This window comes from Girardinichthys multiradiatus, chromosome 23 (assembly GCF_021462225.1).
Source record: "Girardinichthys multiradiatus isolate DD_20200921_A chromosome 23, DD_fGirMul_XY1, whole genome shotgun sequence".
Taxonomy (NCBI): domain Eukaryota; kingdom Metazoa; phylum Chordata; class Actinopteri; order Cyprinodontiformes; family Goodeidae; genus Girardinichthys; species Girardinichthys multiradiatus.
In genome coordinates, this window is record NC_061815.1 from 6,522,905 (window position 1) to 6,667,083 (window position 144,179).

Genomic DNA, 144,179 nt, shown 5'->3' on the forward strand with positions numbered 1-144,179 from the left:
AGTCCCCCAGCAGAATAATGGAGTCCCCGGGAGGGGCACTATCCAGCACCCCCGACAGGGACGCCAAGAAGGCCGTGTACTCTGCACTACCACTTGGCCCGTAGGCTGAAATGATAGTCAGAGACCTCTCCCCAACCCGAAGGCACAGGGATACGACCCTCTCATCCACTGGGGTAAACCCCAACATGAGACGGCTGAGCTCGGGGGCAACAAGCAAACCTACACCAGCCCGCCACCTCTCCACGTGGGCCACTCCAGAGTAGAAGAGAGTCCAACCCCTCTCAAGGAGATGGGTTCCAGAGCCCATGCTGTGCGTGGAGGCGAGCCCGACTTTTTCTAGTCGATATCTCTCGACCTCCCGCACAAGCTCAGGCTCCTTCCTCACCAGCGAGGTGACATTCCACGTCCCTAGAGCCAGCCTAAGCATCCGGGGATCGGGCCGCTGAGGTCTCCACCTTCGTCCGCCACCCAATCCTCTTTACACCGGTCCCTCATGGTTCCCCCTGCAGGTGTTGGGCCCACTGGGGGATGGCCTCGCCTTTCTCGTTCGGGCTTGGCCCAGCCGGGTCCCGCGAGGACCAACCCGGCCACCAGGCGCTCTCCGACGAGTCCCGACCCCAGGCCTGGCTCCAGGGTGGGACCCCGGCTCCGCCGTACCGGGCGACGTCACGTGCCTCGATATTTTGGTCCTCATGAGGGATTCTTGAAGCACTCTTTGTCTGACCCATCACCTATAGCCTGTTTGCCATGGGAGACCCTACCAGGGGCATTTAGACGCCAGACAACATAGACTCTAGGGTCATTTGAGCACTCAAACCCCTCCACCACGTTAAGGTGGCAGTTCAAGGAGGGGTAAGCAGAAAGTACTTTAACACCCTACGGCATGTAATTATTAAAGTAGTAAGCAGAAACTACTTTAATAATTACATGAATCTTAATCAAAATATCCAGCAAAGGATAATTAATCTTTTGACCAATTTAGAGGAATTAACCCCGTACATTCAGACAGGTTCTCAAGATGAGGCCTTGAGGAGCTGGGCACCAATTTTATAGACAAAACACAAAGTGTAATCTTCTCTCACAATGTCACTAAGTCCTCACTGGAGATATGAGCAGCCTTCCCCATAGTTACAGTACTGCTCCCATACGTGCTAAAACGTTTATAACCGAGTGTTTCATTTTTTTTTTAATTAAGGCTGACATCCCCTCTTTGTACGCATGATTCAACCCATTAGTCAATTTAGCATTTGTCTTTTGTCTTTAATGATTGAAAAAAAATTTTGCAACCAAGACCACATTAAATATATTTTAAGAAATTAAGAATCTATTTCCTTCTTGCCAATAGATTGCTCCTCAAAAGGTTCATTTTGTACATTAATATAAAGGTCTATTTTCCCTATTAGACTGTTTATTTTAAAGTGGCGTTAGCTTCAGTTTGTGTAGGTAATGTGGCATTTTCCGTTAAATTTCATTTGAAGTCATGCATATAATTTTAACCTACTTAGAACCACATAGGATTGATGTATTTAAAATATTTATAGCTTTTATTAGCTCTATGTTTTAGCCATTTACATCATTAGAATTATTCATTAAGAATGAATTAATTTATCATCATGTAGTTCAAATGAATTAGTATTAATTAAATTGGTCTCAGTTTCCATTTGCAGTCACCTCAGTTTTAACAATAAAACATTAAATGTTATGAAGTTCATTTTAATGTTTCAATTATAAATGAGTCACATCATCTTGATTTGTCTTGGTTAAAGATAAGTAAAATTTAATCATGCAGGTTTAATGCATAAATCCTACCAATTGAACATAATCATTAATTATAGTATAGGATCATGACTCAGGTTTGTTATGAAAATATATTCCTTATTTGTGGCATATCTTGAACTTTCAGCTAGTTTCAATTATTGCCACCAGGATAAAAAGATTGCCACATATTTATTATTTATTATATATGTGTATATTGTACATTGTAAATATGTATATTCTGTAATGCAAAAACAAAAAAAAAAGAGCAAAGTGTACCGGAGTTAAATTCCTTGTTTGTATGTACGAACTTGGCAATAAAGCTGATTCTGATTCTGATAAAGTTTTCAGTCCATTAAAACCCCAATGATTCTGCAAGCAAAACTAATTATTTGAAGAAGTTTAAACTATTTCATTAGCATTTCAATTATAAAACACATAAATCTAAATTTCATGCTTTATCCTTAGTCATTTTATAAACATGCATTTTAACGCAGTTATCACAACAAGCCCCCTTTATTATTCTCACTTTTCTTTCAGTGTTGAACTCAGGAAGGGAGGGGTGAGCGTTTCCATGGAAGTTGAGGTGTGTTCAAACCTGGTAGGTGGGCGGAGCCAGGCGGAACCAACCTCTGATAGGCTGTCTATAGTTGGGCTGTGGGCGGTCCCAACGGTTATGTCCTTCCAACCCATCTTAGTGGACCTTAGACTGCAGAACTGTTAACATCAACTTACATCAAAAACACGCTGTTTCTTAGGAGTTGAGAAGCTTTCCTGAAAATTGAAGGTTTTAATCAGTCTAGGTTAGAAAACATTAATCTAAACATGAATTATTGTAGCATGCAACATATGAACAAACACTCATTCATTCCAATGAAACAAAGACAAACATCACAGACAGAGACACAGTTGACCAAAATGTAGTTGTTTTTTACGCAATCAAATTGTAAACATCAAATTTAATAAATGTTTTAATGATGTCAAATCTACTCAGTGACTTAATGAAGCTTCAGTAATTTAAAGAAATTTTCAACAATCTCTTTTCAAAAATGTTTTCAAAAATGTCACCCCAAACCATCTCGACTGGGTTCAGTTCCGGTGACTGTGGAGGCCAGGTCATCTGGCGCAGCACCCCATCACTCTCCTTCTTGGTCAAATAGCCCTTACACAGCCTGGAGGTATGTTTGGGGTCATTGTCCTGTTGAAAAATAAATGATGGTCCAACTAAACGCAAAGCGGATGGAATAGCATGCCACTGCAAGATGCTGTGGTAGCCATGCTGGTTCAGTATGCCTTCAATTTTGAATAAATCCCCAACAGTGTCACCAGCAAAGCACCCCCACACCATCACACCACCTCCTTCATGCTTCATGGTGGGAACCAGGCATGTAGAGTCCATCCGTTCACCTCTTCTGTGCCGCACAAAGACACGGTGGTTGGAACCAAAGATCTCAAACTTGGACTCATCAGACCAAAGCACAGATTTCCATAGGTCTAATGTCCATTCCTTGTGTTCTTTAGCCCAAACAAGTGTCTTCTGCTTGTTGCCTGTCCTCAGCAGTGGTTTCCTAGCAGCTATTTTACCATGAAGGCCTGATTCACACAGTCTCCTCTTAACAGATGTTCTAGAGATGTGTCTGCTGCTAGAACTCTGTGTGGCATTGACCTGTTCTCTAATCTGAGCTGCTGTTAACCTGCGATTTCTGAGGCTGGTGACTCGGATGAACTTATTGTCCGCAGCAGAGGTGACTCTTGGTCTTTCTTTCCTGGGGCGGTCCTCATGTGAGCCAGTTTCTTTGTAGCGCCTGATGGTTCTGGTGACTGCACTTGGGGACACTTTCAAAGTTTCCCCAATTGTTCGGACTGACTGACCTTCATTTCATAAAGTAATGATGGCCACTCATTTTTCTTTACTTAGCTGCTTTTTTCTTGCCATAATACATATTCTAAGTCTATTCAGTAGGACTATCAGCTGTCAGTAGGACTATCAGCTGTGTACTGTATCTACATCCTGCAAAACACAACTGATGGTTCCTACCCCATTTATAAGTCTTGAAATCCCACTTATTAAACCTGACAGGGCACATCTGTGAAGTGAAAACCATTTCAGGTGACTACCTCTTGAAGTTCATCAACAGAATGCCAAGAGTGTGCGGAGCAGTAATCAAAGCAAAAGGTGGCTACTTTGAAGAACCTAGAATATAAGACATATTTTCAGTGGTTTCACACTTTTTTGTTCAGTATATAATTCCACATGTGTTAATTCATAGTTTTGATGCCTTCAGTGTGAAGCTACAATATTCATAGTCATGAAAATAAAGACTCTTTGAATGAGGTGTGTCCAAACCTTTGGTCTGTACTGTACCTTCTCTGAGTTTATCAGTGTGTCTAACTCTGACAGAAGACAATATACTATGCATAGTACTATTTGTGCAGATGACAACCACATGTATAACACTCATATGTTCCATGCATATCCTAACTTGGAAGCCACAAGTTTGCCAACCAACAGTTTTGAATTGTTAGCTTTATTGCACAAAGGGAACACCATATACTACAGTATATAGAGTCATTCCACATAGAGTTAAATATTTTTTACAGTTTTGATGATTATGGTTTACAGATAATGAAAACCCAAAATGCTGTGTCTTAGAAGATTAAATATTGTGCAAATGTCAAATATTAGAAACTCATGGTGTCACAGTCTAAGCAACAATTAGCTCAAAATACCTGCAAACGTTTGCTGAGCCTCTAAATCAGGAGTGTCCAACTCCTATCCTTGAGGGCTGGAGCCACATTGTGAGTTGCAGATCTTTTAATAATGATAATAAACTGGTAACTTACAAGAGGTAACACAGACAGGTAGACAAACATGAATAAGGTATTAACCAGAATGAGCCAGTGGAGAACAATGAAAACCGTAGGGCATAAATACAGATGTAGAGTGGAGAACGGAGCAATGAACAAAGGGAGCTAATCAGGAAAAAATGGGAGCAGCTCTGAGCAAGAAAGATTGCAGGACAACTGAAGGAGGGAGGCTAATTAACACAAATGTGCAGGGTGTCCAGGGAAGTAACAGAAAGATCTAAACACAAGAATAAATAATGAATCTAAATTACAATGAATGAACTAATATTACAGCCACTGTAAAACAGGGAAGTGCAAAGGAAACAGACAAAGAACTCAAACTACAGACACCTAACACAGGGAGATACTGGCAGTCCCTGCTCTAACACATCTGATTCAAATGACTGATTTACCTCCTCAGTATGTCAAGATCTGCTTAGGCCTACTAATTAAGCACCTAATAAGTTCAGTTGTGTTAAACCAAGACAAAACCTAAAACATGTAGGACACTGGACCTTGACGACTGACTTTGGACACCATTACTTTGAATAGTCTCTCAGTCTGGGTCAGTAGGCTACAAAATCATGTGGAAGACTGCTCACATGACAGATGTCCAAAAGACAGTCATTGACACCCTCCACAAGGAGGATAAACTACAAAGGTCATTGCTAAAGAAGCTGATTGTTCATAGAGTGCTGTATCCAAACATATTCATATAAAATGGAGTAGAAGAAAAAAGTGTGGTAGGAAAAGGTGATAACCGGAGCCTTGAGAGATTGTCAAGCAAAGTCCATTCAAGACTTGTGAGGGAGTTTGACAATGAGCAGACTGAGGCTTGAGTCAGTTCTGTGGTGATGAAACATTACTTCATATCTGCGTTGGGTTAACCATGATCCCAGCTCATCAGTCCGGTTTGTTCTCTTATTTAGTTTATTGATGCAACAACAATTTTCATAATTATACAGATTCATTATTATTATTCATATTTTGTCGTCATATGAGGCAAAGAGAAAGCACCCCCCCCCCCCTTTTTTTTTTTTAACAAGACAATTTTCTCCAACTTAACATCCTCTTTTCAAATGAAAGTAAAGTTTGCACTCATTAAATCAAGGTCCCAGAGCCTTGATGAAGACTGGAGAAGCACAGAATCCACATTGCTTAAAGTCCTGTGTGGGATTTCCACAGTCAGTGATGGTAGAGGGACATTTTAGAGCACTTAATGCTTTCCCCTGCTGACAAGCTTTATGGAGATGCTGATTTCATTTTCCAGCAGGACTTGGCATCTGCCCACACAACCAAAAGGTACCAAAAGCTGGTTTAATATCCATGGTGTTACTTTGCTTATTGGCCAGCAAACTGGCCGGACCGGAACCCCACAGTGAATCTATGGAGTATGGAGTCAAGTTGAAGATGAGAGACACCAGACCAAACATTGCAGATGACCTGAAGGCCGCCATCAAAGCAAACTAGGCTTTCAGTAGACCTCAGCAGAATCACAGTTTGATCACCACCATGCCACGCTACATAGTTGCAGTAATTCATGCAAGAGGAACAACCAAGCATTGAGTGCTTAGAAATACCCATACTTTTCAGAAGCCTTACAGTTCTTTTTAAAATATATTTTTATTGATCCTATGTAATATTCTAATTTTCTGAATGAATGAATGAATTGCTAGTTTTAACTATCTGTAAGCTATATTCTTCAAAAAACAAGATATAAAGGCTTGGAATATTTCTCTCCATGTGTAATTAATTTATATAATGAGAGTGTTACATTCAGAAGGGAGTGACAAAAATATTATACTTTTACATGCACGTTTTTGGAGATTTTCCTGTATACACACAAGAAGTGGGGGAATATTTAATTTTTTACTGAAACATTGTTTTTTGGCAATACTGTTAATCCTAAACTGTTGGAAAGCTTTTATATTTCCACATAAAGGGTATCACATTTAGGATAATGCACCTGTGTGCTGATAAGCAGAGTTGAGTATGTGGGTTGTGCCCAGAAACAACAAGCCAAAATGATGCACGAATTATATTAAATGATGCTTTTTTATTTGTCATGCTTGCAGTATCTGGTGTCTGATTGATTAGATAAAAGGCTATGTGGCAAAATTGTTTACTGTTTTTTTTTTCTTTCTTTTTTGAAAGAACCATCAATGACAATGTTTCAGCAGCAAAACAGTGTGACTCATAGCAAATATGAACTCTATGTGCAAACAGAATAGTGGCATCTGCTTGAACTCTGAACCCAAAAGGGTGCTTGGTACCCACTGCACATAGCTACCTATGGCATGTTGTTCTCACCTGACTGGAGATGAGCTCAGGAAGCAGAAAATTGTGATACCAAACACATCTGTGTTCACAGCAAGGTTCAAACTCAGAATTAGTTTAGTTTTGTGCTCATGTGTATGTGTGTGTGGTCCAGCTTCTGTCCTGCTGGATTTTCATGCGGCTCAGCAATGATAGGCGGCTAATCTTTACGTCTTTTCTGCTGTGAAAAACAAAGATGAAAGTTTCTGCTCAATTTCTTTCACAGTGCCAGCTTTTTCTGAATAGCCTCAGATTGGTCAGGGTTCCATGTAGATGCACTGAAAGAAAAGTGAAGGTTCTTAAAAGAAAACACGAACCTCAGGGCCAGTCTTGCAGGTGTAGGTATAGGATAGAGTTTGAACCATGTGCATAGCAGTGTAAATACACAGCCTGTGTATTATTTACCCAAAAACAAGCCATCTACTCTTAAACAACTATTCATCATGGCTCCATCATCTTATTTTTGGGCCACACATTTCACTTAAGAGATGCTGTCTGACTCAACCAGAAGTTCAGTTTTTTTTGACAGCTTCTGCACCACAGCCATTCAGATTCCCAGGCAAAGAAATCTCCTTGATGTTATCTTCTGAGTGAACATAATGCAAACGTACAGAAAGCAGCTGAGATTGTCTATCCTTTACTTCATCTGCCATTGCACCAGACACATTTTCTATTTTTTCCTTCTATTGCATGTGCAACAATGTCTGTGGTGCAGCTCTTCATTTATTGGTCTTAAATGGATAGGGAGAAGAGGGCTTTCCTCCATTCCGTTGTTGCCACTGGGAGGTGTCTGAGATATTGCCTCCTAACACCAATTTTAACTCTACCTGCAGCTTGAAGGTGCTCTGCTTACAGTACCTTGTGGAGTTTTTTGGCCCCTTACAGATTTCCTGTTTTTGCTTTTCTGTCACACATACATTTTTATGATCATTAAAATAATACTAATATTATAAAAAATAAAGTTGATTAAATACAATAGGCAGTTTTCAATTTATGTCTCCATTTATTAAGTGTCTAAATTACTAAGTTGCCTCTTCCGGTAGGTAAAACCATCATTCCCTGCCTGTATTGCTGCTTGCTGAACAATCTGTAGCACACACAGAATTTTGTCTGACTAAATGTCCAGCATATCTAATGGTGTCCAACTGTTTTGAAAAGACATGTCCTTAAATCCATATTGCTTTGGACATCTTAACTTGTATGGGACCTGTCTCAAAGAAAGTTCAATTAGCCTCATTAGAAATGTCTCTTATAAATTCCTGATATTTTCTTCCTGTTATGTGAAGCAGCAATAACTTTCAGTCAAAAGAGTAGATGCAATTAAGGTGTTAATACTACCAAACTGTGCCATATGTGTGGTAACCAGGTACACACATGGTACATGAGGGCACATGTACATAATGTTTCAAATACCTGCAAAGAATACACCACACATACTAGATCTAACATTATAGTATCAGGTTCTGCCAGTTTGGGCTTTATGTTTATTTTGGTTTATTTTGTGTTTTTTTTTTCCTTATGTTGTGCTTTTTAGTTTGGTCATAGTTCTGTCATTTATTCTTTCTGCTTTCTTCTTTATATTTATTAGTCCACCCACTCACTGGTTTATTTATGTCCTTCTGTTTTCCTGTGTTCTGACGTTTCCTTCACTTGTGCCCCGTAGTAGTTCCTCCCCTTGTCCATAGATCCCTGTGTCTCCTTCCAATGTGCTAGTAGGGTATTTAATCGGTGAATCTCCAGCGAGCTTGTAAGTGCTGATTATAAGCCTTTATTAAAGCAGATCTTCCTTTACAACATGCCGAGCCCTAGTCCCTATTTGCATTTTGGTCCAAAACTACCTCAGACTCTGACAGCAGGAACCAGTCAAACTAAGGACCAAGCAACAAGTGAGAAAACAATTACCTTGTGGGAGGACCTCCCACGTGCAGCAAAGAGGAGCTTGCGTCAGGCTGCAGAGCAGGAGAGGCAGCGGTCACCGTTTTGGGGTTCCAAGGTAGCGATCTCCCTTCCGGGTACCGCCCTGCTGCGCTGTAAGTCTTTACCACCTCCCCAGAATAAGCTACCCACTTAAAGACCCACTTCCTCCTTGTCTTCGGAGGCTGTGTTCAGTGCCACACACTTCCTCTGCCCGGTGCGGAACAGCTCCACACCTTTACCACAGTTTTCCAGCTTGCCTCCTGACTTTGAGCTTCCTGTTAGCTCTTTCTCCCGTCGAAGACGCCGTCAGGACTCTATTCCTCCAGTTGAGGAGATTCGGACAGGCGTCATGTCCTTCCTGAAGGGCCCACCCTGCGCTCCTTCCTCTCGCCCGGTGTCCCAGACTTTGCTTCCTGGATACCAGCCTTCCCTCATTGATCACACACTGCCCTTTTGTGGCGAAACCACAAGGTACGATCTGCTTCATTTGTGCAGCCCAGACTTCCTGAACATATTCCCCCCTACTCCAGGAGCCGTCCACCTACTCCTACATGGAAGCAGACCTGTTTAGCTGCTGCTCAGGCTGCTTATCTGGAAGCCTGTGCCCTGGATATAATAGAAGAGCAGCCCAAAATTACATCACCAACCCGCTCAGCCCCAGTACCAGTTTCAGGCATCTCAGAGGGTTCTGCCGATGCTACAGCTTCTGTCTCCGCTGAGGTTCAGCTAGATGCTCCAGCTTTAGTCTCTGCTGGGGGTCAGCCGGATGCTCCAGCTCCTGTCCCTGTTGAAGTTAGGACAGAGACTCCTGCACCAGCTCCATTATCTGCTTCAGCCATCTCTGAGGTCTCTGCAGAGGATCAAACTTCAGTTCCCGCGGAGGTTCAGGCAGACGCTCCGGCATTTGTCTCCGCCAGAGGTCAGCTGAACGCTCAAGCACCTGTCTTTTTTGGAGATCGTCCAGACATCTCAGAGCCAGCTTCATTACCTCCTGATCAGCCACCAGTCACATCAACTCAACCAGCACACCTCCTTGGATTTTCCTGGGGCTTTATCTCAGAGATCTTCTGTGTTCCAGCTTCGGTGCTAGTTCAGGGCTCCGCAGTAGATCTTCAGGGCTCCTCAGTAGATCCTCAGGGCTCCTCGGCAGATCCTCAGGGCTCACCTGCAGCTTCTCAGGGCTCACCTACAGCTTTTCAGGGCTCTCCTGCAACATCTCCAGAGCCAACTACTATTTTTCTGGACTCCAGCGGTTTTTGTACTGCTTCCCTGGACTCCAGCGGTTTATGCACCGTTTCCCAGAGTGTCAGCGGTCCCTGTACCACTTCCCAGAGTGAATGTGGGTTCAAGTCTCCTGCGCCCTGGCTGACAGACAAGATTACTGAGCACCGTCTAGCAGTCAAGATGACAGAATCCCAGCAAGCCTTCCATCCAAGTCCCCAAGTTCCGAGAGGGGTTCAACGATGAACCGCCTCCCATCCAAGTCCCCGATGTTCAAGAGGGATTCAAAAATGAACACTCAGACCGTGACACTATAGACCTGTTGCCCTGACATCCCGTGAAGGTCCTAGACAGACTCATGTTGGCCCACCTGAATAAGCAGGTGGGCCAACCTGTTTCACAACAGGAGCCTGTCTTCAGTTTGCTTATCGCTGTGGAGTTGGAGTTGAAGATGCCATCATACACCTGCTTCAACAAACCTACTGTCATCTGGAGAAAGCCAGCAGCACTGTGAGGATTATGTTCCTTGATTTCTCCAGTGGATTTAACACAATTCAACCTGATTTGCTTTGTCAGTAGACTCAGGTGGAGTCCTCAATAATCCCCTGGATCAAAGACTACCTGACAAACAGACTACACTTTATGAGATTGAGGGGTTGTGTCTAACCAGGTAGTCAGCAGCACAGGAGCACGACAGGGGACTGTACTCTAACCATTTCTTTTCACTCTGTACACCTCAGACTCCCAGTACAAGACAAACTCCTGTCATCTGCAGAAATACTCAGTTGATTCTGCAGTTGTGGGGTGGATCAGAGATGGACAAGAGGCTGAGTACAGGGAGCTGGTGGCATGGTGTGGAAACAACCATCAAATCCTGTACATGAATAAAGCAAATGAGATGATTGTAGATTTTAAGAGAAACAGGAATAGGTCCAACACTGTTTCCTTCATGGGAGAAGAAGTTGAGGTGGTGGAGCAGTATAAATACCTAGGTGTTCATCTGGACAACAGACTGGAGTGGAGATGCAACTGTGAAGCTGTCTACAAGAAGGAACAGAGCAGACTGTACTTCTTGAAGAAGCTTAGGTCATTCAGTGTGTTTCCAGCAAAATGCTGCATATCTTCTACAAGTCTGTTGTGGAGAGTGTGATCTCTTCTGCCATCATCTGCTGGGGTAGCAGCATCAGAGTCAGGGCCTTGAAAAAGCTCAACAAGCTAATAAAGAAGGCTGGCTCTGTTCTGGGGACTTCTCTGGAACCTCTGGAGATCATTGTGCAAAGGATTCTTCATAAACCGAAGAACATTATGGAGAACCCTGAGCATCCTCTTCATGAGACTGTCCTACAACAGTGTATTCAGTCAGAGGCTTCTTCAGGCTTCTCCTGCCACATTGTGTTCTATCTGTCAATTAACTGTATTCGGTTCACCTGCACCAAGCTAATCTATCTCCTTGCTCCACCTGGTTCACGCTCCATAAATACACACCTGTTCAGTTACTCATCACGGAAACATTTCAGATCATGTCACCTTGTTTTCTAGATCATACCATGCTTGTCTCACCTGCCTGTTTATTGTTTTGGTCCCTGCCTCCTCCTGTGAGTGAGTTTTAGTTTTTTGCTCATTAAATATTTTTCACCTACCGTCATGCTGCCTGCTTGTCTGCATTCCGGGGTCCTACGCTGCACTAATCCTAACAAGGGGTGCTTGGTAGGCCAAGTACAGAAGTCTCTTGATGCGGCTGTTGAGGAGAGAAAACAAAAATACACAAAAAAAGACAAACTGTAAAACTTGCAATTTGTGATTTAAATCAGAGGAAATTTTTAACAGTTTTAGGCATTAAAATACAACCCAGTACCTTTTACCTCATTTTCAGAAAAACGTTGATCAGGATTTTCCTTGAAGAATTTTGCAATTCCCCCAATCAGTTGTAGAGGATCATCTTGAATAGCCAAACCTCTGGATTCAAGGAAGTCCTTGATCATTTTATTTATTTTTTTGACAAATTCTCTGCGTCTGGTTTGTACTGCAAAGCCAAGAAGGATGCATGTGTGATCAAACAGGTGGGTTGCTTCAAAGAGAAAAGGCCACTCTTCTCGCAACTTCAGAACTGGGCTTCCTTTGTTGATTGCTGCTCGCTGGATGCAATATGTTTCAGCCATCATTGTTCTAATACGAGACTCTGTAATATGATTAGTTTCAAAGGCACTTCTCAGTTGTTCTTGTGTGGATTCTAGCCAGTTGCATTCTCAACCGTTGGCTGCCATTGTACACAACAGTAGCGATCGGAATGCAAAGACTTTTTCCATGATGTCATCTCCGCCTGTGCTCGTCTCTTTGTTTATTCAAAGGTTAGTGGCCTTCAAACATTTTCAACTCTGTTTTCAAGCTGTATAAATAGACCATCATATCCACTTCCAACAACTTTAATTCCATTGAGCTCTCAGTCTTAGAATGAGCTGGGATATTGCTCCACAATCTGCTTTGCAACGTGCCTCAACTTAGCTCTTCCAGGCCTTCCTTGGTCTTTGCTAAGAATATCATCAACAATGATGCGAACAAGTTCCCGTCTCTCTAGGTTTTGGTCTTTTCTTTTCACCTACAGCAAGCATAAGGTTGGGTGGCATTTTGTGCCATGGCACAACATGTGACTCACAGGAAGAGCTACACTCCATAGAACCGCATGCAGTTGCAGCTGGCAGTTATTTTGTTGCAAAGGTTCAGCAGTGGGGGTCAGCTCAACTTGTGAATCTACATAGCATATATTAAAAAGGGAAGAAAAAACCCACAACATTTAACCAACAACTGTACAGACAAAGTAATACATGTTGCTAGTTGGCTGACATTATGCTAGAAGACTGGCATTTTTAATGATAGTTTAAAATTAGGCAGTATCAAAAAACAGTTCCAAGAAATGACCACAAAGATCATTTATTTTTTCAGCTGCCTCTGGCTATTCATAAATCACTAATCCGATGTGAACTTTCATAAATGTTCACATCATAAATGAGACATGGAATGGAACTGAACTGAAATGACATGTGGCACTACACATTAAATGTGTGACTGATTCAAAAACATGCCAAAATAACTTTAAATAATAAGTTTTGCGATCCTTTATTTTTGGTCGACCAATTTTTTTTCTAACTACAGGCAAAGTTGTTGTGTGTCATCAATCCTTTCATCAGGACTGAATCTGTTTATGGGTTGCTGTTAATACCTAGATGCATTTCCAGCTTGAATGTGCTTTTTGTTTTATTCTATCAAGGGTGTTATGACATTCTACTATTTTCACATTGCTGATATAGAGAGAACATTATAAATCATAATTGGACATAACTTACCAGCACTAAACGCTTGGATCAATCTTCTGCACTGGATAGGCGGTAGAATTCCCTCAAGACCCTCTGTCTTGACGAAACTAAGGTCATCAACACAGTTTGCACCAATCATCTCTAGTCTGAACATGAGTGACTCAACCAAATCTCTACAGAGTGATTGCAACGCTTTCTGAATGCTCTCTTTTACATGCTCCATTTTGGCATTGCTTCAACAGGTGGAGTAATCTGACACCTCTGTGGTAAAATCAAAGAGGAAAAGAATCACTGAGCATCTTAAGGTTTTTGCATACCAGATTACCCAAATTATTTCTATCCATTTCAACTCTAAGCTCAGGCACCCATGTGGGAGATTTCTTCCTGAGAAAAAGTAAATCATCTGTTTCACCTTTGACAACAATGGATGCAATCTGCCCTAACTGTAGTTGTTTTTTGGCATACGTCCGTAAGACAGGCATACCATTCATATACAGTATGTAGTTCCACGGACTTCTACTCTTTCCGTGAATACTGAGTTCAAAGAATTTAGCCCAAAATTTTCAATTTGTGCTTTGATGTGACCATCATACAGTTCTGGACAAAAGCTGGTTGACTCAGACACTTGCACCTGGGGGCTAAACAAGCTGCTGTGACACTGATAAGCCTGAAATAACTGATGCCTCTCAGCTAGAGACACTTGACCTAATGCAACGTTTGAAGTAGCTATGGTTACTTTTAAACTGCATGGTTCATGTGTGTATGAGTGGACCAAACTCCAAACTCAAATCAGCATAGTGAAGCAGATAGTGATGTTTGGGTCGAAAAGTTACATGTGAAAATAACTAGCCTCTTTTCTCTATACTCCTCAATCAGTACTTTCATGTAAGCAATCTGAGGTTTTGAAAGGTTAGGTGCACAGACTAGTTCAACCAACTCCCTCAGGAGTAGTACTATTTGCCATACAGGATTTTCAGAATCTTCAATTCGGTCATGCATTACAACTGGCAAAAACCACCTGTTCTGGGCAGCATGACCTCCAAGCTTTCTTCCCTGGCTAGGAATAGCATTTGGCTTGTTGGTGCTTTCACCTGGGAATTTCACCTGGAATGTTTTTAGTCTGTCATTTACAGACTTGTAACTGAACCCCTTTATCTTAATCAAAAACTGCAAACACAATGCCAAGTCATAGTCAACCATGTCATGTGCCAAAATAAGGTGGTAATCCAGGCTGGCACACATGGAAAAAGGACAGCTTGTTGAAGACAATGTTGCTTTTCATACCCTGGTGCATGCTCAATCCAGGTTGGCTCTCCAAAAACTCCACACATTCATTGTAACTAGCATGGTTTCTAAGAAAGGCAACAGCAAGAGGGTTAAACTGAAATTCCTTTTTAGTGATGAGACAGTATCTACAGAAATACTCAGAGACACTAAAGTTTTCAGTAAACCCTCCAATCATATGGGAGCACAAGTTATTGGAGCCCAATTATGCATGCAACAGCGCCTCTGTAAAGGCTACCCTCAAAATTAATCCCATTTTCCTCAAGCTCACACAAGTCTGACACAAGCTTACTAAAAACTTTATCAACTCCAAAATATTTACAGTCTCTCTCCTAACAGAGAAGTACCAACTGGATCTGATGTACTTTTGAACGTTGGTAGGGAAAGAAATTTCCCAAGGCGAAGTAGACAGCCAAAACTTTGTGTTTCTGTTTGGCAGATCCTAGTGGATTAGCCACCTCAAATGCATCTTGAAACAACATTATCTTTAAAGAATCTGGGACTGAGGCAAACAGAGCATTAGACTGAAGGACATGTCCATCAGAGAAATCAGAAAGTGTATCAGTCACAACATGGTTTGAGTTTACATTCTGTTGAGCTGCACCTCCATCTTTTAACATTGCTTTTAGACTTTCCATTATCGGAATATAATGATAGCGCTTCTTTTGTCCTATATCATTGTACCCAAGTATGACTTCAACAGGATGAACATAGTTGAAGTGTGACTTGTAAAATTGCAGCCTTCGATGATGTGTGGTTAAAGGACCATTTTCAATTAAAGCTTCATGCACAGGACCCTGTTCATAAGCTTTCTTACCAAGAAATTGTAATATCTCTGTTGAAACACTAGACTGTTCTAATTATCTAGAAAGTGTAGACATTGTACATTCATGCTGAATATCCTGAAGATGTTTCATTTAATTTGCTATCTCAGTCACTGTGGAGGATGGAACTAAATACTTCGCTTGCAAGCACAAGAAAAATAGGGCAAGATTTTCTGTGTAAGTACTTTGTGTGTCATTACTTTCAAAGCTGGTAAAATGGTCAACATTAGCATCTCTTCCTTCTTCTGAAACATGTGTCTGCTCACCTGAACTTGACTGTTCTGTAACTTTTTCCTCAAGAAGAGACTGTTCTGCCACTTCACATAAATAGACGGGTGCTATTTGAGTTGCATTCCACCCCCTATGATACCTGGAGATATGAGATGAAAAGCATAGGTTCACATTAAAAGTTTTTGAGCATCCATCAAAAGGATAATTTCCTGTTAAACATTCTTGTATGTGGCCCCTTAAGTGAGACACATGACCTTTGTCTGCATATTCTCTTCTACAAAAATCTAAAGAGCATTTTAACTGTACAGACATACTTCGATTCCGAGTTTTTCTAGTCCTTTTATCCGAGTGCGTTCTTGACATGTGAAAAGCAAAGGAATGATATGAGGAAAATTGTCTTCCACAATTTTTATAGCACAATTTTTATTATTGACATATCTGTGAGATCTGCAGTGCTTCGAGTACTTAAACAATGAGTTACCTGTAAACTTGGAAACATTACAGACATACATAATGATGACTTGGTTATGTTGCAATCAAGTAGTTAACAGGCAGATGAACTGTTCCTGTATTAGTCACACTGACTGATTAGCAACTGCATGTGGCAAGAACCTTCTGATCCACTGTACCAATCATTAAACCATCGATCTAACCTAAACATGCCAGGACAGCACATCATTCTGTCGAACCACATACGTTTAACGCTTGTTGGATAAGATCCAAAAAAGCTCAAACATGGAAAAAAAAAATAATCCGAACCGAAAGAGGAGATTGGAGGGGTTCGAGTCTGAACTTGGAAACTAATTTAGCAATGCTGAATGACCACTTGCATCTATGTTAACACCGAGGACATTAAATCATGTTTACCATAAGACAACCACAGATAGACTTTTTTAAAAGCAACATGGCAATAATATTGCAGTTATGAACGGTAAACTTCCATGCACGTCTGTTGAGCAGTTTGACTTGATTAAAAAAACGATGAAATAACGTCACACTAAGGACAGCTGGATTAAAGAGAAACTCGCAGTAGAAGCTGTCTTACATACCAGTTTTTTTGGGAGCTACGTGGTAAATATTTATTTTAAAATGGTCAAATAAATCCAGCAAACAAATCTAACTGGTCATGAGAAAACGGCACATTTACCCCGGTGCTGTTGCGGTCACCATTACACAGTAGCAATGGCGAACAGGAACTTGAGTTTGAGCTTCTAGGTCTTATTTTTCTCATACAGGGGTTTAAAATTAAACAATGAAGATATTTTTAAGTAAAATAAAAAAAAAAAAGCATCCACATAAGACCGAAAAACAACCTCAACAAACTGTTGTATGGGTGCAAAAACTTGTTATCACTCATTTAAAAACTTTGTGCTGAGTGTAGCTGCACTCTGCTCTGTATCATACTCTGGTATGCAGTCCTCCCTACGTGTGGGATCTTCGTTATCTATTTGTACACACACACACACCAGAGGCTGAATCACATTCTGTGAGAACCAGCCTCTTCTCAGTCTCCCACACACACACACACACACACCCTGTCTGAACTGTCTGTTGAACTGTGTTTGGACCACAGCATATAAATAAAGAGATAGGGTGTCAAAACTTTGTAGTCTACACTGCAATGTGAGCTACCCTTGCTGCAAGTAAAACTGACTCTGTATCGTTCTTACCTCTGAGTTGACTAATATTACCTAACATTAACTTGGTCCTACGAGCCAGAAAGATTCAATAACCATATTTTCTTTGCTTTAACAGTGACTCTGGGATCCGTGGGGGAAGCCTGACATCGAGCGAAGCACTGCTGCACAGCCTCCATTAGCCAGAGTGGCTGAAAGTCCCGGTGTGTGAATTCACACCTGGCCAGTGGGTTACCGCCTTCCTCGGCGCGGGGTGACTCTCACAGGATCCAGAGAGTCACCAAGAAGTAAACTCCGAGGTGAGACAGTTTTAAAATACAATACATAAGATAAGAAAAAGTCGTTGGTAGTGTGTCGCCATTAAGGACACTACATTGGGAAGGTTTTATTCCGCCGTGAAGGGAATAGCGATAAATTAGGTAGACCCCACCGGGCAGGGGGTCAAATAAAATGACTGAGGATTGCTCCCCAGCAAGAATAAGCGCTACAAAAATAGGTTAAGGGGAGAAGATAGAGCTCATGGTGTTAAAATAAATCAGAAATCTGTTGTAAGGTACCTGAAACTAACTGTGTGAGTGTGTTGTGTGTGTATGGAGGACTAAGCATTTTAATAGAATCATAGTAGGATTCTGCTAGTCCTGTGTTTTCTTTTTCCCAGATTAAAACTACGTACTGCTGACTTTGGGGATTAAGGTCGGATTTCATTCCAGAAAATTAACACCGCTGCGTATTAGTCGCAGTAGAAGGGCGTGTTAATGTCCTCCCCATAAGTCTCATGCCAGTGACCTTTTATCTGGGACATTCATACTATAATTGAACTAACACAAAACATAATGGGGAAAGAACAAAGTAAAAAGAAAAATAATTTGGAGGGAGATGTAAAATTTATGGAGAATTATGTGGGAGGAGCAGGTATGATCTGCCGTAGGTGGAATAAAAAACATGGGTTTTTGGGCAAATTAGATACAAAGGATGTCTTAAAATTACAGGGGGATTTAAAATTAGAAATAATGAAAACCAAAAAGACACAAAAGAAAGAACAAAGGAAGGTTGAATATAAACTCTCAGAAAAATGGTTGGAACAGAGTAAGTTGAGAGATATACAGAGACAGGATAAGAGGGAGAAACGAAAAGAAAAGTTAACAGCCAGTTTTGGTGCAGCCAGAGGAGGAGACTACAGCTGCCTTCAGACAGCAAAGGCGGCAGCCTCCAGGAGCGCAGCCGCCTGCTACACAGGCAGTGGTGCAGCATCAGCCCCCACCTCCTCCACCTGCAGGGGAAGAAGATAACTCTGATATGGAGGAAGTTGACATACAAGCAGCCTTAGAACTGATAGCGTTACGCAAGACACAAGACTTACCCTACAAGTACATAATAATAAATGAAAAAGTATACAACTGCTTGTGTGACACAGGGGCATGTAGGACAGTATTAACTGAACCCCCACCTGGAGTAAAATATTCTAACACTGCAGTACATGTTAGAACTGCAGCCGATACATCAGAGGTCCATTATCTAAGCACACCGATGACCATAAAAGAGCCTGAAACAGAATTTGTATGCCAGGCTCCCGTTCTAATTAGTCAGAAATGTCCAGTAAATCTGCTAGGGAGAGACATTATGCAGACGTAACTCATAAACATCATGTCTACGGAAACAGGCATGAAAGCTATGGTTGAGGAGGGAGCCCTAGTTGTACACGGGTCCTCACAACCACACTATTACTGGTCCCAAGACTTAGGACCCCCCTCAACAGCTCGAGAGCTGCTAAGAAAAACAAGAGAAAAACAAACTTTCCAACAAACTCATACATGCCGGACACTGAACTCCATGTGACTATGAGATACAAAAACACTCCAGGGCCAGATTATAAATATGACACTGTTTTTCATAGAGAGAATAACCAAACCGTTACCATACAGCATCTGTATGTTGACCCCAAAACAGGGGAATCCTCTGCCTCAGTCCTACTGTCAGAAAAACAACTACAACTGTTTAAAGGTCACACTCCTCATCTATCACTGACTAAATCTGTAGGGGGTCAATGGAAGAATTCAGAACATTTTCTACAAAGAGCTGAGAGAGGGAGATATGAGGCATCAACAAACTCTGACTGGAAAATAGATCATAATACAGGGATCTGGAAACTCACTCTAGGGTGGGTGATCAAAGTACATCCAAAAATGCATTTCGATGAAGCAAACTGACAGCTACAGTGTTTAGCTGAAGAAAAACAAAGTCTAAAACACTGCCTTGAAAGCCGTCCTATCAGAACTGTGATAATCATCATCAACTGATGTAGGGCTAATAAAGGGGTTCCCACCATACAAGGTTAAACTAATATCTGAAAAAACGCCATTAGTCCGCCAATACCCCTTAAAGCCAGAAGCTGAAGAAGGTCAGTCATCAGTCAGTCAGTCATTTTCTACCACTTATTCCATAGTGGGTCACGGGGTAGCTGGTGCCTATCTCCAGCAGTCTATGGGCAGGAGGCGGGGTACACCCTGGACAGGTCGCCAGTCCATCGCAGGGCAACACACAAACAACCATGCACACACTCATTCATACACCTAAGGGCAATTTAGAGCTACCAATTAACCTAACAGGCATGTCTTTGGACCGTGGGAGGAAGCCGGAGTACCCGGTGAGAACCCACGCATGCACGGGGAGAACATGCAAACTCCATGCAGAAAGACCCCCGGTCGGGAATCGAACCAAGGACCTTCTTGCTGCAAGGCAACAGTGCTACCAACTGTGCCACCATGCAGCTGAAGAAGGTATTAAGCCAATAATACAGGACATGTTAAAATCAGGAATATTAAGAGAAGCCCCTGAAGCTACGTGTAACACACCTATTTTTCCGGTGCATAAAGCCAGCACAGGAAAGTGGAGAATTGTCCAAGACCTTAGGCTGATAAATGAAATAGTGGAGCATGCTGCTCCTGATGTTCCAAATCCCCACACATTGCTACACTCACTGACCCCAGACAAAATGTATTTCTCAGTAGTAGATCTTAGCAATGCTTTCTTCACAGTACCACTGCATGAAGAGTCACAGCATTTGTTTGCTTTTCAGTTTAAGGGGAAAATACACACCTATACTAGGCTTCCACAAGGTTTCAGTGAAAGCCCACATGTATATACACAGGCATTAAGATACTCAATGAGCACCTGCATAATACCAGAACACAGTCAAGTTATCCTATATGTGGATGACATTTTAGTAGCATCAGACACAGAAAAACACTGTGAAGAGGCCACAATTACTGTGTTAAAGCACCTACACCAAACAGGCCACAAGGCCTCAAGGGACAAGCTGCAGTTTTGTAAAAATGAAGTGGTTTATTTAGGGCACACACTGTCACAGAACGGACGCTCCCTGCTGAATAGCAGAAAAACAGCCATACAGGGAGCCCCGAAACCGAAAACAAAGCAGCAAATGATGTCCTTTTTAGGACTTTGTAATTTCTGTAGAGTGGCTGCCCAACTATGCAGCCATAGTGCAACCATTACAATCTATGATTTATGGAACAAACATGATATTAAGGGACAAAATTATTTGGACAGAAGAGGGGGAAAAATCATTTATTAACTTACTGCAAACCACAGTTACATTAGCCTTACCAGACTACAGCCAACCATTCACACTGTGCGTGGACTCATGTCAGGGCTATATGAAAGCTGTACTGACACAACCCTTTGGGTCTAAAGATAGACCCTTAGCCTTTTACTCAAAGAAGCTCGATGCGGTAGCCGCGGGTTTTCCTGTTTGCCTACAAGCATGCTCAGCTGCAGCTGAAGCAGTGAAGCAAAAGGCTGAAATAGTTCTATGCCACCCGCTGACGTTAAAAGTTCCTCATTCTGTCTCACTCGTTTTACTACAGACCTCACTTCCCTTTTTGACACATGCAAGGCACATTGCATTATCTTCTCTACTACTCTCACAACCAAATATCACCTTGCAAAGATGCGGCCCGTTAAATCCAAGTACCTTAATACCTACCGCAGAGGACGAACAGCCACATTCATGTAAAGCAAAGGTAGAAGAAGACACCAAACCCAAACAGGACATTTCCCAAACTGCCTAACTCGCAAACTGTGTTTGTAGACGGGTCAGCATCAAAAGATGAATATGGGGAAAATAGAGTTGGTTACGCAGTGACAACCATTGACAGCATAATAGAAGCTAAATCCTTGCCCAAAACATGCTCAGCCCAGACTGCAGAGTTATATGCTGTAGTGCGAGCATGTGAACTTCATGAGGGACAAATACTTACTATATACATGGACAGCCAATATGTCTTCGGATCAGTACATCACCACGCAAAGATTTGGCAAAATAGAGGTTTTAAAACATCATCAGGAACAGAATTAACAAATTTTAATCTTTTGAAAAGATTATTATCGGCAATACAACTACCTGGTAAAATATCACTCTGTAAATGTAAGGCTCACCAAACAGATTCTAGCATGGAAACAAAGGGTAACACTTTTGCAGACATAACTGCAAAGAAAGCTGCAACAGAACCCCTAACACTAAAAATGACTGACCTGCTATTTATAGACATGTCAGTACTGAAAGATGCGCAGACAGCACCCAGTACTGAAATAAAGGCCTGGCTGAAAAGAGGAGCTAAAAAAATGGATGACATCTACCACATAGAAAATAAACCCATTTTACCAAAAAATTATTATCCCATGTTGCAAATGCATGGTACAAAGAGAAGTAACTCAGTCAGTCACGGTGGCATATGCAACACTGAACCAGGTAGAAATGCACAAAAATTAAGGGGACGATTATGATGACATGTTGTAAATAAATCACATCGAAAGCCTGAGTGTACTCATACATTGTATTTCATAAAATGACCTTACAGCAGAAAATCGAAAGAAGTTGTTGTTTAAGTGAAATGAGAAAAAGTACAGTGATGACATAAACAGGGCAGATTTTTAAATTCCTTTATTACGTTTCACTGTTTCCATCATGTACTATTCTTTTATTTTTATGTTTTCAAGTATTATTCTTTTATTTTTATGTTTTCAAGTATTAATCAACATTTAACTTTTAATGGTCGCCGAGGGCGGCGGGGCCGTATGAGTATTTCCCACAAAATATAATCTGTTTACTGTCCGTGGGTTTCTGCTCATACAGTGTATTTTTCTTAGTTGTTTTTATATTAAATGTTTTTACTCATGATAAAAAGGAGGGACTGTTGGATGGGTGCGAAAACTTGTTATCACTCATTTAAAAACTTTGTGCTGAGTGCAGCTGCACTCTGCTCTGTATCATGCTCTGGTATGCAGTCCTCCCTGTGTGGGGGATCTTCGTTATCTATGTGTACACACACACACTCACACACACACACACACACACACACACCAGAGGCTGAATCACATTATGTGAGAACCAGTCTCTTCTCAACTTCACACACACACACACACCCTGTCTGAACTGTCTGTTGAACTATGTTTGGACCACAGCATATAAATAAAGAGATAGGGTGTCAAAACTTTGTAGTCTGCACTGCAAGGTGAGCTACCCTTGCTGCAAGTAAAACTGACTCTTTATCGTTCTTGCCTCTGAGTTGACTAATATGACCTAACACCAACTACAACTATCTTGAAGGATTTTATTTAGAAAAATTTTCAGATTTATTTTATATTACCAGAGAGGTGCCAAAACGGTTTCTCCAACTCCTAAGTCCAATTTAAGTCCAAACAATAGAGGGTCGAGTGTCCATTAGAGCCTATGCCGTCTGCACAAAAACAAGTTTCGTGTGCTTGCAGATCTTCTTGTTCCCAAGGTGCAGTGCGAGAAGTAAAATAATACTGGAAAAACACCTGTTAAAAGGTATAACAGAAAATCCCTTCACATTTCTATGGCATAGTTCCCCCTTCTTTTACGGATTTTTTTTACAGTGTACTCCAACCTGCTGCCACTTTGAGTGGCACAATTTTAGAATGATGAAATTGATATTGATATTACATTGACCCGAAAAGAGTCATATCATTTATTGGACGTTTGTTACAGTCTGATGGTAAAAGGGATGAAGGACCTCTAGAAATACTCAGTCCTGCAATGTGGCTGCTGCAGCTTGCTGCTAAAGGAGCTCCCACAGTGTCATGCAGGGGATGAGAGATTAGGTATCTGATGGATCTCAGCTTTGCCAACATCGTTCTGTCACTCACCTCCAGAATGAGGCTTGTCTAGGACAGAAGTGGCTCTCCTAAGCAGCATGTTCAGTTTTTTTTTTTGTTTTTTTTTTCTGTCCCGCTTGGTGTTGCCACAACCCCAGCAGATGCCACTTCAGTGTCATAGATTGTTTTTAACAGTGTCCCGCACATTCTGATACCCCTTTTGTGATTTTTATCCGATTATGCGTGTTTCCACCAATGAAAATAGGTTCCACAGCACTGACCCTGGTTCAACTTAGGCACTGCAGAATACCTAGTTCTTTTGTGGGAACTGTAAAATCACCTGTGGGCAGTTTGAAGCTGCAGACAACAGAAGAAGCTAGTATGGCGGTGAAGACATAGAACGTAATGTACAACCGTTATTTATGTTAGCAAAAACACACTAAACACGCATTGTATAGCTACTTGTTTCCATCACACTCACAGATGCTGAACATATGCAAATGAAAACATTGTACATACCGTTGTTCTTGCACAGAGTAGCCGTCTCCGTTTTCGTATTAACTGTAGTTTCTGGATGCTCTCTTTTTGCATGAAAGGAACATTGCGCGCAGCTCAGCAAGCTTCACTGTCTCACTACTATGCTCTGTAATGCCCACTGCTGATGACTCATGCTTGGTTCCCAAAACTGATGGAAATGCATGTAGTGCTCAACAAAACACCCATGTTCGAAGGCTCACAAACCAAACCGGTCCAAGAATGAGAGTTGCTTTGGTGGAAATACGATATGAGGGACCTCAGTCTCCTCAGTAGATTGAGGCAATTTCTTGTGCAGGGCTTTGGTGTTTGTCGACCTGTTCAATTTAAGTTTATTGTTAAGATTAATAAAGTATTTTTGAATTGAATTGAATTTGAAGATGAACACCCAGGCTTATGTACTCTTCCACAGTCTCAATGTCCGAGCTTTGGATGTTCACCGGAACATCATTTGTGGAATTTTCACATGGAAGTCTTTGGGTGTTGAAACTGACATCTCTACAGATTTGTGGCCTATTATCAGTAGTGTCATAGGTGATTTTTTTTTCTACAGTTGACAACAAAGAAAGAAAACTATTCCTGCTGCAGTAAGTTACAGTGAAAGACTTAAAATAACTGAAATAAGGCAACTTGAACTGCTATCTGAGATTAAACTTGTCGGGGTCGGGGAGTTTCTGTTTGTTTTCTGTTTCTTGCCTGCTATTTACTCTGCTTAGTCCATAGGTGGAGTGGGAGCTCATGGGTGTAGAGGTGACAGGTGTTTCTGATCCTGCTGATTGTTGCTGGGAGTATTTAAGCAGGAGGCTGCCAGCACTTTGACGCCTGAGTGTTTTCCAACAGTGGTAACAGTCTCTCGCCAAACCTAAGCCTCTTATGATTAAGTTACATGTTTTCTCAGTGCTTCGATTAACCTTAGTGTATTACCCTACTCAAGTTGCTTTCAATTCAATTCAATTCAGTTTATTTATAAAGCGCCAATTCCCAACACATGTCGTCTCAAGCCCTGGCTCTGTTTCCAGTTTGTTTCTTGACTTCTGGATCTAAGATTCAAGCCTCCAGTTACCTTCTCTGGACAAACTCCAAGCTGGCAGCTTCCTGGTTCTGCGATCAACCGTCCACAATCATAAGCGAACCATGTTCACCCTCCAACAAGCTCCCGTGCAAGCACCATCACTCAGCACACCATGCCACCTTTTTCACACCACGGCCTAAGCTTAACTGGACTTCCCGGAAACCTCCTTCAACCATCCATAGACCAACTTACCTTAGATATTACCGTCCTTGCCCTTCTCTGGTCTCGTGTTCCCAGGCTCCACATCTCTCGTCTCACTGGCAGTTCAATCATGTTCTCCTGTAAGCATATCATATTACTTTAACTACTAACCTACTAACATCGCTTCCTGAATTATTGTCTTCGACTGGATTTTGCTCTGGCTGGCAGCCACCCTGATTCATTTGTTTCTCTGCATCTGGACATTAAGCATATCCTGTCCACCCTCCTACGTAAGCCATTACAACTTGGATTACCTCACGGTTTTTGCTCCACCTCAGAACAGCACCAGGAGAAAACATCAAGACGAATGCTTATATAGACCTAAACCCCGAATCCCTCAAACCCTGGTGACCTGACTACATCAAACTAGTAAGCCGTTCACTATCCCAGCTCAGAGTTTTAGTCACTAGTTTTTCGTCTTATTTCAGTCCCTTGTCTCACCAGTTCTCTACCCTTTCCTTCCATACAGTTGGAGATTTACCCGTTCTTGTTCCTGATTATTAGTCACTCAATAAACATCATTTTACTGATTTTCGTTCTCTGGAGTGTCCTTCTGTATGTGGGTCAGAGCTGTTTCGAACATAATGACAATTGGGTATATAATTTGCATATTTTCTTCCACACATACAAACTCTATGACAGTTACAACATTCATCATTATGGAAGCTGCAGAAGCCAAGAGGAGATGTTCCCCGGTATTAATATTTTTTGATGGTTTCGTCTAGATAATGGGTTGAAGCAACCAAATGTATGCTTTGATAAAATAATTTTTATATCTGTAAACAGCCTTATTGAACATTAGATCTCTGCAAGGGAAATCATTTTTAATCAGTGACTTCATGACTGACCATAATCTTGATATGTTTTTAACAAAAAGATGGTTACATGACTTTAATGAAGCACCCATTTTGATAGAATTGATGACTCCTAACTATTATTTCAAGGTAAAGAGCTGGGTCCGAACTATTTTCTTGAATTTTCACAAGCCTCCTAAATCCAAAACAAACTTTCAGTGATTTTAATTAGTTTTTAGCTGTGATATGTGTTGATTATGACTGTTTAATGATTATGGGAGACTTCCACATTCACATGGACAATCCTGAAGACCGAAGTGAAATAGGACTATGTGACACTCAAATTTTGGTTTGAATCAACATGTTAAACAGCAAACGCACAAATGGACATATTTTGGACTTGATCATCACTAAGGGTCTAAACATTTCCAAGGTGTCTGTAACTGATGTTGCCCTATCTGACCACTTTTCTGTTATTTTTGAAAGCATTATGTCCAATGACTCAAACAGACATTTTAGGAAAACTCATCTTTAAGGACGGTGCTGCTTTAACCAGATTTACTCTTCTACCTCCACTTTGCCCTGTAACACTGTAGATGAGCTGGCAGATAACTTTTATCCCAAAATTTCGGACATCATTGATTCAATTGCTGCAATTAAAGTGAAGGTCATTTCTGGGAAGAAAAAGTCTTCATGGAGAAGTGCTCCACCAGTCAGAAGTGAAAAAAGGGAGTGTCGCAAAGCTGAACGCAGGTGGCGAAACATTGGACTCCAGGTTCACTATAGCATCTACTGAGAGAGACTCTACAGCTATAACTTACAGCTGAAAAATGTGAGAGAATCTAATGTTCGTCTCTTATTTAACACGGTCGACAGGTTAACTAACCCTCCTGTAACCGTGGCATCTGAACTTCAATCTACTAGGGCCTTCAATGAATTTGCTAACTTCTTCCCTCAAAAAACTCAAAAGTTTAGAGGGGCAGTCAGCACATCCATAGCAATTCCAATACCAAAATTGTCTCCAACTGTCAAGATCTGTGTGTTAACGTTTTTGTGTTTGTTTACTTTTTGCTCAGCCAAGTACTTTCTGGTTCTTTAGATTCATTCAGGTCAGTTTTGTTGTTTTTCTGTGTTTTGGTGTTCGATACGTTTAGTTATATTCTGATAGATCTGGTTCTTGTTTATGTACTTAGTCTAGTCATTGTTTTGTTTTGTATTCTGGTGACCTCCATGCTCTCCTTACTCATTTGTGTGAATTAGTCCTGGTCCACTCCTGTCCCATATTGCTCCTGATTAGCTTATCTCCCAGTTCATTGGTTCTCACTTCACTTCCCTCAGTTTATAAACTCTTCAGTTTGCATTTTTCTGGACTGGTTCCTTCCGTTAACACCCTGTTACCTACCCTGTCTCTTTGCCCTGGTCCAGTCCTGTTTGCCTTCCCGTCTGTTGCCTGATTTTCATGTGGCTTATGTTTTTTCACCAGTCTGAGTTCCTGTGCCTGGTCAGCTGTAAGTTTGTTTTCTATTAAACCTTTTCATACTGCTCTATATTTACTCTCACTCACTTAAAACTGTGCACATATATTTATATTATATTGTAGATATGTTTATACTGTTTAATTTGTACTGTATTGCACCGACTACGCCAAAACAAATTCCTTGTATGTCCAAAAACGTACTTGGCAATAAAGCTTTTCTCATTCTGATTCTGATTCTGATTCATCAACTCCACTCTATCCTGCATTTGGGTCCTACCTCAAAACTCACCAAACACCAACTAGAACATATTTTGACAAAATTTCCCAATTACACCAAATAAACTACAAAACTTAGAAGAAATCGTACAGCAATTAATCTCTTCTTCCGCATAACATTTGATTTAACACAAATAATAATCATTTCTGTCAGGTGTTGTCCCCCAGGCCCTAAAATCCGCTATTGACAAAGAGCAACCTGGACAAACTGCTACTGCTGAACTACAGGCCTATCTCCAACCTCCCCTTCATGAGTAAAATTACTGAAAAAGCTTTGTTTCAGCACTACCCCAAGGGTACATCTTAGGGCCCCTCCTATGCAATATCTACATGCTCCCCCAAACTCAGATTTTAATAAACAAAAACATAATCAGAAGTATGCAGACGACACACAGCTATACATTACATTGTCAGCGTTTAAAAGTTAGCACACAGCTTCAGTTAATACAAACCCTGTGGCTCTCTGTATCTCAAAAAATATACTCTAAAATACTTCTGTTAGTCTATAAATCACTGAATGGCTTAGCACCAAAATACATTACAGACTTGTTGTCAGTGTATCAACTACCCAGACCTCTCCGGTCTGCTGGCTCAAATCTACTCTGCATACCCAGAACCAGAACCAAATGGAGAAGCAGCTATTAGCAGCAGTTCTTATGCTCCACTAATCTGGAATAAACTCCCAGAAAACCATAAAAGCGCTGAAACCCTAAGTTGCTTTAAATCAAGATTAAAATCTTATTTGTTTAAAGTGGCCTTTGACTGTGCTATCTAAACATTATTAGTTAAGTTTTCAGTCCAACAATCCTTTCACTTTCTTATCAATCATTTTATCATTATTGTTTCTTTTTTTATTAGCATCTTATTTTTGTTATTCATTTTTATTCTCTTTAATTATTTGAATGTTAATCATTTAATTACCTTTATGCAACAGTAATGTACTTTAAATCTTTTTCTTTTTTTATGTACAGCACTTTGTATTGTCTTGGTACTGAAATGTGCTATAAACTTGCCTTGTCTTATAAAGTGATCATGGTTTAAAATTCAGTCAGTTTTATTTATTTTTCATCTTTCAGTATCTCCATGTTTTGGACCTCTCCAGTTCTTTAAGTGAAATGGAGCAGGATGCTGCATTTAAGTAACACTCATAAATCACTTTATCTATACTTAACTGGCACTTATCTGTTACAGCCAACATTACACTCGCTGCTCAATTTATAACCCAATCACCAGACTAAGATTGTTTTATAGAATTATAATTCTAACCATGTCCCAAAGGTTATCACCACCTGAAATATCCCAAATATTTCTGGTGCACCCAGTTCTATTTGCACTGTTGACAACAGAGAGCAGCTTCTTCTTTGTGTTTATTGACAGACCCCAATAGTACTTAAAGGCATATACCGCCATCTATTGCACCAGAATATATAGAACAGACTCTGGCATTCCAAATCTCTCAGCACAACACGACAAGCATTGAGCTTTTGCCTACAGCGAAGGAACGGTTAATATGTGTCTTTCTGTCGCTATATTTAAAAGACGGGTCAATACCAACCAAAACCCAGCCAGAATTATGCCAGAAACTTGCTGCTGGTTACAAAAACCATTTGATCGACATTCAACTTGCTAAAAGAAGTTTAGGCAGTATGTATGTTTGACTCTGGATTTGAGAAAATTCACAATAAATTCAAACATATGGCTCCAACTCTTGTTTTTTAAAATCCATTTATAATCTATCTACCCTGGAAAAATAATTCTTCGAAGAAGTTATTAAAAGCCCAAAATGAACATATCATTGCCATGACCTGTGGATGTAAAACCTTGCAACAAAACTGTAATCAATATCTGACCCAGTCAAAGTGAGGTTTTGGGATGGACCGAAGCGCAGACAAGAGCTCGGCAGGAACATCTTAATAATTCTTCAGTTTATTTACAGAGATCAAGAACGTAGTAAACACTGCAGGTACAAACCAGAGTCAGGATCCAAAAAAACTTACACAGACACTGCAGGTTCTGGTGGCAAAAACGTAGCAAGGTTTCCCAAAAAATGAAGCATAAACAAATCATAGACATGGAAGGGAACAAAGAGTGATGAACACACACAAGGAACCAGCAGGGAACAAAGAGCACAGACCAACTAATATACAGAGAAACATGAGAGGGGAAACAAAGGGCAGATAATCAAAGAAACTAAGAACAGGTGAGGCAAGGAGGCAGGGAGGCAGAGGGAGCAAGTGAACCTAATGAAACCAAAGCATGAGGAAAGGGACTAAAGACAGGACAGTAAGCAGACCTAAATCAAACTATAAACCAAGATAAAAATAAAGCGTAAGAATCAAGGATAAACATGAACTGAAGGAAACTGAGAAAATGGAGGAAACACAAGAACCTAAGAACTTAGTAAAACAAAAACCATAAGGAAACCCCGACTACAAAAGTAAACAAACTCAAACTAAAGGAACTATGAATGAGGGAGTAGAGAAAACACAACCAAACACTCAACATAACACAAGGCCACCACAGAGTCCAAAAGGTGACAGATCCTGACAGACCCTCCCTCTGATAAACACTCTATCATCATTTGTGGTTTCAGTTGTGGGTGTTAAGATTGTCTCTTTTAGTTTTGAGGTTTGATTGGTTCTCACATTATATTTCTAAAATTACTTCTTCTGGATGACTTAATTTGAAATAATTCATTTCTTTTGGTTTCCCTGTGCGATAATCAACAATTACCCTTTCAGTTCTGTTGATTCTCCTAATGTATGGTTTCCTTCTCTCACCAGTTTTCTGGTATTTCACTACTTTTTTTTTGTTGTTTACTTGGCTGAATGCAAAAGTCTGATCAGTGCCAATGTTAACTAACCTAAGTCAGTCAAACAAATCAAAGTAGTTGAGTATATTTTAAACAAATGAGGAAATCTCACTTTTCTATCATTAAAATCTGAAATACATCCTTCAACTTAAACTTCATTCTGTTTGTTTTTTCTATTCTAACAGCAGGGTTTGTACACACTTCCCACAGTACAATTCACCGCTTTCTGTTCCTGTGAGGTCCGAAGGCAAACCGCTTCCTGTTCCTGAGAGGTTTGAGGGCAAACCGCTTTTCAAGCATTTTCAAGGTAAATTTAAAACATTTTCCAGCACCAAACTTTGGAGTAGTCTTTATCTCTGTGCACCTTTTCTTCATTGAGCTTCATAACCATGGCACACACAGCATTCCCTATGTTAAAGGAGTCTATCAACAGTCTAAAATACTGTGCAGCTAATTAAGATTCTATGGCACCCGGGAACTGACATGAGGAAAAAAATATATATAGCATGCATATGAAATACTAATTCATTGTTAATGTGTATGTGTGCATACGTGTGGTGGCACTGTGCGCTGTCAGACTGGGACCAAGAAGAAGAGTGCAGAGAGAGAAGAAGAGCATGTGTGCGGTTGTGTGTTTTGGCAGTATGCATGACGCCGATCGGGTAGGAAGTTCAGCTGGCCACAGTACATGTAACGTGCAATCAGTGTGCAGTACAGTTGTAAAAAGTTCCGCTGCTTCAGCAGTCCAGTCCCTTTATTATTTTAGAAGTCTCACCCCCCCGTGACATGCAAGTTCAGCGAGTTAACCCCGAAGTGAACAACCATTTCGGCCCTAAAGGAAGCATCTCTGCTGTGTTCTGACCACTGTCAGGAAACGGACACAGGAAGGGTTAACACCTGGCTCTCAACATTCTATTTAAATGCCTCTCACCTATGAGAATTCCTTATGATGCCAAGCTTTTCAGAATCTCTTTGTAGCTCTTCCACAGCCTAAAATAAAACTCGATCAGATTATCCCTGTCCATCCAGTTGTTGTTTTGTTCCTTGGTATGTTTGAGAAAGTGCGCTGTTTTAGTATTTTGTTTGCACGTTATACCTATGTCGTGGGAACAAATTCGTATTTCATGCACACATATTTATATTTTGTGGGCACAAATTAATATTTTGTTCTCACAAATTAGTATTTCATGGGAACAAATTAGTAGTTTGTGGGAACAAATTAGTATTTCGTGCACACGCAATATATATATATTTTTCCCCATGTCAGTTCCTGCTGTAAAATTCTGCAAGTTGTAGTATTAATATTAAATGCAGAAGGAGCCCAAAAGACATCAGAGAAGGAACATTGCCCCCGCTATGTTTTGCAAAATTAAACTATTAGACAACCACCTTTAGAACCCTATTCAATAAAAAATTTGTTGTTGCACATTTCAAAGTACAGTAGATGACATGAAAATCTACCGCACGATCCATCCTTCAATTTGCAATTTACCTTCAAAGTTGTAAGTTGGTGTACATTTAAATGTTGTTGTTTTTTTGTTTTTTTTTTAGGCACTAGTGGCCTTTATTTTTCTCAATTTTTTGATAGTAAGCAGACAGGGAAGGGGGTGGAGAAAGGGGGATGACATGCAGCACAGGTCGCCTGGGCCAGAGGTCGAACCTACGACCGCTGTGTCCAGGACTTAGGCCTCTGAATATGGGTTTTACCCCTGCACCACTGCCATGCCAAGCTAGCTTAAATTTAAGAGTGCCTCCCACTACTATGGCTTACCTTTGCATGGCTCTAAAGGCAGCAGGTCCTTCTTGCATATGTTGCAGGAAGCTTCTTGAGGATTTGGTCCTCGTTTCAACGATGTTTTGTATCTAGCCTTTTTGAGCCAGCGGTCATTAAAATGGCAACCGCCTGGCATGCTGTTTTCTTCCGCTCACCGGAGACATGCGTGACTAGCAAGACACAGTTACGTGCTCAAAGTAGGTCTGCTTCATTGCTATGCAAGAGGACGCCGCCGGTCCAGCGGCTCATATTTCATCAGGTGACGTCTTTAGATAACATACACTTCAGGCACTTTCCAAACCTTGAAAACACCTTGTTAAAATTCAAGCATTTTTAAGGGTTTCAAGCACTCGTACAAACCCTGCAACAGGAAACTATAATGTCTCACCCAGCTGCCATCCCAATCCTGTGTCCACTGAACAAGCAACTGAAACATACAGGGGTTGGACAATAAAACTGAAACACCTGTCATTTTAGTGTGTTAGTTTAGTTTAGTTTTAGTTTACTTTCATGACTAAATTGGACCAGTGGCCCGCTCTCTCATTGGTTATATAGCCAACAGTGTTGTAATCAAAGTGTGGCTGTCTAACTAATGAGAGAGCCGGTTACATCAGAGGAGCAACTGTGATGTGTGTGGGAGGTTTCATGGCTAAATTGGACCAGTCTTTATTGATTGCACATTGCACCAGTAAGAGCAGAGTGTGAAGGTTCAATTAGCAGGGTAAGAGCACAGTTTTGCTCAAAATATTGAAATGCACACAACATTATGGGTGACATACCAGAGTTCAAAAGAGGACAAATTGTTGGAGCACGTCTTGCTGGCGCATCTGTGACCAAGATGGCAAGTCTTTGGGATGTATCAAGAGCCACGGTATCCAGGGTAATGTCAGCATACCACCAAGAAGGATGAACCACATCCAACAGGAATAACTGTGGACGTAAGAAGAAGCTGTCTGAAAGGGATGTTCGGGTGCTAACCCGGGTTGTTTCCAAAAAACATAAAACCACGGCTGCCCAAATCACGGCAGAATTAAATGTGCACCTCAACTCTCCTGTTTCCACCAGAACTGTCAGTCGGGAGCTCCACAGGGTCAATATACACGGCCGGGCTGCTATAGCCAAACCTTTGGTCACTCATGCCAATGCCAAACGTCGGTTTCAATGGTGCAAGGAGCGCAAATCTTGGGCTGTGGACAATGTGAAACATGTATTGTTCTCTGATGAGTCCACCTTTACTGTTTTCCCCACATCCTGGAGAGTTATGGTGTGGAGAAGCCCCAAAGAAGCGTACCACCCTATTGCATGCCCAGAGTGAAGCATGGGGGTGGCTCAGTGATGGTTTGGGCTGCCATATCATGGCATTCCCTTAGCCCAATACTTGTGCTAGATGGGCACGTCACTGCCAAGGACTACTGAACCATTCTTGAGGAACATGTGCATCCAATGGTTCAAACATTGTATTCTGAAGGCGGTGACATGTATCAGGATGACAATGCACCAATACACACAGCAAGACTGGTGAAAGATTGGTTTGATGAACATGAAAGTGAAGTTGAACATCTCCCATGGCCTGCACAGTCACCAGATCTAAATATTATTGAACCACTTTGGGGTGTTTTGGAGGAGCGAGTCAGGAAACATTTTCCACCACCAGTATCACGTAGTGACCTGGCCACTATCCTGCAAGAAGAATGGCTTAAAATCCCTCTGACCACTGTGCAGGAATTGTATATGTCATTCCCAAGACGAATTGATGCTGTATTAGCCACAAAAGGAGGCCCTACACCATACTAATAAAACATTGTGGTCTAAAACCAGGTGTTTCAGTTTCATTTTCCAACCCCTGTAATTCCACCTAGCAGAAATGATGGCGTGGATTTCTCATGGTCTATTTATTTGGTGTAGTGCTGTCAGTACTAATCAAACTAAAGGAGAAATGTTCTAAATAAAATAAAGTTATACTGACAGATTGCAGGAATTTCTTCCTTTCCAGAGAGAAGTACTGTATGGACATATAAGACTGGTTGCCCTTGGGTTTTCCTCCTGTCTTCTGCTGGTGTTTTAAGATGTCTATGGAGTCAGTTAGAGTCTGAATGTTAACACAACCTTTCTGACAGCTATATGCTGAACAGGAAACATGTTTAATGAGTAATCAAAAATCCCTGATGCCTGGAAGAAAAACATCCCACTACGCTGATGCAGAGATGGATTATGTATTATTGAGATGGACTGAGAAAAGAACGAGACATGCATCGGAGTTCTATACCGAAAAAAATGGGTTCTGCTAAAGCCGGGGCTGTACTAATAGGAAATTCTGAACATAACAAGATGTGGTTAACCTTGTTGGTTTGGTTAATTCTTTCTTGTAACAAGCTATCCACTTCTGTGACCTCAAATAATCCTTTTGTTGCATTCTTTCATGTGGTGAGTATTGTTAGTGTGGTAACATGAAAAAGGGAAAGTCTGGAGTTCCTTCGCATATAAAACAAGTAACCAGTGGAATAAAGGCAATATTTTATTTTATATATACTTATTCTTAATTAAAGAAAACAAATTAAATGGGTGCTTTCCATCTTGTAACACAGTAAAACAAGCATGATTTTATGCCCGCTGACCTGTCCATTAGCCATTTCCAATCTTTCTTTAAGAGCTTTAAAATATTAAGAGTAATTGTAAATAAATTTGAAACAAGTCATGTGATCCTACCATGAGTGTTCTTCAATGCTTTAAAGTAAAAGCAGAGATGATGTCACACCATCGTGTGGGAGAGCAGTTATTGTAAAACAGGATGGTCATACTCATTTTAGTCATTTAACTAATTTCATTTACAACTTAATGAACCAGAAACAAATGTGTACAGGTACATATTTGTTTTCTTTTATTTGTGTCCTCAAATTTTCCTTACTCGAGTCTGGTCAAAATCAACAATTTTATTACCTTAGTTAATGCAAAGCAGCTTAAAAGAAGAGAAAATTGTATGCAATCTTTGTTTCACAAATGAGACACAGAGGTGAAAGTTATGGAAAGCCGTTTCATTCAAAATTAAATAAATAAATAAATACTGCTATTGATAAATTATTAATAAATATTTCATGAAATAAATAAATATCCCCATGTTAATTATGTCAAAAGAAATTTTTTATCTTGTTTTACTTAATTCATTTCAAGATTTATTTAATTTACTTAAAGATTTATTTAATTTACTAAAAGATTTATTTATTCATTTCATAATGCAGTTTTATTTTGTGACACTTTTATTTTGCAAAGCTACTTTACGTATTTCAATGACTTTTACATTTTAACCCCGTTTTTCATTTTAAGCTCTTTTTATTTCATGTTCTAATATCCAAATGAGGGGTTGGGGTTTTATCTGTGGGCAGCCAGCAGAAGCATGCAGCTGCTTGCCAGAAGACAGCATGCCGGAGGGAGCCTGGGGATTCCGCAAGGATGCCAGAAGGTGCCAGACCGGCCGTAGAAGCCTGCCACGGTGGTTGTCTTCGTCATCCTTTCAGCACGTCATACACACACATAGTGCAATTTATTTTCCATCTCAAGTAAATACAGCCACCTTAAGTTACGGGTCTAACGCTGTTTATAAATAATAACCAATAATGACATCATCATTTGAAAGTAATTACTAACAGGCAATAGTAACAATAACAACATCCCGTTTGCCAATAATCAATATTGGCTTTTACAAAAACAGTGGCATGTTAAAGGCTTTTACAGTCGGTCTGGCACCCTGTGGCAGCCTTGTAACCAGCGACTTTCACAGAGTCCCAGCGTGTTTTCAAGCATTTATTTATAATTTTCTGTGAGTGACAATTCAGAATAGCCGGTCGTGCTCTATAATAAACCGACTGTTTCTGCAATGCGTCATCCTTTCAGCATGTCATTCATACATACACATAGTGCTATTTATTTCCCATCTCAAGTAAATACAGCCACCTTATGGGTCTAATGCTGTTTATTAAATAAAACCAATAAAGACATCATCATTTAAAAGTAATAGCCTACAACAATAATGACATCCCATTTGACGATAATCAGTGTTGGTTTCCATAAAAACAGTAGCAAACGCCGTGGCAGGCTTTTACGGCCAGTCTGGCACCAGGGGAGTGACAAGGTAGGAAAACTTCACTGGCCGTCCGTCAACTCTTACATTACTCCTCACCTCTCATCGACTCTTTTTATTTGGCACCCCAAAGGACAATTCTCAGTCAGAGATCAGTTGTACGTTTCCACAAGTTTATTAAAACCAATATGAATTCAGAGAGGGAGACACCACTCTTACAAGGGTACCTGAAAACGTCTCTGTGCTGTCTCACTGGGGGCTGCGTTACATTACATTTTATACCCCACGCTGCTATGCAGTACCTTTTTTTCAGTTACATACACACTTATTCTGTCTGTGGATGTCTCCCCATCAACAGAGTCAAAGAAACAGAAATATACTTCATTATTTAATCAAAGAATTGTTTCCCACACGTGGATACAGACAGAGAACACCTGCATGCCTTATCCTTGAATAATGAACACTCAATGTTTTATAATACTAGAGGCTACTGTTACAGTATCAAAGAAACAGAGATACATTTCATAATTTAATAAAGAATTGTTTCCCACACTTCTTCAGGAATCTTCAGGGTGGAATACTTATCAGAGGTTTTGGTCAGCACAGAGAGAAGTAGCATGCCTCCTCAATACACTGCCGGCTTCTCATGATACAGACAGAAAAGACATGCAAGCCTTAACCTTGAATAATAAACACTCATTGTGTTATAATACTAGAGCCTGGTGTTTTGGGTTTTTTTTCTAACTATGAAAAGCATAACTAAAACTCCTAATAAAAATTAATCTATAAGCAGCAAAGTCCCAAATATATCTTAGTCTTAGATACTAATAAAAAGGCATTGATATTTTCACAAGAGCCAGGGACTTCCTCGCAGAATCTCCAGGCTCCATCCTGTCTTCTGGCAGGCAGCGGCCTGCTTCTGCCCTCCACGGCAACGAATTGAGCTCGGCCCTGCTGTCCCAGCGCCACCCAGCAGAAAACTCCGCCCCTCATTTGGATATAAGAACATGAAATAAAAAGAGCTTCAAATGAAATACGGGGTTAAAAAGTAAAAGTAATTGAAATAAGTAAAGTAGCTTTACAAAATAAAAGTGTCACAAAATAAAACTGCATTATGAATTAAATAAATAAATAAATCTTTAAGCAAATCATATAAATCTTGAAATGAATTAAATTAAATTAAATGAAAATTTATTTTAACATAATTATTTTCATGGGGATATTTATTTATTTCATGGAATATTCATTAATAATTTATCAAAAGCAGTATTTATTTATTTATTTAATTTGAATGAAATGGATCTCCATAGAAAGTATGACTCAGTTAGTGTTTCAATGACAAAAGGTAGAAAATAAAGCAACATCAGTTGGGTTGACACAGCAGTCATCTTGTAAAAACTTGATGGCAACACAACAGTGAACTTCTTTTTGTTATTTTGTAGTTAAATCTTCTCCCTGTTAGAACCATGACCACAGAGGCTGGAGTCCACTGTGTTGAGGTGATCATTAAGCAGGTGCTGTTGCTACAATCTAAGGGGTGGCAGCTGGATCAGCTGGCAGATAGAGCCAAGACTAGGCCATCTGTGCAATTAACCCTGTCCTGTGTCAATATCCTGGTGAGTTGAAAGTGGCCCCAATCTATGAGAAAAACATTCTGTTTGGTTATAACCCTGCGGCTCAGACTAGTATCTGGTTTATATTTATATCAGGAGCAATAAGGAACTTATCATTAACATAAACATATCTCCTTCTTAGACTCTGGAGATGGTTGCACAGAAATATGGGTTTCGAGGTCATTGTTCATAAAATGAGTTATTTTGGAAACTAGTCAAAATGCAAAGAAAGATTGGAGAACAGCCACAGTTAAGAATCTTTTTACCACTTTCTCACTCAACAGTACTGCTTTTTAAAATCTTTCAAGTAGGGATTCAGTTGCATGAGTTACCAAGACAAGCTGTTGTTGTAATGATTGTATACTGGCAGCTACTCACAGGTTACATACCCTATTATTTATTTTAATGTTACTTATAATTGCTCTGATGTAGAGCTGGATGCTGATGCCCTGTGTGAGGGGATCATGGACCTGTTATGTCTCCTCAGCATGTTCTGTAGAATTACTGGCTGGAAAATCTCTTTACATTTGGTAATTAGTTCAGAAAATAAATTCAGACCTGAACACACGGGACCAACCAACCTGAGTCAGTCAACAAAGAGCTGAGCAAATGCGGAGGGACTGACATACAGCAAGGGAATGACAAAATCATACATGGGGATGTGAAGATGAATGTACACTCTTCTCAGGTTGTTATAGTAAAAATGATTAAATTATGTGTTTTTGTACATGTATGGTTAGATTTAAATCACTTAGAACCTCATTAAGACCAGATATTCATTAATGCACTGATACAGATATCATTCGAACTGAAAGAGATGGAACTTTTTACCTTGACTGTATATGATCTTCCCTCTCTGTGATGCTATCTAATTATCATCTATATTTGCTTGTCTTGGTGTCCTCAGTGTACCTGATGTGTACTTTACTTTGCCTCATCTTCTCCCTCCCCTGTGTTGTCTTGAGGGTACTCCTTACAGCCACGACTCACCATTCATGATAAAAATTACGTGATTTGTTTAGACAAAATGTCTTCATGCTCTGGAGACTGCTCTCCAATTTGCACTTTTTAGTATCGGATCATGCTCGTCCTCGCATTGCAGCCTAAATATAGCTTTTTAACACAGATCAAATGGAGATAAAGTGACAGAGGAATAAATGTTCTCTTAGCGGCTTCAGGGCCTTGCTAATGAACCACAGAAACCTTTCTTAGACCTTTATGAAGAACATCTTCCTAAATCAGGGAGGAATCATGGTTAGAAGAATATTTTTAAATCAATAATTGATGTACACGTTACATGTGATGATAAAAAGCAAGGCACCAAGCAATAGTTACAGTCTGGAGTAATCTTAAGGATTGTGTTGGGTCTCCCCTGCAACAATGAGGGAAGTTTTATCAACAGTTATTTTGTTTAAGAGAGGTTTATTTAACCTCCAAACATGAAGTACTATCAGGAAGTTGTACCCTTTTTTTTACAATGTATTTATGGATAAAAGAAACTATTGCAACAGGTTCATTGAAAGTGTTGATCAATCATACCTTCTAAGACGTTATTGCCCTCTTTCTGTGGAACCAGTAAGGTAAAATAAGAGTAATAGTAATAAGTATTGCAAGCAGTTTTTTCATCTACACTGCAATTACCGCAAGATCCCAGGAGAAAAAAATACATATTTCATGCAATCTCCCTGTGGCAAACAGCTCTGGTCTTTAAAAATTCAAGACATTTTGCCTGTCAGTGAGTCATTTTCTACTGCTTCTTCCTGTGTGGGTCGTGGGGAAGCTGGTGCCTATCTCCAGCAGTCTAAGGGCAAAAGGTGGGGTACATGGTACATCCTGGACAGGTCGCCAGTCCCAGTCCATCGCAGAGCAACACAGAGACTCATTCACACCTAAGGGCAATGTAGAGAGACCAATTAACCTAACAGTCATGTTTTTTGGACTGTGGGAGGAAGCCGGAGTACCCGGTGAGAACCCACCCATGCACGGGGAGAACATGCAAACTCCTTGCAGAAAGACCCCCGGCCGGGAGTCTAACCCAGGACCAAGGCAACAGTGCTACCAACTGTGCCACCGTGCAGCCCCGCTTTGGCTGTAATTTAAATAAATATAGCAAATATCAGCATCTTTCCCTCTAGCATAAGGTTTAATTGAAATATGGGCAAACTGTGTATATGCAGAGGAATCATATTTACTTGTCAGATCAGTTTAAGGTGAAAACGTGTGCTTTGTGATTCATACAAACATGCAAACTGGGGACATTTTCTGATCATGTTCCCTCAATTGTACTACAGCAATCTTTTCCAGGTTTTTGATTTTTGACTCAGACACTATCTGCAACCATAACAGACAACACTATGCAGTCCTGATATAGCAGGAATTGATTTAAACTTATAAAGAGTAAAATACACATTACTGCTTTAGGGTGAGATATGTTTTTCTAAAAGACTTTCCTGTATAGATTTTACTTTCTTCATGTGACTCTGTTCTAAATAGGTTTATCAGCAGAAAAAAACTCTGCTGCTGAATGTCCATAAAAACAAAGTAAATAATAACTCTAAACCTCCCTGGAGAAATGAAAAGAAAGAAATCTGCATTACCCAAACAGCGGGTAGGAAACTACTGCAGGATAACTCTGTACCATAATATTCAGGCACTTTCAGTAAGCTTTTAAATCCAGACAGAAGAAAGTGTCTCAGGCCAATTCTTAATTGCAAGCCTGGAGACACTCAATGCGTGGCCTTTGTGTTGGGTGATGGAACTAGCGCAAAATGCTCCAAGATAGAGAGCAACCATGATGGCTTCCTTAAAGTCATGATAGAAGTGTTTTTTCCAAAGAAAAGAAAAAATAAATAATAATAAAATAAAGCAAAAAAGTATGTTTTAATATCCCCTCCTCACCTTCATGTCAACCAAATAGGACATGCACAGAAAATGTAATCTTTGCCTTTATTATTTAGGTGTAAATAATATGTCACAAATGCTATGTGTGCAATGCTTAAGTGTTATGGTTTAGATTTAATGACACTATAATGCTAAAACATACTTATTATTTTTTTTGTATGTTTCCACATGCAAATTTTTAAGATGGAAATTGTCTGTTTAAATAAAAAAATATATTTAAAGTTAAGATATGCAAAATGGTTGTCAGGAATTAGAAGTGTGATCGCTGTAACTTTTATAAATTGATTAGGTCATTTTTTACATTTGACAGTTTTTATTAAAATGTATATAAAACAAGAGAAATAATCTTTTTTCAAAGTGATGTTACATTGCTTTATTGTCTTTTAAGAGATACCCATCTCATTCACTTTCAGAAACAAACTTCTTAGTTGAATTAAAATAAGTTTAAATCTAAATATATTAGGAGGATGAATAATTTTGGGATTAACTGTATGGCCAATGAAATCTCTTAAAATCTCTGATTTGGTATTTGAGCTAGTCTAGAGCTAGAGCTATCAAATTAGTTTTTAAATCTACTGCTTGTTTTTTTCCTGTTACAGCCAATTAGGATTAATACATTTTAGGTTTTCTGAGTAATCTGTCAAAGTTCAAAAACAAAATTGGGTGTTAATGTGCTCCAAAAAAATTGCAACAGCTTTTTTCTGTTTAATTAGCATAATTTAACTCAAAGCTCTAAATAAAGTCAGTGTCTTATGTTTGTAAAGCTTCAAGCTAGAACGTTTGATGCCATACTGGTAGCTCTCTTTTAATTAAATTAACATTGTATTAAAGCCAAAACAAGAGGAGTTTGTGTAATGTGAATCAGATTTAATGAGATACAGAGAGCCCATTCACATTTTATCTCCCTGCATGATGCCGGCATTATTTAAAATCCTTTTGGAGTCCTGGGAATAAGGTGGTTTTCAAAAAACTGACCGTCTTGTCCTAACATTCTTAATGAAAGATTTACCATGTATCTGGAGGGTCCAAATTATTGGTCCTGAAGAAAACAGAGGAAGACCGCAGAATGTTGTATTAAAAATTGTTTCACAAATCGAAAAATACATGTAAATCATTTTCTATATGCAGCACGTGTGGCTAAGATTAGAAACTGAGTAATAATAAAATAAACTGAAATTTAACTCACATTTTTAAAGGGGAATTAGTGCAGACATAACCATTTCTGGAATCCACATTGTAAGCATAATGGTACCAAACAGTGTGGTAAAAAATTACCACACAAAATTACAGGTAACAATAGGCGTCAGTTTGCTAATATCTGCTAAACTTTTTTGTAGTCAGATAAGTTTGGAACAGTCTGTATGTACAGAAAATGACCAAGAAAAAACTATATAGTTTTAGCATAATTCATCAGTACTTTTATTTAACAAGAAACAACACAGTAGATAATCATTTACAAATCGAACATATTTCATTGTCATATATCAATAAATTATCTGGTAATGACTTGTTACCATATATTTTTGGATAAATGCTTCTGATCTCTCTCTGTGTTTGGGGCTTTAAAACATCTAACTGTTAAAATTGCAATAATGCAATAGAATAAGATGTTCCTTCACTACTTTTAGTTTAAAATATTACGTTTTTAAGCTTTGGAATATTGTTTTATACTACATCATACATACCAACAGCCCTACATGACAGAACTATCACCTGCCAATTACTTGTCTTTCCTTTCAAGTTCTGTTTAAGGCAAATACATCATCCATCCATCCACAGTCTTATTCGTGATTGGGTTGCAGGGATAACGGCTCCAGGATGGAAACCCAGACATTCCTCTCCTCTGCCCCCCTCCAGGTCATTCTGGGGGGTCCCTTGTCATTCCCAGGCCAGAAGGAATACATAGTCTTTCAAGGAAGTTCTGGGTCTTCTCCCGGATCTCCTCTAAGTGGGCAATCCCAGAAAACCTTGAAAGAGAGGCACCCAAGACGCATGCTGACCAAATACCCAAACCACCTAAACTGACTCCTTTTGATGTGGAGAAGTAGCGGCTGTCCTTTGAACTCTCCCTGGATTACAAAATTTATCAACCACCTTTGGCTCATTCATCCATCCATCCATTTTCTATACCCGCTTCTTTCATACAGGGTCGCAGGGGAGCTGGTGGTCATCTCCAGCAGTGTGCAGGTGCGAGGTAGGGTACACCCTGGACATCGCAGGGCAACACAGAGACACACAGGGCAAACAACCATGCACACATCCATTCACACCTAAGGGCAATTTAGAGAGAACTATTCAACTACCAATCATGTTTTTGGACTGTGGAAGGAAGCAGGAGTACCTGCAGAGAACCCACACATGCACGGGGGAGAACCTGCCAATTCCATGCAAAAAGACCATTCAGCTCCCACCTTTGGCTCAAGGTGGCCAAATATATACCTCACGCATTAGCTCCGCCCCTTTACCCACTAGTAAGGTGACATCCCATATCCCCAAAAACAGGTTATGCCACTGGGAAGAAGCACCCCATGGCCCTCCCTACCACCCAGCTTGCATATCATCCATTCATCACATTCCTCCCTTAAAGTCGCAGACACACATTGAGGGGACAGGACTGGGGATGGGTGCACGAGAATAGGGTCTAGGGCTAAGAGGTCAGGGAATTAGGTATGTCTGGGTGGACAGTCTGGAGGCTGGGAGCACCTGCTAGGCCCTGCATGGTGCCTGAAGCTGCTCTGTGGAGGCCCCCTTCTGGTGTCTTTGGGGATTTCTGGGGGGTCCCTGTCCTCGGTCGGCGCTAGGCTGGTGTGGGCACTGGCATGACAAGAGGGGAGCAGTTGGGGAGCTGGCAGCAAGGATTCATGCTGGTGCCTTTACCATGTTTGCCCCTGTCCATCTCCTCAATTATAATGCACTAGAGACTTGGGGTAGGGGTGGGGGAAACTGATGTCAACAAGCAGTGGGGTCTCGTGAGGGGTCTCCACTGCTTGGTGCCTTGCGATCTTGCTTGATGGGGTTGGTGCTGGTCCTCGGCCACTGGGGGGACTGGTTTTCCGGCTTGGCCTGCGCAGCTTGGAGTGACAGTGTGGCAGGGTCAGAGGGGCATGGTGCCCTGGGTCTTTCTCTGTGCCTCTTTGACCTTGGGCTGCTGCTCCTGTGTCTTGCTGGTGACCTGTTTCTGTGCTGGGTGTATCACCTCAACGTGACGATTCAATCATCTTTTTAATAAGTTAATTCTGACTTTCAAAAGTTTTCTTGAAAATATGTCATAATTATTTTGTCAATATTCCTATATTTATGCATAATTCATGAGTGGTTGTAACCTAACCAGAATATTTTACTTTTTGAAAATGTGTAATTCTGAGAATTAGCTGCACAATGCAAACCCAAGACTAATTTGCGGAAATTTATGGAAATGTATTAATACCAGCAACAGAAACTTAAAACTAAAGACAAACTGCACTGGTTACCATCAAATAACTGCTTGTGCATTTTTAAATGGACTCATGGTGGTAACTTTTTTTTCACACACAGGCCAGGCGCTAATGTCTTTTGCTGGCACAAAGACGTAAACTCTTCAAACTGGATCCAAGAGTGTCATAAGATCACACGATCATATGCACAAATTAAGCATGAGTGAAGCACTGTTTGTGTACCCGGTGATGTCATTCATAAAGAGGGGAAATTAAGGTATAAGCATTGCTGACTTTCTCTCCGAGCCCTGCAGAATCAAACGATGTTCGAGAGAAACCCCTGCCCAGATGCGGTCTCCCAGTCTGGAAGGAAGACAGCAGAGACCGCATTATCCGTGTGGTCAGCGGACAGGACGGGCCGCCCAGCTATAGCTCCGGAGCTAACCTTTTTGTTCACAGAGCGAACGCACCTTCAACCCCCCTCAAAGCTACCGAGCTAACCGCTTGTTGACTGTGGACGTTTCTTCAAACTTCGCCCCTTGGACAACATTTCCTCACCATGGTCAGAGGTTATGGTTTGGGCAGATTAACAGTTAGGATGAAGTGATCTGAACTTTTTCATTCTATGAAGTTTGGTTTTGTTTGTGTGAAACTCGGCTATCTTAGTGCGAGCAGGCTATCTGCAACACACGTGCCCTGTTTGTGTTCTGTGTTTGTGTGTTTTTAAGTTAAGTCAAACTTTACTTGAAGGGTGATTTTAAACACAGAAGATTGCTCATAACGCGCCGTCCGCACTTATGCATTTAACCCTTTTATTGTCCCTGGTATTTTAAAGGTATGTGTTTGATTCTGGTGCTAAGCTATTAGCTTTTCTTGTTAGCTCAATTGCTGACCGGTAAGAACACGTGCTTGCTACTAAAGAGTATTTAACAGAAAGGTTGTTTTCAAGCTAGTGAATAATAGACCCTAAACATCATTTACTAGATTTGATAACTAAGTAAACACCATTAAGCCCAATTTCTCCAGAAAGATTTGGCTCTTTTCCAAAATACTCCCTTAATAATATGTCTTCAAATATTATTTCAATAAATAAAGGCAGCTAATTAGACACCATTGATAAATGGTCATCCAGAAGGTTGGTTTTATTCAGCAGATCATTATTTAAAACATTATTTTATTTAAATAATATTTTATCTGATCTTACATTGTGAATGGTTGTCTAAATGTTTGCTGATTATTGCCTAAGTTAGTTCCAAGACTAACTTAACTTCATTTCCAGATTCTTCAAGATAATCCTTGGTTCTCAAACATAAACATTGCATGGTAATGTTGCATCACTCTTTTGGTCATGGTTTTCAATCATCTTTAATCAACTTCTTTATATTGTACATAGCCCATTAGTCTTCCTTATTTTTTAATTCTGCTTGGTAGTTTAGTCGGATTGTTTTAGCATAGTAGAGAGTTTGTTAATTGAAATATGTTTGACTTTGAGTTGACTTATTTTTGTTAATAAATTCTTGTATTTTAAGAAATTGTGTGAATTAATTCCGTGTGTGCAGAGTTTATGCTGTTCAATAATGTCAGAGCTCGTCTCACACCTTTCTATTTTGTCCTAATACCATCGCCTTACTGGGCTGGTATTCACAGGACAACACTTAATAGACCAAAATATTATTTGATAAAATATAAAAATATTAATATTAAATATTAAATAATATTCTCAGATGAATAATCACAACAACTGCTATTTTTCTGCAGGGCACATGAGCAATTGGTTTGCAGCCAGAAGTTTTATAAGAGTATAAAGGTTACAAATGGAAAACTGAACTCTGGCATCATGCAGTATTTGCTTAAAAAAACAGCATCAATGAAGAATGTTCTGTAGGGATTTTTTTTTATCTCAAAACAAAAAGTGTGGTATAATGAATTTCTTAGGCACAGACATTTATTTCCATTAACGTTATTGTTGTGTATCAGTGTCCAGTATTGTAAAGTACTTTAAGACAAACTGGCACCATCTTTGTTCAGTCCATGGCGCCAGTGTGTATGACTCGTTGTCTGTCTCAGCCTCTGTTATTTTTATTTGTGTTGTTCCTGCTGTTTTTAAAGTCAACTCCCTCTTAATGTATTATCCCCAAACCAACTGGAACTTCGACACCTAGCCAATGACAAATGAGAATCACACCGCACATAGAACACTGCCTCCATATATATCTGGTATTCCAGCTTACCTTTCCAAACCCATGCCCAAATCTCCTAACAAAAGGACTTCAGAGGGCGAGGAAAACACAGTGGCCCGCTCTCTCATTGGTTATATAGCCAACAGTGTTGTAATCAAATTGTGGCTGTCTAACCAATGAGAGAGCCGGTTACATCAGAGGAGCAACTGTGATGTGTGTGGGAGGTTTCATGGCTAAATTGGACCAGTCTTCATTGATTGCACATTGCACCAGTAAGAGCTGAGTGTGAAGGTTCAATTAGCACGGTAAGAGCACAGTTTTGCTCAAAATATTGAAATGCACACAACATTATGGGTGACATACCAGAGTTCAAAAGAGGACAAATTGTTGGTGCACGTCTTGCTGGCGCATCTATGACCAAGACAGCAAGTCTTTGTGATGTATCAAGAGCCATGGTATCCAGGGTAATGTCAGCATCCCACCAAGAATTAAACAAGAATTAACTGTGCACCTCAACTCTCCTGTTTCCACCAGAACTGTCCGTCGGGAGCTCCACAGGGTCAATATACACGGCCAGGCTGCTATAGCCAAACCTTTGGTCACTCATGCCAATGCCAATTGTCCGTTTCAATGGTGCAAGGAGCGCAAATATTGGGCTGTGGACAATGTGAAACATGTATTGTTCTCTGATGAGTCTACCTTTACTGTTTTCCCCACATCCGGGAGAGTTACGGTGTGGAGAAGCCCCAAAGAAGCGTACCACCCAGACTGTTGCATGCCCAGAGTGAAGCGTGGGGGTGGATCAGTGATGGTTTGGGCTGCCATATCATGGCATTCCCTTGGCCCAATACTTGTGCTAGATGGGCGGGTCACTGCCAAGGACTACCGGACCATTCTTGAGGACCATGTGCATCCAATGGTTCAAACTTTGTATCCTGAAGGTGGTGCACCAATACACACAGCAAGACTGGTGAAAGATTGGTTTGATGAACATGAAATTGAAGTTGAACATCTCCCATGGCCTGCACAGTCACCAGATCTAAATATTATTGAGCCACTTTGGGGTGTTTTGGAGGAGCGAGTCAGGAAACGTTTTCCTCCACCAGTATCACGTAGTGACCTGGCCACTATCCTGCAAAAAGATTGGCTTAAAATCCCTCTGACCATTGTGCAGGACTTGTATATGTAATTCCCAAGATGAATTGACGCCGTATTCGCCGCAAAAGGAGGCCCTACACCATACTAATAAATTATTGTGGTCTAAAACCAGGTGTTTCAGTTTCATTGTCCAACCCCTGTGTATATATATATATATATATATATATATATATATATATATACATATTTTTATTTATTTATTTCCCCCCGATCTAAAATTGCCTTTTCACAGGAGAAAATATTATCATTCAGCATGTAAATACATGTTCTAACATTAGATCACAGCTGTTTCAGGTAGAAAACACAACACTGAAGTTAGCCTTTGTTAAGTAAGTGAAAGTGCTCATTCAGAAGCTTTAAATCATGTGCTAACTTCAGCTAGCAACAAAAAAATCCAGCTAACATTATTTAGATCTGTAACTTAGGAAGATGTTAGGTTAGCATACAGTCTCAGACACTGCATATTCATTTAAATACCATATAATGCTTTAAAAAAAAACTCTTTACCTACTTCCATTTGGTCAGCTTCACTTTGACAGAGCACTTGACAGTGGTGGGTGGTCCATCAGAAGGAGGAACAACAGGGAGCAGGTTGTTGTTTATATTTTCTACATTTTAATTTTTTACAGACCTTGAGAAAAGGGCACCAGTGACGGCAACACATTATTTTTATTTATTTCATTTTTTGCTTTGTTTTTCTTTTGTGAGTTGTCACAGCCTCTGTCTGCAGCCGACCCATTGGTAACTGCCTATGTTGCCTATGGCAAGAAACGACCCTGCTGTTGGTAACATCAGTCTAAAGCAAGTTACAAAACAGCACAACCAATAACGTTTACCAGTCGGACCTGTTCTGATTGTAACTTCCACAAGCAAAGATATGCCAGGTCTCTGACAGAAACTGAGTTTGTTGTTATCATTGGAGCAGATATAAGAGAGGTCTTGTTGGAGGTGAAAGTGGATTGGAGAGCGAACCGAAAGTATGTTACACCTGTGGCTTGAGAGGTGTTCCTCAGGTGACAGACCAGGGACTGTTTCTTTGTATCAAAGCGATGAAGCAACTGTTATATTCTGCATATTCTGAATCAATGCAATGTTTTAATTAAGATTCAGATTCAAGATATAATTAAGAAAACATTAAAAACTATGGCCGTGTATAAATTCAGGGTCTGATCCTTCAAAGGTCCAGTCTACATAGGCTGGGTCCTTCAATGGCCACAAAACACTGGAAGAGATCGGCTGTAAATTTGAAAGGTCTAGCCTTCACCAGTTGTTCCTGCCCTTACCTCAACTTCTGTCGCCAAGCAGCCGTGACAGCGTGAAGCTCAGAGCTGTGAAGCCGCACAAATGGAGCCCAAAGGTTAATCCCGCTGTCTGTGTGTCTGTGTAAATAACTGCACATGGATTTTATTTACCCCTTTACATATTCCTGATGGTTTGGAGGCTTGTTTTCTTTAAAATGTTATTGTTTTATTATGTTTTCATTTTATTCTCGTTAATTAATGATTAAAAATTGATTAATGTTAAAATGTTACAAATAATTTTTATGTTCATAGATATAAATAATATAACACTGTAAATAAAGGATAATGATGATGGCAAATACCATTTAATTTGTTTGCAACAACTGACACTAACATATTAACTTTTGGAACAAAGTTTAAACTGATTTATCTGCAGAGCATAATATTAATACAAATTGACGAAAAAACATTAATTGTTAAATGTCATCTGACTGAATTATATCTGTGTTTAACTTCCGCCCATTGGTGAAACCCAGCGGGAGTTTGAAAATGATGTGACCGGACTCAGGCGTCCTCCCCGGTATAGTGAGCCTTGACCGCCCGGTCAGTTGACAGCTGGGGAGGTGAGCCGGCTGTTAGCGAAGTCGGAGCAGACATCTAGGAACACATCAGAGCACTTTTGCAAGTAAGCGATATTCATAAACAGAAATATATATGGGTCATGTGTATCCTCGAAGGATACACATGACCCATCCTTCAAATCTGGGAAAAAGAAGACGTATTTGGAGAAGTCTTTGAATTTGGACAGCCATAGTTTCCGTGCTATGACGTAACTGGCCTACAAATGCAGCCTTAGAAGTATGCATCCCCTGAATTTGGACACAGCCTATGAATTTCCACCCGCTAAACGGAGTTTAGAAGCAAAGCCGCAAATCAGAATTCTTGGTTTTAAGGTATAGGTCTGTTGCAATGTGACGTCATTTTGGTCAGAGTGGAGAATCTGCTGCTCAGACAGAAAGCTCTGACAATGAAAGTGACAAGGATAGGAAATGGTATATGGTGGGGAGCTACAAAGCTACATGCACACCTATCACAATTTATGTGTCTGGAATGCAACATCTTTAATTTCTTTATTCGTCTTGCAAGGAAAAATTTCAGTTAGAGCAGGGTTCAATAAAAAGGCTAAGAAAAGGAGTTACAATGAAACAGTTGGAGTACCTTTTTACTCATCAGTATGAAATTATACAGTACAATCCCAGAGAGACTTAATTGTCCAGTGGTAATGGTTTATTGGTACAGAAAAAGTGTTCACAGATCTAGTCCTTAGTGGGAGCTGCTGTAACAATCTGCCACTGGAGTAGCACTTCCAGGAACCCATACCACATTCATTATTATTCCAAAATATTATAACAGCATTATTGTTACTAGGGCCTGTCCTTTTTTCAGCAGTGTAGTTCAGTTATGTGTGCTCTATAAATCCCTCACTGTAATGTTATGATGGTGGTCATCCTGTTGGAAGAATGACAAGCAGCATGTGGCGGTGCCCCCCACAACAAGATGGCTCAACCCTATTAGAAATGTTGGCTGGTTGAAGGGAGTTTTGTGCAGGTGTGGACCCCCACCCAATTAATAGCTGTCCTAAATAGTGTTCAATATAATAATAATAAATGCTAGACTTTACCTTTACTACATTTTCCCCATAACAATTCTGTGAGTTTAGGTTTGAGAAAACTTCATGGCCTAAAACAGGGAGAAATACCTTTCCTTTTAAACCTAATCAAAACATAAATGATACAGACTGTACATACTGTAGTACTCTTGATTATAAATGCCCAGCAAGTGATTAATTGTCTGGAATTTGTTCTACAAGTTGAAATTCTGCATCAGTGTGAATGAGGTAATTTCATGTGTTCAGGATAAGCTTAGCCAGGTTAGAGGGGAGCACCTTCATCACACTAAATGTCTTTGTGTAAAAGCCTTCCTCTGAAGTAGTGATGTGACCAAAGTCTTTCCTCAAGAGCTGGTGTGATACATATTTTAGATATTCCAGCTGGTTCAACGCACCTCAATTAAATAAAACGGTCATTAGCAGGCACCTGCAGAACTTGATAAATTAATCCAGCCATTTCTATCAACTGTGTTGGAGCAGGACCCCATTAAAAACACTTAGGACACTGACCCCTGAGGACTGGAGTGGGACACCACTAAAGGCTCTCACTGGAATGCTTCTTAAATCTGAGTAGAGGGAAGACTGATTGTATGAAAGACTAGATATTTATATGTGTTTTAACCTCCTCACCATTGTTAAACATATACTAGAAATTAAAAATACTGTGGTAACAACAGCAGAAAAAAACAAACAATAAAACAAGATTTTCTGCAGGATTGAGCACAAATCAATGACAGGGTCATCCTCTTTTTGAGGATGAATTTTAGTATTAAATACCTGCAGACCTCTCAGTCTATCTATAGCGTTAATAAACTTTAGACCTGAAAGTTTCACCCCTCTTGATTGGGAATAAACAAATAACTCAAAAATTGCAAATAAACTTTTTTGAATTAAAAAACAAAGCAGTAACTAATATAGCCACCTTTCTTTTTAATCACAACCACAAAACTTCAATTTATGGGACTATGGTACTAATAATGCCAGCCCATACCAGTATCCCACCTTCACCTTGCTGGCTTGAGAGTCAGAATGGCGTTATTGATCCAGATATGGTCTCTTCCAATAAGGTCTGTCAAGAATCACCCTCATCTCATCAGTCCATAAAACCTTTGAAAAATCTGTCTTCAGCTATGTCTTGGCCCAGTCATAATGTCTTAACATATTTGTTTTGTTCAGTGATGGTTGGGTATCATCCTTTCTTACCTTGGCCATGTCACTTAGCACTGTACTCCTTGTACGACTGGCCCCTACTGGTAGGTAGAAGTTCTGGATAATGACATCACTGGAGGAGAATGGGTTCCCGGTAGCTTCATATTTAATTCTTCTCAAATCATGTGGCTGGAGTGTGTCAGCAGTTCCTGCAAGATGAAGACATTGAAGCTATGGACTGGCCCGCTCGTTCCCCAGATCTGAATCCGACTGAGCACATCTGGAACGTCATGTCTCGCTCCATCCACCAACGTCACGTTGCACCACAGACTGTCCAGGAGTTGGCGGATGCTTTAGTCCAGGTCTGGGAGGAGCAAGAGCATGCCCAGGCGTTGTAGGGAGGTCATACAGGCACAGGCCACACACAATACTGAGGCTCATTTTGACTTGTTTTAAGGACATTACATCAAAGTTGGATCAGCCTGTAGTGTGTTTTTCCACTTTTATTTTGTGTGTTACTCCAAATCCAGGCCTCCATTGGTTAATAAATTTGATTTCCATTGATGATTTTTGTGTGATTTTGTTGTCAGCACATTCGACTTTGTACAGAACAAAGTATTCAATGAGAATATTTCATTCATTCAGATCTAGGATGTGTTATTTGAGTGTTCCCTTTATTTTTTGAGCAGTGTATTTGAGTTTAGAGCTGAGATCTTAGTTCAGAATGCTTAGGTGATCACAACACTGAACATAAGATCTATTTACAGACAGCTGATGAGGGGTCACATTAACCAAATATTTTCCGTTTTTCACTAGATTTTTAAACAGTGATGGAAAAGTCTGATGTCAGGATCCGTGCCTTGTCTGTTTGTTTGGTGTTTTTACTTTGCTTAGCCTCTAGATGGCGTGGAACCCGGAGGAGAGGAAACAGGTGTTCATCATTCTTTTGATTACCTGCTGAGGAGTATATTAGGAGGAGGCTGCCAGCAACTCACCGCCAGAGTGTTGACCCTTAGTGGTACAGCTCAAACCACATTACCTTGTCTTGTTCTTGCCTTGAACTTTAAGTAAATTGAATTTGTTACCTTGCAGGATTACCTGAACCTGACCTTGCCTTTTTGTGTGGAACTCTGCATGGATTAACCACTTCTGGAAAGAAGCTATCCAGCTCCATGATCAAAGACTCTAGCCTTTCGTTACTTCATTGGACCACACCAGTTGGCAGCCTCCTGAATTCTTCGCTCCTTGTATCAATCTTCAAGAACCCTGTCCACCCTCCTCCTTCCACTGCACCAACTTCTGAAAACCCTGGACCATCTTATCATCCTGGCACACCATTATTCCACAATCATCTGTCTCAAGGTTTTTCTGTCACTAAAATCAGTATCTGCCTGAATCAGAAGCAGATTAACAATCAGCATATTTGGATTTGGCTTCGCTTATATTCTCTCACATATGTTCAGCTTCCTTTTGAAGCTCTGCATTGCAACCCTGAAGTCAGCTTAGGGCTTTACACTTATTGCAATAACTTGATCATGCTTTTTTTTTTTCTAGCAGAAGCAGCTTTTGATGTGCAGCAGCGGCAGCAGTTATTTGCCAAGGCATTGCACTTTAGCAGCTGTGATCGTTGGATTTAACATGAAAGAAAAATAAAAAAAGGCTTCTGCTAACTTGCACATACAGTCCTGTACCAACTGAAGAGCAGGTTAGCAGCCAGTGGTGGATGATAAAGACAATGTTTTTTAAAAGGAAAACAATTAAATGTGTATACACCCTCTGTCTGCTAATCTCTTAGTTTTTCATGATTGGTAGCGAATTAATTTAAGTGTTTTTATCATTTTCTCCTTGATGTGCTGGTTTTTGCTTTCACTGTGTTTACGTTTTTTATCATTTTCCATCTGTTCCACACTATGGTGAGCAAGCAAACATTTGGAACTCAGTATGTTAACAATATGAACAGTCACTGACATCACTTTAGATGTCACAGAGCATAAGATTCCACCACAGGACCTTATCTAGTATTTTTTATATTGTTTGACCTACATAGCCTTGCCTGCCTTCTCTGCCAGAACAATACAGCACTAAGATTCTTCAAATTGGGAAGCTTAAATGATTTTTAGTAAAGTCTTGGGAAAGAAAGCCGCGAGAGGTCCTATTTGCAGTTTGACAATAGTCATTGAGAGATCAGAGCATCATTTGATTATTGGTTTTCAAACTTTTTATAATAACTATGATTTTAAATATATTTACTCATAGTTTATATATTTGGTCTTTCCTGGTTCTGAGAGACTTCAGTGTTGCTGTATAAGAGCATTTACTGTGTAGATTTAATTGTTGCCCTCTTAAGTTTCATTAGGTGTTCAGAAAATATAATTATCGCTAAATGAAGATATCTCATGTACCACCCATGGTACATTACTGGGGTTGGAGAATCGTGGGTTTAGATCAAAGCATTTTATTGTAGTAGAATGGTATTGTCAAAACTTAGGCTTGCATCCAGTTGGGAACATTTGACAAGATTAAAAATTGATGCTTATTGACGCTTAGAAGTTTATTTAGGGGTAATGGGGTAAAAGGGCTGATTTACAAAATATGTATAATTTTCCTTCTACTTCACAAATATCTACTGCATCATAAAATTATAGTTATAAATTATAATATAAAATCCCAATAAAATCAGTTCAAGGGGTTAGAATACTTTTCAAGACAGTGTGGTGGTGATGTCTGGATAGTTGACAATATCAAAATAATTTGTAAAAAAAATATTGCCAATAAAAATAAAACATCTGGCTTTTTCCAAAATGTTATATTCTTCACTAAGCATTTATATAAATACTAGACATGGTTATGTTGTCACAATCTGCATCATTTATTGTGTACTTTCTTTTCTTGGAGTATTTTCTGATTATAGAGTTAAAAATAAAACATTTTGTCAGACAGACAATCTCCTGAGTCTAAAACAGGGTTCCACAGACAGTACTGCCAGTGTTTTGTAGGTGTGTGTTAAGAGGTGAAGGAAACCTACAGTAAAACAAAACCTCTCAGATTTAAAGCCACTACATAAGCTCATGCCATTAGAGAGGTACAAATAAATTATACAGTGATTGCAGAAAGTCCAATAAAAGTCAACACCTCTGCCTTCCTCTGAGACTCCAGACTAATGCACCCAGCAACCTCTTGCACATCGATAACGTTTGTCGGTCGCTTATTGGCATTGACATTCTCACTTGCCAATATGGCTGGAACATGGATGGATTATACCTCTGAATTACCAGCCACCCATTAGCATAGCACTGGTTGTGCATGTGTGTGCTCATGCTTGGTGTTCCCAACATTCATTGCCCTGGGTAATGGGTGTGAGGGTTTAATCAATCACTGTAAGATGTAGTCTCTGAGGACCTCACTAATACCTTGTTGAACCGCTGCTGACAGCTCAACATGGTGAAATCTGCTGTTTTTTTGGTAACAAAACGCTCAAGTTGGAGATTACCCGAAGCCTGTGAAATGAATACATATTGAGTTTAGGTCTTACAATATTGAGGAAACATAAGAGCTAATCTACACATATTTGTTGAGCATTTCTTAACTCTCAGTACCCCCCATGGCCAGTACTCCACTAATTACACAGCTCCTTGTTTGGTTTGGGATTTTTTTACACTTAACTGAAGCAAGACATTTAAACTGAATGTTAAAGGGTACCTCGTAGAAATAAGGACAGCGTTCAGATCCCATCAAGATATACTTATTGGGTTTTTGTGGAAGTGATTGTCTTTAGAGTTTATAGAAAGCTCTTATAATCGCTAACCTGTTTCAATATTAACTAACCTTGTTATCTTTGGTAAAAGTTAAGTTCTATTGTATGTGTGTTTCCTTGTGCTTGTCATTTGTCTTTATCTTCACCATCATCCTGCCACAGGACTACAACTGAAAATAGGCCCTTGTGGCTAAGTCTGGCACATTTACATGACTGTCTAATGTACTCCAGGTAATAAATATGCACTATCCCTTATTAAATAAAAAAAACAAACAGATTTTGATAAAGTATCTGAGTATAAAGTATTCTGAAATGCTCAATTTAATTTGTGTGTACTAGATGTCTGATCTTAATCCTATTTTTTTATCACTTTTCACATTGTTTCTGGCAAACATGATTTTGTTTGGCTCAGGCTAATCATTTTGTCTTACTGAGTTGCCATCTAAAATGAGGTGTGTCAGAAGGCAATGTGGATAACTCTGATGATGTCATGTGATATTTTCAGATATAGCATGTGTATTCTGCTGCGCTCCTCCTCTTCTACCTGTTCTCCATCTCTCTTAGTGCAGATGCCTGTGTTTGCATCAGTTATACTAAAGAGCAAAAGAAAGTTGCAACTGCGGCAAAGTTCCCATTCATTAAAGAAATTAAATAAAACTTGTGTCTGTTACCTAAGTCTAACATGTAGCTTCTACTATATAAAACTGTATTTTGTGTTTGAACAGTTTCAAAACATGCAGTTCTAGCTTGAAATATGACAATTTCAAGTTTACTAGAATACAATATATTAAAACAACTGTAGTGGGTTAAGATTGCAAATAATTTCAGAAGGTTCAGAAGGATATTTCTGAAACAGAATATCCAAAGTAATGAAACTGATATAAAAAACAATGTAAAAAATAAATTGGCTTGATAAAATGTGCATGAAAAATTTCAAACAAATTATGAAATCACTACAGATCAGCATCACAGGCAGACAAATAATACAGACAAATAATACATAAACCAACAAGAATAACAAAAACTACTCAGACACTCATAGACCTAGTCTTTACAAACAAACCAGAAAGAATAGGGAAAACCTATAATTTAGTAACAGGATTATCTGACCATAACTTTACATTAATTGCAAGAAAGTTAAATAAAAACAGATTTAGGGACCAAAATAAACCAAAAAAATAACCAAAATATATAATTTATCTCAAAGAAGGATTTATCTCTATTGGAAAATTGTTATGATTTGGGGTTGTTTGGTTTTTGTTTCAGATGTTTTTTTCTTATGTTTTTCACAGCTAAGGTTTTGAATCATGCTTCTGTTTATCATTTTTTCTGGTCATGTTTTAGTCTTGTTCATGTTTTTGTCAAGTTTTGTTTTGTTTGTATATTAGTCTCAGTTTTTGCCACAGCCACGTTTTTGTTCTGTCTGTCAATTAAGTTTATTCAGTTCACCTGCTCCAAGTTAATCTGTCTCCTTGCTCCACCTGGTTTTCACTCCATATATACACACCTGTTCTGTCATTCATTGCGGAAACATTTTTCTCAGATCATGTCTTGTTCTCAGATCATCTCTTGTTTTTTGATCATGCCATGCCTGTCTCGCCTGCCCGTTTGTTGTTTTGTTCCTGCCTCCTGCTGAGAGTGAGTTTTTGTTATTAAACCTTTTTCACTTACCATCACGCTGCCTGCTCGTCTGCATTCTGGGGTCCTATATCTCGCAAACCATAACAAAATGATATAAAGCAAATTAACTAGAATAGAGGCGCCACAGGAAGTCTGCTGCTATCCCCTTTCCTGTCTGTGCTGGAAGAAGGTTAATGCACTTTATTTTGAAAAGTTCCAGAAAAGTATGTACCGGAGTTTTAATGTGGAAATCCATGGCTGTAGGTCCCAACAAGAGGATGCAAGACGTAGTCATAACCATGCTTCTTCAAATCATCAGATTTGCACAAGATTGCCATGTAAATTGAGGAATGTGCTAAATGTGAATCTGGAGGCAAATTAGTCCAGTAGATACCACAGAGCTTGCGTTTCTGCGTGATGTACACAGAGGATTGCATACATTTAAATCAACTATGTACAAAGTTAGCAAGATTCTCAAATCAACGCCTTTCAGAAAAGCATTTTTTGAGACATTGTGAAATGATTTGTAAATACACTGTCCTCCAATTATACAATGACTTTGGTCTGCTCTGTGGTTTTCAATAACTATCCACAACATCTTTCCTACTGAAGAGCTGTTTGAAAACTTTTTATTTTCCTTTTCATCAAGTATGTACTCTGTGGGCTCAATATCATTAAAGTTTTCCCTGTAAAACTTGTTATGAAAGTATGAAATAGGCAGAAAAGTTACCCTTCTCTACAGTTTTCAGCAAGGGTTGAAAAGTGGTGAGGGTGGTGGCTACTTTTAGCATTGATTTGTCAGGTATGGAACCATGTTTCTGAAACACGGTTTCAATACAGTTACCAGAGGGAGGGAATGCAGCTGAGCATAACACGTAGTGTATCCTCTACAAACTCAACATTTGTGCCTGGCATAAATGTTCACGTTTAAACAACACTGCAGCAAAGTTCTGCTCAGTTACACCAGGCAGGATCTTGGCTACATCCACATTATTACTTGCTCAAATGCTTAAATGCACTGCAGAGTCATCTGGGTTAAGTGTATTTTTCTCTGCACTATCAGATGATTCTTGTAAAATTCTGCCTGTTGTCTGTACAACATATCTATACCCGGTGTACAGTCATTTAATGTATGGGGGTTGTGTGTCCTGTTCTTGTGTGAGTGAAACGTTCTGTAGGATGAACTCTACTTAAATGTATGCACAAATAATTTTGTGTCTTAAAATTGCATGGACAGTTTAGATTTGGGAATGATAAATGTTGTATATGCTAGTGCTGTTAAATGATCAAGAAGACACCAAAAAAAGATACACTACACTCCTTGTGGGACCACATGTCAGTAACACAGAACAATAAAATCACAAATCTGAGCATAACATTTAACATGTTTCATTTCCTATTCCCTTTTCATCTCACTGGATCTTAAATGGCTTCTCAATATATTTATTTGTTCACCTACAAACCATGACCCTTACTCTAGCAGTGACCCTTGTTTGATAACTGCGTAAAGACTCTTTCACAGGTGTATTGTGAATGGTGGTGATCTCTTTTAAGATGAAACTCCACACTTGTACAGTCTCAAATTGAGAAAAGAGACAAGATGAGGGAGAAACATAATGATTTCACACAATATTGGAAAGGGAGCTACAAACCTAAAAACAATAGTTTATATGACTTTGATGTTAACTGTATGTGCTCTCTTTCATACTGTAGACTTGAAAATTGGCTCAGTTAATCTGCTTAGCTCTCTTTCTATTGTAGATGAAGCCTCTAAAGGAGCTATAACATTAATGTTTTTAGTACTTTTGCATGAAACTGTGTTAATCCACTGTGGACTTGAACATGAGCAATTAGGTTAATGGCAATTACCTGTTGAGGTGTGCCCAGGGGTTGCCTATCAACTGCCAAACAGACAGACCAGGGAAGTTGGCTGGACCTGAATAGCTAAAATGTCCAGGACACAGACTCCAGGAGGACGCAAGGAGGATGCAGAAACCAGGTCAAGAGGCAAGAAGCAGTTGCACAGTCACAAGGTGAAGTGGCTCACATAGGGCGAGCTGATTGATGCGATGTGGTGCGCATCCCAGCAGCAGAAACTGCAACTAGTGGAAAGTAATGCACACTGACGACAGCACGGCAGTGGTGAAGCCAGCAGTTCTTCGGTAATCTTGCTGGAGATTAGCCAGCCCTTCTCTACAGGCAAATGCTGGCGGGTGTCTTTTCTCCATATGGCAGTGGTGTGAGCGAGACGAGTGTGAGGCTCATGCTGTGGTTCACAGTTGAGCTACAGTGCAGCAAGGGCAGCTGAGAGACGGCTTTGGGACAGGAATGGGAAACTCCTTGTTATCTTGGACCAGACTGATGTACACAAATATTCTTTAAAAGGTGATTTTTCTTTTTTTTTTTTTAAAGATACAACTTGATCCCAGGTTTTATGGCATTTATACTGAGTGCTTTTATGGACCTTTAGATGTGGAACGTCTTCTAAAAGTAAACTATTTTAAATGTACATTTTATAAGGCGACTGTGGCTCAGTAGGAAGAGTAGTCGTCTTGCAATCGCAAGGTTGAGGGTTCGGTTCCAACTTCCTCCTACTGAAAGTCGGTGTGCCCCTGGGCAAGGCACTTAACCTCAAGTTGCCTACTGATCTGCATATCGGTGTATGAATGTGTGAGCATTAGTGAGTGCAATTGGGTGAATGTGGCTTTAGTGTAAAGCACTTTGAGTGGTCTGTATGACTGGAAAGGTGCTATATAAATTCAGTCCATTTACCATAACAGCTGGACTTGTCACCATCAGTTTCTGTTCCCTTGGTTCTGATCCACTTGCTTCCCTGTGTTTTAAGAACCCCCTGGTGTGAATCTCATGTATACCAGCTTGGGCACTTCACACACACATCACATTGAACACATAAACATATAAGATTAGGGCTGAACCAGCCTCTTTTTTGAAACTGGCCTTTCCTTTTTGGAATGTCTCTTGTATTGCATTTTATTTGTGTTTCAACAAATTGACAATAAAAGGACTTTGACTTTCCTACTCTGTTAGTGAGCAGCAGAGGCTGCTTTGGGCCCTGTCCCAATGGCCTCATAGGCATCTCAGTTGGTGCAGGAAGGCAAGGGGGCTGCGCCGTGGAGCCTTGCTGACCATGGCAGAAAGTGTGCGAGGTGTCAAGCCACGCTCCCTACAGTGAGCTGGGATTGTGCTACCAAGGTCCTCTTTACCATCCTAATGGACCACACTAAGAAGGCAGAGAGCAGAGATACACCTGCAGGTCGTACCCTGGCAGTGTGATCACCAGCCTGGATCCTCTAAAGGCCTGCTGCATCTTCTCCAGCAGTAGTGGAGAAGGCAGGATCTCAACATCTTTGTATCTATGTTCTGCCTCCTCCAGCTGCTGCTGAATCCACTTCAGAGCTTCTGCAGCACTCCTTTGTGCTTGGTCCAGATACTGGCTGGAGCCTTCTGTCATGAGTTGAATAGTTGAAGACAGACCAAGGCACAGACTGGAGCGATGAGGCAGCATAGTAGAGGCAATTTTAATAATATATGACTCAGGAGACAACAGGACACAGAGCGTAGGCAGAGAGACACACAGACTAACAGAAGATTCCGACGACAAGGGAACAGAAAACAATAACTTAAATACAAACGAGATGTAAATACCACAAAACACAAAACAGGTGCAGATCATGACACCTTACTGTCAGGATATGGGTTTGTGTTAGTCGTTTTGTGCTTGCTACATGTGCTCATTCTCAGGTGGTGCTGGAGCTCTCAGGTGTGCTGGGTGACAGGTGCGACTTATTCCACTGATTGCCAGGAGGAGTACTTAAGCAGGAGGCTGCCATCACCTCAATGCGAAAGTGTTTTGCCATTATGGTACAAACTCTAGCCACACTTCAAGTTATGCTTCGTACTTCGACCTCGTTTAACTTTGTTTTTTTGTTCCTCTGCAGATTTTGAAAGCCTAAGCTTTCATCTATGTCACTGAGTTTTCTGGACTACGTTTCTGAAAGTTACTCTGGATGATCAAGCCTGTCTTCGTTCTTAGGATTCCTATCCTGTGATCTACCTTTGGATTCGCATCAAGCTGGCAGCTTCCTGTCCTCTTCGTCTCCTGAGCCAAGCCACAAGCGTACCGTGTCCACCCTCCAACGTAAGCCACCGCACATCGAACTTGTTTACTATAGCCTGAGCTCCACAGAACAGCAACAAGTGACCTCTCAACGGATATACCTGCTTAAGACATGGATCCTGAATCTCATTCCCCCTGGCGACCTGACCATCATAACTCAGTAAGCCGATCTCAGTATCAAAGTAACTACTTGCTCTTGGTTTCGTTTTTTCCCTCCGTTACCCGTATTCATCCTTCACTTCTCTCCTTACAGTGAGATATTTCGTCCGTTCCGTTCCTGACAATATCTTCAATAAACAATCTTTATTTTACTTCCTCCTCCTGAGTGTTCTCTGTATGTGGGTCCGAGCTATTTCGAACATAATGACCCTTCCTTCCTTCCTTCCTTATATAAGGATTATGATTATTGATTAATTAATGTATATCAAGAATTATAATTTAAAATCATAATTTAAGAAAAAGTTTTTTATTTCTTAACCAAAAATCATTACTTACGAATATAAATCAGAGATGTCCTCTGGTGTTGTGATTATGGGCTCAAAGCTCTTTAATAATTACAAATTATTAACCAAAACCACCAACTGTCACTGTTTATTCAACCACTTCAACAAAAATGGAGGATCTTCGACCTTGTTTTGACAGATAAATCACTCTTGCACGAAATGAACACAAACGCTTCTCTTAATTATATATATATGAGGATTTTTTGCAGCCAAATAATCCTGATATACCATTATTCTGGTCCAAAAACCTTCACCTAACTAACAAGCACTATTCTACACAAAGGGAATAAAAATGACTACCTAACAATAATAATAAAATAAAAATATATGTGCATTTAGTGTCTATGAAGATCAAACCAGTAGTTTTATGGACAAAATGTGTAATTTGGGTTAAATGGAAAGAGATCCTCCTGGTGTGCTGATGTCTCGATTGCAGCGATCAGCTGATAAAATGGTGGGGCCATGCCCCTTTAGCCACAACCAGCTGATCACCCCAAATCTTGAACAAAGACTAATGAAACTCTGAGGCGGGAACTCAGTGGAAAATCTCCAGCAATAAACTGGAACAAAGAGTGGTCAGACCACGAGGTACAGACCGCAATTGCTTTGAATGAAAAACTTTTAAAAGTCCAACTTCTAACTCCTGGCAGATTTGGGATCAGCCGGACAAAACATTAACCACGCACAATTCAGCAGTGCTTGCGTAGCAAATCAAAACACAGCTCAGCATAAAACACTTCAATCAGTATTGCATGCAATAAATCAATACCTTAGATTAACTACTGGTGATTCTAAATCACCTTCACTATGCCTTATCCTGCCCAGACCTCTAAATGCACCTATCGGGTTTAATATAAAAAGAACAAAATTACTTTGACGTTGATTTCTTCTCTCCACCGGTTGAGGAGGGATCGGGTTTGAAGAAAAAGGAGGGGGGGGACACCACGCGTCCGTGATCAAATTAAGAAAAAAAAATGGTAACTTCTCATCCGTCCAGGAGGGGAAAATATGAGGAATTGTTTAGTAGACTGCATTACACAAGGAGGAAAATCTCATCTCCTTGGAAATAGAGCCTTTGTAGGTTTTCACCTGCGCTGGGTGTCGGCGTGGTCTTCGATCGGCGAATAAATCCTCTGATCTTCTCGTATCAGACAGATTTCCAGCTTTCAAGCTCTTCTGGGAATGGCCTTGTGGAGCAAAAGTAATTGACACCAACACTTCCTTCCTTCCTTCCTTCCTTCCTTCCAGCTTCTAGCTTTTCCAGTTTTAAAAACTGCACACTAATACTGGGATGACTAGATGCGGCTGGCCATCCTCGTTGCCAACATTGTGTGTAATGATGCTGATTGTGTTGATTGTGATTGTAAATTTCAATGTTCTTCTGGTGTATGATCGCCGAACGCTGCTGGATCTAAGAGTTTTTGCAAAACTCCAGTTACTGCATAATGCTGGACAGAAAACTTTGCTCAAGCTTTTTTTGGAGATTCATGCTCACCTGTGCTATGCCCTCACTCCACCTTAGTGGTATAAGCAAACCGATCTTAGGGGAAACGCAACAGTTTTCTTTAAAGTTGAAGGCCTTCTTGGGACTCTTCTTTAGCATTGCTACTAGATTTTGGAGCTGTGCCTCTTCTCTACATGTCTTAGCATTTGCTGAGACCTGTTGATGCCTGGTGCGTACCTGTTGTCAGCTTGAGTGAGGTGTTCCAGCCCCACAACATCTATTCTTCTCATCCCCTGCTGGTGCAGGATCAATCTGCTTACTCTGTGTTGGGCACCCAGGATCAGCCAGGTTAATGCTTGATTGGTGGTGAATAAAACTTTTGTCTTTAAGGATTTCTTAAAATCCAGTGGATTGGACTTTCTGATTATGACTGACACATGGCTAAGTTTTGGTGAGACCAGCATCTTCACAGAACTCTTACCCAACAATTCCTGCTACTTTAACTCCCCACTGATATCAGGTCGAGAAGGAGGACTGTTTACTGTGTTTATGGATTGCTTTAAATCGTTATCATCCTCTTTCACTAGCTTTGAATTGAGCACATTTGAGCTGGGATATTCTGAGAAAGTATTATGTGCTGCGGTTTAAAGTTCTTTTGAGTACAATAAGGATCTTTTAAAATGCTTTTCAGATTTTTTTGGTGTAAATTATACCCACATATGACCACACTCTTTTTTTCCAGGAATTTTTATATTCGTGTGTGTTGTCCTGATAAGCCAATGGTAAAAGGCTTTTTAAAACTCACTAACTCTTTTAATCTTGTTCAGCCTGTGTCCGACCATACACATTAAAGTGGACACACCCTTGATCTGATTTTATCCTGTGGTTTCCACATCTGTATTATTTCAAGTTGTTCTTTCTTGTAAAACCATCAAACCTGGTGTTCAGCAATTTCATGTTTTGAATTTCTCCACTGCTGCTCGGTTTTCTGAGTTTTTATCCATAAATGTGATCTCCCAGAGTGTGTGTGATAAGAATGAGTGCTTAGCTTGTGGTTTCACTCGACCTGTCAGACTGCTTTGGACTCTAATGAAAACTAGGCAGCCTAAAATTAAATCTGAGCCCTGGTTAAATTACACAACTCGAGCTGTCAGGCGCAAGTGCCGTTGAGCTGAGCACAAGTGGAAAAAGGATAAACTGTAGGTGTCATTTCTGATGTTAAAGGACTGTTGGCATCAATATCAGACTACAGTTAAAAATCAGTCTATGTTGCTTGCTCTGCTGTTTTTAGCCAGTTTGAGCCTGTGACTCTTTCCTCTTTGCTGGAAATTGTTGGTCATTAAAAGCCTGTAGGTTCCCATAATAATGCTGTACCTCCATGACTTCTTAAAAGAGTTTATTCCGCTTTAGGGCCTTTTGTTCAAGACATTGTTAACTGTCGTTAGGTGATGTCCCCGAAAATTTTAAACTGATAAAGATGTCTGCCAATTATAAAACTGTATGATTGTGACAACAAATAGTACATGTTCGTTTCTGAGGTTCAACACTTCATGATTAGCAGGTTGCAGAGCTTGATGACCTGCTGATGAGGTACTTAGGCCATTTTTATTAGCTGTGGTAGAGCAGGGGCACTTAAAAAACATGCAAGACACTGTTACCTGTGGACTGGAGTTGGACACGCCTTATTTAAGAGATTTCCTGATTCTGCAGGTCTGGCAGGAATTAGCACTGGGCATGGTCAGTAAAACTGAAGAAAGAAAACGTGATTTATCAGTTAATTCATGATTTATTTATTTTTTCCCTCTCAGTAAATTAGGTCATGATTTAAATAATGCTTCTTGTATTTACTCACGTTATCAAGGTTATTATATATTTTTCGATGGTCTAAAACATTTGTGCCAAAAAAGCAAAAACTGTAAAAATTTGTAACGGGGCTAACAATGAAATCTCCACATGCAAAGGCCTTTGATAAAAGAGAAAAAGAGAAAAGATGCATGTAAAACACGAAACCTGCAGGCAGAAGCTTCCAAATTTGTTTAAATGGCAGACATGTTAGCTATAGCTAGGTTTGCTATAGCTGTGTTTTGTGCATCACAACGGTAGCTTGTAAATTATGCATCAACACAAAGTAGAAGAAGATAATGTGAGACAGAGTGAACATACTGAGGTAACGTCAGTAGCATTACAATTATTTTCTCTTAGACTCCAGTGGTATTGTAAGGTAAATAAGGCTATGTCATTTGGGTACCTAAACATTTTTATGCTCAAATTTATTCAGATTAGTTATGTATATTAGTGTCTGAGAGAGAATGTTTTATAATGTATCTTGAGTCAAATAAAGTGAGACTGGGATCCAACAATACTCCATTCTGAGCATAAATGTAAAACAAAAACATGTTTACTGTAGAAATCTGCATGCTATTAGCCTCTGTATAAGAGCAAACTTTATATCTATACAGACTGATAGTTGGTTGGTTCATGAGGGGCTTTTTATTTAGCATATCACATATTTAGCAAGAAAAAACTTTATCTACAACTACAATATGTTTCTCTCAAATGTCTAAGTGTTTGTGAAGGCAGGTTTTGGAACCTTTTCAATTCAAATGACTATTTTTACCCTTCTCCCTCTAAATCAGGGGTTTCTATACTCCAATCCTCTGGGGCTGGTGTCCTGCAAATTTTAGATGTGTCCCTGGTCCAAAGCCCCTGAATCAAAATGGCTTAATCACTTCCTCAGGATGCATTCAAGTTCTACAGAGTTCTGCTAATTAAATAGTAAATAGATTCAGGTCTGTTGAACCAGATACACATCTTTAGGTGCTTTCACACCATGATTGCCTGCGGTGACTCTGGAATGACTCTGGAATGCCCAAAAATTTCCCACGTTCACACTGCACTGTAGAAAGCAGACCTAACCAACCTGGACACAATTATGCAATTATTACCACTATTCCACAAAGAAAATAAATAATACCCATTCTGCCACATTGTTTTGACCAATACATGGAATATATGCTTCCATGTGTTTATGGACCAGGTGATTTGACTGAAAAGTGCATGAATGTGCTGGATTGCAGCTGACAAGTTAGTGATGGGTATTACGGCTCTTTTAAGAGAATAGACTCTTTTGGCTCCCAAGCAGCTCTTCATATTTTTTTGTTTTTAGTTTTTTTTTTTTTTTTTATTGTTCACAATATGTGAAATCATGAACAAAATGTAAAGCTGGATGCACTATTTTTTTCATTTTAATATGTGGAAAGATCAGGAACTAAGGAGACAAAGATTCTGTATATACAGGTCCTTCTCAAAATATTAGCATATTATGATAAAGTTCATTATTTTCCATAATGTCATGATGAAAATTTTACATTCATATATTTTAGATTCATTGCACACTAACTGAAATATTTCCGGTCTTTTATTGTCTTAATACGGATGATTGTGGCGTACAGCTCATGAAAACCCCAAATTCCTATCTCACAAAATTAGCATATTTCATCCGACCAATAAAAGAAAAGTGTTTTTAATACAAAAAACGTCAGCCTTCAAATAATAATGTACAGTTATGCACTCAATACTTGGTCAGGAATCCTTTTGCAGAAATGACTGCTTCAATGCGGCGTGGCATGGAGGCAATCAGCCTGTGGCACTGCTGAGGTTTTATGGAGGCCCAGGATGCTTCGATAGCGGCCTTTAGCTCATCCAGAGTGTTGGGTCTTGAGTCTCTCAACGTTCTCTTCACAATATCCCACAGATTCTCTATGGGGTTCAGATCAGGAGAGTTGGCAGGCCAATTGAGCACAGTGATACCATGGTCAGTAAACCATTTACCAGTGGTTTTGGCACTGTGAGCAGGTGCCAGGTCGTGCTGAAAAATGAAATCTTCATCTCCATAAAGCTTTTCAGCAGATGGAAGCATGAAGTGCTCCAAAATATCCTGATAGCTAGCTGCATTGACCCTGCCCTTGATAAAACGCAGTGGACCAACACCAGCAGCTGACACGGCACCCCAGACCATCACTGACTGTGGGTACTTGATACTGGACCTCTGGCATTTTGGCATTTCCTTCTCCCCAGTCTTCCTCCAGACTCTGGCACCTTGATTTCCAAATGACATGCAGAATTTGCTTTCATCCGAAAAAAGTACTTTGGACCACTGAGCAACAGTCCAGTGCTGCTTCTCTGTAGCCCAGGTCAAGCGCTTGTGTCGCTGTTTCTGTTTCAAAAGTGGCTTGACCTGGGGAATGCGGCACCTGTAGCCCATTTCCTGCACACGCCTGGGCACGGTGGCTCTGGATGTTTCTACTCCAGACTCAGTCCACTGCTTCCGCAGGTCCCCCAAGGTCTGGAATCGGCCCTTCTCCACAATCTTCCTCAAGGTCCGGTCACCTCTTCTCGTTGTGCAGCGTTTTCTGCCACACTTTTTCCTTCCCACAGATTTCCCACTGAGGTGCCTTGATACAGCACTCTGGGAACAGCCTATTCATTCAGAAATGTCTTTCTGTGTCTTACCCTCTTGCTTGAGGGTGTCAATAGTGGCCTTCTGGACAGCAGTCAGGTCGGCAGCCTTACCCATGATTGGGGTTTTGAGTGATGAACCAGGCTGGGAGTTTTAAAGGCCTCAGGAATCTTTTGCAGGTGTTTAGAGTTAACTCGTTGATTCAGATGATTAGGTTCATAGCTCGTTTAGAGACCCTTTTAATGATATGCTAATTTTGTGAGATAGGAATTTTGGGTTTTCATTAGCTGTATGCCAAAATCATCCGCATTAAGACAATAAAAGACCTGAAATATTTCAGTTAGTGTGCAATGAATCTAAAATATATGAATGTTAAATTTTCATCATGACATTATGGAAAATAATTAACTTTATCACAATATGCTAATATTTTGAGAAGGACCTGTATATCTATTATATTGTATACATCAATTATACAGATGATACACCTGGCCCTGTCTTCAGTGTTTGACTCTGTCTCTCCTAGACATAGCTACTGGTTGAGCTGATACTGGGATTAATTGTATGTGCTCTCTTTCATACTCTAGACTTGAAAACTGGCTCAGAGTTCATCTGCTTAGCTCTCTTTCTCTCCTAGATGAAGCCTCTTAAGGAGCTATAACCATTAATGTTTCACTTTTCTTTCCTATAGAAAGTACTCCTGGATCAGTGCTTCTTTGTTCTCTTTGTGTCTCTGCTCTGTTCTCTCAAACCCCCAGTCGGTCGGGGCAGATGGCCGCTCACACTGAGCCTGGTTCTGCTGGAGGTTTCTTCCTGTTAAAAGGGAGTTTTCCCTCTCCACTGTTGCTACATGCATGCTCAGTATGAGGGATTGCTGCAAAGTCAACGCCAGTGACTGTCCACTGTCTCTACATGCTCATCCAGGAGGAGTGAATGGTGCAACTCACTGACTGGATGCAATCTGCTGGTTTTCCTTATATTGAAAACTTTTTAACCAATTTGAATAATAAACTGATTGGAATGTATGAACCTGACTTCTGTATGATTTGATTGAATTGACTTTTTTGAAGTACATTGAGATGACATGGGTTGTTAATTGGTGCTACATAAAAAAAAAACTGTATTGAATTGAAAAGATTCTGGTTTCCAGTACCAATCAAGTGTTCCCCCTAAAACTGCTCAAATCTCTCTTCTGAGAAAAATAGATAAGGAAAAAAAAAATGAATAAAAAAGTAAAAAATAAAAATACAAAAAAAATAAAAAAGATAAAAAGTTAAAATTAATTTTTAAAATTAGTCTCTTATTACACCTGAAAAGTATTTATGTTCAATCTTGGTGTTTTCGTATCTGAATGCTGGATAAACACAGGAGGAAACAGATAGTTCTCATGTGGCCAGAATGAAGGTCTCATGCTGGCAGAAACATATGGCTCGGTGCTCAGGCCGAAAACCTTCTATATCACCGCCACAAGTAGAGATTTCAAGGGCTCCCATAGAAGAAGGGTAAATTTGGAACACTTTATTTCTGATTTGTATTTGAGCAAAATGGTTCGTTCGTTCGTCGTCTTCCGCTTATCCAAGACCGGGTCGCGGGGGCAGCAGACTCAGCAGAGACGCCCAGACGTCCCTCTCTCCAGACACCTCCTCCAGCTCCTCCAGGGGGAGCCCAAGGCGTTCCCAGGCCAGCCGAGAGACATAGTCCCTCCAGCGTGTCCTGGGCCGTCCCCTGGGCCTCCTCCCGGTGGGACGTGCCTGGAACACCTCCCGAGGAAGGCGTCCAGGAGGCATCCGGTATAGATGCCCGAGCCACCTCAACTGGCTCCTCTCGATGTGGAGGAGCAGCGGCTCTACTCCGAGCTCCTCCCGGATGGCCGAGCTCCTCACCCTATCTCTAAGGGAGTGCCCGGCTATCCTACGGAGGAAGCTCATTTCAGCCGCTTGTATCTGTGATCTCGTTCTTTCGGTCATGAACCAAAGTTCATGGCCATAGGTGAGGGTAGGAACGTAGACCGACCAGTAAATTGAGAGCTTTGCTTTTCGGCTCAGCTCTCTCTTCACCACAATGGACCGGCACAGCGCCCCCATTACTGTGGCAGCCGCACCGATCCGTCTGTCGATCTCCCGCTCCATTCTTCCCTCACTCGTGAACAAGACCCCGAGATACTTAAACTCCTCCACTTGAGGCAGGAACTCCCCTCCAACCTGAAGAGGACAAGCCACCCTTTTCCGATCGAGTACCATGGCCTCGGACTTGGAGGAGCTGATCCTCATCCCAGCCGCTTCACACTCGGCTGCGAACCGCCACAGCGCATGCTGTAGGTCTTGGCTAGAGGGGGCCAGCAGGACCACGTCATCCGCAAAAAGAAGAGACGAAATCCACTGGTCCCCAAACCAGACCCCCTTAGCTGCGTCTAGAAATCCTGTCCATAAAAGTTATGAACAGGACCGGCGACAAAGGGCAGCCCTGCGGGAGTCCAACATGCACTGGGAACAGGTCCGACTTAGTGCCGGCAATGCGGACCAAACTCCTGCTCCGCTCGTACAGGGACCGGATGGCCCCTAATAAAGGGCCCCCGATTCCATACTCCTGGAGCACCCCCCACAGGGCATCACGAGGGACACAGTCAAATGCCTTCTCCAGGTCCATAAAACACATGTGAACCGGTTGGACAAACTCCCATGAACCCTCGAGCACCCTGTAGAGGGTATAGAGCTGGTCCAGTGTTCCACGGCTGGGACGAAAACCACACTGTTCCTCCTGAAGCCGAGGTTCGACTATCGGTCGGACTCTCCTCTCCAATACCCTGGCGTAGGCCTTACCAGGGAGGCTGAGGAGTGAGATCCCCCTGTAGTTGGAACACACCCTCCGGTCCCCCTTCTTATAAAGGGGGACCACCACCCTAGTCTGCCAGTCCAGAGGCACTGTCCCCGACCGCCACGCAATGTTGAAGAGGCGCGTCAACCATGACAGCCCTACAACATCCAGACACTTGAGGTACTCAGGGCGGATCTCATCCACCCCCGAAGCCTTGCCACCACTGAGCTTTTTAACCACCTCGGTGACTTCAGCCTGGGTGATGAAAGAGTCCAACCCCGAGTCCCCAGCCTCTGTTTCCACCACGGAATGCGTGATGGCAGGATTGAGGAGATCCTCGAAGTACTCCTTCCACCGCCCGATAATGTCCTCAGTCGAGGTCAGCAGTCTCCTGCCCCCACTATAAACAGTGTTGGCAAAGCACTGCTTCCCCCTCCTGAGGCACCGGATGGTTTGCCAGAATCGCTTCGAGGCCAACCGGTAGTCCTTCTCCATGGCCTCATCGAACTCCTCCCAGGCCCGAGTTTTTGCCTCTGCCACAGCCCGGGCCGCAGCACGCTTGGCCTCACGGTACCCATCAGCCGCCTCAGGAGTCCCACAAGCCAACCACAGCCGATAGGACTCCTTCTTCAGCTTAACAGCATCCCTTACTGCCGGTGTCCACCACCAGGTTCTGGGATTGCCGCCACGACAGGCACCGCAGACCTTACGGCCGCAGCTATGGGCAGCAGCATCGACAATAGATGCATAGAACATGGTCCACTCGGACTCTATGTCTCCAACATCCCCCGGGATCTGGTCGAAGATCTCCCGGAGGTGGGAGTTGAATACATCCCTGGCCGAGGGCTCCGCCAGGCGTTCCCAGCAGACCCTCACTATGCGCTTGGGCCTGCCACGTCTGTCTGGCTTTCTCCTCCTCCAGCGGATCCAACTCACCACCAGGTGATGATCAGTGGACAGCTCAGCCCCTCTCTTCACCCGAGTGTCCAAAACATGCGGCCGAAGGTCTGATGATACGACAACAAAGTCGATCATCGACCTCCTGCCTAGGGTGTCCTGGTGCCAACTGCACTGATGGACACCCTTATGTTTGAACATGGTGTTCGTTATGGACAATCCGTGACTAGCACAGAAGTCCAATAACAAAACACCACTCGGATTCAGATCGGGGAGGCCATTCCTCCCGATCACGCCTCTCCAGGTGTCACTGTCGTTCCCCACGTGGGCGTTGAAGTCCCCCAGCAGAATAATGGAGTCCCCGGGAGGGGCACTATCCAGCACCCCCGACAGGGACGCCAAGAAGGCAGGGTACTCTGCACTACCACTCGGCCCGTAGGCTGAAATGATAGTCAGAGACCTCTCCCCAACCCGAAGGCGCAGGGATACAACCCTCTCATCCATTGGGGTAAACCCCAACACGAGACGGCTGAGCTGGGGGGCAACAAGCAAACCCACACCAGCCCGCCGCCTCTCCCCGTGGGCCACTCCAGAGTAGAAGAGAGTCCAACCCCTCTCAAGGAGATGGGTTCCAGAGCCCACGCTGTGCGTGGAGGCGAGCCCGACTATTTCTACTCCCGCACAAGCTCAGGCTCCTTCCCCCCCAGCGAGGTGACATTCCATGTCCCTAGAGCCAGCCTAAGCATCCGGGGATCGGGCCGCTGAGGTCTCCACCTTCGTCCGCCACCCAATCCTCTTTGCACCGGTCCCTCACGGTTCCCCCTGCAGGTGGTGGGCCCACTGGGGGATGGCCTCGCGTCTCTCGTTCGGGCTTGGCCCGGCCGGGTTCCGCGAGGAGCCACCCGGCCACCAGGCGCTCTCCGACGAGTCCCGACCCCAGGCCTGGCTCCAGGGTGGGACCCCGGCTCCGCCGTACCGGGCGACGTCACGTGCCTCGATATTTTGTTCTTCATGAGGGGTTCTTGAACCATTCTTTGTCTGACCCGTCACCTAGAGCCTGTTTGCCATGGGAAGTGGTAGCACTTGCAAATGGGGCAAGGGCTACCATGTAAAAGTAATTGTAATTGGTAGAAGATAAAAAAAAATATTTCGCCATTTCCAACCAGCTGGTCCCCAGTTAAGTTCTCTACTTGCCAGTGCATCACTGCCTAAGTTTTTTTTGTTTTTGTTTTTCTGCACAATTCTGATACCTGAACCCAGCCAACCTTATGTCTAAAACTGCAAAGAAATATCAATGGCCTTTTAACTTTATAGACTGAGATAAATATTATTAGCTCTGTAACATGCAGTGAATGTTATCTTATATAATTCATCATTTGAATCACTGCTATCTTTAATGACAGCAGAGACAATTAGTTACAGCATCTTCATATTTTAAGTATTATGAACTAGGAAAGGCTGAACACATTGGTTTTATCTGTTGGGTCAGATGTCATCCAGATATCCCTGATTCAGTGACATGGAGCATCCATGGCAAGTATCGCGTTTTTTTTTTTTTTTTTTTGAATGATTGAGTATTTTTCTTTAAAATAGCAAGGATCGCTTGCAAAAAATGAAAACAGGCAAACGGTGTGTGTGTGGGTGAAAGAGAAAGATACTGGGAGTTTTTTTGGCACCAGCTTTGCCTCTGCTCTGTGAACTATTGATGGATACACTTAGCCCATCTACTCAGTATCACCACCAGCTGCTTCTGTCTACATGTCGGCATGTTTTCAGAGCCCCTTTGGAGAAGTGCTTTGATTGGATCAATTTGAGCCTGCAGTAAAATGAATGTGCCCAGCAGAATAAAGGACTATTTTCATCCATCAAGCTCTAAAATGAGAAGCTGAGGCTTAAATAAAGCATGTCTAGTAAGATTGCTCTGTGTGTATCTGAAGGTCTCTATGTGTCTTTCCAAATAACTGCAGAATCCCACAGAAGAGTGTGAGCATTATGGATAAAGTGGTCCAAAGCCAAAGCAATTGCCAGAAAGGTAAGATTCTCTCTACCAGTGTAAATATCGAATGATTTAAAATATTTTTTGCAGCTCTTTACTAATTGCTAATGTGTCAAATTTTTAGTTGCATTTTTAAAACTCGAAACACAGTCGGCACAACCTCTATCCATTGTGATGTTACCATGCCATTTTTACAGGGTACACAATCTGGGAACGCATTTCTATTAATCCAACATTTTATGTGAGGTTTTTAGGACTGCTCTGACACATTTTTAAAACAGCCTATTTCACACAGTGAACACAGTCAGTTTAGTCAGTAAAACACCTCAGATCATTTTCATTTCTAGCAGACTTTTAATTTTCAGCTTTAACTGACTTATTTGGATTATTTAACCAGTTTGTCTTGTAAAGTGCCTTGAGATGACACTTGATGGAAATTTCTATAAATAAATAGAATACCATTAAACACTGACTGATGGTCACCTATTTTTGTCTTATGGTTGCTCGGAGGTGATGAAAAGTTTCTGTCAGAATCCGTGGTGTGATCTTCCTGTAGCTAACCAATTTTACCACCAGGTGCGGTTTTCGGGAGGTGCCTTAGCTGGACAGGTGCAGCTCATCAGGCTCATCAGCTGGGCAGTATATGAAGAGGCTGCGCCTGCACTTCGTTGCCTGAGCATTTTGCCTTTGCGGTACAGCTGCTGGCCATCCTAGAAATCTGATTTCGTTGTTGAAAGCTAAGTTTGATGTGCTTCACTTCTGTACTGATTTTACCTGTCCTGACACTTCCAGGTGCATTACATCTGGGTCCGACGGAGTTGACCAGAGATTCTGAGTGAATCAGTTTGAACCGATTCCCAGATTGAACCTTTGGGCTGACTCTTCTGTGAGCCTCCAGCTGAGCAAATCCTGTCCACCCTCCCAGTACCTCCTGTTCAGTCCATCCTAACCACCACGGCGGGTGAAGCTGACCACTCTCTCTCACACCCCAGGATTTCTGACTGTCCTCCCTGGCAGATTTACCTGTGCTTATATGTAAGCTGCACAATCATTTTTGGTGGGTTTTCTGGGGTCCAGTTTATAACTCTGTTCTTCTCCCACAGTCAGAGGATTCCACTCCCGTTTCCCAATTCATAGGATTATTTGCTAAAAATAAATATTTGTCTAAACTTATCTGTCTCTGGTTGTTCTATGCATGTGGGTCAGGTCGGCAGTCAACATTATGACAGTTTCTGCTGTGCTTTTTGGGACCTGACCACAGTTCCTGGTGATTTTTTTTTAAGGAGCCTCCCTCAAAAGTGTGATCTTTAACAAACTGTGATTGTTCTAATAAGGCGATAACTTAAGAAAAGCTAACATTACAGACAGTGATATGAATAATGACCAGTCTGTGAACAGTTTTGACACAAATTCAGAGGAACTGATGAGTTTGTGTGTGAGAGGCTCTATGAGGATGATAGTATGTTTGATAAGATTTTGTGAACACAGAAAAGGTCACAGAAAAGGAAAATCTCTGAACCTGCAGCACCAAAGTTTCAAGAGCTAAGATGGGTACCAAAACAAGAAAGAGCTTTGTGGAGTCTGAAAGTGACTTATCTATGAGCCAAGTCCAACATAATCTGTATTCCCCTGCTGACATCAGGAGGTTCTTACAGAAAACCAAAGGACTCAGGATGGTTAATGTGGAGGAATACGTTGCTGACTTGAAGCTGTTTGTTGAGTCATCTCGGGTCATGACAAAGAAAGCTGGAAATTTTGCTGATGATGTGTTAAGATATTTATGGTTTAATGAAACTGATTTTGAAAGTAAGCGCTTGAAAACACTGATTGCTGATGAAGATGTTTAGACAAACACTATATGTTGCTGTTTTTCTCTGTCTTCATTTTTCTGTGATTTTAAATAGGCACATTTAATTTAAATGGTGCTAGAGATGAAGTAAAAAATCTGCATTTTTCAAAGTTATGGATTAAAAAAAACTTGATATGTTACTTCAAGAAACAGTACTATTCACAACGAGAGTGACTGAAAGAAGGGCTGTGGAGGGGAAATAACATGTAGTCATATGTCTAGTTGTAGTGGAGGTATGGGAATCATGTTCTTTAAGAATTCCTTGCCTATTTCTTGTGAAGCAGAGAATTAATAGAGGGATTTTAATTGAGGGAAGACAGATATGAAAATGTAAGTTTTGTTTTTCTCAATGTGTATGTCCCAACTAAATGAATAGACAGAATGGTCCTAGTAAATATCTTATGCAACACTGTTAGATTTTAGTGAGGAGTGTCGGTTTTTGTGTGGAGATTTTAATTGTACTAAAAACCCATTTTTGTTTAGGAAACATTTAGAGCCTCATTCTGAATCTTCTCGAAGGCTGAGACAGTTAACTACAGCCTTTGACCTTTCAGATGTGTGGAGAGGTTTTAAACAGAAATAAGAGACAATACACATGGAGTCATTCTTTTTATCACTGGCAAAGTTGAACCTTATTTAAACATAATTTGAATATATTTAAAAATTGTCAAATAATCCCTGTTGGTTTCTCCAATCATTGTCTGGTTTGTTGTTTTGTTTCAACTGAAAATGTTTGTGTACAAAGTGTCTACTGGCTATTTAATCACAATCAGAATCAGCTTTATTGCCACATTTGTATTGACAAACAAGGAATTTGACTTCAGTACACTTTGCTCTCTGTGATGATTTATTTATGGAAATAAAGAATATATTTTTTAAATATATTTTTAAATTTACATATATACACAATTTGACTTTACAATAGAATATAATGTGGGATCAGTCCAAGTATGCATGGTGTTGTTCTGGAGTGTTCATCAGAGAAAACAGCCTGGGGGAAGAAACTGTCTCTGTGGCGGCGGGTTTTAGCAGACAGCAGAGACTAAATGTACATCCTTCATTCAAACGAGGTGTGAAAATTTTGACAGGTGGGCGGGACTTCCGGTGGCGGGACATCCTAGGGCGGGACTTCCGGTGGCGTAACCGGATATCGTCATTAACCGGATGTTGTCATCACAAGGAAGTGAATCTTTCTAATTGTATGTTTTTAGATGGTTTTTTACATCTAAAAACAAAAATGTAGTTTCTCCACTTTAAATGTCACTCAGGTTAATGCAGGCACGTCACACAAAATTCTGATAAAAAGAGAGAACCTGACAGAATTGTAAATTTATTTAGTTTTAATGCAGGGGTTATTTAGATTGATGTTTTTACATAAAAAAAAACAAAACAAAACAAGAAAGACAAAAAAAGCAGATACAGAACCTTTCTTCCTCTGCTCAAATGTTTGAGTAATCTAATCTGCACCAGCAACTTGTAGAGATGATCCAAAAACAGAGAAACAAATGAACTGAAAACAAATTGTTAAAAAGTAAGCCAAACATGGAATTATCTAAAATTTTATAAGTGCTCAGTATGCTGTTTCCACATTAGAAATGGATTCTACAGCTAAAAGACTTTGTTTGGAATCATGACAGACTCCATTTGGTAAAATGGATGATAATTTTAGTTATCTTAAGCTTTTCTTTTTTCATCTAAGAGCAATAGTTATTGAGGATTTAGAGAAAACAGTTTTCTCCTCATTCCATGTGGGAGCCAGAGGTTGTAACCTGTATGTGTGGTCTATGTAAAACGTCACAAGAAACTGAAAAAAAAAAAAAAATAAAGGTTATAAAGTCCTCAGACATGTCACTGTTTATTGAATTAAGGCAGCTGTTTCTTGTGTATCGTCTCAGACAAAGTCTTTACACTGACTCTAGTCAAAGTAATTAAGAGGACTGTGGTCATTCCTGGCCCAAAGTCTCGAGCATTGCCTCTGACAATTCACATCCCCTGTTTACTGAATAAACGCGTCTGCACTGTTGCTGAGGTGTCTCGGGGGGTGTGTGGCCAAGGGGCGTAACTATGCGCGCTGATAGGATTTCGTCATTAGAAACAGAGAAGGTGGCTTAGTCAGTCATCCTGGTTCTATCAAGCGATACAACGCAATCTTTACTGGGAGATCGGGTTCAAATCTGGTAGCTAAAAGTTTATTTTTAACCAGTCATTCATTTTCTACCGCTTATTCCATAGTGGGTCACAGGGGAGCTGGTGCCTATCTCCAGCAGTCTATGGGTGAAAGGCACGGTACGCCCTGGACAAGTCGCCAGTCCGTTGCAGGGCAACACACAAACAACCATGCACACACTCATTCATACACCTAAGGGCAATTAACCTAACAGGCATGTCTTTGGACTGTGGGAGGAAGCCAGAGTACCCGGTGAGAACCCACGCATGCATGGGGAGAACATGCAAACTCCATGCAGAAAGACCCCTGGTCGGGAATTGAACCCAGGACCTTCTTGCTGCAAGGCAACAGTGCTACCAACTGCGCCACCGTGCATTTCAGTGTAATTTTTAACCAATTACACTGAAATATTTTTAGAACACTTGTTCAGGAAACGAAGAATGTGGTGAACATTCTGCTTCTATCGAGAAATACCACGCAATCTTCAGTAGTAAGTATTCATCTTTAAGAATTCCTTAAGTGCTTGTGAATGCTCGTTGTATAATAATAATGTTTAACTTATATTCTTTAGATCTGGATGGTATCGTTTTTACACAGTCCAGCTTTGGTAATTATTAACTGCAACAACATCTGGTTTAGTCAACTGATGAATGCTATTTTGTGATTTAAAAAATAAATTAAACAAATTCTACTTACAGATTTAACAAGAGACGTATTCCTGAACGTTGGAGAGGTCAGTGTTTGTAACCGTCTACCTCCGAAAAAATCAAAGTTGAGACGAAAACTTGTCTTTAAAAAAGACAATCCGATCCCAGCTAAACATGAAAGAGAGGGCGCCACAGTCCCCTGACCGTGCGATATTGCAGACTTGTTTTAACCCCTGAATAAATATTTTACAGATATATTGAATGATTTAATCTAGAACCCATGCCTGGATAACATTCAGCAGAACTGTACCAGTTCAGTGCAGGAAGAGTTGGAACTGCCCGGAACCGTTCAAATACCCCGTGTACGGAGTAAGTTATAGTATTTCAAATTCTGTTCTATCCAAATCTTTACAGAAACCAGATTTTTTTTTTTTTCAAAAGACCTTTATTGTAAGGTAACTTTATTTTGTTTCACAGAATATCTTAAATCAAGGAAAATACGGCGACTCTGTGCTCTGTATAACAGGGCGAGGCTTGTTAGAGGTTTATTGAATGGTAAGTTTAATTCTTCTTATACTCATTTACCTACTGAATTAATTCATATATTTCATTAATTTATTTTTTCTTTATCTTTCCAAAGGCAACGTTGATGGTGGAGCAGATTTCATCGAGACCTGGACAGCAACAGCGCAGACAGAGAGTTCCCCTATCCTTACGTGACCGTTGTAATAAAGCATCATGTTTAACGCTTCTGGCTGCATGTCAGACATTGTTACTGAAACATTGCGCTGATATCAAGGTAATTTAAACTGATCCCTGTGTCTTATTCTTCTTCTGATGTGAATATGTTAATATGGTTAGCCAAATCACACATGTGCTGAATGAGATAAGGAATGTTGTTGCTCAACTCAGTGAAATTCCCGTTAATGCAGAAGTAGCAGATAACATTGGGTTAAATGCATCTCCTGACAACAGTGAAAATGTAGTAAATCAAAATCTGCACGGTGACTTTTTACGCTCATTAGAACAGGCTGTTGAAGATGTAAATAGAACACCGTCTCCACCCAGCATTCAGCAAAATGAATCAGCTGACTTACAAACTCCTTCAACGTCACACGCCGCTGATCATACTGGGCAGCATGGCGGTAATTTCAATCCGAAGGTTGCAGGCAACACTGAACAGATTGAGGGAGATCCTCCTGCGACTGTTGAACGTGAACATTTTAATAACATTGAAATAAGGGGACCTTTTACCATCCCGCCTCCCTGCCCTGGGAATGTCCCTGATCTCGCTGCAGTCTATATAAACATCATGCATATTCTCACTGAATTAGCCGATACTGCAAGATCTTTAGCCAGACGTAACGATGTTGTGCAGCTAGAATTAGTCGGGGAAAATCTGAACTGTAACGCCACGTTTACCATTAACGATGATGGGCATATGATTCTGCCTGCTTTTCAGGATTTTTTAGATGAGTTAGTACAGTCCAACGCTGAAATGCCTGCAGATAATAACCTGGAATTTGTTCTACAGGTAGTTAACGACCCTGCAGGAGGGTCGAAATGTAAGGTTAAAGAATGTTAGACTGTGAACTGATTAATAAGAAAAAACGTCACCTGTATATTGTAGATAATACCGGTAATCAGTTATGCTTTGCCATAAGTCTCGCACACGTCTCTGACTCTAACCTTACTGATAATCAGGCTTTAGAGCTGGGGAGGGAGTGGCCATACAGGGCTGGTTTAGATGATTAGACTGCAGTAACTTTCAGCGACATTGGTAAATTTGAAAACATTCTAAAGAGAAAAATTGTAGTGTTTCACAGAACCGTTACAGGCTCTGCAGCTCTGTGTAAATTTGAGACCAGTTTCCCTGATTGATCAAACCCTCTCTTTCTGTTGTTATTTCAAGGTCACTACTATGGGATAAAAAATCTCAAGGGTTTTATAGGATCGAGATACATCTGTGCATATTGTTACGGGAGCTATGAAAAGCCAGACACACACCATTGTGAAGGCTATTGTCCGGTGTGTCACTCATACCAATGTATGCGTGAAATTAACGAACCGGTCGCCTGTGCAGGTTGTCACAGAATCTGTCGTAATTCTTTATGTTTCAGCAGACATAGGGAACCCCGCAACAGACCTAGTGCTGACAGGCCTATGAGTGACTGTGAGTTGGTAAAACTGTGCAAGGTTTGCAAAAGGATATACGTTCTTACAATCAGCAAGCATGATAAACCACACGTGTGTAATGTAAAATGCTGTATTTGCGGTGAGAATATACCTCTTGATTTAGATGTGACGTGCGATGGTCATCTGTGTTACATTCAAACCGCCCAAGCCTGTAATCAGTTAGATGATAAACAGTTTTTTTATGATTTTGAATGCTTCATCGACGAGAACGGTATGCACATCCCCTATCTGGTCTGTGTTAAAACGCTGAAAGGTGTGGAATGGCATTCTTATGGATTGAATTGCACCCAAAAAGTTATTTTCCATTTCAGGAGACCGATGTACAGAGGCTTTACCTTAATAGCTCATAACGCATGTGGATATGACAGCTACCTGATTCTCACAGCTATGCTGCAGTTAGGTATTAAACCTCATCTCATCATGCAGGGAAGTAAAGTTCTCTGTTTAACCGACCCTGATTACAGGTTAAAATTCATTGATAGCCTGTCCTTCATGTGTATAAAGCTTAGTGCCAAAAGCATTAGGTTTTAGTGATCAGACCAAAGGTTTTTTCCCCCACCTATTTTCCTCTGAACAACATCTCCAGTATGTGGGGTCTTTTCCTCCTCCATCCTCCTACGCTGTAGAACGTATGAGCCTTCAAGAACAACAGGTGTTTAACAGCTGATACAGAAAAGTGAGCAAATGGGTCTTTGACTTTGAGAAGGAAGCTCTTCGTCATTGTAAAAATGATGTGGACATTCTTTTCAAGGTTGTGTTAAATTCAGAGATGAGTTCTTTAAGGAGACAAGTGTGGATCCGCTTAAATGCGTCACGATAGCCTCAGCCTGCATGAAGGTTTTTGTAACCAATTTCCTTCCTCCTAAAACCTTGGCTATCCCCTCACCTCTGGATTACAGGCGTAGTAGTAAGACGTTTTCCAGCGCGTCCATTCAATGGCTTGGCTGGATTTCAGACAGCAGAAAAATAGACATCGAACATGCATTAAACAAGGGGGAAAAGAAAATTGGTCCATATTCTGTGGATGGGTATGCAGAGATTAATGATGTCAAAGTTGCTTTTGAATTTTACGGCGGTTTTTTCCACGGCTGTAAAAGTGTTACATGCCTCATGACAAGAGTCCTTTGTTGTATTTGCTGTAGAATTTCCATCTGCCCTAGATATTTGCTGCAGTTTCCTTACATGTGAAGCCATTCTGTTTGCTAAGTGGTGATGCCATTGCTTTACATTGCAGCAACAGAAGCCAGAGATTTAATGCACAACTTTTCATCAACCAGTGAGATGCATTTTTCACACCTTTGCTAATGATAGAACAACACTGAAATGAAGACAGCTGATCCGTTTTGTTAGACATTTTTACAAAGCTTTTCGCAAAGGATTACTACATATATAGTCACAGTAATAATAGTATAGAAACCATGCAGTTTGTAAACACAAAATGTGATGGCACAGTTTTACATTTGTTTCACGGCCAGAACTTACACTGTTCAAGCCAGGGTTTCCCGCTACATCTAATTGATCATGGCACACCGCTACAGCAAAATAATAGCCGCCAAATCTTTGGAATAAAGTTTTTTTTTTAAAACACATATATGGCAAAGAGCCATTCTCATCTCCCCCAGCCGCAGCAGAGTTTCCGGCTGGGTTTTCCTCCTACCCAGGACGACATTGTCACCAGAGGGCAGTCGCCACCGGGAAGGTTCGGGTGGGCGCCTCCTACTCTGGATCTCCTGTTAAGCCCGCATTGGCATTTGTAAGTTGGCTCGCTTCATTAAACTGTGATGTTCTCTCCAACTATTTCTGCTCGTCCTGCATCCCTGGTCCACCTCTAAAATTGATCTTATGACACAATGTACCTCTCGCGCATGCTGTCTTCAGGCTCCAAGGAACTTGGACCGGACATATGTTGCATTTGAATAACAGTAATATAGTTAATTAATATAATTTTTACCTTAATGCGTAACAGCACTACTTGTTTTTCCAGCACATTCCACATATGCTGGATTTGGATGAGATCTGAGGAATTTGGAGGCCAAGTCAACACCCCCAACTTGTGCATCCTAAACAATTAATAAACCCTTTTTGCTTTCTTGCAGAGCACATTATTCTGGTGAAAGAGGGCGCTGCTATCAAAGAAGTACCATTGCCATAGTAGAGTGTACATGGTCTTCAAGAATGCACAGGTAGGTGGCATATGGCACAAAAACATTCACGGTGATAGCAGAACTCCAGGTTTTACAGCAGAATATTGTCTAAAGCAACACACTGCCTCTGCCAGCTCCCCTTATTCCCATAGTGCATTGTGCTACCATGTGCTTCCCAGGTTAGCCACACAGATGCACCTGGTCATCCAGGTGATGTGTGAAACAAAGCGGGATTCATCAGACCAGGGCATATTCTTCCATCTGTCCATTCTTTCAACTGTCTGTGATCCACAGTTTACATGTCTACTGTCAGATCTTTCAATGGCAGACAGAGATCAACATGGGCATCCTGACTGGCCTGTGGCTATGCAACCTCATACTTAACAAACTGTGATGAACTGTGTATTCTGACACCTTTCTGCCAGAACCAGCATTAACTTCTTCTGCAGCTTAAGCTATAGTAACTTGCACATTACTAAGCATTTGCCGTCCTTTACCCTTTTTCCTTCAAGGTTCAAGTTTCCTTAATTTGTACCCGTAGGTATATTTGTTCTTTCCTTGGTCCATTTTTTTTAGATATTGGCCACTAAAGACCAGGAACACCCCATAATAGCTGCAGCTTTGTAATTGGCGTATCCAGTTGTCTAGCAATTACACTTTGGCTCTTTTTAAAGATATTTATTTACACAATCCATTTCCTGCCTTTAACATATCAACGTTTAGGACAAAATGTTTATCTGAGGCCTAAATAAATCCAACAAACATACAGTTCAATTAAATTCCGTTCAATTCAGTTTTATTTATATATGGCCAATTTACAACACATGTCATCTCAAGGCACTTTACAAAGTCAATTCAGTCGAATCATATAGATTTCAATTCAGGTTCATCCATTCAAATTAATCCTTACTATCAAACAGCGCAGTCAGATTCAGTTATTTATTTAAATTGCTTAACAAGTTTTTCTATCTAAGGAAACCCAGCAGATTGCATCCAGTCAGTGGCCGCATTCACTCCTCCTGGATGAGCAATAGTTACAGTGGACAGTCGTTTGCATTGACTTTGAAGCAATCCCTCATACTGAGCATGCATGTAGCGACAGTGGAGAGGAAAACTCCCTTAAAATGGTAAGAAACCTCCAGCAGAACCAGGCTCTGTGTGAGCGGCCATCTGCCACAACCGACCGGGGGTTTAAGAGACAAAAAAAAAAACAGAAGCACTGATCCTTTAGTACTTTCTATAGGAAAGAAAAGTAAAGTGGTTATTGGTCCTCTAGAGGCTTCATCTGGGGGAGAAAGACAGCTAAGCAGAAGAACTCTGAGCCAGTTTTCAAGTCTAGAGTATGAAAGAGAGCACAAACAGTTAGTCACAGTAAAAGTTCAGCCAGTAGCTACTGTATGTCTAGGAGAGACAGGGTTAAACACCGAAAGACAGGGCAAAGTGCATCATCCGTATAAGGTGAGCATTAAGTTGTTGGCAGCAGCAGCTCAGCTGATGACCTCCTCCAGGAAGGTGCCACAGCTAAACACAGAGCCAGGTCAGATGTAGCTTCTAGAAAGAGAAAAAACGGAAAGAGAACATAAATTTAAAAGCTGAAATAACAGGAAATAATGCAAAATTGGAGTGTAGTATCAGAATATAGCAGAGAGAGTGAAAGTGTTCATTATGTCCTCCAGAAGGCTAAGCCTATAGAAGTATAATTTCAAAGATAGCTCAGGATAATCTAAGCCACTCTAATATAAGCTTTAATAAGGAGAGAATCAGTATTATCCATTTCACCTGTGAGTTATCCTAAAAATATGCCTGAATAGCATAGGTTATGTTTCTAAATGTGTCCTGGTACGGTGGCTACATCCAACCAAACAGGTGTTTCATAAACATATTGCAATAACATTCTACTTATAACCAGAACATTTATTTTGTAATCTGCATATCATGAGTTTATCTGTTCTGATTTTCTTTATTAGACACTGCTTCTTCCATTTAACCTGTGAGACACCACAGCTGCTTAGCTACTTAATTTTAAAATGCAAGAAATGTTGGAAATCACGTTCATTCTCTCAGTGTGCACACATTCTGCTCTGTACATAAACACATGTAGCTCCCACATAAAATGTTGCCATGCAACATCTTCCCTGCAGGGCTGTTTGGATTCTTTATCTGTGCTTTTGAGCATTTCTCTGCAACAAACGGTAAACAGTGTTTTTATGTTTCTGATTTACGTCTCTGGTGCGACTCGTTGGGTCCTTTTACTTCACCATATTTTTCTCCTTTAAACATAGCAGCTAAACCACTTCACATTCTCTCATTCTAGGCCTGATTAAGTTCAGAATCCGAATAAGAATATTCTTTGTCAGTGTCACAAGTACAACAAAGGTGAGAAAAAAGCTATCTGCTTAGTGCATCAGAAATATATAATTTATGTAAAATAGAAAAATAGAAGCAGTTCTTAAAAAGCCTAAGAAAAGTTCAACTTTTGATGTTGCTTAGTATAAATTCAAAGTAAAATGTATTCTACTTTTGGTCATTAAAGCAAGCAGGGCTATAACATTTTATAATGATAAATGAATAGACCAGGAGCAAATGAGATAATTATGAGCTGACATAAAATTCTTCTGACATCTTTAAGTTCCATTTGGTTCTGCTCCGCCCTGCGATGGACTAGCTGTCAGGGTCTGGGAAACTTGTTGCTTGCTGCTTACTGTGCTTACTCACCAGATGGCACCGGAGCTCCTTGTGGAGGTGTGCAACAGGTGTCGCTCATCATCAATCAGGTCCTGACGTTTAAAAGGAGCGAGCAGTCAGCACTTTGTTACCTGAGTGTTTGCCAATAGTGGTAAATTACTGGCCAAGTTAAGCTTGCTTAAAACTCTAAGTTTTTTTCTCCCAAGAACTTACCTTTTGTGTGTACTCTTCCTCCGGTCTTCCTGACCTCCAGTCTCGGTGTCGTTCCTCTGGCAAGATCCCAAGTATTCCTGACTTTAAGCTCCCTTGCTTACTAAGCTCCAGCTGGCTGACTCCAAGCTCCAAACGTCCAAACAACCTGCAAGCGAACCTAGTTCTCCCTCCAACGTGAGTACAGAATCCACCACCAAGTGCACTCACCTCACTCTGGCGTCATCTATCCTGGAAAGGCAATCCAAGCTTGTGTTCCTCCAAACCATTCATCTGAGGATTTCAAGTCCTACCTGCACAGACATCCACCAACCTCCCAGGCTCTGCTTAATCTTTTCTCCCCTCTAAAGACTTTCTTCAGCTCTACTCCGTAAGCAAACACGATATTCAAACTTCTAAATTCACCTCTGAACCCCTCATCCACTTACCTGTTCTCCCTCTCCATGCAGCTGGTGTGCTTCCAGTCCCGGGTCCATTACCTGACGTTATCTGTTAAAGGAAAATAAACTGCTAAACCTTTTACTGTCTCCTGAGTGTTATCTGTATGTGGGTCAAAGCAGTTAAATTTACCGTGACACTAGCAACCTGTTCAAGGTGTACCCCACCTATCACCCGTAGACTGCTTTAGGCACCAGCTCCCCCACAATCCAATATGGAAGAAGCGGTGTATAGAAAACGAATGGTTCTGCTCCTGGTGTCATACATCAAGCAGCAGTGACTTAAAAGACATTACATAATCACTAGACAACGTTCTGAGGAACACACAAGACCAAAGCACATGTGAAAACACCATTGCAGTGCAGGAGAAAAGTAAGGTGTTTTGAAGTTAAACACGAGTTTGTCTCTGATCTCGTTCTGTAATTAAAATAACATCTAAATCACCATAACACGGAGGGTAAAAACCTATTGAAGTCCCCCGAGCCACAGCACATCTGGCACAGAGAATTCACATGCTGATGTCATGTTTAATAGTGAAGATGACTAAATAATTAAATGAAGGATGAAAGGGGGGGGGGGGGGGGGGGGGACTCTGGATGACGTTTAAAAAGGGACCTTCCATTCCAGTTGGTTTGTCTTCCAAACAATACTAAATATGTCTACTGCTTTAACATAATGAAGTTCAGGGCCCATATTCACAAAGATTCTCAGACAGCTCTTAACTTAGAGTCTTAGCTTAAGAGTGATTCAGCTAGCTGCTGAGAGCGACTGAGCAAGGAGATGACAGAAATTCCTATCTCAGTGAGGTGGTGTGTGATGCTGTCTTCTAAGAGTTGTGATTAGTTGTTAAAAGAAATAAGAAAAATTTGAAATGCGCTTCTAATCAATAGAGAAAAATTAACTGATGACAGAATTTAGACTGGATTCAGAAATGTGTAAATCATGATAAAACTTAGCTAGATTGAATTAATTGTCACACAGCATCAACATGTTTTAACGTAGCTTATTTACATGCTTGTCAATATTTTAATTTACCTATTATGTTTACTCGCCATGGTGGTTATTTTCATAATGCATCTATTTAATATTAAGATTAAAATTCAGCATTTTACTATGATTACTTTCTTGTATAATGAGGTTTAGTTTGGTTAAGCAACCAAAACAAACTGGGAAGAAAAAGGTGGAGAAATCCAAACTGAACAGAGGAGCAGAGCCTGCTGGTGGAGGAGAAGAGAGGAGTGTTGAAAAGTAGATTTGGTCCTGGAATCACGGTACAAACAAACAGGCATTCCCCAGCAGATCAATGCGTCATTCCCTCTGCTTTCAGCACCAGCCTGGAATGTGAGCTTCTCTTGTTTCTGCTGCAATCAGAAGCTAGAGAGGAGATGTCAGTACACCAGAGAACGTCTCCACAGATGGGGGGGTGTTGTAGATGATAATTTAGGCTGAGGCTGCTGACATCACCATGTACAATAAAGCAAATACTTATTCACCTCATTGACATACATGTATATAGTGCTTAGGTTATTGCATTTAATCTTGTCTAGAGTTTCTATTTATGCATTTGTTTGAGCTTTTCCAATTGTTACCAAATTATTTTTTTGAAATCATTATACAGTAAATATTTTAATAATTCTGTACTATATTGTTGTAATTTTGTCCACTTTTTATTCATGGTTGTTTATTATTGTTTCTATTATTTATTTATCCTTCCTAATATTACCCTAGTAGAGGTGCACCATTAACCCTTCCTGCCGCTGAAACTCTTTAATTTCCCTCTAGGGGGATGATAAAGTTAAGGAAAGTCTTATCGCTATATTAATAATAAATTTCTATAATTGTTATAGAAATTTATGCGCTCATTTATTTGACTATTAATGGTATGGATCCCTGTACCATCAAGCTGGTAGCGTTTTATTAATTCGCTGTTAGTCATTGTACAAGGTAGCCTACCAATGTCAGTGTGTGAATGTGTGTATGAATTGGTGGATGACTGATTGTAATGTTTGGAGCACTTTGGAGTCCTCCAACTTGATGAAGCGCTATACAAGTGCAGGCCATTTTACCATTTCATCTTTTTTTTCTAGTGCGTTTGGACTTATCAGCAGCCTTTGATACCATAGCCCATATTCTTTTATTCCAGTTGGAACATGTTGGTATTAAAGCTACAGCTCTGACTTGGTTAAAGTCATACCTCACATGCAGGAGCTTTTCTGTCAAGCTAGGGGCTTATTCTTCTTCAGCAGCCTCTCTCCATTTTGGGGTTTCCCTGGGGGGTCATATTGTGATCATTGCTGTTTGTTCGGTACATGTTGCCGCTAGGGTCTATCTTTAGGAAGCTTAACATACCTTTTCATTGTTTTGCCAATGACATTCTGGCATATATGCCAGTTAAACTAGGCAGTAGTAATGCAATGACAACCTTTATAAACTGTCAGAATAAAATTAAAGTCTGCATTAGGTAGATTTTTCTTACCTTTAATGAAAAGAAGGGTGTTGTTGATATAAAAGTTTTTTTATACATGGTGGAGTTTTAACTTGCACTTGTTGATGAAGCAATGAACTGTGATTTTCTGAAGTGTTCCGGAGCCAAAATTATGTTGATTTTTAACGCAGTGCCTCCAGAGGGATCGAAGGTCACAGGTATACAATGTTGGTTTTTGCGTACATGCAGAGATTTCTCCAGAGTCTCTGAATCTTGAGAGGGTTACTGATGCTTTTCTTAACTTTTACGTTTAATACATGCCTTACCTTAATAATGCTAATGTCTGTTAAAAACTCATCTCTTTTCTCTGGTCTTTGGCTAGCTGAGCGTGAGACTCTAAATAGTTCTTAGAAGTCTTAACTCTTTGTGTTTTAGTTTTGTTTGTTTTTTTATTACAGTTTTATTCTATTTCCTATGTGGTAATTTAGTCTAATTGTGGCATTTTGGTCAACTTTTTTTTTTTAAATGTGCTATATAAATAAATTTGATATTGACATACTATCATCTGGATGTAACAAATTTTGTCCACAGTCCCTTTCAGCTGCAGCTAGAGGAGTACGTCACTTACAAGGTATTTAGAAAACAAATTAGCTAAATTAGGGATTATTAACATCTTTAGTTTTGACCACTAGATGGTGGCAAATTGCTCACAATATAATCCATGGCATGTGTGGACTGCAATTAGAAGGATTCAACCCACCTTGGTTGCATGAAGGCCAGAAGTGTTTTAAAGCAAAATCATAACAGTCTTTTTCACATTCTATAAAACCTCTATTCCGTTTGTAAAAATGCAAAAAGACAGCATTGTAATGGTTTTTGTAGGCTTTAGAAACATTTTAAAATCAGACTTGCATGAAAACTCAATAAATGGACGGGGTTGGAAAATTCTTTAGTGCTTAAAGGGGGATTTCCAGTTCGCTTACTCACCATAGATTTATGGACATCACTAACAACAAACTTTTATCTTATGTCCATGCTTTTACCACCACACCAAAGGACCAATATAGATAAGCTAATAAGTATCAATGACTGATCAAATTGGCCAAGGGATACCTGTGGATAGTACAAACTTCAACACTTTTAAAAATGGTTCCAAACTATTTAGAAGACAATACCAAGTTATGATATACATAATAAATAAATGTTAGTATCAGTATAGCCTTGTCAAAGATATGTCTACATTTTTTGTTTTTTACATTGTGTATCAATGATTGGGTTCATGTTAATTTACTGCCGTGTTTTCAGCTTTAATAATTCTACATGCATCAAGAAATTGCCAGCTTTTTCAGCCCTGACCTTTGACCACCCTGTCATAAATTTAAAAAGTCCCCTTTTCTCAAATCAGTCTATGCACCACACTCAGCAATACCAGCGTGTGGAAACACATCTTTGGTCATTTGTGATAACAGGAACCTGTCTCAGGGAAGAAGACTCAAACATTGTCATTTTTAGTATCTGAGGTGAATAAAGAAAAGTTTGAACAACCACACAGATGTAAGAAGCAATTTTAAAGGAAAACTAACTTCTCCAACATGCCTGCGGTTAATTAAGAAAATAGGAGGAAAGAGTGAGATTTTCAGCAGATTTTCAGCAGACAACACAATGGTGTAAGTTCAGGAATCTGGGTTTGTTTTATTTCCCACAACAAAGCTTTCAACCTTTATTATGGAACGTGTGGGATTTGACAACCTTTTGGAAAAGATAAGATGAGGATCTACATTCTCAATTCAGATAAACATTCTAACTTGCTAACCATGCTAATCCAAAATATAAGATGCAGAACTTTGTATGAACTTGGTAATCATTTTATATGTATTTTGTAAATATATCTAAAACCCTGTTTTATGTGTACTGTTCTTTCTCACACACAGCATGATGTCACCTCGGCCCGCAATGTAAGTAATCACTAACTGCTCACAGCAAAAGAGGAAAATAAAGTATTTTTCCTTAAAGGCACATCCCTATCCAACCCATTGTATTACAATCCTCCCTTTATTTTTTCTCTATGTCTCTATTTCCTCCAACTTTCTCCCTCTTTCATCATTGAGCTTTAATTGGGCTCCTTCCTCCTTTTAATTCTCTCCGTTTCCATTTCCACACACAATTCACATCAACCCAAGACACTGATGCTAGCTGGTAATATGCTGCCCTCCTCACCATTTAATTCTGGTGGAGAACATGAATCATAGGGCAGTGGTAATTATGTTGCTGTGCATGACCTTACAGTGTGAAAAACAACTTATCACAGTGCAAGCAGTGCTCATTTTGTCATAATGCTTTACCCAATCAACCAACCACCCTGTCAGAAGATGTTTTGTTGATCATTTTTGTTTTCCTGCTCCAAGTAATTGCTGACATATTCTTTTGTACAATTGTATAATTTTCAATCCACCTCTAATTTGAAAATTAGGGGAGGCTGAAAATGCAATTGATTAGAATCTGATTGTTTGGAAGAACAAGCAGTGCTGTTTTTTTTCAGTGGTGAAAATTGGAGCTGTCATTTTGGCTACATTGTTATCTTGCATTGCTCTGATAAAGTATTCATGAGCAGCTCTTTACGAGGAAATGTGAGGTTTTACATTTAGTGTGTAAATGGGACTGTATTATGGACTGTAATCAGAGTCACTAATTGAAAAAGTGGTGCTTCTGTCTCACTCCACTACCTTATTATGTGAGGAGAAGACAAATAAGCAGAACTAGCCGTAATACAGTAGCTGAAAGTGGTTGTTTTGGTTCAGGTTTGTTTATTCTTATTTTTGTCATTTTGAAGCAAGCAACAAGCATTTTTAAGACGTTCAGAGTGTTTGGTATCCAATTATAATTACCCTAGTCAAGGTACTGTAGGCAACCTTTTGGCCATTAACATAACCTTTTCTAACAGTGAAAATAATTGAATGATTAATTAATTACCCACACTCAGTTTCAGCAGTTAAGGAAATTTAACCACAGCAAAGTTTACCAGTAGCTACACTCACTGAGAAAACGTCTGGCATTAGGTTAAGGACCAAAAAGCAACAGTCAAACCTGGTGGAGATTTGGTAACCATGCAGATCAGCGATGGGGATGTCAAGGATTCAAGTTGTAGAATAGAAAAGAATTGTCATAATTTGAGGGTGTTTTGGGGTTTTTGTTAAGTTTTAGTTATTCTTATTCTCAGCTATGTTTTTGGATCATCCTTCTGTTGTTTTCTAGTTTATGTTTTGCAAAGTATGTTCCTCTTAGTTTGTATCATAGGATTCTGTTTTGTCCCAGTCATGTTTCATTTTCAATCCCTGCATCTGTCAGTCATAGCAATCAGCTTCATTTGGTCCACCTGCATTATGTAATCAGTCTCCTCATTGCACCTGTATCTCGCTCCATTTATACACTATCTTTGTGTTTATTTCTTGCAGATACATTTTAGTTTCAGTCTTGCCTGCCTGTCCATGCCTGTTCCTGCCTCCTCCTGAGAGTGAGTTTTTCTTTTCTTTTTGTCTTAAAATAAAGCATTTGTTACTTACCGTTACACCGACTGTCCATCTGCATTCTGGGTTCCTCCACCACACCACACTTGACAGAATATTTCCACCCGATACGGACCTCGTGGACGAACAACAGGAAAACACCCTGGACCTCTTCAGGTTCCTGTCCCGGGAAGCGGAGAAAACGCAGCGCCGTTCTGCGGGCCTGTCTGTGCCATAGTCAGCTTATGACGACTCCAGGTTGGCATTTCCTTGTCCAGGGACGAGCTCCCTAAGTATTCCTCCTGTCCTTTCCAGTGTCCAGCAACAAAGCCCACGTCTTCTTCCAGCTGCAGAAAACATTGGCGTGTAGCGGCTCCCTGCTGTCAAACTGTCGAGGAGGAGGTTTCCATTTCCACTGCTGCGGCAGCTACAGCAGTTTTTTCCATGCCACAGCATCATCTCCAAGGCTCGCTGCAACTCCGCTCTCTCCAGCCTGGGTCTCTGTGGCAATGCCAGACAAGCTGGAGAAGCGGTTGTGGTTTTTTTGCTTTGCAGATCAAGAAGTTTAGAAAAATAAGGAAGATGGACTAGGAGTATGAGACAGCAGTAAGGCAATTTTACTGCCACCCACCTTCATCCAACTCATGCCTCCATAGCGGTGCTGCAGCTCAGCCCATGCCACGTCTCCAGAGCGTTATTGCAGCTCAGCTCATGGCAGGTCTCCAGAGTGCTGCTGCACAGCCCAACACAGAGTGCCATGTTTTTTTTCTGCATGTACTCTCCATGTTAGCAGAGTTTTAAACTTAAGCTCACTGATTTATTCTGAGTCATTAATGTTCATATGTGCGGCTGCAGTGAAAGAAGTGGCCGAGTATCTCTGTTCTTGCAGCACATTGGCCAAAGAAGGACAACAACTTGGGGTAATTTTGCAAAGTTCTTACAAAAAACTCAGTCTCTACATGTGCAAAGCTGGTAAAGACGTACCCAAAAGACACCACAGCAAAAACTGGCTCTACAAATGATTGACTATAGACAAATGCCGGCCACAACCAGTGTGATCTCTTCTGTTATCATCTGTTGGGGTAGAAGCACCAGGGTCAGTGGCTTAAAAAAGCTCAACAAGCTGCTGCAGACAGATGACTCTGTTCAGAGGTCTGTTCTAGAACCTCTGGAGATAATTGTGAAAATAATGATTCTTTATGAAATTAAGAACATTACAGACATCCTGAGCATGCTATTCTTCAGACTCCCAACAACAACAGTGTGTCTTCATTGAGAAGCTTCTTCAGATCTCCCAAATGCAGACTACTACAGGAGATCTTTCCAGCCATCACTACCTAGAACAACTCTTTGAAGAAACTTGTGTTACATAAGTTATAACAACATTTCATCTCCCCTTGTGAGTAATAACACGTTTTTGAATTGAATTGAGCACATGGCAGATAACAAATCCAATGTAAAAGAAAGATGATACTGGGTTCGAGAACAAAACTACACCTTACTAATATTTTTGAAAGGAAAAAATATCCACCTTTTATTTTGATAGGTCTTTGTTTCCACAAACAAAATCATCGTTTAAAAACAGCCATTTGTATTTGCTGAGGTTATCCTTATTCAGTTTAATTTAAAAATACTTTATTCATCCCAAAGGGAAATTAAGATATTGTAGGTCATATTATGCAGGTTTATTTCAAAGAGCTGTTTTAGATGCTAATGGCTGCGGACAGGAAGGATCTCCTGTAGCAGTCCATCTTTCAGCAGATCTGAAGAAGCCTCTGACTGAAGACACTGTTGTTGTTAGACAGTCTCATGAAGAGGATGCTCACCAGAGACCAGAATGACAGGGAAATGAGTGATGAGACAGCATGAGAATGTGTTGCAGTATGTAGGGAAAATATAAAATGTGTCTTTTTCATCTATTCGTTTAACCTGACTAAGCAGGTAAAAAGGTGACCAATATCACTCTTCTATCGTTCTTGTTACTTGATGAAGACTGTATAGCACAAAGAGTGGCAGAATTCACATTTGCAAAGATATATCATGGGATTTTATGATGGAATCTCATTTCACTCCCAGAATGTGCCATGCCAAGGTACCTGCATGTAGCCTGTTCCTGTGTAAATAACTTGTCTTGTGTACATCTGCTGCATTACATTCCTAAACTTTGAATCTGGAAAACTCCATTCATCTCAAACTAAACTTCATATATTACCTCCACAGGTAATGTGTGATTCCAAGATCTCCACCCCCACAGTTGTTTTGCCCTTTAACAGCTATTTTACACCCCATGTTTGACATCCCTTTAAAAGCTGCAGAAAATAAGACATCTGCTTAGAGGCTGAGTTCAGCTGTATTTTGCTTGGAAGCTGTTTGGTTGTGTGGTGCAGCCTCAGACTTAATAGTCCACTTTCAATGTCGCTCCAGGAAGTCATTCCTCACATGGTTTCCCATAAACAGCATTTTGCATGCATTACAGAACCAGGCGTAGGCAGTGTAATCAACAGTGTTAAAGATGCCGAAACACATTTTATTATACTGACATTAAAGTTCCCTCGTAGCACAGTTTGTTTCCTGAGTTGTAAACAAAGCTCCAGCCTCAAAATAAAGAAAAAATAAATAGTTTTGGTTGATAAAAAAAAACAAACAAGGTGGAAAGATGATAATAAAATGATAACTTATGTTGTTTCTATATTCAAGCTCACATTTAGAGAATCTTTGAGCATTAGGAACATGTAGTGGCAATATTTTAGTGAAAGCCTAATATATTCAGCATTTCAGTACAGTATGTTTGTCAGTGGAAGATTTATGATCAAATAATAAAACATCATATACTGTGCCTTGCAACATGATTTGAATGTTAGTGTTTATATAGAGAAAGATGGGAAAATCTGAGAAAAACTTGGTAATTCCAAAAATGCATTGAGTGCTCCACCTACCTTTATAAATACACTAAAGTTCATCATTAGTTCTGAACTATAAACTATAATAAATCTGCATTTTGATTCTCACTGTGGGAGAATAAAAATGCAGTGGGAGCTCTGCTCTTAAATGCATGATATAGCAATTAGGAATTGCAGTATCTAGTGGCTTTTCTGTGAGTGTGAAACTCAGAAATGCAGAAGATATGGTTCTCTCTAAATGTGTGTGAGATAGCTATGTTACAAGAGTGTTACAAGAGTAATCTCAAGTGTTACAAGAACTATCTGGTGGCCCACATATGGGATCCTTCCCACTGCATTGTGTGTGAAGCAAGTGTCAAGTACCTATCCTGCAAGGTGTTGCCCACTGTGTGTGTGATGATCATTACATGCGGCTCATATTAGGCACTTGCAGTGGATTCATTATGTCCTTAAAAGGATTTTATGGCACTGTGCAGCAAGGTAATGATGATTCATCAAGCATATTTTAGGATGTCCCATATGCTCTCCTTTGGCGACCTTCTGTAATGCAAGACTGGGAAAAAACACCTAGTCCTCATTTATTTAAATTTTAATCTAAGAAGGTTTACAATTACCAGCAATAAATAAGAAATACATTGTTGATTTCGATTTTTCTGAAACTCAAACTTGATCTTATAAAGAGTAATATTAAGGAGCAATGCAGTGATGGTGTCTCCCTTTTCCTTCACATATTGTGTATTTTACTATTGGAGTAATTGTCCCTATGATGTAGCTGTCAACGTATAATTTCAAGGAAAAGCATCACTGTCACCCCATTCATATTCCATAGGTCCATCTGCAGTTACTGGAATTTTCTTACATGTTTAGCTTTAAAATTCTACTTCAAGCAAATTCTAAACATGTTCGTTGGAAGGAATATAAAAATGCTCAGACGGGATGTGCACTCAACATTCTATCAATGTCTCCTTCTGGCCACAGTGACAGCATACATTTTTGCATACCAGTTTACATCTGCCTTTCAAACCTGCTAAATCTAGACACCAAAACAGAACCTGCAATATGTTTCAGGTTTGATAAATCACATTCAGGGTGGCAAGAGATTACATTTGCATATCCTTGCATAAATTTGCACGTTGGGTCATTATCTTATGCTTTGCATTTTCCTCAAGGCAAACATGCTTAACAGTTTGCGCCCGCTGTAATGCATTATGTAACATATACAATCTGATTTGCACCCGGTCTGTAGATCAGCTTTGCACACACAAACAAGTTTGCACAGGATCTTGCTCAAGCATGTCATGGTTGAAGGTTTGGTGGCAGGACCAAAATGCAGAACAGGTCGAGGAGGCCGCATGGTGAGTTGATGAAGTTTTAATATGAAGGTAAACTGACTTACAGGCAGGTAAGCAAAGTACAAAGTTCAGGCAGGTAGTCCAAAGCGTAAGTTCAGGGGGCAAACAGAAACAAAACCCCAAGGAAGAACGCAGGAAGACAACAAGGTTAGCGAGGTGACATAACACGAGGAAACAGCGAGGAATGATGAGCTTGTACAACCAAGTATATAAGCAGGGAGAGGAGGAGAATGGACCAATGAGAGGAAGGCTAAGGAGATCAGAGAAATAGTGGCAACAGGTACGAGAACTGGCTGTAGAACTGAGGGAATAAGTGGTTACTATGACAACAAATGCTGAGGAACGCAGGAACATGGGGAACTAAACTAGACTGAAAACATAAACAAACTAGAAACCAGAAAGCTGGAGACTGAATAGGGAAGAGACAACAAATACTGAACTAACTGGGGGAGGCAGAGAAAGCGAAGACCTAAAATAAATAATAACTGAAATATAAACAATAACAAGCAGGAACAAATAACCAAATACTGATAACTGCCAGAGAAGAACTGAACAGAGAGAACTATACTAAAAATCTTAACCAGGAAAATAAACCAAAAACTAAACGAGGGGAAACTATACTTGAAGTAAGGCTGGGGAGAACTACTAATATTAAGGGAAACAAACACTGAGTAAATAACTAAAGGAAATCTAAGGACAAGGAAGGAACTAACAAACTAGTGGGAAGGAAGAGCAGAAGAACTAATAAATAAGAATGCAGCAAGGACCTAACCAACAGTAAAACAAGCACGAGAGTACCAGGTAAGAAACTAATTAACCAATGAAGGGAAATAAACAAAGAGAACTGTAGAAATAATAAACCTGAGGAAGAACAGTTCTAAGGAATAAACAACGGGGTAAAATAATAGCCAAAGGAACCTAATAATGAGAGGAGAATGAACTACTAAGTGAAAGAAGCAACTGGGTAAATCATAACAAAAAGGGGTCTAAAGCCAGGAGGAAGAAACTAAGTAAACTAAGCACAACTCAGGAGTAAATAAACCTACATAAACTGCTCACACAAAACAAAAACAAAGTTCAAAATGGCAGATCCTGACAAAGCAAACCTTTCGAAGATTAGGCCCTAGATTAGGAATATTAGAATAAACCTGGAAGCAAAACGCAAAATAATAAACTATTATGGAAAACACCAAACAATGATGAGCACAGGGAAATAGGCTGAAGAAGGCAAGACCTAAAGAACATAACAGGGAGATGATCAAAATGCATACACAAAAGAAAATCAAAACCCAAACACCACTGTGACAGCTGCAGCTAGTTATTGGTAAAAGAAACCATTTTCTGCTCGTATAGACCTGGTGCGCTAACTTCATGTTCTGGCAAGAGCTGTGATTAGTACTCATTCCTCAGCTTTGGGTTATTGCCTGCCCTAAAAGGAACCCTGACTGTTCGGAACAATATACTCTATATCATAGACATTTAATTCAGATGTAAAAGCATGACATTAAAAATACTCCACACATTTAAGTTTTGACACATTTTTCAACTCATTTTACAAGGACCTCACCAATGTTGCTGCACTCTGGGGTATGAAGTCATTTGGCAGCTGGCTTTGGACCGCCTCTATTTTACACTAGCTATGCTAGCATAATGTTTTCCATTCAACCTATTCAATTTGAACTGGAGTGGACTGAGATTGACAGGAACGATGTAAGCTCACAAATAGCAAATGATAATGAAGACAATGGAGTGCAAAAATAAAAAGAGCGAGTTGGAGGAAACAGCTGATGTTTGTGTGCCAGCTGCGCATCAGTGTCAGCTCAGAGGGAGAGCGTTCGCTATCAAGAGCTGCAGTTTATTATGGACTCCCTGTACGGTAAGAACCCAGTGAAAAGTATTCAGAAATAATATTCTTCTTGAGTGTATGCTAGCTATTTGGAAATCAGACAAACAAGTTGATAATCTTTAGTTATGTCAACAGATATCCCGTGCATAGCGGTACACAGAAACTTTGAGGCAGTTTTTCTCAATCCAGATGTTTTTGTGGGCTGGCCTTGTCAGCCCCAATGACCGGTAGAGTGCTGGCTTACCAATCAGAACCCAGTGTCCAACAGGCCAAAACATGAACTGGTGCAGTTAAGCCACCAAATTTTAACCTGCACACTACGTTTCATTACATTCTATACTGTGTGTAGATTGTGATAATGGTTGGAAGCAAACAATTTTTGTATTTAAAACCCCACAATATTTTCAATATTTCCTTATTCATTGCTTTAGGTCTTACAGATATGCAGTATATCACCAATTTACCTGTTGGATGGATGGCAGAATGGGAAGACGAATCTGAAGAGTAATCCAAGACTAGTGTACCCGGGACCAGAAGGTTTACAAATCCAAATCCATTTTATTTATAAAGCACATTTAAAAAAACAGATTGTTAAACCAAAGTGCTGTACAATACTAAAAAAAGGATCAAATAAAGACACAAATAATTATAGTGAAATATGAACAGAAATAGTAATAAAATCAAAATAAAATCACACAAACAAACTAACCAATAAAAACAAAACCAACTCACACCATATCCAAACCCACTGAAAATAGGTAAGTTTTAGGAGAGTCCTAAAAACAAATGGAGAAGAGGCCTGTCTGATATTTAATGGCAACCTGTTCCATAGTTTTGGTGCCACAACTGAAAAGGCCTGATCTCCTCTGAGTTTCAGCCTAGTTTTTGGAACAGTCAATAGAAGCTGTTCAGATGTTCTAAGAGCCATAGGTGAAACATAAGGCCGCAATATTAATCAAACTGAGTTAGATGAGGCATGGGGAAATTTTGTATTGCATACAAAATAAATGTTCAATTCAATTCAGTTTATTTACAGGTCCTTCTCAAAATATTAGCATATTGTGATAAAGTTCATTATTTTCCATAATGTCATGATGAAAATTTAACATTCATATATTTTAGATTCATTGCACACTAACTGAAATATTTCAGGTCTTTTATTGTCTTAATACGGATGATTTTGGCATACAGATCATGAAAACCCAAAATTCCTATCTCACAAAATTAGCATATCATTAAAAGGGTCTCTAAACGAGCTATGAACCTAATCATCTGAATCAACGAGTTAACTCTAAACACCTGCAAAAGATTCCTGAGGCCTTTAAAACTCCCAGCCTGGTTCATCACTCAAAACCCCAATCATGGGTAAGACTGCCGACCTGACTGCTGTCCAGAAGGCCACTATTGACACCCTCAAGCAAGAGGGTAAGACACAGAAAGAAATTTCTGAACGAATAGGCTGTTCCCAGAGGGCTGTATCAAGGTACCTCATTGGGAAATCTGTGGGAAGGAAAAAGTGTGGCAGAAAACGCTGCACAACGAGAAGAGGTGACCGGACCCTGAGGAAGATTGTGGAGAAGGGACGATTCCAGACCTTGGGGGACCTGCGGAAGCAGTGGACTGAATCTGGAGTACAAACATCCAGAGCCACCGTGCACAGGCGTGTGCAGGAAATGGGCTACAGGTGCCGCATTCCCCAGGTCAAGCCACTTTTGAACCAGAAACAGCGGCAGAAGCGCCTGACCTGGGCTACAGAGAAGCAGCACTGGACTGTTGCTCATCTGCTGAAAAGCTTTATGGAGATGAAGATTTCATTTTTCAGCACGACCTGGCACCTGCTCACAGTGCCAAAACCACTGACCATGGTATCACTGTGCTCAATTGGCCTGCCAACTCTCCTGACCTGAAACCCATAGAGAATCTGTGGGATATTGTGAAGAGAACGTTGAGAGACTCAAGACCCAACACTCTGGATGAGCTAAAGGCCGCTATTGAAGCATCCTGGGCCTCCATAAGACCTAGGCAGTGCCACAGGCTGATTGCCTCCGTGCCACGCCGCATTGAAGCAGTCATTTCTACAAAAGGATTCCCGACCAAGTATTGAGTGCATAACTGTACATGATTATTTGAAGGTTGACATTTTTTGTATTAAAAACACTTTTCTTTTATTGGTTGGATGAAATATGCTAATTTTGTGAGATAGGAATTTTGGGTTTTCATGAGCTGTATGCCAAAATCATCCGTATTAAGACAATAAAAGACCTGAAATATTTCAGTTAGTGTGCAATGAATCTAAAACATATGAATGTTAAATTTTCATCATGACATTATGGAAAATAATGAACTTAATCACAATGTGCAAATTTTTTGAGAAGGACCTGTACAACATAGCTCAAGCAAAAATATTTCTCTATCAATACATTTCTTTATGAAATGTATTTACAGTATATGCATTAAAACATTAGCACAAATTTTTCCATCATTACCCATCATTTCCATCATTCCATCATTAATTTCTATTTCCGCCTCTCTGCCTACTCACGCTTTTCTGACGCTTTTCTCCTAAGCTCCCTGCTTGCTTGCATTCTTTTACTCCTAACTTTTTATCTCTTTGCCAGAATTACGGAAATATTGGACTAATACTACTGCTTACCAGCGACTCCCAAGGATTATTATTATTTTTATTTTTTTTCTAAAGGATTTTGATGTTTTTATAATCAAACTCGGAAAGACAAGTTGACGCCAGCTAATCAGCACAAAATGCCTCCCTTCAACACAGAGGACTTCAACAAACTTTTACAGAAATTGGCTGTTTTGAAGATGAAAATCCATTGACTAGAAGTGAATGTGGAGGTTAATATGGGGTACATCGATGATTCAACTCTGCCTGTGATCCCAAACATTGACAGCCAGCTCAACAACTCAGCCGGCAATCAGAACACTGAGCATAAACCTACTGGCAGACCACCCTGCCATGTTTTATGTGCATGCCCAGAAAATCAAGGTGGACGACTCACTGGAAGATCTCAGCTATTAAATAAATTAGAGTGGCCAGAATTACAGAGAAATGTCCCCGTTTCCCCTGGGAAAAGGAGACTTCGACAGTGAGCTGCTGTCACAACAACTGATAGGAGTGAGACAGCTGGAAATAATGGAATTTCCCTTCAAAACAGATTTGCACCACTACAGAATGAAAACCAGGAAAATGATCCATCTTCTGAGAACAATAAAAGGTTTGAAAACCACCTTCATTCTAAACGGGGCAACACAGCTGTGAATGGGATTAAAAACTTCTGCAACAAAAAAAAAAACAGAAGTTATGATTGGTACCAGTAACATGGTGTCCGATATCTCAGAGAATATTCTTGCAATCACAGATAAGCGCCCATCTCTAGAAAGCCTTATTATACACTGTGGAGCCATGGATGACGTGGCTGAGAAAAAATCAGAAGGACTGAAGGATTTCATTCGTCTTCTGAATATTGTTGGAGGTCTTAATATCAAGGTGTTTCTCAGCGGACCCTTTGCACCGATTTTCTGTGGAGATGAGATTGTTTTGAGATTTCTGATGATTAATAAGTGGTTGAAAACATGCTACTACATCTGTGAACTTCATCGACAACTTTAATATTTTTTGGGAAAAAAGACAACTCTTCCAGCAAGATGGTTTCTGTTTGAACAAGCCAGGAGCCAGACGTCTCATATCTAATCTCTTCTATTCAGTAAATAATCCGCCAGCAGCTTCGACCTTCAGCAGAGAACATGGAGTATCAACAACAATGATAACGCTGCCTCCAACAGCTCCAGAAGAAACAATCAGCCAGTTGGCTGAGAAAGAGAGGTCATCAAAAAGGTCTCCCCGTCGAAATCCACAACAGAAGTGGACCTCCCCATTATACCCTCCTCCCCCCAAACCCAGACCCAGACCACACAGAACTCTCCCATCTCCCCACTGAGCCCGCTTTTTGCTTTACTGGATTCTGATAACATGAAAGGAGCTCTTAAAATCGGGACCCAAGTGGCTCCGAACTCTTCTACATTCAACACCCCCCGTGGCCAAGGCCCTGCTACCAAACCAACATCTTCCAAATGCCGCAGAGCCCCATCACCTCCTAATCTATCTCCTCCTAATCAGGACCTTCAAATCACTTCTCTGTGATACAGTCTGGGCCCCAGTGGTAACTCTATCAGAAATGAACATGTCCAGGAAAAACCTGGGCCCCTAATAGGAGATAGTTGTAAAATCTCTGTACTTATATGTGACAGAAAGAACAAAGCTAAAAGGACAAGAGACATTAATAAACAATCAAGCTTAAAAGCCATAAACTGTCAGGTACAACCAGACACAGTTAATATCAGCAACTAAGTTATATAAACTGGCATTATTGAACATAAGATCTCTGTCAGGAAAATTATTTTTTATCAATGACTTCATTACTGACTATGATCTTGATGTTATGTTTTTAACAGAAACATGGTTACATGAGTTTAATGAAGCTCCCATTCTGATAGAGTTGACGCCTCCGAACTACAATTGTCTTTGTGAGAGCAGACAGCAAAGAAAATGTGGAGGGGAGGCCACTTTGTTTAAAGATTTATTAGAGTGTAAAAAAATATTTCTGGGCAAATTTGACTCTTTTGAATATTTGGCTCTTCAGGTGAAGAGCCCGGTCCGAACCATGTTTTGGATATTTACAGGCCTTCTAAGTCCAAAACAAACTTTTTCAGTGATGTTAATGAGCTTTAAGCTGTTATATGTGTTGATTATGACTGTTTAATTATTGTGGGAGACTTCAACATTCACATGGACAATCCTGAAAAGAGAAGTGCAACAGATCTATGTGACACTCTTAGAAATTTTGGTTTGAATCAACATGTTAAACAGCAAACGCACAAACAGTGAAATATTTTGGACTTGATCATCACTAAGGGTCTAAACATTTCCAAAGTGTCTGTAACTGATGTTGCCCTATCTGACCACTTTTCTGTTATTTTTGAAAGCATCATCTTCAATGACTCAGTTTGCCAAAGAGACATGATAAGAAAACGCATCTTTAAGGACGGTGCTGCTGAAACCTTTAACCAGATTTACTCTTCTACCTCCACTTTGCCCTGTAACACTGTAGATGAGCTGGTAGATAACTTTCATTCTAAAATCTCGGACATCATTGATCCAATTGCTCCAATTAAAGTGAAAGTCGTTTCTGGGAAGAAAATGTCTCCGTGGAGAAGTTCTCCACCAGAGAAAAAAAAGAGTGTCGAAAAGCTGAACGCAGGTGGCGAAAGACTGGACTCCAGGTTCACTATATTATCTATAAAGAGAGACTATACAGATATAACCTACAACTGAAAAATGCAAGGGAATATTTCTTCTTTGAGATCATCAGCAAAAACATTACAACAATTCTTGTGCATTATTTGCCACGGTCGACAGGTTAACAAACCCTCCTGTAACTGTAGCATCTGAACTCCACTCTACCAGGGCCTGCAATTAATTTGCTAACTTCTTCACTGAAAAAACCCAAAAGATCAAAGGGGCAGTCAGCACATCCACATCAACTCCAGTACCAATGTTGTCTCCAAGTAGAACTGATTTTGACTAAATTTCCCAATTTCACCAAATAAACTACAAAAACATAGAAGAAATCGTACACCAACTAAGCTCTTCTTCCTGCTGTCTCGATGTTTTACCCACAGCTGTCCTTAAGAAAGCTTTGCCTGTCATAACGTCTGATTTAACACAAATAATAAACACGTCCCTTTTGCCAGGTGTTTTCTCCCAGGCCCTGAAAACACCAATTATCAAACCTCTATTGAAAAAGAGCAACTTGGACAAGCTGCTACTACAGAACTACAGGCCTATATCAAACCTCCCCTTCATCAGCAAGATTATTGAAAAAGCTGTGTTTCAGCAGGTAAAAACTTCCAAACAATGATCAACCGCTTCGATGTCTTCCAGTCAGGCTTCCGTGCTCACCACAGTAAAGAGACTGCTCTTGTCAAGGTGTTCAATGACATCCGTATAAATGCAGACTGTGGAAGAACCACAGTGCTGGTATTATTGGACCTTAGTGCAGCATTCGACATTGTTGATCACTCCATTTTATTAGACCACCTGGAAAACTGTGTCGGCCTTTTTGGTACACCACTCAATTGCTTTAAATCCTTCTTGAAGGACAGGGACTATTTGTGTCAGTAAGTACCTTTACATCGGAGACCACAAAAATCACATGTGGTGTTCCCCAAGGGTCCATCTTAGGGTCCCTCCTATTCAATATCTACATGCTCCCCCTAACTCAGATTTTAATAAACAACAACGTAAGGTATCATAACTATGCAGATGACACACAGCTATACGATACGATGTCAACAGGTGATTATAAACCCAAGTGCTAGGTAAACGCTTAGAAGAAATCAATGTTTGGATGGGCCAAAAGTTTCTTCAGCTGAATCAAAACAAAACTGAAGTAATAATCTTTGGATCAAAGGAAGAGCATTTAAAAGTTACCACACAGCTTTAGTTAATATAGCTAGAAACCACCAGTCAGGCCCAAAACCTGGGTGTAGTGATGGACTCAGACCTGAACCTTCAGAGGCACATAAAGACAGTAACAAGGTCAGCTTTCTATCAACTAAAGAACATCTCCAGGATCAAAGGACTAATGTCTCAGCAGGACCTTGAAAAACTAATTAATGCGTTCATCTTTAGTAGAATTGATTACTGCAATGCTGTCTTCACAGGTCTGCCTAAAGAGTCGATCAGACAGCTGCAGTTGATCCAGAACGCTGCTGCCCGCGTCCTCACTAGAACTAAGAAAGTGGAGCACATCACCCCGGTTCTAAAGTCCCTACACTGGCTCCCTGTAGCTCAGAGAATAAACGTTAAAATACTTCTGTTAGTCTATAAATTACTGAATGGCTTAGCACCAAAATACATGACAGACTTGTTGTCAGTGTATCAACCACTTTGACCTCTCAGGTCTTCTGGCTCAAACCTACTCTGCATACCCAGAACCAGAACCAAACATGGAGAAGCAGCTTTACGTTCTTATGCTCCACTAATCTGGAATAAACTCCCAGAAAACTGTAAAAGTGCTGAAACCCTAAGTTGCTTTAAATCAAGATTAAAAACGTATTTGTTTAGAGTGGCCTTTGAATGTATTACCTAAACATTATTTGTTAAGTTTTCAGTCCACTTTTCCTTTCGTTTTCTTATCCATCATTCTATTCTCTTTATTTTTTTAATTACCTCTGTTTGATTTTCTGTATCATTGTAATGCTTTTCCTTATGTACAGCGCCTTGAGTGCCTTGTTACTGAAAAGCACTATATAAATAAACTTGACTTGACTTGACTTAATTTGGTTACAGTACTACTGAAGTGGCTTCATCAGAAGTTCTGTAACCAAAAGTAATTGTACTTGAAACCTCCGAGTCTCAGAAATTATGAGGGATCTTGGTGGTCTGTCTTTTGGAGCCATGGTATGCATGCTGATGTCCACGTCCAGGGGTGAAAGTTTGCTACAGCAAAACATCTGCTACCATGGCCATCGTTTCACTGTAGTCCTTCTTCACAGGTCTGGCTCTGAATCTCCTATGGACTTTGCTCCAGGAGATTTTGAACATTGGTTCACCTACACTTTCTTCATCTTTGTGTACTGCCTGGTGGAAATACAAAAAATAGAACAAAACATAAAATAGGTAAATCTTGACTTGACGGTGGCCATCTTGTTAAAGATCTGTGTGACCTATATTGTGTGTAGTCTTTGAAAACCTTAAAAAATGTGATTTCTTTATACAGCAAACTCAAGCTTTTAGGTTTAATTATTATAAAAGGTATAATCCACATAAATTTTAATATTATTTATTTTGGTCTTTTTTGTTTTAAATGTGGCCTTTCAAAATATAAGCGTGCATATATGATCAGTGTAGTGACCCATGCGCAGCCCACGGGTCTATCAGAGAGTTTTGGATCATTGTAAAATTCATTTCAACAATAACCACGGGATGGAGTGCCAATGCCACCAACAAACATACATTTAAATATGCACTGAACTCCAGATTCATGGTCAGCCATAAACATGATGATATTTATACATTTTATCACCTTTGGACCTCTGCGAGGTCCAAAAAGATATTGAGAAGTTTTTGTAGTATTGCTATCATGTTTCAAATGTTACTATTGTGACAACCCTGTACAGTAAATGATGAAGTCTGAGTAAACGCTTGGTCAAGCTACTCTCTGGTGAGGACAGTGAGGGCCTGGTTGTGTACATCATTCTGAGGTAAGCTTAAAAAATGCTTTCCAGATGAGTTCTAAACTTGTGACAATTTGACTGGACTGGTGGAATATAAGAGATTTTCTATTTAATAATTCAACAGTGCAAGTTGTCTAATGCTATGAAGGACTATAATCTAATGTTAGTCTAAGGCTATGTAGCATACGATTAAAAGTATAATTACTAACAATGTCATAGTGAGGGTATTAGTTAATAAAGGACTTTAAATTAACTTAATTCAGAATAATGTTTTAGAACTATGAAGTTAACCTGAATGAGCGCTCAGAGGTTATCTCAGTGTCCATGCAGCTGAGTTGTTATTGTGAAGGTCTAAATTATAGTCACTTAGCACTGGCTAGTCTCCATCATTCAGTTTAAATCTCAAGAATGCAGACCCATTGTTTAAGTATCTGCCTAAAGATTTTAAGAAGGCATGTTCTTTAGGTACCATGTTAAAGAAACTGAAAATGTTTTTCTTCATTAGTATATGGACCCCCTGATAAAGCCTTGCCCACCATACAATACAACCCTGCTTAAACATCTCCACAACTTCATCCTTGACCTGTCTGCTGTGTTCCTTGGTCTCCCTGATGCAGTTTGTTCAATAATGTTCTCTATGAAACCTCTGAGGCCAGAAACAGACTAGCTGCATATACTGGGATTGAATTACTCATGGACTCTATTTGGTAACTAGGTGACTTCTAAAGGCAACTGCTTTGCAGAAGATTTTATTTAGAGGTATTAACATAAAGAAGGTAGATGGATGCTGAGGCTGGAACTGCTAGGCAGGAGGCCTCGAGGAAGGCCAAAGAGGAGATTTATGGATGAAGTGAAAGAGGACATGAAGGTAGTGAGTGTGAGAAAAAGCAGTTGCAGAAGATTGGGTTATTTTATTTTTGGGTTATTGGGTATTTTTGGCTCACTGTGGCGATCCCTGAAAGGGGAAAGCCAAATAAAAAAAGAAATACATAAAGAGGTAGAACACAAATGCATGCCACACTTCTAAGATTTCTATTTATAAAACATGCTTTTAAAAGAATTACAATTTCCTTCCTATTCACAGTCTTGCACTATGCTGTGTTGGTCTATCATATAAAATCCCAATAAAATACATTAAAGTCTGTAGTGAACAAAAGTAGAAATATTCAAGGGGTTCTGTTTGATGAAGGCCCCCCAAATATTAGTGCAAGACAAATTTAGCTTTGATTGAGCATGGAGGTTAGATAAAGAGGTGAACCCTGAGGCTGTGCAGGCAGGCAGGTGGAACAGGCCTGTCGAGTCTGGTGGAGAGTGGGCAGGCAGGGGAAACCTGGAGTGTTTGTTGAATGTCTTCCAGCTTGGCAGACTGACACATGAGGAACTCACTCTGTGGGTGCCTGATGATCTGGCTGAGGCTGGAGGAGAAGCTGGGAGTAGTGTTGATTAGGTGTAGAGGACCAGGTATGCCAGCTGCCATACCCAGCAGAAACACAAGGCTTAGTTGCAGAAGGGCAGGACAGTATGTACACATGTGTACACTGTCTAGTCTAAAAAGTCACCACACAAATTTAACTAAGTAAATGGGTCAGCGGATCTCCTTGGAGAAATTATGCAGTGATTAATGTGTTACAGCTGGCAACAAGATTGTTTAACTGTGACTCCTGTGCTAACTATCTCCCCTGGCCTTAAATATGTTGGCTTTGTCAATACACACTGTTAGTGATAGCTGGAACTAATATTACTGGGTCATAGTATTAAATGTGGCCTGATGGGGTGAGCATTGTTACTGAGGAAGAACTTAGATGGAAAAATATCAGAAATTATAATTTTCCTTAAAACATTCTGTAATTCACAACTAAATGAGCATCACAGAACAGAAATTACGTATGAGCACCTGTCTAGAGCAAGGAAAACTGTTTATCAGTGTGGATAATCACGTGTTACAAGAAACTTTAGATTCAGGGAAGAAAAAGAAAACAACCCATGGTTATCAAATAAAGATACTCAATTTCTCAAGAGTACTCAGCAAATAAGGGTAACAATCCTTGTATGCACCAAAATGAGCATATGGGACCCTTCTAATCGGACCCTGCCGCGTCAACCTTCAGTAACACTGATGCTTAAAGTTAAACCAGGTCACCTCACCACCTTAAGTATCCAGGTAATTCCAACCTGCCATGTTTCTTTTAGTTTCGATGGAAGATACATTTTTGGGGCTCTATTGTTAAATAAATGCTTTGGGAGAACCTAGTTTTCCACACATGGCTTGGTCCTGTAGGCCTTTTTCACAGCAGACATATTTAAAAAGAAAAAATCGAAAAAGACAGAGATGTGTTAACAAGGGCTAGTCATTTAGATAGGTTTCTGATTCTGCTCACGTTTTAACTTAAATATTAAAATGGTCTTTAACAAAGTATAAGTTCAGGGGATATGCACAAACCTCCTTTGGATGTTTCCAAAGATTTTCATCCTTTTATTGCCAACTTCGGTGAGCATGTGTAAACTGTAAACTGTAAACTCGGTTACCTGTTCCTAGCTGACAGAAGAGGCTCCAGGTTTGGTCTTCTGCTGCTGTAGCCTGTCTGATTCAAGGTTTTACATGTGGGGAGGTTCTTGTTCTTGTTGGGGTTCACTGAGGGTCGGAGACTCATGGGGTTGAGATCAGGGCTCGTTGGGGGGTCGGGACTGCTCCGTCCTGGGGCGGCTTCGGTTGGCGGGTTGCTTTGGGCCATGTGGACCCCTCTTTTGTACATAGCCCCCTCTCCGGAGGTGGATGGGGGTTGTTGGGGACTGGGTTCGGGGCAGGGGGGCGGGAGCTGGGCCGGGGACACCCGGGTCTGGGCAGTACCGGCACTGTCTGCCTGCCTCTGCCCCAGGAGGGAAGGGGACTACCTCCTGGGTCCGGGGGCTGGTTGCCCTGAGGGGGTACAGGCGCCTGGACCTGGGAGTATAGAGTATGCATGGGGAGTGTGAGTGAGTGTATGACGTCCATTGTTGTTATCCTTATGTTGGGTGTGAGTGATTTTATGTGTATGCATGAGGGTGGGAGTGGGTGATTGTGACTGTGTGTGCCTGTTTTCTTTTATTTTTTTTTGCGACAGGTCGGGTCTTGAACTGCTTCCTCTCCTGGATCAGCTTCCTCCCCGCCACACCGCCTGCTGGTGGTTGGAGTCTCTGTCCACTGGTGTACTTGTGGTTCTCGGTGTCCGCGGCCGGGTGCTATGGTGTGGGCTAGCTCACTCCCGGTGGCTGCTTGCCGGGGCCTGGCCCCCTGGGCTCTGTCGGGCCTCTGCTTGGGGGGAGGTGTGTCCCGGGGTCTTGGGCCTTTGGGTCCATGGCTGGATCTGCTCGGGCGTGGACGGCTGCCGGCGGGACCTGTGGATTCGTCGCTGCGGCTCCCTGGGGCTTGTCACTGCTGGGTGGTTCCCCTGGGACTCTCCACTGCTCTTCTCTGGGGGGGGGGGGGGGGGGGTAGTCCCGGCGGTGGTTCTCCTGGGGTTCTTGTGTTTGGGGGGCCTTTAGATGTCTGTGACTCAGATCTCCTCAGTGTCCGTCCAGGGACCATGTGGCAGGCCTGTGGGTCCTCACACTCGCTATTGCATATTTTTGTGGAGAAACCTTGTATACAAAAGCGCGTCCACACTCATACTCACAGGTGTTAAGCTTCAGGTGTTGACAGATACACAGATGTTCTATTTTGGGCTGCACCTCTCACTAAGTACATTTTACATTCAGAATTACCGTGTACTATTTTGTTAAAAAAAACAAAAAAAACAGCTGTAGGTGTATAAGCAAGCAGGGTGTAATCTTGTATTCTCTTTATCCTTATTTCTCTCCTCCACTCTTTCCTCCTTTTCTCCCCTTTTTCCCCATCTCTCTCTTTTTTGAGCTTAATTTTTCCTTTTCATTTCAGTCTCCGTGTCCGTAACAATTGAAATATTCCCAAAGACGTTTATAATAAAGTTTCTTCTATAAATATCAAGCAGAGCTTTAAAGCATTAGTTGTGATGCTCTGCTTGTGTGTTTGGAGTTGGTGCATACCTTTGTTGTAACAGGTGGCTATTTGAGGTACTGTAATCTTAAATCAATGGAATCATTCCCCTTTGACCTCAGCAAGACATTTTGCAACACAACTGCTTACTGGATGTTGCCTTTTTGTCAGACTGTTCTCTGTAAATCAGAGAGTTGACTATATCTAATGAAAAGGGACAGTTAGTGTATGTGTCCTTTTTCAATCCCCCATGTAGACGTTAAAATAACTGGAATCCAGTCAGAAAGGAAATATTAACAGTCAGTTTTGCACGTTACAGCCACTAACACTATTTTCTGGTTGCCTGTACAACATTGTAATTATCTAATGAGTAGTTTCAAACATTGCATTAAAAACTGATGATACAGCCAGGAAAACATTTACATTTGCTTGCTTACTTTTGTCTTTCATGCGGTCTGAATCACCAGCTTTATTTGCATCTTCTTCCTCTGAATAATTTATTGTTGAAAACTGAATAACAAGCCAGTTTTCTAACTTTCACTCTGGAATAAACTTCAGGTTATGACACTAATTCTAAATATTCCTCACATCAATATAATCTAAATTAAATGGGTGCTGCCTGAACATTGATTTCAAATAAATCCTAACAAGATGTAAGTGGAAATCAAACTGAGTAATTTCTCCCTCAGGTCATAATATGGCCCACCTGATAGGGCCTAGTTAAACTGTAGTGTTTCATAGGATTGCATGTAACGGAACCTGCAGGTCAGAAGCTAATGAAATACTTTTAATTAATTCCTTCTCTAAGGTCCCCACATGGATCTGAGCAAACATGGCTTTAGGCAAGCTCAGACAGGAGGAGGGTTTTTGACTGTGGTAAATGTTAAATCATTGGTTCTCAGTGTTTGTTCTCTATTTAAAGGCAGACAGGGTGAAACAGCAGTCTGGCACACATGCATCCCCGGTGACAGTCCGCTGGCTGTCCGACATTTTCTTAAGGTCTTTTTGTTGCAACGTGACTTTTCTGCAGACAACTGAAAAGGACTCAGAACTTTTTGGGTGGAAAACGACAAATATGTAGATTTATGGGATTCTTAAAAGACAACCGGTAGCAGGAAGGAAGGAAATAAAGTAGGTCTAGGAACTATTTAGTTTTATGAGTGCAGGACCAAGGGCTTTCTCTGGAAAATAAAAAGTAGTCTGAGCGTTCTCACTGTGAAAGTATAACCAGAGTTATTTTTATGTTGATATTTTCTGTGGGTTTACAAAAAAAATATATATATATATATATATATATATATATATATTTTAGTCAGAGCTTCACATTCAACACTGCATGTGTTTTTGGTCATCACAGATCAACAGTAACAATCATCAGCAATGATTCACTTCTACTGCCTTCACATCTTGTGCTATACATTCCCTGGGTAATCTAGGGGAATGGATACATGTAATGTAAGATTTAGTGGCAGTATCTCATAAATCTTGTATCTGCGTTTGAAGACAAAGCTGTAAATAAATCACTAATCTGAGAAATTAGAAATATACCAACCACACCTTCTTCAAAGACTTCTTCAAAATGGTAGACATCTCCAGAGCTGAGAGGTTCTTTTAAACATGATATTGAAACTAAAATGTTCTGGATGCAATAAAGTGTTATGTGTTGTACAAAAGTGTAAATATATATTGCTGACATTTGTTGATAGGCTGGTGAAAGGTCTTCTTCCAGCTAACTTTTTTTTTTTTTTTAACCACAAACCAAATATAAATGAACATGAACTAATAACAAAAGCACACATATGAAAAACTTTGAGTTTAGACATAGATACATATTTGAGCCAGATGGTAAAAAAGCTCCTCCTTACCATATATGGAAAATTACGTGGCAGAAGGACAAAATCTACATTGCAAGCCAGCATAGACAGATCAGGGGTTGAGTTCTTTCTTTACCATCAGTCAAATACATATTTTTTTTAGTTTGCTTGCTTGGTTGTTTTTTTTTTTTATGAAAGAAATGCTGCCTCTCTGAGTTTTTTTTTTTTTTTTCTCATGTCTTTATGTGGCACCAGTGGCCTTTACTTTTCAAATTCTTTCGACATTAGGCAAACAGGAAAGGGATGGAGAGGGGGAATGTCGCCTGGGATGGGAGTCAAACCCGCGGCAGGCTGCATCGAGGACTGACGCCTCTGAATATGTGTCGCACGACTAAAAATAAGTTTAACTTAAGCTTTTTTATTTATACTTTAAAACATTACATTCAGTAGGTGCCACACCATGATGACCTGGATGGGTCAGTGTGATCTAGCTTGGCAGGCTGGAGGCTGGCAGGATCATTTAATTTTTTTATTTAACTGCAAATGGGATGACAGAAGACTTTCTGATGAAGGAGATGAAAGAGGAAGGACAACAAAGTGTCTAATGAGAGCCACTGGGCATGGCACCATACAGGAGAATGAGAAGAAATCTGTTGTGTATTGAGTTTCTGTCGGACTAATGTGCAGAGCAATGCTTGGGAACAGCATGGTGAGTTGTAGAGCTTTATTTTCTAATAATAACAACAAAAAGGAGGAAATCTTTTCATCTGGTAACGGACATGGAATGTGTAGAAGCCATTATAGATTACATTGAGGAACCAGCAGCAAACAATGAAAACCAGAGAGTATAAGTACTGAGGAAAGTGGAGAATGGGTCAATGAACTAGGGGAGCTAATCAGGATGATAATCAGGAGCTGGTGGAGAAGGTAACTGAGGGAGAGTGACTAATTAACACGGATGAGCAGGTAGTGCAGGGAGGTAAAAGAAAACATCTAAGTGAACAGAAATATGTAAACAATGACACTACCAAAAAAACATAAACAGAAGGAAAACAGATCTACAGGATAATACAAACTAAAACATCTAACATAGTAATCCAGGAAAGAAAGAAACATCTAAACACCAGAATCTAATAAACAGGAATTAACTAAAATAAACCAAGAGAAGAATCATGGCAGTGCAGAGAAAGTAAACAGAACCCAAACTCAAAACTCCAAACACAGGCAGATTATGGCAAATCAGGAGTAGTGGGGTACCGGGGAGGTGATTACTGTGGTGAAAAATGCTAAGAGATTACACTGATACACAACAGCCGTGGGTGAGAGAGAAACCAGAATTCACAGTGTTCTGATCGGGGACCTAGGAATAAACTTACATACAGCACATTACAAATGGACATAAGAAATCATTTACAGCAGGGGTGTCAGACCCCTGTCCTTCCCTGACCTAATTATTTTATTCAGGTCTTTGGAAGCAATACCATCGACTTCTTTTGAGGACTGAGATGGCGGAGTATTATTACTTTTTTATAGAACCTTAAGAAGATAAAATCAATATATCATAGTGATTTAGTTTAGTTTGTTTTTTATTAGAATCCTGATCCACTCTCCAGTTTAGTTGGGGGTGGCAAATGCCCCAAAATGTGGTTTGCCAAGTAGAAGAAGAATTACGAGCAACTGAGGGAGGCTGACTGGTAGAAAAAACACAGATGAGAGACTCGGATCAATGATAAACTAAAACAAACACAGTAAAGTGGATGTCTGTTTTATTTGTTGGCCAATTCTAGTTTCATGTTAATTATTTCCTTTATGGTTGATATATAGAAAATCATCTGTGCCAGAGATTGGGCTTGTATTAGGTCCAAAACTGTAAGGCAAGAAATGTCTCTGTATCTAAAATGTATCACATTTCATCATTTGACCAGTGATGGTGTAAAACCTCCAGCTTCTGTCAGACCTAGGCAAGCCAGGAACTGACAGGGTCAAGACTAAATAACAATGCATCCATTCCATTCTGATGTCACATTGTGCTATGTGAACAGAACATTAGAAAGTCTAATGTGAGTTCCTTGCAAAAAAGCCAAAGGCCATTTTTTTGTCTTGCTTGTTTAAAGACCTTCTTTCTCAGGTGATTAAATCCGTTGAATTTCCAGTAAAGAAGATTTAAGGTACTGTTCGTAAAATGTTCTGAAAAAGTATACTATGTAAATATAAAGATAAAATACAGCTGCAGCCCTATATGAAAAACATCCTGTCATTAAATTTCACTATATGGATCTATGTGAGTTTCTTTTACAGAAATGATGAACATAGAATATAAAACTTTCATATTAATCCATTTTGGGTCCTTCGATTAAGGACTTCAGATCTAAAATTGCATCAAATGCATCAACTTTGAGGACTAAAAGTTGTTGCATGTCATAGGTGTAGTATTTGTGTATTTTGACCCATTCTGTGAGAAAGTAGAGCTGTTGTAATTTGTTTACACTGGAACGAATATTAATACTTTACTGCTGCAACTACTTGACTTAAATATGTGTTAAATCAAAATTATGCCTTTGTGCTCTGCAAAGATATCTATACAGCTCATACCACTGTAACATGAACAGTTTTAGTCACCGGTACCAGAACCTTTCAAAGTTATGCCATTCATGTCCCATCTCAGTTCTTGTTAGGATACTTCCCTTCAGTGTGCACCTCGGACGTGGTATGTTAGAGTGACAGATAATGAAAAAGTTCATCTGATTATGCAGTTGAATTCAAAATGTAATAGAAGTGCAATTAGCTGAAAACCAGTTAAAGAGAAGGGAGTGCAAACACACAATTTGAGTGTTAATTCAGGAGTCGATTGAGGAGACTGTTAATTAGAGTTTGATTAAATCCAAGAAGAAACACAGACTTTATTAAATATGCAGAGGGTTGCCATGGTAAACTGTTAACTTCCACCAGAGGGAAATATGCTGATGCAAATGAGCCTCATAGGTGGACGTTTTTGGTTGCTTTTTTATTCAATTCTACTCAAAAGGGCTTTGTGTCAAGCTGACTTGAGTTAATTACATGAAGTCCCACTGCAAGAGTCCCTGAGGATCTCATAATCTGAAAGAACCATTCAAATTATTCCAGGCACAAAAAGCCAACAAACTACCTCAGAAAACATCAATTATCAGAATCAACAAATAGACAGAAGTAACATCAGTCAGATTACAGAAAGTGAAATTTGTCTTATTTAGAGGATTATAAAATATACTACACAGTTAATGTAGCAACATTAAGGAGTGCACAGACCACTAAGTCATAAAAAAATATATACATGCATAAGGAAATAATACTGTCACCATGATGTTCATTTTCCCTGTGAGGATAGAAAAGTGGGGCGATATGTAAAATTCTTCCAACTGCTAATCATCAGTCCAACAAATGACAATGGGCGATATATTCTCACAGGTGATGTTTGGACTTTTTTGTGGGCGAAGCAATGTAAACAGTCATGGGCTGATTTGCCAATTAGCAAGTCTCCTATTTGGGATTACTCTGGCTTTAGACCGGCTGAAAGTGGAAAACCACAGCATGTAACTAAAGTGTTGTGCTCCTTGTGCAGACGTATAGTGCCAGCAAAGACCAACTTGCATGAGCATTTACATGTTCACTATTTGGCTAAGTATGCTACACCTGCATACTCGCGACCAGCTGCTCGGAGCATTTCGGAGCAGTGTCACATATAGTGTGTTCAGTGTCATGTGCGGATAGGTTTCTTGAACACAGCATTTTATCTGACCAGATCATCACACCTTCTTCCACGTGTTTGCTGTGTCTTCTATATGATCTGCGCTAATCTGCAAACCAGAATTCCTGGGGTTTTCTTTCCACAATTTTTGTTTTTTTCTTGCCACTCTTCCTTAAAGGTCAGATTGCATATCATATTCATATATCATTGTGCATATATCCGTTTATGCTGTTGACAGTTTAACCCCAAAAAGCTGTGGTCTTGGTAGGTTTAAACCAGTACCATAGCTTTTTTTTTTTTTTTTCTTCAAGTAATTGATTGAAGAGAGTTCTGGGAAATGTTTTTGGGGGAGTGGTGGCCTAGTGATTAGGGAGCATGGCGTTCCCCAGTTTGAAACACAGCCTGACACTCTGGGTCCCAGAGCAAGACCTGAGCCCCAGAATGCTCCCAGGTCGCTGGACAGTGGCAGCCCACTGCTCCCTAAGGGATGGGTTAAAGGCAGAGGACAATTTTCGTTGGAATGAAATTGCAATTACAAATAAAGATTATTTAATTATTATTATTTTTGATAATAATATTAATAATAACCTCCACAACCTTCTCTCTGACCTGTCCGCTGTATTCCTTAGTCTTCATAATACTGTTCATTCAGGAATGCTCTCCAGCAAACCAATGATGACTTCAAAGAAGAGCTGAATTTATCCTGAGATTACATTAAACTCAGGTGGAGTCCAACAGTTACATGTAATCTTTGGGGGGTATCAGAGTGAATATGGTACAACATCTGCTGTAGAACATTATGGATGGCTGTGGCACATTTAGACCTTTAATTCTGGGATGTATGGTACCCACAACTCATCAAATAGAGGGAAATGTATTCCCAGTTTGATTAAAAAAAAACTGTTTAAAGAAATGTTCTATGTTGTACTTTGTCTACTGTGAGAAATTTGGTGTTACTCCAAAAAAAATCTCCTGACAAAGCTTACACTGTTACTTAAACATATCAATATTTTCTTTGTAGTTGAGTACTTGGGTTCAAAATTATTCATTTACTGGTACAAAATTAAAGATGGAACAAGCAAAACACCATTGCATGGGTAAGAACTGAAAATTGGGTGACTTCATCTGGAGGAATAATGAACGTTTTAGGATGTTGTATTTATTTCAACCTGGAAAGACAATGGAGAAACAACAAGAAGACGGTTAAAGAGTTTATTAATGAAAGATTATTTCTTTGGCGCTCGGACCCCTGAGGAAGCCGTGAACGCTGAGGATGATATGAGTTTGAATAAACATCTTATGATTATGATTAGGTACGTCTTCCCCCAAAAGGGCCGAGGCCGAGCTGAGGCTGAGATTAGCGAGGGAGTTATGAACTCTTGAAATTACGAGCAGGATGAGGTGATCAGTCCTAGGACGAAAGGTTAAAATTAGATAGTTAAACCATATAAAGGTTGCCTGACAAGGCGTAGAGGGAGTTCTCTGACAGGCAGATGAGCATGATAACTAACTGAGATGCCTGCTGAGGTATGATGGAACGAGCCTGCCAATGGAAGTAAGAGCTTAATTATCTAGATGGGAATGCCTACCTACTAAGTAGAGATGCTTGTAAAGGCAGGATCGAAAGCGCCTGCCAATGGCAGAGATCATGACGCTTAACCATCTAAATTGGAATGCCTGCCATGGCAATTGAAAGCGCCTGAAGATGGCGGAGATAGAGAAAGCCTAACTATCTAAATAGATATGCCTGTAAAGGCATGAAAGAATGCGCCTGCCAATGGCGGAGATCATGAAAGCCTAACCATCTAAATGGAAATGCCTGCCAAGGCATGATTGAAAGCGCCTGAAGATGGCAGAGATAGAAAAAGACTAACCATTTAAATGAGATGCCTGTCAGGTATTCTTGAAAGTGCCTGAAGATGGTGGAGATCGTGAAAACCTAACTATCTAAATGGAAATGCCTGCCAAGACATGATGAAAGCACATAGAGATGACGGAGATAGAGAAACCTAACCATCTAAATAGGAATGTTGGCAAAGGCATACATGAAAGCGGCTGCCTATGGCTAAGAAATAATGAAATCCTAACTATCAAAATGGAAATGCCTGTCAAGGCATGAATGAATGCGCCTGGCAATGGCGGAGGTAGTAAAGCATAACCGTCTAAATTGAGATGCTGGTGGCCGTATGTACATACGTGTGTATGTGTTTGTTTTGTTTTGTACCCTCATCAACAGCCTGGCCGGCCGATGTCGCCGTTTTCCTCCATGGTAGCGCTGTTTCTGATGGAATTTGATGTATTCTTCTTTCCTCCTACTGGACCTCCCCGGGTTAATCTTTTCTTCGTTGGTTACTCTCTTCTTCCCTAGATACTCTCTTCTTCGTTGTTCCTGACGGACTCGGATCTCCCCGGACGCTCTTCACTCCTCCTGCTGGACGTCTCCGGGAGCTCATGTGGACTATTAATTTCCTGGTTCTTCCAGATTTGCCGCCAATCACTAAAGAGACCACACTATATAAACTCTCTGGACCTGCCACTAAGCACGGCTGTGATCTGGACTGAACAGCTTGCCACTTTTGACCAGGGTGTTTTGAAACTTTGAAACGTTGACTTTGCCTGTGTGCTTACCTGCTTGTTAGGCAGCTTGACTCCAACTTGACTCAGAGGAGTCTGTTTAAAGCTTTCTCTTGAAATTGTGTTTAAACCTTGTTAAGCTTTCTCTTGAAATTGTTTTTTTGCTTGTTAGCTGGGACACTTTGACTAAGAAACTGTTGAATTGCTCTTGTCCCTCCGTTTGTGGGATTACTTTCAGTTGAATTACTGGTTGTTGTATACTTTGTTACATTTAGGGTTTTTGTGTGTATTTTGGATTTTACTCCTTTTATTTTAAAAGGTCTGTACTTTAAGTACCCTGAGTTTGTTTGTATTTTTGTTAAAACTAGGAGAAACTTTACCGAAAAACAATAAACTACTCTTTTCTTTCACCAAACCTATAACATCTGGTTTAAATGTTTACTTCCCCCTACCCCTGAATGAGTTGGGTCGTAACAGCTTATTAGAGCATGCATGAATGCGCCTGCTAATGGCAGAGATAAAGAGTTTACTTTACTTGAAAGTAACCTTGGTGCGTTTAATGAACTTAAAGAAATTGAATAAATGATGAGCAAATATGTGACAGGATGCGAAAGGATGCAGCGGATTTGGATGAGGGAAAGAAAGGTGGCCAGATGTCAGTGAACCAAACACCCTGTAGAAATCCCCCAAAACCCACGGACGGAGCTGCGTCTGCGAAAACTGAATGGAATCTGCTGACGTGACGATGTCATTATAGAAGAAAGATATATCATTCCAGTTCTGCAGGAGAGAGGACCAGAAAGACAGATCAGAGCAGCAAACTCGTCTAAAGAAACCAAATCTAGCAGAGAGGGGACGGAATCAGCCAGATCCCAAAGGCGATGAATAAAGAAGCGACCTTGGAGAAGTAAGCGCATTGCGAAATGCAATGTTTTGAAATGCCTTTGAGGAGAAGTTAATGTGTAATGAATAAAAAGGCTCGGAGTGGGCTCAGAAAGATGATCTTTCGATAAAAATTGATGCCTGCTAAAAGCTGCGGCTGTAGGGGAACTTAAAACGATGGTGTTCGAACAATGAGTAATGAAATCTAGGACTGAATGTAGACCAGGTACGATGACGTGTTATTAGCAAAGTAAGATTTTCAAGTTTTTCAAAGTTTTGCAAGAAGAAGGAATAAGGTTTGAAAGTAGAAAGAGCTAGACCTGAGATACAGCAGTGTTTGGCAGATTACGAAAGAGGAAGGAGAGAGAAATAATTGGAGTAGGGTAAACGTAGGCTGATGGACAGAGAGGGTGGAAGACCTGAAAATTTAAAATGAGACAGGGCATGAGGACTGGATTAGAAACTTGGAACATGACTGGCAGAAATGATGAAGTTATGATGAGTTACAGCCAGCCAGGATTCGCCGGAGGTAAGAGCTACGTCCGTGAAATGAACTTACTAATATTGTCTGTACGTAGATTGTTTAGTAAGAGTTTGTTATTTTGCTGTGGCAGTAATGCAGTTAATGCTGAAATTTGAAAACACTTAGTCCGGGAAGGAGTTGTAAGTCGATTGTCTCAAACCGAACAATGTGGCACCAACTCATTTATGGTAAATAATAAGGCAAAAGATTTAAAGCAGCATATTGTTAAAGTTACTGAAGGTATTTACGTTCTGTATACTTTTGAGCTATAATGATGAGTTCACAGGCAAGGCTCTGACATTGAAAGGATTGAGAACCAACCGTTTGAGAGACCCCCTTTTTAAACTGAGATGGTACAGACTGTAAAGAACTGAAACGAGGCCATGTTGAATTTTTGTTTAAACTCAATTTTGTAAATTGGCATAATATTACACAAAATGACATGGACTTTGAGCTTTAGATGATGAAGTTGGGCAGACAAGACAACAGATAAACCATGTGCTTTTCCAGATTATTTGCAGATTATATTTGGTGTATTAACACATAAATTTGTCGGTAGATAACAAGGTTAGCCTAATTAGCCTGGTTAGCCAAGGTTAGCCTTTCAGTTATTTGGAATATTTGCAAATGACTAAAAACCAATGAAACTCTCATGACATCCGTATGTCTGTCTTCATATGTGCTCTCAGAAAAATATATAATGGATAAGAACTCTTTTAAACCAAAAACAACTGGAGAGCTGAGATACTAAAATCTGCATGTGAGGGTTTACATTCTTTTGCTAAATGCAGTCGACATCCATTAGTAGCATCCATAGACCATATGGAGATTTGACAGTGTCGTAGTTTGATGTAATTTCCTCATTAAAACCCGTCTTTGATTTAAAAAAAGCCTCAGGCGCAGAGTTGAACATCAGGTGCATTCCTAAATTGGGCCCTCGAGCACTCATCTGCTCTGGCACCACTTTAAACCTTTTTTTATCATTTGAGAGCAGCACCTCCAACTGCTTTGAATGCACTCTCATTTGAAGCCAGCAGAATTGGACGGCACCATCCTCACTCATTAGATGAAAACAATTAACATACATGGCAAGCTCAAAGATCAACAATGTGAAGAAATGTAATTGTCTGAAAGATAGAAGAATACAAGATGTTTTTAATAAAAAGCACCTGAGCACATGATTTCTTACAAGTATTCCTATGAGAAACCTACCTGTGCATGCCTATACAACTACTCAACTTCAATTCCCATATGGAGATTTCCATTGTGGTAATAATTTATTTTTCATATTACCTAAGGCTATTTATTCCAAGCATCTGACTCAGTACTTAGGTACAAAAATAATAAAACATTTAACAGCCTGAACAGTTCCATGTCAACTACTAATCAGTTCTGAGACAGCGGTCAACAGGATGTTTAACAGAGGGAATTCATTCATTTAGTCATCTAAAGAGCAGAGGAAAGGAAGGAAGTAGCAAGTAATCCTTCTCAATGTTGGTAAGTAGTCAGCCTGAGGGCATAAGTGATAAAAGAACATAAATGGTCTCATATATTATTTCTTGTTTTGTTTCACTAACTTCACCCAGAGAGAACAAAGGTAGTTTAATAGATTCCAATAGTTTAAAACTTCCTCCCGGCTTGTTATCAAAATGCTCAAAGACAAACTGTCAAAACAGCCCGAAAATGTAGAAGTTCAAACTTCCTGTAAAATTTTGATCGGTAAATATTAATTTCCTGACAAACCTTCTTTTTTGGTAAAAACTAAATCTATGGTAAAAAGTCTAATAAAAAAGGCTTTGTAATGTATCAAAATTACAACTATCCACATGCAGTTACCAGCCACCATCTGAGGCAAATAAGCTTTTTTGAGATCTTCAGCTGGGATATTTCTCCAGCCTGGACAAAGGCAATGTTGCATTTTGCTGGTAGCTGGTGTTTGGTCTGCTATATCCTTTTTCAGAAGGCATCAGCTATTGCCTTCAAGACCAGGTTGTGGTTACTGGAGTTGAAAGGACATTGTACACAAACTGAATGAAATATCAGAGTCTGGCTTGTTCCCACTTTCAGATCACTGTCCAGATGATCTTCTGTGCCTATGCCTGGCTCCAGTTCATCCAAACTTCTTGTTGATGCTTGGTAGCAATCTTATTTCACCATTCCTCCATCTCTTGGAATACACCCTTAGTCAGCTGTATTCTCACCTCTGCACTTTTTTAAACTGTGATCATGTGCGAGTCCCCTTCCCAACTTGTCCGACTGCTACAGGGCCTACAAAGACATCAGCCTGGGTTTTGCTTGTGCAGTTGCACTCCTGTCCATTCTCCACAACCAGGGACACTCTGATGTCCGCTGAGTCTATAAAGAAGCATCTTCAAGGCTGTTGTGACTTGAAAGGAAAATCTAACCTTGTTGGTGTGCCTACAAATTGCAATACTGCTGAAACTATTAGGCAGGCTGGGTCATCTATGTTGGAACTAGTTAAAGCTTCCCTGAAAACCTTCTATGAAGAATTGTGAGACTTTATAAATCAGCAGTGACTAGAGAAGCCTAGGCAAGTGATAAAACCATGCCCTAAATGTCCCCAGAAGGGCTAATTGTGGACAGCTAGTTCTTCAGTTTTGTTCATCAAGATCTGGCCAGCTTGAAGGATATCCTTGCCCATGTGAAGAGCTTCTCCAATCCAGTCAACAGAATCCTGTCACATATGTAGACATGGCAATTACATCATTAAGAAAGCCCACATCTGACCTGGTAAATGCCAGGTCTAGACAGGGACACTCTAAATTTCACCTTAGCTGTTCTGACAAGCATGTTCATAGCTAATGTAAACATTACAACTCATATGGTTAAACTCTCCGTGAGTAGTTTTTTTTTTTTTATATATAACAGTGGAAATAAAGAATATGTTTTTAAATGCACATGTGTATACACAATTGACGTTACAATGGATTATAACATGAGATCAGTCCAAGTATGCATGGTATTGTTCTGGTACTCTGACTGTCAAGTGTTCATCAAAGAAACAGCCTGGTGGAAGAAACTCTCTATGTAGCGGCTGGTTTTAGCAGACAGCGCTCTGTAGCGCCACCCGAAGGTAAAAGCCTAAACAGTTTGTTTGCAGGGTGTGTGGGGTCTGCAGAGATTTTAGCTGCCCTTTTCCTGACCCTAGACCTGGGGAAGTCCTGGATAAAGGGAAGGTCAGCCCTGATTATTCTCTCTGCAGCCCTGATTGTTTGTTGCAGCCTGGACCTGTCCTGTTTTGTGGATGAGCCAAATCACACTGAGATGGACGAAAACAGGACAGACTGAATTATTTTAGTGTAGAAGATGATCAGCAGCTCCTGTGGAAGGTTGTACTTCTTGAGTTGCCTCAAGAACTACAGTCTCTCCTGGCCCTTCTTCTGAACATTGTCTATGTGTGAGGACAATCTCAGGTTTTGAGAAATGGTGGTTCCTAGGAACTGGAAGTGGTCCACAGAGAACACTCTGAGGATGGTGAGGGGCTGGTGTTCTCCGAAGGTCCACCATCAACTCCACAGTCTTGATTGGGTTAAGTTCCAGGAGGTTCTGACCACACCAGTGTACCAGCCGATCCACTTCCTGTCTGTATACAGACTCATCACTGTTCTGGATCAGTCAAATAACAGTGGTGTCATCACTGTTATTTGCTGTTATTTCAGCTTTTAACTTTGTTATCTCTTTTCTCTTCCTAGAAGCTACACCTGGCCTGGCTCTGTGTCTACCTGTAACACCATTCTGGAGAGGGGAATCGTCCGAGCTTCTGCTGGCAACAACTTATTGCTCACCCTCTACCGATGATCCACATGGCCCTGTCTTTTAGTGTTTAACCCTTTCTCTCTCCTAGACATGGTGATTGACTGAGCTTAACTGTAACTAACTGTATGTGCTCTCTTTCGGACTCTTACCTTGAAAACTGGCTCAGAGTTTATCTGTTCTTTCTTTCTAGGTGAAACGACTAAAGGAGCTACATCCATTAACATTTACTTTTCCTTCCCATAGAACGTACTCCTGGATCAGTGCTTCTTTGTTCTCTTTGTGTCTCTGCTCTGTTCTCTCTAACCCCCAGTCGGTCGTGACAGATGGCCGCTCACACTGAGCCTGGTCCTGCTGGAGGTTTCTTCCTGTTAAAAGGGAGTTTTTCCTCTCCGCTGTCGCTACATGCATGCTCAGTATGAGGGATTGCTGCAAAGTCAACGCCAGTGACTGTCCACTGTCTCTACATGCTCATCCAGGAGGAGTGAATGCTGCAAGTCACTGACTGGATACAATCTGCTGGATTTCTTTAGACAGAAAAACTTTTTATCCAATTTGAATAAATAACTAACTTTGACTGCACTGTTCAATGGTTAGGATTAAGTGGAATGTATATACCTGACTGTTGTGAAGTGCCTTGAGACATGTGTTGTGAATTGGTGCTATATAAATAAAACTGAATTGAATTGAATTGAATCTGCAAACTTCAGGAGTTTCACAGACGGGTCTAATGAGGTGCATTCATTTGTGTAGAAGGAGAAGAGGAGTGGGGAGAGAATACACCCCTGGGGGGCGCCAGGGATGATGGTTCTGGTGCGGGAGAAGATGCTCCCCAGCCTCACTTGCTGCTGCCGGTCCTTCAGGAAGCTGGTGGTCCACTGACAGGTGGAGGCTGGAACTTTGAACTGGGTGAGCTTCTGGTGAAGGATGACTGGGTTGATGGTGTTGAAGGCCGAACTGAAGTCCACAAACAGGATCCTGGCATACATCCCTGGGTGGTTGTGGTGTTGCAGGATGAAGTGTAGTCTCAGGTTGACTGGATCATCTGCCGACCAGGGCGTCCAGTAGGGGGCCTGTGATGTTCTTCAGGTGCTTCAACATCAGTCACTCAAAGGATATTATGACCACAGATGTCAGGGGGACAGGCCTATAGTCATTTAACCCTGTGATGGTGGGTTTCTTGGGTACTGAGATCATGGTGGAGCATTTGAAGCAGGAGGGAACCTGACACAGCTCCAGTGACTTGTTGATGATCTCAGTGAGATGGATTCCAGTTGGACGGCGCAGGCTCTCAGGCATGATGTGGAGACATTATCAGGTCCTGAGGCCTAGGATATGCTGTGCTTTAAGGGAATATCAAACTGAAAGTACTGTTGAAGTCCCAAATAAGCTCCCAGATGGTATTCCAATGAAATTCATAGTGTCTATGCCTTTTGATTCTTCTGTTATCAGACACACAAAGTTGTCGAAACATACCTGACATGTTTTGATGGCAGAATGTTCGCTACCACTAGATGGTAAGTGACATAGGAAGTGGAAAAAGGCCAAACTCATCCACACAGAAACCAACAGGCACCGGCATTGGATCATGGAGGCGGTGGAGATCGGAAAGCTAGCCCACAAAAACATGAACCGGGATGAGGGGGCTTTCCTGCTTTCCCACTCCTGGCTCATGAAGCTTTACCTATTCCTTGACATCAGCCAAGGTGGGCTCATTGATGTTAATTTGAGTGGAGGTTTTTGATGGTGTAACACGCTTTGAGATGGGGTCAGACCTTCCTCTGTCCTGTCTATAAGTTTTGCTTAGGTGGTAAGCCAGTTAAAGATGTATACAAAGCTCGAATATTGCTCTAATACAAAACTTTCTAAACCACAAGTCTTATGAAGGTTAGATTTATGCAATTATTTTTTAAAGCAACCTAAATGTCTCACAGTTATCTGCTACCAAACACAACAAATGAGAAAAAAGGTTGACTGACGCAACATGCTCAGTTAAATTCTAATCAAAATATTTAAGTATGATATATTACCAAACTACTGTTGCTAATGGTTTTAAAGTGTAACCATTATTAATCATTATATATGAATGAAAATATTTGATTGCAAACTGAATCAAAAGCAGGTGCTAATATTGTTAACATTTAATAACTTTAAAAACTAAATTTTATCATATACCTGAGGATTTATAATGTGTTTTTGCAGCAGCGCCAGGCTACCACGGATTAATTTAATGTCTTTAGAAACGTCTTATCTTTAGTGTAGCAATGTAGAAGTGTCTTTCATGTCCACACACGCCATAATCTTTGGCGTAGGTTTGCCTTATGGCAAAACAGCTACATCACAGTAAAGAAAGCTGCAACATTGCGAACAGGCTTCTTCAGTAATACATCAGCAACAGTATGCTGTCCCACTTTACACAATGTGAACACTGTCTTATCCACCAAACACTTATCGTGCAAAGGGTTTCTGTAACAGTGAACCTATACAATACATGCATGTACTTCTGTAAATTCTTAGAATTATTGAGCTCTTCCTGCATCATGCTGAATTGATTGAGTTTTCATTGCCTACCATCTGTGTAGGCAAAAACTGGACATTGTTTTTGTCAGATGTCATTAACAAACTATTTTGGAGCAAAACGTTTTTGCATGAACTTTGATGACATCCTATTCTTAATCTATAAGGTCCAGTTTGTCGATGGACACACCGTTGCCAGCAACAGCAACTATAACTATTCTGTAAACATCTTCCAAAAGGTTTAGGAGTGTGTTCATAGTTGGATGAGAAAAAAACAGAACTGCAGTCGACTCTAATTCATCCCAAAGATGTTTAAGTAGGTTGAGGTCAGGATTCTGTGCAGGACATTCAAGTTTCTCCACACCAAACTTTATACACCTGCAGCCATGGTAGTGTTTGGAACCCAGAATTCATTGATTTGGTGGTGGGACCCAATACTTATGGCATATAGTGTATAACAAGAGCAGACCTACTCACTGTACTACATCCAGACTGCACATACAACATGACAAAGAGGGAGATGTGCCTACCAAATAACATCCAACAATTTAATTTGTTAAAGATGTTCTTGAGATAATTTTAATGGGGGCAAGATTTAGCATTCTTTATGACTTCATTCACCATATTGTTATGCTAATAACAGCAAGGAGTTGGTGAATGAATGTGATTATTTTGAAAAATATACTACAGGTCCTTCTCAAACAATTAGCATATTGTGATAAAGTTACAGTACAGTTATGCACTCAATACTTGGTTGGGAATCCTTTGGCAGAAATGACTGCTTCAATGCGGCGTGGCATGGAGGCAATCAGCCTGTGGCACTGCTGAGGTCTTATGGAGGCCCAGGATGCTTCGATAGCGGCCTTTAGCTCATCCAGAGTGTTGGGTTTTGAGTCTCTCAACGTTCACAATATCCCACAGATTCTCTATGGGGTTCAGGTCAGGAGAGTTGGCAGGCCAATTGAGCACAGTGATACCATGGTCAGTAAACCATTTACCAGTGGTTTTGGCACTGTAAGCAGGTGCCAGGTCGTGCTGAAAAATGAAATCTTCATCTCCATAAAGCTTTTCAGCAGATGGAAGCATGAAGTGCTCCAAAATCTCCTGATAGCTAGCTGCATTGACCCTGCCCTTGATAAAAAACAGTGGACCAACACCAGCAGCTGACACGGCACCCCAGACCATCACTGACTGTGGATACTTGACAATGGACTTCTGGCATTTTGGCATTTCCTTCTCCCCAGTCTTCCTCCAGACTCTGGCACCTTGATTTCCGAATGACATGCAGAATTTGCTTTCATCTGAAAAAAGTACTTTGAACCACTGAGCAACAGTCCAGTGCTGCTTCTCTCTAGCCAAGGTCAGGCGCTTCTGCCGCTGTTTCTGGTTCAAGAGTGGCTTGACCTGGGGAATGCGGCACCTGTAGCCCATTTCCTGCACACGCCTGTGCACGGTGGCTCTGGATGTTTCTACTCCAGACTCAGTCCACTGCTTCCGCAGGTCCCCCATGGTCTGGAATCGGCCCTTCTCCACAATCTTCCTCAGGGTCCAGTCACCTCTTCTCATTGTGCAGCGTTTTCTGCCACACTTTTTCCTTCCCACAAACTTCCCACTGAGGTGCCTTGATACAGCACTCTGGGAACAGCCTATTCGTTCAGAAATTTATTTCTGTGTCTTACCCTCTTGCTTGAGGGTGTCAATAGTGGCCTTCTGGACAGCAGTCAGGTCGGCAGTCTTACCCATGATTGGGGTTTTGAGTGATGAACCAGGCTGGGTGTTTTAAAGGCCTCAGGAATCCTTTGCAGGTGTTTAGAGTTAACTCGTTGATTCAGATGATTAGGTTCATAGCTCGTTTAGAGACCCTTTTAATTATATGCTAATTTTGTGAGATAGGAATGTTGGGTTTTCATGAGCTGTATGCCAAAATCATCCGTATTAAGACAATAAAAGATCTGAAATATTTCAGTTAGTGTGCAATGAATCTAAAATATATGAATGTTAAATTTTCATCATGACATTATGGAAAATAATTAACTTTATCACAATATGCTAATTTTTTGAGAAGGACCTGTAGATAGGATGGCTGGTCTTAAACTTGATTTTGAGTGCCTGAGCTTATCTAATCATTTAAAACAGTGATACAGTTCCAGTGTGTCCAATGAGGATTTATGACTTATTTATGTGTAAAAGGAGCAGACAATGAAACTGAAAACTAGGCACAAACCCCTGTTTATACTTACCAGTTGTATATGTTTTGGAATCTAAATGACACAAAATATAAATAATAATAATGGGCCTGATCTGGGGTAAACAGACATTTTTTTTTAAAACAATAATTTATTTCAACCTGGCAACTGTTCCTCTCTGTCTATTTACACAGGAAGTAGTATTCCACTTAGATTTAGCTAGTGAATACAGTTCAAACATCAGTTTACAGCTGTTTGAGGTAGAAACACAACACCGAAGTTAGCAACTGACTGGAGTCTTCCAATTGTGCAGCTAAACAAGTAAAACAGCTCTTTAAAAGCCCTTAAAGAGGGTACAAATCATCTACCAACTTCAGCTCTTTCAGCCTTTAGGGGAGCATAAATTCCTAATATAGGCTTCTACCACAATTATTTTGAATAACATTTAAGTTAAAAGTAGGAACACAAGTTACATTTCTATACCTCCCAAACTGTTATATTTACCTCTTTCAAGGGATCCAGGCCTTAATTAGGGGAGGTAAACCATCAGCTTCCTCACCTGAAAAGTACCAAACTTCATTTGGAGGCAATCAGACTGATCAGTGTTGAACATTCATCCTAAGATGGTCTGAATGCAATGTACCTGTTAAAGTAAAGGTTCTAAACAGTTATTCCTTCTTCAAACTCCCCAAGTGTGAAATAAATCACAGGCAACACTTCAAAATCACAGATAGGAACAAAAGCTAACAAAACAATATGACACAGTAAGAATGTAACATACTCCATTCAGCAAAATGTAAATTTTTGTCCCTTCAACCTAACACACAGGGAATATGCGAGACATGGAAGTAATGTTAATGGTACCCATACATCATAAACATGACAAGACTTGATGTTTCACAAAATGTGCTTCATTTGTTCACATTTGGATAATTGTAAACAGCTTTATTTAGATAATCCAACAAATACAGCAAAATAAACAGAGTGCCAGCAGCTTTAAGCTGAAAACTCACTTGGATGTCTGTGCTGTGAAGCCAAATGCCTCCAGTGGGGGTTATACTGAAATTAAAAGAGACATATTTCTTGAAGCACATTATACGCCGCCAACGTCTTTTGCCCTTAAGTTATCCACCTCTCTATTCAGACAAAATCATTCCACGCCAGCGACAAACAGGGAGCTTTTCCAGAACCATATCATCCTTAACTTTAATCTGTTCTGAATCTTTTCACACCAGATTTGGTCCTAAAAAAATTCCTCTAAATGGCATTCCTAAGTACTTGAAGAGGAGGCAAATGAAAGACATTTCACCTGTCATCAGAAAAGCTTATTTTGTTCTGATCAGGGATTGATGAGGTCACATGAGTCTCACACCCAAACAAACAGCTCAAGACTCACTTCAATACAGCTTTTTCTCCACATCTCAGAAACAAGAGAAAGTCTTGTGAGGACAGTGAGCTGCATATATTACAACCCCAACACCAATGAAGCTGGGTGCTGTGTAAAACATAAAAAAACAGAATTCAGTGATTTGCAAATCCTGTTCAACCTATATGCAATAGAATCCACTACAAAGACAATATATTTAATGCACAAACTAATGAACTTCATTGTTTTGTTTTTCTTTTTTGCAAATATTTCTTTTAAATTTGATGCTTGCAACACGTTCCAACAAAGCTGGGGCAGGGACATGTTTTTTTTTTCTTCCTATGTGTTACATCCGCTTTCCTTTTAACAACACTTAATAAGCGTTTGGGAACTGAGGATTAATTATTTAAGCTTTGTTGGTGGAATATTTTCCATTTTCCCTCCTGGATGAGAGGTTAAACATCTTCAAGAAATAAGAAAATAAGTACAATGCCTTCAAATGTTGGATTACCAATAAAAAGGATCCTGGTTGATTTATAAAAATCAAGTGGTTATACATTTTCTCATGAGTGTTCTCTCAGAGTTGCTTGAATTTTGGGTCGGCACAAAAAGCCATTTACTAATGGAGAAGTTGTCAAAGAATGCTGCTGTTGCTGCTAAAACACTTTGAAGGAAAAGATAAACTGTGTGATAAATTAAAGCAAACACCACATCAGCATCATGTGCTAGAAAGAAAATTGAAATATTGATTTAAGATGAGCTAGCCCAGCCATGAAGCCAGCAAAAGGCACCATGTGTTGGCTTAGCTGTGAAGAAGTCCATGGACATATTTGACGATGCTCAGCTGTTAGTTTACATTATGGTTTTTTAACACAGACCAGAAAGCGTCTTAAGAAACCCTGCAGGGAATCACTCCTCTGTAAACCAGTAAAAGAGAACAAGACATCAACCTGCCCATTAAGAGGATTTTAGCACAGGGAGGACCACAGATGAAGAAAATGGAGCTGTAAAATGACAACCCTGAGCTCAGAACTTACCAATGCATCATCCATCAGTCTGTATTCTGTTCCTCCTTGTCAGATGAGCATGCAGAGGTGATGAATACAACGATGATATGGATGGATTTTTTCACGGCATCCTCTTCTTGCCGTCATCGCATGCTAAGGGGAATTTGTCAGATATCTTCATGCCACTGCTCAAGATCTTTTGTTCCAAAACATTCTGAGATGGCTCAGCAAAGGCAGGGTTTTAGTTCGCTTTTGGTCCATTAGGCGGGAATAAGTATCTTTTTTGGCAGAGCAAAAAGAACAGAAGTCAAAACAATTTTAAAAAATGAGAAGCATCTGGACATTGTAGCCTTTTTGGTTCATATTGCTTCACATCTAAATGAACTGAACTTGAGGCCACAGGACAAGGATGATTTGTAAACAAATGACAGCCGTCCACGCCTTTCAGAGGAAACTTTAGATGTTCAGGAAGACCTGCAGGGAGACAGATAGAATGACAGTGAGATGTGTCTTCTTTTGTTGACTTTATTGATAGGCTCGTTGAGAACTTCACCAATCATTTTGACATTCAGAACACAATTCTCATCACAGATGTCAAAAGCTTCTCTAGATAAGTCACACAGCACTTAAAATGGGAAAATGCTGGGCCTCTCCAGATGCAGTTATTTGTCCTCCGAGCAGATTTGGTCCTGAAAAAGCCGTTTGTCAGAACTGACGCTTCCACTTTCTGGCTTTAAGTGGTTCCTGAGATGGCTTTCCCAGGTCTGCAGAAAGTAGCCCTGCAGATCTTGACCATCTTTGGCTCCACACACAACTGTGAGGCAGATTTTTCCACAATGAACATATTCAAAACTAAATATCTTCTGAGGCTCACCAGTGAGCACCCCCACACATGAATGAGGATAGTCCTGACTCCATTCAAGCCCAGGTTTAGAGTTCTGGCAGGGCAAGCAAGAGCTGACTTCTCTCACCAAGTACAAAAGAAGAAATAGATTCCCTAAAGATGTTCATTTGTCAAGATATGATAGTTAACTTCTTTTGAAAAGTTTGAGACAGCTGAGTCAAGATATGCATCAGAGAAATGGAAACATCAACCTTTTCCTCCATTTTTTGTATTTCTGAAGTTAAGCACCCTATGTTAACATTCAGAGTTTTCATGTTTTATTTGTTTTCTATTTTGGCATGTAATCCTACTTTTATTCAGTAAATGGAGGATCATTATGGATGTCAGAAATCATACATACATGTTCAGCTCTTTGTTTCCTGGCAATAAAGTCAAAAGGTATTGAAATCAGACTGAATTTGTTTGATTTGATTGTCAAATCAATGCATGCAGATGTTAATACAACTACTGAGCAACTTAAATTTACAGTATTTATCACATTAAATAGTTAGACATTAGGATCTTCTGGGCCTTGGCTACAAAAAACTGTGGTGCTATGTTAACTTGGTTGGGTTGAATACACATGCACACCACACCTTTTAGATTTTTATTTAAAAAAAATGTTTCCTCCTACCTCTAGTCTGTCACTTTTATATGGTCTATAAATTCCTAATATGATACATTGATGTTTGTGCTTGTTACTTGGCAAAATGTAAAAAACTAAATTACACAAAAATTAAGCCTTCATATTTTCAACAAAAGTGGATTTATACCTAATAATTTTTCTTTTAATATTTATGTGCTGAAATAGTTTTTTTTATTTTTATTCTTGACTAGACCAACTGTGTATTTTGAACTAGCTCAACCTGTTTAAAGACTGGGTCGATTTAATGCTTGATAGTGGCCTTTCCACTAAAAAACATCACAGAAGCTGGTACAGCATGATTTAACTGGGATTAATTGAGGAGCATCCAGAAAATCAGGAGCTTTAGGTTTAAAGGTTTGACTGAAAACTAAGTTTGAAGATTTATCTGTAGGGATCAGGAACAATCCATGACGTGGAGGAGTGCCATTCTGATGGAGTAAATCAAACATGACTGGGATTTTTGTACATGATCACAGAGCAGAGCTCTGAGCTAATTTTAGTCAGTGCTTTTAATCCTTACACCTGTTAGCGGAACATGTAAAGGGCTGTCTGAACTATTAGCTGTCTGAATACAGAAAGACGATGCAGTGCCAATTTTTGTTAAAGTCTGTTGTGAAGCCAGGGGATCCAGTGTCTAAGACTCACTAATCTGAATTGAGACATGTTTGGGACAAGGAAGACCTGACTCAGACCAGTATCTCACAATGGCTTTCTTAACTGACTGGTTGGTCAGATATCTGGACACAGTATTTGTGTCCAGACAAATGCTGTGCAATGGAAAAAGGTTAAAATTATTATTACTGTGAGACTCAATTAGTGAGGGTTAGATTCAGTTAACATTATACTTTATAACATGAATAAGATAAAATGCCTTCTATTATCAGTCTAGTCACTGAAATTTAGAAAGTACATGATTGCTTCTCTAATGATCCAGCCTTATCTCTGTCTCAGCCCACTTGTCTCTGTATCAGGCATCCTGAGGGTTTTTAAGCATGACTGCCTGTTTAAGGTCATGCACTAGCATCTTATTTATGTCCTGATTTTGACTCAGCCTCTTTAACACTTTCATTTAGTTTTTTTGAGCCACTGAGCATGAAACAAGTCTGCTTAACGTCACAAACCCATATTCTGTCAGGATTTTATTCTAGAAAGGGAAATTCATTGTTCCATCAATTTCAACAAGTCCCAAGTCCTAAAACAGCCAAGCTGCCCCAGGCCATCACACCATCACCACCGTGTTTCAGCTTTAGTAAAATGTTATTTTCTTGTAATGCTGATTTAAACCAAATGCAACAGGATTCACACCTTTCAAACACAATCTAACTTTGTCTCATCAGCCAAAACAATATTTTAACTTGGGGTTGTTTCTTGGCTAATGTGAGACGGGCCTTTGTCAAATTTTTGGTCAGCAGTGGTTTTGGCCTTGGAACTCTCCCATGGATACCAATTATGCCCAGTTTGTCATGTTATGGAACATTTTAGTGCCTTGCTTTCTTTGCTCCTTGATGCTATACAGGAACTGACAAAAGTATTAGAACCCCTCAGTGTTGTTCCATTCTTCTCTTATATAGTCTTAGAGTAATGGTTTCTCAGCCTTCTCCTTGCACCTGTGTGATATACTATGCATGCCACACTGTTAAGATTATGTCTGGGACCTCGTCTCTCTGGGTCTCATGAGAGTTACCTTGAAAACTGTTGTAGCTTATAAGGAGAACCTTTGCTTTGTCTAGTCAGAACGATTTGGCAGCACTACTGAGCACATCTCCAATGCTGTAAAAAATCCTTCTCTCTCCCAAGATTATAATAAAGCTGATTCTGAGTGACAATCATCGGGTTCTGTCTTGGTAATAACAAATTTTTCTACGACAGTCGTTTAGTTAATTGAGGCACTTTAGAGGCCTGCAGTACCTTGGTTTTAAAGTCAGGGTGTGGGACGTATTTGAGTTTGCTTCAATCAAGAGAAACAAATAATAAAAAGTAACCACTGGAGATTAGGTTTGATTTTTTTTTATTAATAAAGCATAAGCGGGTATAGCAGATGGATGGATGGATGGATGGATGGATGGATGGATGGATGGACGGATTCATGGATTATACAGCAATAAAACGACTTGAAAAATGACCAATATTGACTGATTTTTTTCAAGAAAAGCAAACATTATTCAGAAAGGAAGTCTACAGCTTTAAAACCCTTCATGTGATAAGATTCTGGGGTGAAGTTTATCATCAGATCTGGCACCCAAACAACTAATTTTTATACCCTTAAACTGGACAAAAATACATGGCATTTTACCACGGAGAGATCAGTATTGATCCTCTCAGTGGTATCAGAGGGAGCTACCAGAGGGTTTGGTACTAGATTCATACTAGGAAAACATTTTTCTTTGGCTGTACAAGACACATAATCCTGATATAAGATTCTGCTTCTGTTGTGGGAAAGCAATGGTTGATATGTGTCCTTGTTTAGCAACTACTTTTGGCAGTTAGTACATCCAAAAAGAAGATCTACATTAACCCTTAAAATAATAATTTCCAATAGGAATTGTGTATTTGATCCAAAGGCTAAAGAAAGTAGTCAGGTTGAAAGTGGATTACTGGTATGGCTGACTGCTGTGAAGGAGTTCACTGATTAGCCTCTGGCTAAAATGTTGCTTGTTGATAACATACTGTATAATGCAGAGCGCTGGGGGTAGGAAGGATTTCCCATTCAAAGCCCTGTTGCTCTGTTTCCTATTGTGCCAGGAATGAGTTTGGTTGAGGGATTATGCTGTGGGGTTGTTTTTCAGGAGCTGGGCTTGGCCCCTTAGTTTCAGTAAAAGGAACTCCCAAGAGATTTTGGACAATTCCATGCTGTTAACTTTGTGGGGACAGTTTGGAGATGGCACCTTCCTCTTCCAACATGACTGTGCATCAGTGCACAAAGCAAGTTCCATAAAGACATGGATGGGAGAGTTTGATGTGGATGAGCTTGACTGGCTTGCACAGAGTCCTGACCTCAACTCGATAGAACACTTTTAGGATGAATTAGCGGGGAGACTAAGAGCCAGTCCTTGTCCAACATCAGTCTGTGACCTCACAAATGTGCTTCTGGAAGAATGGTGAAAAATTCCCATGAACATGCTCCTAAACCTTGTAGACAGCATTCCCAGAAGAACCAAAGCTGTTATAGCTGCAAAGGGTGGATCAATGTGACGTTGAACCCTATGGATTAAGAAAGGGATGCCACTTAAGTTCATATGCGAGTCAAGGCAGGTGAGCGAATACCTTTGGCAATAAAGCATATGTTTTAAAATATCTTTCTTGCAGATGTCATAAGGACTTCCTGCTCTCCCTCTTTTATTGATGAAGTAAAACAAAATTTGTATCAATTGTTTTTCTTTAACTTCTTAAAAAATATCAGGTGGCCATATAATAAATAATTCACATGGGTTTGAAGACTTTGGGCATTCCTAAAAAGACTAATAATGTGATTTTGATCCACATTCCTGTGAATGGCCAAATTAGCAAAGCAGTTAGAATCTAGGAATGGCATTTTTGCATACCTCACACCTCAGCATTTAAATGTTTACCTTAATTTGTTGGAAAATCCCATCATGTAGAATAGACTTGGTGAGATGGTTTCCCTAGAGCAATATAGAGTTTTAATTGCAAACAAGCAACCTATTGTCCGTAAAGAAGTACTTATCCATTCAGCTAGCTTTGTAAGGTTTGATTGACCAAGTGAGTGGGTTGGTATTGAGCCAGCTGTTTGGAACTAGATATAACACACTTTCAAAGTTATGAGCATTGCCTTGTAATTAGCACAGATCTAATTGACTCTGAGAGGGTGTTTTCTGAAATGAAAGCTTTCTACAAGGCTCTTAATGGGCATCATAAACCTGTAGATGTTGTTGATCTTCCCTCTGAAAGACTCTGGACTGTCATTGGTATTTCACAGATGTGCCTCCTATGTGAGGTGTCAGCTAGATTGATCTAGATGTTTTACACATTCATTAAAGCAAAATAAACATGTCAATACAAATACCTGTGGAATTGGAATTTTATTTCCAATACGTGTGGATCTAAAAACAGCACTCAATATTCTGAGCAGTGCTTTTAGCTGCATGTTAGTGAACGCTTCGCTGCCTACCTGATTTCTTTCTATACATGCTGCACAAACATAGGATATGTTTGTGCAGCATATTTAAGTCATGGTGAGACCCTAGAGATTAGCTTTAAGGTCAACTGTATTGATGTGGAGGGAAAAAAATGAATAAAAACAACAAAAATATTTTGTCATGCAAATTAGAAAATGCTATATATCTTTCACATTTTTTTTACAAACAAAAAACCTGCAGAAGGTTCATAAATGTTGTATTCAGCCATATGTAAAGTAACCTTTCACTGCAATTAAAGCTACAAATCTTGGTGTATGTCTCTACCAGCTTTGCACATCTAGAGACTGAAGTTTTGGACCCTAAATCTTTGGAAAAGAGCTTAAGCTCAATAGACTGATTGGAGGGCATCACTTTGCAAATCTTGCCAGATTTTTAAATTGAGATCATGACATCTGGCCATTCCAACACTTTACCATGCTTTGATTCAAACCATTGCATTGTACTTCTAGATGTAGGTTTAGAGTTGTTGCCTTGCTGGAAGGTGTACCTCCACCCCAGTCTCAAGTCTTTTGCAGCCTCCATCAGGTTTGTTCTGTATAGACCCATTGCAACTCCACCATTTGGTCTTTCTCTGGCTGGAACCAGAGCCAAACTACTGTAATAAAGAAGAATCCGAGAGGTGGTTAAAGGGGAACAAAAATATTGGGTTGTTAGAGAACTATTCAGTGCAGAGACATCAGTGACTAGCAAAACTGTGGGAGATCATGGTCATGTCTGCTGTCAGGATTTTACTACAGCCACATTTTCATTTGTTTGCTTCACTATTTACCGGGGTAGGACAATTAAACTGAAACACCTGTCATTTTAGTGTGGGAGGTTTCATGGCTAAATTGGACCAGCCTGGTAGCCAGTCTTCATTGATTGCACATTGCACCAGTAAGAGCAGAGTGTGAAGGTTCAATTAGCAGGGTAAGAGCACAGTTTCTCTCAAAATATTGAAATGCACACAACAATATGGGTGACATACCAGAGTTCAAAAGAGGACAAATTGTTGGTGCACGTCTTGCTGGCGCATCTGTGACCAAGACAGCAAGTCTTTGTGATGTATCAAGAGCCACGGTATCCGGGGTAATGTCAGCATTCCACCAAGAAGGACGAACCACATCAAACAGGATTAACTGTGGACACAAGAGGAAGCTGTCTGAAAAGGATGTTCGGGTGCTAACCCAGATTGTATCCAAAAAACATAAAACCACGGCTGCCCAAATCACGGCAGAATTAAATGTGCACCTCAACTCTCCTGTTTCCACCAGAACTGTCCGTCGGGAGCTCCACACGGTCAATACAGGTCCTTCTCAAAATATTAGCATATTGTGATAAAGTTCATTATTTTCCATAATGTAATGATGAAAATTTAACATTCATATATTTTAGATTCATTGCACACTAACTGAAATATTTCAGGTCTTTTATTGTCTTAATACGGATGATTTTGGCATACAGCTCATGAAAACCTAAAATTCCTATCTCACAAAATTTGCATATTTCATCCGACCAAAAAAACAAAAGTGTTTTTAATACAAAAAACGTCAACCTTCAAATAATCATGTACAGTTATGCACTCAATACTTGGCATGGAGGCAATCAGGCTGTGGCACTGCTGAGATCTTATGGAGTCCCAGGATGCTTCGATAGCGGCCTTTAGCTCATCCAGAGTGTTGGGTCTTGAGTCTCTCAACGTTCTCTTCACAATATCCCACAGATTCTCTATGGGGTTCAGGTCAGGAGAGTTGGCAGGCCAATTGAGCACAGTGATACCATGGTCAGTAAACCATTTACCAGTGGTTTTGGCACTGTGAGCAGGTGCCAGGTCGTGCTGAAAAATGAAATCTTCATCTCCATAAAGCTTTCCAGCTGATGGAAGCATGAAGTGCTCCAAAATCTCCTGATAGCTAGCTGCATTGACCCTGCCCTTGATAAAACACAGTGGACCAACACCAGCAGCTGACACGGCACCCCAGACCATCACTGACTGTGGGTACTTGACACTGGACTTCTGGCATTTTCTTCTCCCCAGTCTTCCTCCAGACTCTGGCACCTTGATTTCCGAATGACATGCAAAATTTGCTTTCATCTGAAAAAAGTACTTTGGACCACTGAGCAACAGTCCAGTGCTGCTTCTCTGTAGCCCAGGTCAGGCGCTTCTGCCACTGTTTCTGGTTCAAAAGTGGCTTGACCTGGGGAATGCGGCACCTGTAGCACCATTTCCTGCACACGCCTGTGCACGGTGGCTCTGGATGTTTCTACTCCAGACTCAGTCCACTGCTTCCGCAGGTCCCCCAAGGTCTGGAATCGGCCCTTCTCCACAATCTTCCTCAGGGTCCAGTCACCTCTTCTCATTGTGCAGCGTTTTCTGCCACACCTTTTCCTTCCCACAGATTTCCCACTGAGGTGCCTTGATACAGCACTCTGGGAACAGCCTATTTGTTCAGAAATTTATTTCTGTGTCTTACCCTCTTGCTTGAGGGTGTCAATAGTGGCCTTCTGGACAGCAGTCAGGTCGGCAGTCTTACCCATGATTGGGGTTTTGAGTGATGACCCAGGCTGGGAGTTTTAAAGGCCTCAGGAATCTTTTGCAGGTGTTTACAGTTAACTCGTTGATTCAGATGATTAGGTTCATAGCTCGTTTGGAGACCCTTTTAATGATATGCTAATTTTGTGAGATAGGAATTTTGGGTTTTTATTAGCTGTATGCCACAATCATCCGTATTAAGACAATAAAAGACCTGAAATATTTCAGTTAGTGTGCAATGAATCTAAAATATATGAATGTTAAATTTTCATCATTACATTATGGAAAATAATGAACTTTATCACAATATGTTAATATTTTGAGAAGGACCTGTATATACGCCCAGGCTGCTATAGCCAAACCTTTGGTCACTCATGCCAATGCCAATTGTCCGTTTCAATGGTGCAAGGAGCGCAAATCTTGGGCTGTGGACAATGTGAAACATGTATTGTTCTCTGAGGAGTCCACCTTTACTGTTTTCCCCACATCCGGTAGAGTTACGGTGTGGAGAAGCCCCAAAGATGCGTACCACCCGGACTGTTGCATGCCCAGAGTGAAGCATGGGGGTGGATCAGTGATGGTTTGGGGTGCCATATCATGGCATTCCGTGGCCCAATACTTGTGCTAGATGGGCGCGTCACTGCCAAGAACTACCGAACCATTCTTGAGGACCATGTGCATCTAATGGTTCAAACATTGTATCCTGAAGGCGGTGCCGTGTATCAGGATGACAATGCACCAATACACACAGCAGGACTAGTGAAAGATTGTTTTGGCGAACATGAAAGTGAAGTAGAACATCTCCCATGGCCTGCACAGTCACCAGATCTAAATATTATTGAGCCACTTTGGGGTGTTTTAGAGGAACGAATCAGGAAACGTTTTCCTCCACCAGTATCACGTAGTGACCTGGCCACTATCCTGCAAGACAAATGGCTTAAAATCCCTCTGACCACTGTGCAGGACTAATATGTGTCATTCCCAAGATGAATTGATGATGTATTGGCTGCAAAAGAAGGCCCTACACCATACTAATAAATTATTGTGGTCTAAAACCAGGTGTTTCAGTTTCATTGTCCAACCCCTGTAAGTTCAATTCTGAGTAGGCTGTACTCTATAACGGTAGCGATCGTCCAGTAACATACATGGTCGCTAGGATTTGAACTCAAAGCTGCCTCCTTACCACTGACCTCAGCTGGACGGTGAAGTTACCCCCTGATCAGAGTATGTAAAGTTGGTTGGAGGCACACTGTGAGTGCTGTTTATTGCTAATTTATGAAATATCCCCTGAACTCATCTTTAAACTGGACAGTTCTCATTGTCTTAAGAAGTGACAATTTTTGATAAGGGCTTGTTAGGTATTATTTAGTCAACTCAGAGGTAAGAACGATACAGTCAGAGTTACTTGCAGCAAGGGTAGCCCACTTTGCAGTGAAACTACAAAGTTTTTGACACCCTATCTCTTTATTTATATGCACAGTTCAACAGACAGTTCAGACAGGGTGTGTGTGTGTGAGAAAGAAAGGAGGCTGGTTCACACAGAGATAACAATAATCTCACACACACAGGGAGGAAGGCATAGTGCAGGTGCCTTGCAACACAAAGTTTTTACATGAGTGATAACAAGTTTTTGCACCCATCCAACAGGGCTTGATGGGCAGTTTCCCAGGGCGAGATTAGAAAGGTGGTGCATGAGCATCACATCAAATATATAATGTATTTGTCAGTTGTACATTGAACATGTTTTAATATTGCTTTGATACATGTTCATGTCAAGCAATGGGGTAAAAGAAAAACTGAAAAGAGACTGGTAAAACCTCTGAAATCCAGAATGCAGTTTTAACCTATCATCCTGCACAGCTCCCATGAAGGAGTCACAGCTGCAATCCCCTGTGACATCATAGAGCTAAAAACCTCTGGAGCGCAGCTGAGTTCTCTTTACATGCCGCTGTCCGCTGGTTGCATAGGGGGCCATGAGCGTGAACATCTTTGATCTTACTGGCCAAGTAAAAGACTGCTTCTTCAAAGAAATCTTGGACCAAAAAGTAAAATACGGTCTGCTGAATGTGTATGCACTGACTGTAACCCATCCGAAAATACAAGTCGCCTTAACCTTTCTCTTTGAGCTTCTACAGAAAATAATCTGAGCCAAAGATTCCCCAAGAAGACAGTGTCCCTAATTACATTAACAAACCAGCTTTTCCCCACTGCCTGAAGAAGACAGCATAGGAACTGCACTCCTGCATGCCTTCATGTGTTCGTCTGTCCAAGCAGGTGCTCTCCCTCCTAGCCCCTACTGAGAGTGGCCGCTGCGCAACACACCATTACGTGTACCTCCTATCCTGTTTATCAAAACCGTTGACATAACAGGTAGTGAGAACAGGCTGAGAAAATGAATTCAGGAAAAAAACTATTTAAATATATTTGTTTTTATTTCATTGTGTTTTGCTTTGTTTTTATACTGGATCAAGTCAGAGCAGGTTTAGAGCAAGCCGGAGCTGAGGCTATCTGTGATTCAAACTTATTTTCAAAACTGGTCCAAACAATAATGATCTGATAATGTTTGCTTGTTACATTTTATCTGTGTTTTTCAATCTTCTTCTCACTAACCTCCATAAAACATGTCCACATAGTCTTGAAAAAAATGCTAAATCGTGTCTTAATTCACTGTTAAAGCTAAAGCTAAAGATAAAAGCTCTGCCATTGCTAAGATAGCCACCATTAGTTGTGCTGTGCTCACAACACAGCTTGTTTTGTTCGTACTGTGATCAGCCGTAGCACACCACCAGCACTCATATACACATTAATATTTATTATTAAAAGGTACATGTTGGACTTAAACCTATAATCTTGGTGTGACATGATCATGCCTGCCATCAAGGCCTCTATATTGTGAATCCATAACTCCATTCAAAAATCATTCACTGTGAGGGCTAATTAACACAGAATAAAAATCAATTATCCATAAAGTTATTGATTTGGCAAAATATTATCAAAATTTTATTTTAATTAAATAACATTTTATATACCTTCTGATTTGCTTTGTGAACTGGCTGTTGTTTGCCAAACCAAACCTATTGTGGCACAACACACTGTTATAGTTCATTTATCACCGACTTCTTAAAAATCAATGGAATCCATGGAATGGCCTATCTGCAGTCCTGACATCACCCACATTGAACACTTTGATGTGCTGTTTGTGCCAGATGGATCAACACAATGGAATGTTGTACTATGTGACCCAGATGGTGATCAGCATGATGAGGTCATGTCATGCTGTTGTAACTGCTGAGCACAATTCTTTCACACACTATATAGGCCCCTGTTTGTTACATACATAAATGGTGAAAGTTTCCAGTATGTCTTGTTGACATACTGACAAGTGTGTATGACAAAGAGGGTTTTTTATGTATGCAACCCACATACTCAACTCTGCTGCTCAACTGACAAATTAATTTTCCTTACCAATTTAGCCTCATTTAAAAAGGAAATAAAACAGGTTACTATATGTATAACATTTATTACAAAGAAGCATTGTTACAACAAAACATTAAACCAAACACAAATGTTCTAATTATACAAAAATGGAACATTGCCACTCAATTAATTTCAATTTCCATTCTGTGGGGTTAGAAAACTTCTTCCAGACAGTGTTTTTCTTGTCATAAGCAGGGTATGTGCCAGCCAAGATCCCACAAGCAGGTTTATTGTTGGATCAGTATTGAAATGTGTTACTAATCTGAGAGGTGCATTATTTACTCAGTTTAATTGACCTTAAATGTAAAAATGTGACGATTGCCTGAAATCTTCTGGACCCCACAAAAAATCCCATGTTGAACAGAGAGGGAAGGAGCTAGTGTTACTGTAATCCCTCTTAAGCCCTGAAGCTGACGTAAAACCCGATCCGGAGGAGGAATTCTACTTTTTTTCTTTTCAAGATTCATTGCTTTATGTTCCCTTAGTTAAAAATAGACATGTGTGGTGTCCTTTAAAACATCACACTCTTGGCTAAAAGCTGATATAAACCATTTCTATGAACAGCACGTTCTATAAGCAACTGAATCAGAAAGTAATCAAACTCCACAGAATGCTGTCATCGCAAATCTTGGTCTCAGCTGTCCTACCCGCAGTTTCTACACACACGAACAGCATATCTTCAGAAAGCTTGGACCTCACAGATTCCGAAAACATAGGTTTTGTCACAATCCCCCCAGGATTTACTTAACCAGCTGTAAGAATTATGATTATTGATTAATTAATATTTATCAAGAATTCTCGTCTCGTCGTCTTCTGCTTATCCGGGACTGGGTCGTGGGGGCAGCAGACTCAGCAGAGACGCCCAGACGTCCCTCTCCCTCGACACCTCCTCCAGCTCCTCCGGGTGGAGCCCAAGGCGTTCCCAGGCCAGCCGAGAGACATAGTCCCTCCAGCATGTCCTGGGCCGTCCCCAGGGCCTCCTCCCGGTGGAACGTGCCTGGAACACCTCCCGAGGAAGGCGTCCAGGAGGCATCCGGTATAGATGCCCGAGCCACCTCAACTGGCTCCTCTCGATGTGGAGGAGCAGCGGCTCTACTCCGAGCACTTCCCGGATGGCCGAGCTCCTCACCCTATCTCTAAGGGAGTGCCCGGCCATGCTACGGAGGAAGCTCATTTCAGCCGCTTGTGTCCGGGATCTCGTTCTTTCGGTCATGACCCAAAGTTCATGGCCATAGGTGAGGGTAGGAACATAGAACGACCGGTAAATTGAGAGCTTTGCTTTTCGGCTCATGTCTCTCTTCACCACAATGGACCGGCACAGTGCCCACATTACTGCGGCAGCTGCACCGATCCGTCTGTCGATCTCCCGCTCCATTTTTCCCCCACTCGTGAACAAGACCCCGAGATACTTAAACTCCTCCACTTGAGGCAGGAACTCCCCTCCAACCTGAAGAGGACAAGCCACCCTTTTCCAGTCGAGTACCATGGCCTCGGACATGGAGGAGCTGATGTTCATCCCAGCCACTTCACACTCGGCTGTGAACCGCCCCAGCGCATGCTGTAGGTCTTGGCTAGAGGGGGCCAGCAGGACTACGTCATGTGCAAAAAGAAGAGGCGAAATCCACTGGTCCCCAAACCAGACCCCCTCCGACCCTTGGCTGCGTCTATAAATCCTGTCCATAAAAGTTATGAACAGGACCGGTGACAAAGGGCAGCCCTGACGGAGTCCAACATGCACCGGGAACAGGTCCGACTTAGTGCCGGCAATGCGGACCAAACTCCCGCTCCGCCCATACAGGGACCGGATGGCCCCTAATAAAGGGCCCCCGATTCCATACTCCTGGAGCACCCCCCACAGGGCATCACGAGGGACACAGTCGAATGCCTTCTCCAGGTCCACAAAACACATGTGAACCGGTTGGGCAAACTTCCATGAACCCTCGAGCACCCTGTAGAGGGTATAGAGCTGGTCCAGTGTTCCACAGCTGGGACGAAAACCACACTGCTCCTCCTGAAGCCGAGGTTCGACTATCGGCTAGACTCTCCTCTCCAATACCCTGGCGTATGCCTTACCAGGGAGGCT